General features: G+C 40.9%; 10 protein-coding genes across 12 annotated transcripts; 9 read left to right on the forward strand and 1 right to left on the reverse strand.

The window, feature by feature from the left end:
- Positions 1-4,432: 4,432 nt before the first annotated feature.
- lbh (LBH regulator of WNT signaling pathway) lies at positions 4,433-14,329 on the forward strand. Its single transcript, XM_070920379.1, has 3 exons — positions 4,433-4,625; positions 9,263-9,365; positions 12,336-14,329. Exons 1-3 carry the CDS (start codon positions 4,597-4,599, stop codon positions 12,564-12,566), a joined length of 363 nt encoding a protein of 120 aa, XP_070776480.1. The 5' UTR covers positions 4,433-4,596; the 3' UTR covers positions 12,567-14,329.
- Positions 14,330-21,576: 7,247 nt separating this feature from the next.
- On the forward strand, positions 21,577-31,417 carry lclat1 (lysocardiolipin acyltransferase 1). The gene is made up of 6 exons (XM_070920838.1): positions 21,577-21,758; positions 25,939-26,106; positions 26,542-26,740; positions 27,440-27,586; positions 29,024-29,140; positions 30,118-31,417. The coding sequence occupies exons 2-6, from the start codon at positions 25,939-25,941 to the stop codon at positions 30,642-30,644; spliced, it is 1,158 nt and encodes a 385-aa protein (XP_070776939.1). The 5' UTR covers positions 21,577-21,758; the 3' UTR covers positions 30,645-31,417.
- A 4,916-nt stretch (positions 31,418-36,333) lies between these two features.
- Positions 36,334-38,400, reverse strand: ypel5 (yippee-like 5). Its single transcript, XM_070920330.1, has 3 exons — positions 38,270-38,400; positions 37,362-37,533; positions 36,334-37,245 (listed from the first exon to the last, which is right to left on the reverse strand). Exons 2-3 carry the CDS (start codon positions 37,500-37,502, stop codon positions 37,021-37,023), a joined length of 366 nt encoding a protein of 121 aa, XP_070776431.1. The 5' UTR covers positions 37,503-37,533; positions 38,270-38,400; the 3' UTR covers positions 36,334-37,020.
- A 2,025-nt stretch (positions 38,401-40,425) lies between these two features.
- On the forward strand, positions 40,426-52,999 carry LOC139297837 (phospholipase B1, membrane-associated-like). Its single transcript, XM_070920644.1, has 43 exons — positions 40,426-40,486; positions 41,043-41,098; positions 41,218-41,281; positions 41,464-41,527; positions 41,610-41,644; positions 42,441-42,507; positions 42,639-42,687; positions 43,351-43,416; positions 43,511-43,576; positions 43,659-43,714; positions 43,895-43,967; positions 44,099-44,206; positions 44,344-44,397; positions 44,826-44,894; positions 45,104-45,178; positions 45,266-45,326; positions 45,420-45,478; positions 45,809-45,882; positions 45,999-46,042; positions 46,488-46,596; positions 46,740-46,791; positions 46,913-46,993; positions 47,377-47,442; positions 47,533-47,633; positions 47,723-47,804; positions 48,009-48,113; positions 48,208-48,303; positions 48,397-48,468; positions 48,562-48,639; positions 48,767-48,827; positions 48,918-48,976; positions 49,551-49,618; positions 49,708-49,751; positions 49,888-49,987; positions 50,087-50,138; positions 50,260-50,340; positions 51,178-51,243; positions 51,436-51,530; positions 51,811-51,892; positions 52,057-52,161; positions 52,264-52,359; positions 52,481-52,555; positions 52,700-52,999. The coding sequence occupies exons 1-43, from the start codon at positions 40,426-40,428 to the stop codon at positions 52,997-52,999; spliced, it is 3,327 nt and encodes a 1,108-aa protein (XP_070776745.1).
- A 1,845-nt stretch (positions 53,000-54,844) lies between these two features.
- Positions 54,845-67,359, forward strand: LOC139297289 (serine/threonine-protein phosphatase PP1-beta catalytic subunit-like). Of its 2 annotated transcripts, XM_070919891.1 has the most exons (8): positions 54,845-54,897; positions 58,951-59,082; positions 63,409-63,639; positions 63,739-63,843; positions 63,972-64,043; positions 64,348-64,499; positions 65,190-65,324; positions 65,449-67,359. In XM_070919891.1, the coding sequence occupies exons 1-8, from the start codon at positions 54,846-54,848 to the stop codon at positions 65,551-65,553; spliced, it is 984 nt and encodes a 327-aa protein (XP_070775992.1). In that variant the 5' UTR covers position 54,845; the 3' UTR covers positions 65,554-67,359. The 2 variants fall into 2 exon arrangements, with proteins under 2 accessions (XP_070775992.1, XP_070775993.1); XM_070919892.1 differs by lacking the exon at positions 58,951-59,082 and having other exon boundaries at positions 54,846-54,897.
- A 2,964-nt stretch (positions 67,360-70,323) lies between these two features.
- manea (mannosidase, endo-alpha) lies at positions 70,324-73,331 on the forward strand. Its single transcript, XM_070920477.1, has 4 exons — positions 70,324-70,813; positions 71,759-71,868; positions 71,999-72,075; positions 72,271-73,331. Exons 1-4 carry the CDS (start codon positions 70,324-70,326, stop codon positions 72,902-72,904), a joined length of 1,311 nt encoding a protein of 436 aa, XP_070776578.1. The 3' UTR covers positions 72,905-73,331.
- A 1,881-nt stretch (positions 73,332-75,212) lies between these two features.
- Positions 75,213-78,749, forward strand: fut9a (fucosyltransferase 9a). Of its 2 annotated transcripts, XM_070920371.1 has the most exons (3): positions 75,213-75,253; positions 77,235-77,348; positions 77,774-78,749. In XM_070920371.1, exons 1-3 carry the CDS (start codon positions 75,213-75,215, stop codon positions 78,747-78,749), a joined length of 1,131 nt encoding a protein of 376 aa, XP_070776472.1. The 2 variants fall into 2 exon arrangements, with proteins under 2 accessions (XP_070776472.1, XP_070776473.1); XM_070920372.1 differs by lacking the exon at positions 77,235-77,348 and having other exon boundaries at positions 75,244-75,253; positions 77,659-78,749.
- A 9,716-nt stretch (positions 78,750-88,465) lies between these two features.
- fhl5 (four and a half LIM domains 5) lies at positions 88,466-90,795 on the forward strand. Its single transcript, XM_070919908.1, has 5 exons — positions 88,466-88,627; positions 88,761-88,935; positions 89,938-90,107; positions 90,280-90,466; positions 90,644-90,795. Exons 1-5 carry the CDS (start codon positions 88,466-88,468, stop codon positions 90,793-90,795), a joined length of 846 nt encoding a protein of 281 aa, XP_070776009.1.
- A 1,689-nt stretch (positions 90,796-92,484) lies between these two features.
- LOC139298166 (transforming growth factor-beta receptor-associated protein 1) lies at positions 92,485-97,508 on the forward strand. The gene is made up of 11 exons (XM_070921059.1): positions 92,485-93,172; positions 93,365-93,559; positions 93,751-93,905; positions 95,191-95,273; positions 95,437-95,784; positions 95,937-95,994; positions 96,079-96,222; positions 96,390-96,524; positions 96,610-96,754; positions 96,834-97,255; positions 97,365-97,508. The coding sequence occupies exons 1-11, from the start codon at positions 92,485-92,487 to the stop codon at positions 97,506-97,508; spliced, it is 2,517 nt and encodes an 838-aa protein (XP_070777160.1).
- An 18,237-nt stretch (positions 97,509-115,745) lies between these two features.
- col10a1a (collagen, type X, alpha 1a) lies at positions 115,746-120,424 on the forward strand. The gene is made up of 2 exons (XM_070920246.1): positions 115,746-115,854; positions 117,946-120,424. The coding sequence occupies exons 1-2, from the start codon at positions 115,746-115,748 to the stop codon at positions 119,778-119,780; spliced, it is 1,944 nt and encodes a 647-aa protein (XP_070776347.1). The 3' UTR covers positions 119,781-120,424.
- Positions 120,425-123,091: the final 2,667 nt, after the last annotated feature.

The raw sequence follows: 123,091 nt of genomic DNA on the forward strand, positions 1-123,091 counted from the left end.
CAAAATCAAATGCTTTGGGCAGCTCTTGCTGCTTTCTCCTCTTTCTTTTTTGTCCAGCATTTTCTTTCTGCTTTTGTTTCTGCTAAGCCAATAGTGTTTGCACAAAGTTTAAAACTATCCAACCTTTATCAACAGTAAAGAGTGGCAGACTGGAACTCCAGAGTGGCATCTCATGGGTTAAAGACAGCTGCCAACATCTGTAGCTGTGGTTAGCTTTTAATTGTGAGGCCCAGCAAGTGAGCAAGCAGCATGGTGGAGAGGGGGCTGGCAGGCCGCATATTTCAGCCGAGTGTTCACAGAGCAGCTTTCCGGCTGGCCATGTGGACTCAATGATGGCGTCCAGGGGTGTGCTGTGCTCCTATGAAATATTAAATCTGCTCGGCCCCCAAGTGTGGACAGACCACCTGCAAGCAAGCGTGGCGTGCGGCGAGCCCGGAGATCAGATGTCCCTCAGCAACACACATGCACAAACACACACATGTATGCATGAAAATATACTCGCCAGTGTTCCCACACAGGATAAACCTTTAGGCCTGCACATGCTTACACTAATGCACATAAACACACAACAAAAAAAACCCTGAGAACATGGAAACACTCAAACTGATGTGGGAGGAGAGATCTTTGCAAATATGTATTTCCTGCATGTGATGCAGAGCACATCTGCAGATTTCTAAGATTGAGAATTATTTTAATTGGAACTTTTTTATGCATGATGCTTGTCTGATTTCTGTTTGAAGTGAAAAAGTTAAATTCATCAATGTACTTTCAGTGAACAATGAATACGTCTCATTCTCTCTCCCTCTTGAAACAATCAGCAAAAGCAGTGAACAGAATGAGAACAAGAACAAGAAAACAAAAAAACGTGGAACTTTCAGAGTCCAAAAAAGAAACTTAAGCCTACTTTGAAAAGAAGCCAAGAGGACAACGGGTGCTTGTCGACTGCCGTCCCCTTCAGGGCCTCGTTCATTTACACGTCGTGCAGTCGGTCCTCAGCCTCCCCTCTGCTCCCCCGAGGCATCTCTGCCTGCCCAGATGTGCAGCTGTTTATGTGGAGCAGCAATAAAAGCAGCTGGCCTGCCCTCCACATCCTCAGTATGAACAGAGGGGGTCGCCATTCTGCAAACATGCAAACAGGCTCAGGAACAGTTTATTTTCTTATTTCTTCATTGTTCAACCATTTAAAGTAACAGATCAGTGGTGTTTTTAGGGGATTTTGTATAATAATCCATTTGATTTCCACCTCAGGTTTATGATTGAAATAAAGACATATCCTAATGACTACTGTGCAGTCAATTAACTTGTTTTGTTATGGTGAGCATCAGGACTAACACAGAATATGTAAACAGATAAATATCATACATTCAGCATAATATAGTAAGTAAGTTATACAGTTTTTAGATATGATTGCTCAAAAAAATCTGAAAAAGTAAATCATCGGTGCATCGTGTTTAAGCAGAAAAACAAACAGGTCCCACGGACATTATACTACATGCCTTGCAGTTTTAATATGATAACTGAATCCTCTAAATGGCTCATGTAGGGCCCTAAACGCCTCATACGGTACCTCTTTGCCATTCCATAGACACTAGTGACATCCTGTGGTCATTTCCTGTCATTGAATCTTTCAAATTTTTATTGTTATTTGTCCATTTCTTGTTAGGGGGTGCCAAACTCTGACACAGCTGCACATGAGGGATCCAGATGAGGCATGGCAAGGTTACAGTAAAAACAATGCCTAAAAAATAATGAGGTTTATAGGTGTTTCATTTTGAGTTTTCATACCGTATGTTGTAGCAGAGGTTCATGCTGAGTGGACACATTTCACCAAAACAACAGCTGCTCATGACATCATCACATCATAAGGTGGTGACGTCATTAGCTGAGTCACGTACAAGGCTGTTGATAACGAGCTGCAACGACACATAAGATAACGTATACATAATATGCTGCATTGACATTACTGCCAAATGCTGTTCATTTCAGCTCCAGTTCATCATCAACAAGGAAACACGTATAGTCAAGTGCAAGGAATTACTTTTACATTTCATATAATATTGAATCTACATCAGCGTCAGTGACAACAGGTTGCACATACTTTCCATTTTAATTGGCTTAAAAAATTCTGCCACCAGCAGTTGGTTTCAGTTGAACATTCTGTTGCTAGTGGCAACCACTACTGATACAGTTCCATGGGAGTTACAGTTTAACTGGCATTGTTACATCCACCATTTTGTCAGATCTGTGACCAAGCAAATTTTGACAGGCATCTTGTATCTACTCCCCAAATTTCCTTGTTGGAGCTTTTATCTGTAGGTACTCTTTTTTATCACAGCTCTTTTGTGATTTTGTGACGTTAATTTGTCAATGTATTTCTCTGCTCACCAAGCTAGCCACTCTGTCTGAGGCCAACGTGTTGCCAATACAACATTATAGTGTAGTAAGTAACTGATTAAAATTACTGTTGGGCAAACTGTTATGTATTTTACTTTTCTTACTTTCTGTTAAAAGGGACTATCTAATTTGACAGAAACTTCTTCTTCTTGTTACTGTACTGATTTTTTTTTTTTACAACCCCTTTGGTTTAACTCTCAAAAGCCAACTCTGGTCTATAACCTTTATTGGAAATGCCTTTAGCTTGCTGCTTGCATCGACACACATAGTTATACTGATGGTGGAACAAATTTACATTGTCAAAAGATTATTGCTTTAAGCGATGATAAAACATTTCACCACTTATTGTTCAAACTATCCAGGTTCTATCCAGGGAGCTGAAGATATCTGTTAGATACAGTAAGTATTTCATGCTAACTATATCTATAGTTGTTGAGCATTTGGTTTTATCCTCTGCCCAATTCACAGTAAATGATGAGAGAACAAACCAACAGTAAGTTCCAAAGGGCTCATGACCACAGTATTTGAAGTGGACAGTGGTCAAATGAAAATATAACATTTGATTTATCCATTTACATACTGTATATATTATTCAGTTTGAATGTATGGCAGCTCCATGCAGAAAAGCATTCAAAGTGTCAACTATTTGTGTCGTACGCTTTGACAAAATACCAGAGTTGCCTCGGTCTGGACAAATTTTTAACCATTATGGGGTGAGTGGTGTTCCTGATAGCACAAATAGTTGACCATCTCTTTATAACCCATCATTCCACACTGTCTGACACTGTCATCACATTCATATACACTATCAGCTTGTTCCAAATCTTCATTGAGTGAAGCATTCAGACCCAAGACTTCATGTTTTGGGTATAAAATGCCTTGTGCATCACTTTATAACCAAAATTTGTTATTAATGACTGGTACAGCAGTTGGCGGTTGCTTTGAAGAGGTTAAAGAAAACTCTGTGTGGTGCATTTTAAAAGTGCTTATTTCCTCACTGTTCTCCTGCCAGGCATGTGTGCCATCTGCTGTCACCCAAGAGATTTTTATAAAGGGCATTTACAAACTGCCAGACTTGCGGAAGCTGTGAGCTGCATTATAATGTGGTGTTCATGTCACCGCAAAGACAATGAGGGGATATTTAAAGATTTTAAAGATCTTAAGTGCCTCCTTCCAAAATGATATATGTACACTGTATGTTTATTATTATGAATGAGACGACCAAGGACTCATCCCTGGTCGGTCGCAAGGTGGCAGTAGAGGCCTACTGGTATTTTACCATCTACCCCTAAAACTGGAGAGCGTCCTCACCTGCTTTGACTGAGCCAAATGTACATTGCACTGCATGCAGTGAGACAGACAACTGGGAATTTTATTGGTGTGAAGGTCAACTATGTCTTAGAGGTCCTGACCATAACATAACCGTGGCCAGATCCTGGAAAATCAGACTCATTCTTTGAGTACATCATTTTGAAATTCATGAAACTGAAGCGGCCACATGTGTACCCTCCATGCTTTGTGCATGCCTTGTTTTATAAGGTATATTAAAGGCCAAAAACCCTGCAGGAGCACCATTCATTGCTACTGAAATATGCAGTCATTGACTTGCCCTTGGAATATATTTGTGAATGAGCCCAGGCAGAGGAGCTCTCTCTCCTCCTTTCTCTCTCCTCATTTGGATAAATGTCACGGATTACCTAACGGGCGAATCAGTGTGTTTCTGTCATCCAAGAGGAGGTAAGGCTGTCACTTTGTTGCCTTGGAGACTACAAATCAATAGCATCATGCAGTATCTTTTTGTCCATTCCCAATGAGCGGGTTCAGTTTCTGCTGTCGTCATCAGGGCTGGGAGGGGGGTGGGGGGGTGCTCGAGTCACCTGTGCTCTGATTGGCTCCTGCTGATAATGAGCTGCCATTGAGTTTTTTCTGGCCCGTGCAGGGAGGAGGTGTGTCTCTGGCTGGAACAAGCACACGCCTCCCGCATAAATACTCAACACAATTGTGGCGATGATCAGACGCACCGAATTAAAGAGCTGCGTTGTCATCCTCAGCCTGTCAGACTGACTTGTCGCACAGTTACTTTCGGTTTGCGTGAGCGTCCCGTTCTGCCGTGGAGAAAACCAAAAGACAGTGAAAGTAGAGAGAAGTCAGCGGCTGTAATTACATTCCCTAATCAGCAGAATTGACAGCAGGTGTGAATTCATGTCTGTATTTTCCCCGCAGATATACTGGTGAGTACTCGCATCTTTTCGACTTTCACCTGTTCACGTGTGTCAGCAGCAGTGGTTTGCTTGATTTGTGCTTTTCTCAGCTGTTTGGTAGAAATCAAGTATCAATCACTAGATTTCTTGGTAAAGAACAATGAAGTATACAGTTGTGCTTTATTTTGCTTGGTGATTTCCCTCAGAATCAGCCACCTTTGTTCCTACACCCACTCTTCTTTCCTCTGAGAGTTTCTGTGGGGTGTTGCCCCTGAAATGGCACAGGGATTGGAAAAAAAAAAGAAAATTCTAGGTCTTACTATTTTTTTCGTCAAGCAAATGGGTGTCAGCCCCCAAGCTTGATAAACATTGCTGCATGTGCCAATTCAGAAAGGTCACACAGTGTCTTGTTACATTTCAGAAACTCTATTTAGGGATAAAATGCACTTTAATCCTGTCTTTCTGTCTGTATCCTTAAACATTTAAATGGAGTAAGACACTGCTTTCATCCTTTGGTCTTTACTGCTGCAGGTGCAGCGCAATTGGAGAGGGATGGATGCACCCTGCTCCTACTACTCTATATTTGTCACTTTTTCACAATTCGTTCTGGCAGTCAATACCTCCTAATTCCTTCAATCACTTCTTGATGCGGACATAGGGAGTGCGTCTTTGTTTGTTTGAGCCTTTCTGTTCTCTTATCTGTCGAATGTTTTCCTGTCTGTAGAGAGGATATGTGAATCTCTTTGAAACATTGTTTTGCGAGCACTGTTCAAAACCTCTGCAGGCTTCTGGCTGCCTCTACCAGGAAGTTCAGAATTGACCTCTTTACTGTAACCACACTTGGCTTTCTCGCTTGTGCTTACTTACAGTAGACCTATGCTTCTCTGCTCTGTGATGTTACTTCTTTTGAGAAATCTGAAAACAACAGGGGGGGATTTACTTTTTTCTTCAAGGTTAGTTTTATTTCAAAGGAAACATTTTGAGCATTATTTGATTTGGATCTGCATGCTGCTAGTTGCATTAAAACCTTTTTAATGTGGCTTTCTATCAGTGTGAACAGGAAGACATTTTTCTCACAACAATACCAGGCTCTCATGCAAGATGCATTCATAATAGCATATGTAGTAAACTTGGTGCACGTTGCTAGACATATAAGGTCAATAAGATTTTCACTCCCAAACACATCACCAAGATTACCATAAGACACTGGAGTGCTAACTGATCCATGATGTGTTTTCAGTGGCAGACTCAACCCACAGGAATCTGGATAAGACCCATTCATTCCAGCACACTCCTGGGGGTCTTACTCAGTCCCCACACCACCCACATAGTCTACCTGCAGAGCTGTGTGACTCGTGGTGGAAAAGCTCAGTGCTGGCGTGCAACATCTGCAGCTTTGCCCTGCCGCCACACAGGCCGAGATTTATGATAGTAGTAGTAGTAGTAAGAACTGTGGGGTGGCAGAGGGGAAACAATGTTGATAATGCAAGATGCAAATTCCCCTCTTGTGCAGTGAGATTGTTGTGAGACCACTTGGGCTCCTGTCACTGCCACTACGGTACAGACATGTACAGAGCTAGCAGGGCCTTTGCTTTTTTTCTTTCTTTTTTTTTTTATAGTCTTGAGACAGGTGTAGGAACCTGGTGTCAGACTTGGGTAATGTCTTAAGCCTCAGGAAATATGGTCGCTCTATAATGAGGTTAGGTAGATGTTTTACAAAGCATTCTTGAGGAGGCTGCTAAACACAGCACGTCCACCGCATATCTGCTCCTCCACTGGTCACTGGGTCCGTGCGTTTGTCTGCACCTCCAGTTGTTGTTGTTGTTATCCACAGGGCTAAAAATCTGAAAATGTCACCTTCTGTTCTCGTAGGGTGATTATTAAAAAAATGCACCGGAAAGGACATCATTGATTAACTTGGTCATCTTTTGTAGCTTTCTTGCATGGGTCAACTCTATCAGGGCTGCAACAAACGTATTTTATTATTTATTAATGTGCCAATTATTCTCGATTTCTCATTCATAGTCTAAGATGTTTCCAAATATATCTAGTTTTGTCTGATCAACGTTTCAAAACCCAAATATATTAAATTTGCTATCATAGAAAGGACTAGAGAGAATATTAACATTTGAGATGGACACAGTGAGTTTTTGTAATATTTGCTTGAAAACTACATGACTGAAATTGGTTTTTTTTTTTTAATTTGTTGTTGATAGATTTTCTGTAATCACCTTATTGACAAATAGTTTCAGCTCTAAACTCCTAGTAATCCTTCTGGTATGCGTTTTAGACGCAGTACATGACATTGTACCTGCTGTCCATCTGTGCCCTGGCTGGATGTGGCATTAGGAAGCTGGCAGGACCAGGTTTGCATTATCTTGACTGGTCAAGAGGTAAAGAGGTTTACTGCTATCTGCACCACCGGTCTCTCAGCCCGTTGTCGTAAAATGGGTCTCGTTACTTACCTGTTGTGGTGCAGTTGCGGCCTCATCACATTCAGGCATGACATGCCGAATATGTACTCTGGGGCGTAGACTAGCAGTGGTTGTGCTGATCTTGTCCTACATGTACAGGTTGGTTACTTAAAGAACACTTAACGTCTCCTCTTTAGGAATCAAGTATTCCACTTTGTGAGAAGGACACACAGTTCAGCCCTGCTTGATGTGACTGTAGTCTGTATGTTTGTTTTCCTCCCAGGTTGACTTGTTACCCGTGCACCCCCACTTCCTCCTCATTGTGCCCCTTTATGTTTTATTAGGCCGATGTTCTGTTATTCTTAGCTGAGCAGGATGTTTATACGATCCCCGAACAGAAATATGACTGGCAAGGCCTGAGTGTTTATCTTTCTTTCCCTTCCCTCCCTCTCTCCCCCTCTCCTCCTCTGCTCAGGTCTTCACTGTCACTGTTCATACCTCCGTCCCCTCCTCCGCTGCTTTTTGCATGCCTGCCTCACCCTCTCTGCTCCCCACTCAAGGATGAAATAAGTTCAAGAGCAGCCCCAGCTGACATTATGTTTTTTTCCATGTTAAACCTTGCGTATCCCTCAAGCCTCCTTAGTTTTATTTTTGGATATCCGGGTATTGTTTCGGCCAAGTATGCAGTGTCGCCTGATTGGTGCAGTAAAGGTTACCTTTATGGTAATTCAGCCAGAAGCTTTTCAATTCTCTTATTTTTAGAGCCACCCTGCTGTGATGACAGTGTTTCCTCATGAAAGAGACAAGGGGTGTGTGTAAATGTAGGGATGGAAAAACTGATTGATAAATGCTGTTGCTTCAGGGATTAATGATCTCCTGACTCACCGTCACGCTATTCTCTCCTCCTCAGGATGAGTTTGTGTTAATTGTGCTTCTTTATTGAGTCCCCATGAAGACTGTAATATGTGGTGTGTGTGTGTGTTTCTGAACAGATCAAAATAATGTGATTGACAGTGCTTCAAAAAGTTGTAGTTGCACAATGCAACTTTTGCATAATGTCTTATGGCCACACAAGTATAATGTCAACTGCTAAAAGGTAGTGCAGCACAAGTAGAGTCTTGAAGTCTGCTTCAATTACACAGCAATAACTATCTAACTATCTAATAACTAAAGTTTGCTAACATTAGCCACCATAAACTACTGGCCATACCAGACCATGTAAGGCTGTAGCAGCATGGAGTTGAGAGTGCATTTTATTCCTTATGAATTCAAGTTTTAATAAGATTATGTGATTTCTTCTTTCAAAGGTTGCATAGTTTCCTTTAAGACTAAATTAACCCTAATTTATGAAGGTTGTATTTTTCCAGCACAGTTGGTCAGAAAAAATATCAATGAACCTACAAGCCCCCCCCCCCCAAGTCCATTGAATCAAATAATGTGAGGTTGTGTTCTGTTGTCTTTGTTCTATATAGCCAGCGACCACACAAACCACAAGCCTGTGGCCACTGACCACAAGGCACCAGGCTTTAAATAGAGAGCGTGAGAAGGCCGCTCAGCATCTTGTCTCAAGACAGCGTCTATGTCAGTCATGGGACCTGCTTCAAGTCTTTTATTTTTAAGCTTTACTACAACAATGCTGGAATAGTGAATGCACTGAACATGGATAAACAACCTCTTGTTACTTTCATCTAAAATGGAAAGTTTGGCCAAGCTTTGATGGAACTGAGTGCATCGAGTTCCCCAGTCAAATACTTCAGCACGCCCCCAGCACACTCTCACAATGACTGTGTTCTCTGGTTGCTAGTGCAAGAGCACATCATCCTGTATTTAGAAACGGCCACCTTATGCAAGCTACCGCATGAGCTGTGCAGCTTTGCAGAGCACGGACTGGATGCATGTGTTGTGGTCAAGATGTGCAGAGTATAAATAAAACTGTCAAACAAGTTCAGGTAAAACAACCATGACTTCCAGACTTTGAGTTGATCGATGTGGTGTTTTGTTGGTTTTCTCTTTATTGTTACATGTCATTGACAGTTTTTAATTACCATGACTTTTAGCATCTGTAAGTCCCCTCTGTATACAACCTGATGTCCTCTAGTATATTTAATACAAAACAAGGTTGTGCATAATATACATTTTCTTTCGGGGTGTCGAGCTAATGCACACAGAATTTCAGAGGTTTTTTTTCTCTCCCCATATGGACCACCATGATTGCAGTGTCTAATAACTTCTTCTCTTCTTTCAACCCTGCAGCCCAGTGTTAGTGCCCGGCCGAGATATGACTGAGGTGATGATCAACAGCACCCCCATGGAGGACATGAGGCTCAGCCCCAGCAAGGACAGACTCTCCTTCCAGGTAGGACACACACGCATACACACACGTATGACAGTGAAACACCACATCCGTCCCACCCCTACCCGTACATTTTTATGTGGCATGGCCAATTCATCTCAGTCTTCATCCACTTATTATCATGAATCAGATTGAGGCGTCGGCATTAACAGGAGGGAGCAGCCTGTGCATGTTGTGATTTGGTATGAGATGGTGGAAATGTCAGTATAATGTATATAAGCGCAAAAGAGAAAATTAATATTGTTTTTTTTGTTTCTATTTTTTTAACCTACAAGACCCCTGGCCAAGCTACCTTTTTTTGTATAAAAAGACATGATTATTTTGACAGTTTGACCATGTTTATCATTATAAGGCAATTATTTTGTCATTGAAGTGAACAGCATAAATATGATGTGCAGATTTGCAGAAGTAGTTGGGTGAGAACACTAACATGAAATTACAATGCTAAGAAAACATTACCACTAAATTCTTTAATGTATTAAGAGGACATTGGAGGTCACGGTTGGTTACAACTTTTAAACATACAAAGGAAATGTATGTCTGGGAAATTGTCTATAATTTACCACGGCCTGTCACAAAAATAAACCCAGCAGATTCAGAGAGATGAGAGAAGCAGCCATCAGGTGGTCTTGACAAGGTGTTGCCAGCGGCTTTGTTTTACTGTCAGCTCAATAGGGCCATCTTGGGAACAAAACTACTTAAACACACAGCTGCTTGCTTATTTTAGTGTCACATTTGTGCCTAGGTTGAAGAATTAAAGGGCTCCATTTTAATACGGAAATCATTTAGTCAAGATTTTAGACAGGAAGGTACCGAAATATTTTTGAGCAAGTTCCACCTGCTGTGGCTTTTACAACTCACAGGGCTAAAATCCAGTTCCTTTTGAAAGATGGATAATTTCATACTAGATTGATATAATCTAATTATTTGTATGAAAGTTGCACATTCATAAACCTAATTCAGTAGCCTGCTAATGCCTTGCTGTGTGTAGACATCGACTCTGAGAGGATGTAGACTGACCCAGAGGAAAGGGCTGGCTTCCTCTCCCCACAGTTCACACCCCAGCTGTGAGTCTGTCTGAGAGGATGAGAGGAGCGGATGGGGAGGAGGGCTGTAGAAAGGGAGGGTGCCACTCCACTCTTTCCATCCACATTCTGTATTTCCTCACCTCGGCCATTTGCCCAAGGTCCCAGCCACTCCTTAGAGAAGCACTGTATGAGGCGGTGATGCCACCAGTCACTTCCTCCATTGTGGGCGTCGGGGGCTTTGACATTAAATTCCAGCTGCACCTATTAAAAAGTATTGAAATGAATACGACCTACTATGGAAAAGGATGAGTAAATACTTACTGATTGTACTGAATTATCATCTCAAAAGGCAATGTCATGATTCAGGCGTATAGTGTGCACACCCCAGAAGATCCTAAAATAGCCAGCATTGTGCCTGGCTGATGTGTTGTTGCTTCCTGCCACTGGAAACAAGTTATGACATGTGTGAGCTAGAGGTCCAAAGGCAAGGTCATTCATTGCCTAACTCCTGTTGGTGCTGACGCACAGTGAGGATTGGCAATGCAGATATACGCAGTCATTAGACATGAACATGCTCACACACATAATCACACCTCTTGGCGCGGTTCTATACACAGCTGATTTTGGAGAATGTAAAAGCCACTGATGGACGAATACATGCTTTCATAACGTGACAAATTCTCACATTCACAAGGCATATTTATAGCTTTTTGTCTTTTTCCGCCCTTCTCATCTGTCTCCTATGGAATTCATGGAGACTTGGACACAGCTGGATCCCCTCTATCTCTTCCTCCCTCTTCTTGTCTCGGTCTCTCTCCTGCCTCATCTAATGCTTTCTTTCCACTCGGCTCTTTGCCCAGACAGCGACATCGCTCCCCCTCCCCTCCAATGTCTTGGAGTGAAATATGCAGGTCTAAAAATATTCATCCACTTTATCCAAACAACAGCAAAAAAAATGCTGTTCTTGGACCAGGAGTGGCAGGCTTTTTCCCCTGGGCCATTTCTCTGGTTCCTGAGAACAGAGAGGGTCTGAGGTTGATGTCCAATCTTGCCAGGACAGGGAATGCATGTAATCTCTCTTGTCAGAATGTCTCTCATGCCCTTCAGTTTAGGTCCAAACATTTGACTGTGGCACGCTCCATTTATAAGCAGACATATCAGTCTGGATTTGCAGATAACTATGCCGATTTCATGTTCTTTCCTAAACCTCTTTTCCAACTCCATCTCCAGAGGAATATAAAGTATTCAACACTAAATGCTGCCTGTTATAGGGACGGATGTTCTATTTATACACAAATCATTTCCCAGTAAACCTTCACCTTTTGTGTTTTCAACTTGCTTTTGATTGGAAATGCCACGATTATGCTCTTGTATAATCTTCTGAGTAGTGGGTGACGTGGGACTGGATGAGTTCGTAAGCAGCTACGAGCTGCTTGGCACAATGCCTTCCAAAGCATTTAGATTAAACATGATGCAGCATTTATCATAAATCTCACTAGACATGCCTCATTTACCCGTACACAGCCACTGATGTAACTCTTCCTTGTACAATTTATTTTGGGGTGAGCACCTACGTGGAAGGCTAGCTCGGCTGTAACAGGAATGTGGGCTGGGCAAGAGCAGGTATGCCACTGGGATTTTAAGCAACCACTTCCCATCACAGATGTTTAGTCTTCACATCACTTCCTTCACCGTTGTTTAGCCTTGTAGTGGTGCCTGCAACACTTCTACAAGGCTCAAGACTAAGTTCTGGTGTCCCAGAGCCTACCGCACACTTAGCGCTGATCAGAAATATGCTCACAAATAATTTCTTGCCTTTTTATAATAGGAGACCGCTGACTCCTAGCTTGAAATGGCCTGCTCTGCAGTTCATAAAATGAATTGTATTAACTCCTGAGGTTGAGAGATTAATAACCAGTATTTTATCCATGTCTTTCCTCTTTAGATATTCCCCGACCCTTCAGACTTTGACCGTTGCTGTAAGCTCAAAGATCGTCTACCATCTATCGTGGTTGAGCCGACAGAGGGAGAAGTCGAGAGCGGGGAGCTTCGTTGGCCCCCAGAGGAGTTTTTGGTCAGTGAAGAGGAGGAGGAGGAGGAGGAGGAAGAAGAGGAAGTTGAGCAGAATAATGGCAGTATCCCAAATGGACAGCCAACACAGAATTCTCAGCACTAGAGGCGGTGTTGCAGCACCCATACTCTCTTGTTCCCTCTTTCTTTCTGATGGACTCTCCATTTCCCACACTGGTTACACTGCACCTCAGCACTCAACAGACTCAACTGGCAGACGCACACTGAGTGTCTCATGATGCCATCTCGTTGTCCTTGACACCAAAGCATCAGTCCCACAAGAGAAGCAATACACACAGGCAAAATTCTTCCTCATGCAATGATTTATCCTCCTGGATTGCAAACCCACCAAAACAGACTTGAAAAGAACGGACACTCACACCTCTAACCTACACTTACTTCTTACCATGCCTACCACCGTGTGTGTCTCAGCCCAGAACGGATGTCCTGTTGGACAGCGGCAGCTCAGTGCTCCATGGACAGCTCTTGCACTGCAGGGGGCTACAACTGCCCTGTACTTTACTCCAAAATGGCTGGCGTCATGACCCCAGAGACTTCATACTCTCATACAGAACTATTGTGGTACCCGTGGGGATTATCGTCTACAGTACACTGTCCATACCTGTGTTCAGTTTCTGGATTGATATGTTAATTATTGTGATTGCCACTGCTGTCCATAGATTTGTCTGTTTCTGAGAAGTGAATGTTTTGTGATTGTCTTGTTTTTTGAGAAGTGGGTGTTTTGTGTAAAATGTTACTGGGATTTTTCTTTTTTCTCCCCTTGCAAGATTTTTTGTGACCTTACGTCAAGCATTCACAGTAAAAAGGCAACTTGGAATCCTTTTAGAGAAGTGAGCAGAAAGTGAGAAAATAAACCAGCATGCCCTGCTATGCTTATGTGATAAATCTGTTGTACAAAGGCTTATTATGCAGTGAGGGCACAGTCGTGCTATGATCCTCTCATCACATTGGCCTCCTATAAGCCTTATGACAAACAGCACTTGGATGATGAAGCAAAATAGTAGAACATTGAGAACTAAATGTGACGCAAGCAGGTTATTGTTCAGAAGGGCAAAGCTGAGTAAGGACTGAAAATTTTAGTTTTTGAAAAAGCAATGTACAGACCCAATGAAGGACGTGTAAATACTTGTTCCCAATGAGCCAACCCCTGAGGCCTTGTAGTGCGCTGATCTTGTTTGTACTTTGGGTTTGGTTTACTTTTTAGAAAGACAAAGACTAAGAATCGCTCTGAGCTGTACACACCTGAACTGAAAGTCTTTCCTAGTCTTCCTTTTTTCTTTTTTGAAAACAGCCATATTTTTTTGACATTGTGAAGTTCAGGTCACAGAGAATTCACACTGTAGGACAGCATTCACAAATAAGTAAGGCAATATCTGCAACCGTATTAAACTCATTTATTCACAATAATATCAGTCCTGATGTTTGCCAAAAGCTGTTGATGGGAAATGTTATTTGTTCTCTGGTCGTCTGTCATTTTTATTTGTTTGTATTGCAATTTCAAAGGTTGGTGTTCTTTTGTTCACTCTTTAAATCCCCGCTTATTGTTTTGTGGTTATTGTCGGTCAATTTGTGGAAAAGATTTCACTTTGGTGTACACAATATGAAATACTGTTGTACAAGCATGACTGAGATATGTCTGTTCTTTTTGTACTTTCTCATTTGAGTGGCATTAGGGCTGTGTACAGAACATCTCTCTCTTTCTCCTGTCTGTCACCTACAGGTCCCACATTGTTTTTGTAAAGCTCAGGGAGATTAGCCGCCATCTTTCTCTTGTTTTTTTTTTTTTGTATTTAGACCACTCTACTCTGTGACAATTACAGAGGCTGTAAATAAACATTTGAATTTGCTATCCAACTGTGTGACTATGAAGAGTTACTGCCATTTTTATGGTACAAGATGAGTGTTTCACTGGAGTAATCTTCAAGCACATTTAAATTGTTTCCAAGACACTTCTGTTTATTTTCATTTTCCTTTATGTGAAACCCCCCCTTCCTTTCCCCACGCACTTCACCTGCAGTGGTTAGAGAAAAGCAGTCGTACTTCCTGCTTGGCATCTCCCTCTCTACGAATAGAGATGCACGTATATGTAGAAGCGAGAACAGGCCACAGGCAACTTCCTGTCTTCAACTTGCACACAATCTGACTCCGCTACAACAAAATCTAATTCCTGAGCACAGAACAGCTTTCATTTCTTAAAAATGTGCATGTTTAGAATATGAAATTCTGCCCCTCAGCATTATGGAGAACATTGGTTTGACCTACCAATCTTTGAAGTCTTACAATTACAGAAATATTGAGGATAGTGCAGGGTATAAAAGCCTGTGGAAGCAACTCCTCACGCTCTACCCATAAACACTCACCACAATGATACAAGACTAATAAAATGTGGCTCAGTGGAAAAGCTCTAATGGGGAACTGGGGGATTTACAGGAATAAATGGAAAGTGTCTGATCACTGTTACAATGGAAACTTCTCAGGTGATTTGCTGCTATGTACTGTATTAGTGACCCACTAGGTCAAGTTTGATTGCTTAGTACCGGGAATAGTCCATCAGAGTTGCTGCGGTAGGGCCTTTGGGGGCCAAGGGCCTGATAGATTGGCCAAGGTGGTACTCTCAGGGCCTTACGGTCGCTTCCTGGAAGGGGAACAATGAACTGACATTCTATCCTGCTTCCTTCTTCCTGGAAAAAATGGAGCATAAAGAGTTATTAATACCGCCCCCAGCTGATAATGGTGGACTGCAGGAGAGTGCGTGTCGGGCCTGGGGAGCCAGTAGCTACATCTGAATAGGCTACAAAAGGAATGTCCTTTATCCCTTTCTTAAGAACTGCTCCTTGATCTCAGTGGAAAATGTCATGAGATCATGGAAAGAAGAAATCATAAGAAGTTAGAAAAGGACAACCACGGTCCTTAGAGAGATTGACTGAACTTGCATCCAGCTACGCAATTGTGTGACGTCAGCCAGAAACCTCTGAACTTTGCGTTGACTTTCAAATATTACTGGAGAAAGGCATAGTGAGAAAGCAATATACTTCAGTTTTAATAAAGAAGGGTCCTGTGTTTCGGGGGCTGAAGGAGATATGAAAGGAGGCCCCTGAAGCTTCTTTCCAGCATTTTGACATTTTGAGCAGCTCTTATCTTCAGCCACGTCTCAGCTGATTAACTCACAAAGGAACCTTTGCAATTAAAGACTTTTTTAACGTAATTGGTAATTAAAATTTGTGATGCCATCTTGTTGCCCTTGACACCAAAGCATCACTCCTACAAGAGAAGCAATACACACAGGCACACACTTCCTCAAACGATAATCTCTCCTCCTGGACTGAAAACCCACCAAAACAGACTTGAAAAGAACAGATACGCACTCCTCTAAACTACCCTTACTTCCTCCCATGCCTACCTTGGTCCAGAAGGATGTCCGGTTGGACAGCGGCAGCTCAGTGCTCCATGAACAGCTCTTACACTGCAGGGGGCTACAACTGCTCTGTACTTTACTGGGTGTTTTGTGAAATGTTACCGGGATTTTGTTTTCTTCCCACAAATTTTTTTTGTGACCTTATGTCACAGTAAAAAGGCAACTAGGAATCATTTTAGAGAAGTGAGCAGAAAGTGAGAGAAAATAAACCAGCATGCCCGGATATGCTTATGTGATAAATTCATTGTACAAAGGCGTGTTATGCAGTCATGCTATGATCCTGTAAGCCTTATTACAAACAGTACTCGGATGACGCAAAAAAGTAGAGCATTGAGAACTAAATGTGACACAAGTAGGTTATTGTTCAAAATGGCAAAGCTGGACTGAAAATTGTAATATCTGGCAAAGCAGTTGATAAAGCAATGTACAGACCTGTAAATACTTGTTCCCAATGAGCAAAACCCCTGAGGCCTTGTAGTGTGCTGATCGTGTTTGTACTTTGGGTTTGGTTAGGAAAGACAAAGACTGAGAATCACTCTGAGCTGTTCTCACCTGAACTGAAAGTTGACTGTCTTTCTTAGTCTTCCTGAAGCACTAAAACTGAGACTGGAAGCTGAAAGAAATGTTGACAGGAGTTACGTTTTAGACTGTATTTCCATCATCCATTTAATCGCAGGAATTTTCAGTTACAACACCCAGAAAGATCTCACTTTAAAGGCCCTGAAAACTCATTTTCTCAACCAGCTTCTTACTGTGAGTGATGGGGTCCTTCATGAACACAGCATTTCCTGCCAAAGTTAGAGAAGGTTGGTTACTTGAGAGATTTGTATAGTTTTTTGGATTTCGTACTGGTTTAAAGTGGGACATTTCAGTTTGGAAAAGGAAAAATGTCACATACTTCTATGCACCAATCAGGATTTAGCAACATTTGAATCGAATGACAGTTGTGGGGTTATTTGCTTACATTTCCCGGCCGCTGTCGATTAAATCAAATGTTAAAGTGTTATGAATAAACGTTAAAATGCACTAATTAACATGTTATATCTTGTTTGTTTAATCCATACAAAAATAGCTAAACTAAGCTAAGCTATGCTAAACCAAGCTAAGCTAACCAGCTACTGGCTTCAGTTTCGCATCTACCATACAGACATGGGAGTGGTGTCAATTTTCTTATCTAACTCTCTGCAAGAAAGCGAATAAACATAATAAGTCCAACTATTCTGTTACATGTTATTGTTATTTAGTTATGGCTATTTTATGTTTTAAATGTCATAATTTGAAATCAAGTTTTCAGGGGCTTTAATCTTATATTGCCTTATGAACATGCCCTCATGTTTCTGTTCACAGATCTTCACAGCAGATTCTACCTCTTGTATCTATCTTTATATCTCTATGTGTGAAAGTAATTTCCTTACACATCAGTTGCTTAACCACTCTACTGGTGGTCAGAGGTCACAGCATTCATTTTGCAAATGGTAAGATGAGTCACTGAGTACTCAGTGACATAGGGGAACGGAGTGTGTCTAGCACACCATTGTTGGCATGAGATACAGTATCTTTAAATGTGTGTGAGAGCGTGTGCCTGGCTGTGTATTAAAACTGTTGTCAGAGCCCTCTGAGTGAAGTCACTGATAGCTCTTCTAGCTCATTCTTGGAATTCTTTCCAGTGGAAACAATCTCATCGCTGATCCCAGTGTGTCAGCAGAGTCTGACCTGCCAACCCCTGAATTCTCCCCGACTCCCAACTATAGTCCACATTAACGCTGTTTCACCGTCACTCCTCTACACATAAACTCACACCAACCCCTTCATGTGCCCATAACATAACCCCTCCCTCTTCAGTCTGGTATGTCACGAGGAGAAAAATAATGCTTATCCGATGAACTCTTTTTCCACTCCCTCTCCTCATTTTACTTTTTTTCCTCCAATGTAGTTGTTTTCTTGTTCTTTCTATTTTTCGCTCTCCCAGACTTTTATCCCATTCTGTTGTTTCAGCAAGTTTCCCATACTTACATGACAGTAGAAATGTACTCTGCATTCCCACAGTGCAGGTTATATAACGTAAGTTAACATTTCATTATAAACAGTGCCCCTGTTCTTATAACCTTGCTATTTTTGTACTGCAACCTTACTGTATAAGCCGCCAAGGTTTATTCTGTGTGTGCATGCATAACTGTGTCTGTGTGTTTGTGCAAAGCTTGCAAACAGGCACATGTGCTTGGAGGTTTTATGTCTAACTGGTGTCTGTTATTATGAGTGCCATGTGCGTAAGGGAAAGATTCTTTTCCCATGGTTCCTCAAGTGTGAGAAGAAAGTAGAGCTCTCAGGACATGAAGCAAAAACTCTGCTAGTTATTTATAACCTGTCTGGAGACGGCCCACCAAGCGCAGACACATATCTGGCACTGTCAACAAGGGAAGAGCTAGAGTAAGATACGCTGAGAGGCATACAACAAGGAGGGGGGATTAAAAGGTGATGGGGTCACGGATGGAAAAAGAAGGATGTTGAGGAGGTAGAGCATAAAAAACACCTGCACCGTGACGTGGATAAATCACAGGTTATAAAGACTGGTTGTCTCTGCAACTTAGATAAGGCTTGATGAGATAAGGTAAAATGCAACCATAGCAGAAATGACACTTGGGAACTTGCTTAGTGTCAAAATGCCCTCATAAATTTAATGTACTTTCCAAATGACACTTAAAACAGCATGGATGGAAAAAAATGCAAGAGACCTCTTGGAACTCGGTGAGGTAACTCATTTTGTTGTCATCTGTCCTTTCCCTGAATATATTTGACATTTGAAAACCCGACAGCGCCATGTGATACACCAATCAAGAACAGAGGACCACGAAGTAGTGATTGCTATTCAAAACAAAGCCTCCTCAACTTCACAACTAATCAGAGTCAAGCATACTCAATACTCTGCCAAACTGCTCTCTGTACCTGCACGTCAGCAGACCAGCCTTTGAAGATACAATGCAACTGCTGGACTCACAGACACAGCACAGACGGGCGAGTCAAAGCACCCTGGGACTCATTCTCTATTTAACAGAGTGATGTAAGGCGCATCTCATCCTCAAGCTTTTAAAGCTTTGATCAATACAAGTCATCCGCTTTATACTGTAGTTTTGTGCGTTAATGTGCTAAGCCACAGCCTGCTGCTCTTCCATAGGCTGTTGTTGATATAAATAGACTGCTTATGACCCCGCCACTCTGGCCTTATTGCCTAGAGACCAGGGTGGAAAAAGGGAGGCAAGAGAAAGGGGAGAGGACCAGGGCATAGACAGATATAAAGACACAGAAACTGACAGTGATTACAGTAACGTACATGTGCTGTTACAGGTGTGAGGCCGAGACATGTTGTCAAAGTGAAGAGGAAGTGAAGTAAAAGAGAAGAAGACTCACATTAAATCACCCATGTCCCCTCTTTGAACTGCTAAGAAAGCACAAGAGGTCATTAGAGGCAAGAATGTTTAAAAAAACAAACTAGATGAGTTTTTTTTTTTTTTCAATAAAGCCTTGTTAAAGTGCTATCAATAGACTCCATTGAAAATAAACCAAAACACAGTGTCCAATGCCTGAAAAAAGTCACTCTGTCTCTCCTACATGGATTTATGTAAGTGGAATGGCATGTCTAACATGAGTTAATGTTGTTGGTCTCCACATTTATCTGTTAATGTGATCCCAACTTTCACTGTAAGAAAAGTTGCATTTAACTTGGCTCACCTCCCCTGTCATTTTTATCAGCAAACATACCTAAAGTGTACATGTTTTATGTTTTTCAGGGATTAAAATGAATGTGATTCTTACCAGAGGACTTAGATATTTGGAATTCTCCAAGGGAATATGATTAGGAGTACCTGATCAAATTGCTTTTGCTAAATTATCTTGGACAAGCGTCATTAATCATGGGGATGTGCTTGTCTTTTGAAGGTGAGTTGGCACTAGACTAAAAAAATGAGAGCTTGTTTCAAAGCAAAGTTTTTCCGTTCCCCTCTGAAGTGATGCGTTGACCCTTGAGAAGTTTATACTGACAAAGCTATACAGTTCACTCAGTCTCTCAGATAGAGTGCATGCCATAGGGAGCAGGTCATGGAAAAGTCTTGAGTTTGACTAAGTGCACTCTCTCTTTTACCCTGTCTGTCAGTCCGTCTCTACCTCACTCACCACACACACAGCAGCATACATACACACACACAAGCGCGTACGTGTGCATGCTCGGATACACTCAGACACATTGACCAATCGACACGCACACACACATCACTGAATGCTGAGGTAATTTGTAACAGTAGAACAGCTCATAACTGTGGGTAAAAGAAACAAATGACACATGCTAGGATTTACACTGCTTTAAAAGGCTATGTTGGGGGACTCAGTCGAGAAGTATATCATCAATACCGTGCTTGAGATTTGAATGAGTTCTGACATATTATTAACACAGGGATCTTGACGGAGAATGCCACAACATGAGCAAAGCCTCTCAAGCTCTGAACAGAGGATTAGAGAGCACAAAAGCAGTTACAGAAACGGACATATGGCTGTTCATTTCAGTGAGTTCAATCATGATTTAAAGACGTTCATGTCATTGCAAAGGTTAAGCTTCCAGACATAAAGTAGGCTATTAGGTGGAGTCTGTTGAAACAAGGTGAAGCCTACTGGATGTTTACTCTTGAAACACTTCAACCAAGGGGCATGAATGATGAACTTCTTCTCAGAGTAGTGTTGTAGATTTGTCTTGTTCATTGTTAACCTGTATTAATGATTAAAATGATGTTGTTTTGCTGATTTTTTTTAATTTAAATGATGATGCTGTGATAGAATAGTTATACTAATCAACTTTTCTTTCCTCACTTACTTGGGGATTGCAGATTTGCGCGATTGTTGTTTAGTTTATTATGCACTGAGGTTGAAAGCCTCAGCTGCTATCGGTACAATTTTGAGATACTTGTTCTTTACTGGAGTATTGCCATTTTATGCTACTTTATTCTTCCACTATATTTTGAAGGGAAATATTGTACTTTTTCCTCCACTACATTTACTTGACAGCTATAGTTACAAGTTACTGTGAAGATTCACTTATGATCGGTTATCAAAATATGATGCATTGTTACAGACTGAACTATCCAACAGTATAAAGTAGTTAAAAGCTACTGCAGCTCCACCTCCTCCAGCTACTAAATTAAAATGCTGCTTAGACATTAATACACCTGTAATAATAATCAAATAATATGATACATAATAATGCAACACTCACAGGAGCGAGCATTTTCATGCATAATGAGCATTTTTACTTTTGATACTTTAAGTACATTTTGCTGATATACTTCTTCTTCTACCTCTCTCCCTTTGCACCTCCTACAAACACTATATGAGTGCAGGTAATTTGACTACTCCTTAAAACATAACATCCATAGTCACTTTCAGCACGTGAAATCTACATTGAGACCATGGCAACTTTTGTTCAACATGCTGCCGATGACTGTAGCTTGCACAAACAGCACCCCCTGTTGATGTCCGGGTGTAAGGACAGGTGAGAGGTAACAAGTTGAGAGGTCGTGTTAGCACAGCGGTGAGGCGGCTACATTTTTGCTGCAAAATTAGTAAGTAAAGGCACTCAAAGAAAGTGAAGTTGTCGTGGGTCATCGCGGAAAACAGATCGGCTGCGACACAGTTTCAACCGGCGTCAGCTTGGAGGAGTAGTTACGCAATTGTTGATAAGAGTTGCTTGTTAGCTAGCGTTAGCAAGCTGCTAGCGGGCTTGCTAAGTTGCTATGTCGCAACGAAGTGTTTGGACTTATTGGAGCTAACATAACAAGCTCGCCTAAGACAAACTTTGATTCTGGAGGAAAAACACCAAAGGTGAGTATGTTGTCATCCGACAGTAACGTCATGTGATAACTATTCGACAGTAGTGGGTGCATAGCCAGCCATGTTAAAACGAGCAGGATAACATGAGCTAGCTTTTGTTTTATGTTAATGTTAGATTTGACTTGCTAAATTAGCATTCACGTTGTTGTTCTTGTCAGCCTGGTTGTTAGTAAGTTAGCACATTAGCCCAAAGATAACCTGCACTGACAGCAGGTAGCCGTGTAGTCTCAAGTGAGCGTTGTACTGTATAGAGACAGCAAGTTTCCTCATTTTTAATGGTAAGTTAACGTCAGGTGCGTTAATGCGGTGACATTTGCTCCTCGCTGGCCATTCTCGGTAAAATTGTGTGAGCATAAACTGTCATAACATAAACCATCAGAACATTAGCTTTTCCATTAGCCAGTTGACACCACATCATCTCACATTTGTTTATCTGTAAGGTTGTCACTCTTATATTTGCATATAAGACTAGGGTTAAGTAATTATTTACGAAGTAACATGGTAACCGAAGGGAGGATTATTTACAGACAGAACATGGAAAATGTCGTTTAGGGCCTGTTTGTCTAACCCGTTTGCTAAAGTTAAACGTTGGCTAACCCGTGTTGTCTTGCTGGTTAAAGTCCTTCCTCTTTCTTTGCCCCACCCTGTGGTCATGGAAAATGTGTGCAAGATAAATAACGGTACATTAGCAACTTATTGGTCTCGATTAGATTGCCTCAACGAGGCGTGGTAGTCCGTGTCCACGGAGCAGCCACTGACCTGCACCTTGCTCTCAAACTCATTACTCATCCATAGACTTCTTGTGCAGCTGCAGCTGTTAATAAACCCCAACCAATTTAGACACACATACTCAGAGACTATCAAGAATAAGTCTGAAGTAATCAAAATGCTTTCCAGATTTCATGCAAAAGTTTGTTTGCTCAACTGTGTGCATGCACAATACGTATTATATTGTGCAGTTGTTTAGTTGAAAAGGGATGTGTGACTTATTGTGTTTCATTCCTGCTCCCAATACTGTATCCTTTTCCACCCATATAGTGAAAGAGCCCGTTTGCTCTTGGCATAACTGATGGATGCAGATTAAGCCATGTTAGATATTGGCCATTTGTTTTTGTTTTTTTCATGCATCTAATGTTACATATTTTTCCATTTAGGTTGTCTGTTTGTCAAAAGGATATCCAAAAGTTATGTAAGGAGTTATGTGAAGCTTACTGAGAAACTTGATTCCCAAACTTTGCTTGTATGTTTACAAGGTCAAGAAATCGAATCAATTTTAAAACGTTTGCGATAGGGGCCGTGTTTTTTGTTATCACAGCAAGTTGGAGAGTTGTTAAGTTCTTGAAGAGGTTTGTTCTCTCCACGTGCCCTCTAGTTTGTAAAACAGAGCTGCACTTAAATCTATTTGCAATTAATTTTACACACTTTTGTTCGTCCTCTCCCTCTCTCTCTCTTTCCCTCTCTTGTCTGTGTTACACACACACACCACTTAAGCTCATTGTTTAGCCTAGACATGCTTGACCTCTCTGCTTTGCTCTGTTGGGATGTCTGTTCTTGGCTTAAAGTATAAGGAATGCAAAAGGATTGCCAGGGAATTCAGACTTGGACTGTGAGGAGTATGCTGTGTATGCTATGTGATGGTGTGTTTGGGGAAGTGCTTTCAGGATCATTACTATGGTGATTAAATAAATGTTAAACCGACCCAACTAGATGGGACTAAATCAAACTCACAGGTGATACTTGCTTTGGAGTGTGGAAACAAAAGTGTTTCCGTGGATGCCTTATATAAATAGTGTTTTGTCCCAGGTGTCCACGCCAAGCGGAAGAAAAACATGTTTATTTAACACTTTAATGCCCATAATTCCACTGACTTCTCACATCTCTGGCTCCAGGTGTGTCATGCCTTTTTTCTGTATGTATGAATAGGCTCGCCTGATTGTTCCAGTGGCCACCCAAGGGTGTGTACTTTGTTTTTGTGGGGACACAGCCTAATTGTGGCAATTGTGCTGAGCAAGCCTGGTTTCTCACCTCACTCATGCCTCACATTTTCCATCATTAAAACCAGTAACCCTTAAACCCATATTGCCCGCATAATCATGCACGCAAACACACTTGCATCTTTTAAATGCACCTTCAGCCACTTTGGTGCCTCTGCCGTGAGACTTGCTGCGTCATGGTGCCGCAGAGGGCGTCAGTGAGGGAAAGATGATGGGAGTGTTGGGGGCAGGTATTGTGAACTGAAGGCCTCTGCAATCATAACAGTAATTGAGGTGGAAAGGTGTGAACCGCAGTTCATATAAGTGAAGAAAACACCTGCTGGATGAAATGGCTCCCTGTAGAATCAGCTCAGACTCCCTGCATCAGCAAGGCCAGGGCCTAATCAAATCAAGACTCACTGTATTTCCCCTTTTAACCTTTATCTCAGGGGACTTGCAAGTAATTGACTAGCTCTAGAGTTAAGCTTAAGATTAGTGAGTCTGTTTGTAACTTTGCATTTTTACATTTTTCATCAGTTTCCTGCTTCTTATATATTTATATAGTCACAGAAATAGATCCAGATGCTACATACTGTTAGTGTCCACTTTATTTAAGTGTCTCGGCATGTAAAAGTGCAGCACATCAAAACATTTAAGTGACTTGCTTGAGGGCAATTTGACTTGGTTGCTGTTGAGAGAGTGTTGTTCATCCACTCTCAGATATTAACATTTTGGATGGACTACATGGAAATAAATGGATCTATTTGGGCACTTATGTTGACTTTGCTTTATGGCTATTTGGATCATTTTTAAAGGCCCTGCACACCAACACAGGTATGTACAGGTAATTTAGGTAGTATAGGTATGTACTAATAAGGCACAACAAAACAGGTGCGACACAATGAACAAGAGAGAGGGAGAGGTCCTTCACAGTCTTAAGAAGGTCTAATCAGTGAAAACACCTGTGTGGATGTACCATATGTAGGGAGGGACAAGTGTAACCTTACCAATGAAAGCTGAATTGGTCACCACTGATGTCATTGAAATAGGCATGTCCAGATGAGCCCCCTTTAAACTTATCAGATAGCCTATGTCCTGGACAATTGAAGGTCTTGTTACTTGGTTTTGAATTTCAGAAGGATTACAGGCTCAGTTCACTTCCCTCACGGATCTAATGCTCATGTGGTATTTTTGCTATGTTGCAGCTACTGTCATAAACATGTTTACCCAGTATTCAGTCTACCTAAATGGTTTCCATTTAGAGCATTAGTGTCTATGCAGTTTGTGTATATGTGTTTTTATTTAAAACCAGTTACTACATCACCTGTTTTCAAAATTGCTTAGTAATGTTTCCACACTACGGGCTTATAATTAATAATCAGGGTATATTATTATCAAACCAAGGCTGTAATCAGATAATTCATGTCTTTATCAAAGCAGGATCAGTTGTAAATAATTATTGTACCTTCATTAGTCTGTTATGTCATTTTTAGTTCCACTTTTAATATCTGGGTCAAGTGTCATATTGTCCTATTAGGTAAGGCTGAGCAATATGGATAAAATCCTCTGTCCCAGTATACAGTATGTCATTGTATATCCCTTTATCTATATATTTTGTAATATAGTAGGCCTACATTTTATGGAAAATCTGAGAAACTATGTATGGAAAAAATATCCAATATTGTCCTGCTTTATAATCCACAATATTGCCTACAATGTCCTGAGATAGCCACATATATTGAAGGGATAGCTTCCGTGGATATAGCCGTGATATTTTAGCACCAGTTTTTTTATTTTAAGAACATCAGAAAATGTTTATGCCACTGTACAGTCTGTACAGTCGGTGAATAATTTAGAAGCCACAGCCACACTTGATTTAGTGACCATGCACCCACAATTTGTCACCCACAGTCAGAAAGGTTCCCCTATTTACATTCCACACTAGGAATGTCTGCCCTGGATTTTCCACTGTTTGTGGGAAAATATGTCAGAGGAACAACAGAACAGCGGTCTTTGCTATTGATGAGACTGTCGATAATCCAAGTCAGGAATAAATTCCATTAATGTCATCATTTTATTTTAATCCCCCCTTCTTAATATAACAACGTCAGCTCACGCTTGACTGCTTAAGACCATTTTATTTATTTAGCTTTGATTTATATTCCAGCTAATCTTCTGTCGTGTTCATCTCTCCACAGATGGCTGTGTCGGTGCGGGGCCTGTACTTTGTGGTGACCCTGTTTTTGGGTAGTTTCTTTGGAAGTGTCTTCATGCTGGGTCCAGTCTTGCCCCTTATGCTGCTGTCTCCTGCTTGGTACCGCTGGATCACTGACCGCATCGTCGCTACATGGCTCACCCTGCCTGTGGTGTGTACACCCGCTTAGCCTTTACTTAGCCTACTTCTGTATTTGCCAGATGGTCTTAAGTTACCTGTGTTTGACACTGTCACAATAATCTGTCTGCGTCATCTCAGCCTGATTTATGCCTCCCTATTTAATCAGATTAAATGTTTGTCAGAAGTACACTTCATTTAGTCAGATTGCCTTTGAGAACAATTATGCAAATCTTGTTTACAGTGACCACATAAATTGATGACATTATTAATTTATTTTCCTCTCACTCTTGTCTCTCTCTCAAATATATCTCACCACCTTTCATCTTCCCAGTCCCTCCTCTCTCCCTCTACATCCTTTTTTAAATTATCATTCTTTTCTCCCCTCGATCATCTACCTCTCCATTTATCCCTCTCTTTTACCTCTTTTTCATCCTCCCTCCATCCCGTCGTCTCTCCCCTTTTGTAGTCCTTACTGGAGCTGGTTTTTGGGGTGAAGGTGGTGATAACAGGCGATGGCTTCATTCCGGGGGAGCGAAGTGTGATCATCATGAACCACCGTACCCGTCTGGACTGGATGTTCCTGTGGTGTTGTCTACTCAGGTACAGCTACCTTCGTCTGGAGAAGATCTGCCTTAAGGCTGTCCTGAAGGCCGTGCCTGGCTTTGGTGGGTATACAGAGGGCGCCCTGCCCTTTCCTGTGTGTGCGTGCGTGTGTGTGTGTGTGTATGTATATATATATGTGTATATGTATATATATATATATATATGTGTGTGTGTGTGTGTCTTCAAAACATCATCGCAAAGCAGTTCACTTTTAGTAGAGGAGTTAAAATCATTAAAATGGAGATATCTGAATCTAAATTTAAAAGAGGAACAGTATAACGCAAATTCTGAGCTGTAGAATCATATGGAAATGCCCAATTATTAGGTATCTTATGTTATTGTTGTTAGAGAGGTGTTTATTGAACTGTAGGATCATTTTGGAGGATGCAGTTTGGGGTCCTGTTGAACTGCATTGTATTATACAGAGAGGTGTTTCTGTTATTTAGCTTACCCTCATTGAATTGGGTGGGCAGAGTAATAGAAACTGTCATACAATTCAACAGCACTACTAATTAGTGTCTGAGTATAGTTAATTTATAGAAAATAAGCATTTTGTCCTGTAGGAAGACTCTGGTTTGACAAACTTGATTTCCAGAGGCAGTATGTTACAGAGCATTGGTACTCTAATGGCAAAGGCCCAATGTTAGATGCTTTTCCTGGGAAACAAAGGCTCTGCCTGCTTTGAAAAATCTGATTACAGAATCAGTTGTGCAGGAGAAGCAATCAATTACACATATTAAGATATTGTATATATTTCTCAGGATGGGCAATGCAGGTGGCCTGCTTCATCTTTATTCAGCGTCGTTGGGAGGAGGACAAGAAGCACATGGAGAACATGCTGGACTACTTCTGTGACATCAGAGAGCCCCTGCAGCTGCTACTGTTCCCAGAGGGCACAGACCTCACTGGTGAGAAGTAAACAATGCAACATGCCATCCATTCATGGGACAATTTGCCCACATTTCAGCTGTTATTCTCAGATTGTGTTACCCACTAACCAGTTTCCAGAGCTCAGTCTGGCACCTGTCTTACACCTTTGCACTGACACTGTTATGCAAACACAATTTGAAAGTGATAAGGCATAGCTAAATCCCTTGACGCACACCCCACACAGTCATTTCTGCAAGAATGCTCTGATCTTTCAATACGAGCAACAGCGACACCAGTGTCTAATGCCCTTTCAGATCATGATTAAGCCAATCAAAGTCCCGAGTAGCTTTACTGGGGGAAGCTTAACTTCTCTTCACATACCATGATGTCATGAGGGGTCCGGTGAAGTTACATCATAATTGGCCAGCAGATTTAGGGCTTTAAAGATTGTCTCACTTTTGGTGGTATGTTTTGGCCTGGGCATGTGTGTGACTGCATGTACACATACGTCTGCATTTAAGCCTCTTAAACCTCAAGGCTTCATTTGACGCAAGAAACAAGGGGATGTGTACAGTATATTCTGATGTGTTATGCAGAAGTTGTCCTGTTCTATACTTATTGTAGAGACATACATACAGACCTACATCTACAGGATCAGGTCATGGGTGCTTAAGCCTCTCTAAAATGTCCATGGCCCCCTTTTGAAGCCTGTAGAGCTTATGTGAATTGAATGAAAGATTGTATAAGAATGACAAGTCACAGTAGAGATCAACGAAAGTCTGTCCATAGTCCCTTTGTCCTACAAGTCGGCCTCAGCTACTTGTTATATAATAAGACTAATGAGTCATGATATAGTTTACATGTTCCTGCAACAAGTTCTTGAGGAATGTTTGGTTAATAAACAGTCATCTTGTGTTTATGTCCCCCTGTGGTTTTTACAAATGCGTAAGCGTTTGTCACTGGCGGATGTATTTCACGAATGTGGTCATATCCCGTAACCAACATTATTATTGTTGCTATTGCTATTTTTATAGTAATATACTGTTATTTTTGCTATCGTATCTCTTGTCAGCATAGTTCTACTTTTTTAAATAAGGATGCCTTATATGCAATAATTAGTCTTGCACAGTTTATTTACACATGGTGACATTTTCTTGTCAGAATAGAAATTTGATTGTAAAGCAGTAAAGTAAAAATTAATCCAAATAGATTAATAAGCAGACTAATACTGCTGGCTTGTTAAGTCATTAAAATGACCTTGAATTACCTTACATTGGATTTAAATATAATGTATGTAATAATTGTACTGTTATTAAACAATAGATTAACTAATGCAGGTGAAAATTTAATTTTCAGTTGTGGCTTAGAAAACAATAATACATGGACCTCTCTCCTTACCTGCAACTAAAAATACACACACGTTATATGGTGAATGCAGTTGCCAGAGGTTTATCATGTGTCTGTGTCTTTTGCAGAAAATACAAGAGCAAAGAGTGATGCGTTTGCTGCCCAGAACAGCCTACCGAAATTTGAGTATGTGCTGCATCCCCGCACCACTGGATTCACCTTCATTGTGGACAGACTACGAAAAGGTCAGTTGTTAAACGTTAAACATGACAAAGATCCACTCATAATAACAGTGTTATTGTTAGTTGGCAGTCAAACAGCAGACATCTGCTATGGGTTTTTTAATTTGTGATGATTGGCTTTATTTGGTCCCAAAGAAAATAAGTAGGACACAAAGCCTGCCATCATGATGGGAATATTTTATCAACAAAACCATGGGAAAATGACATGCTATCATGATGATTGTAGTTAATCCATTGACGCAGTTTGTGGAAGAGGGATCATACCTGTTATTTTTTTAAGTCTCAGACCTATGCTTCATCCTGCTGCCAGCCATTACAACACCCCTGAGATTCTCATGTTTCCCTATGAGCTAATTCTGGCAGTCCTCCAGACTTCTTAAATACCACCTCTGGCCCTGCCTTCTCATCCCCCACCCGCCCTGGATGCTGAGCATGGCACTAACTCTCCACGCAGGTGTTGTGAATCAGTCTGATGTCATTCTCCTCTCCCTCTCTCCGCTGACTGACATGCTGTGCATGTTGTTCTTTGTCCAAGTCCACTGTGCCCCTCTCAGCTCTATTTTTACCGTGGTAGAGCTGAGCTGTACAGGAGCAGGCGCTGGCAGGTGGCATCCGGTCCACTTGATATTTAATTCAGCTCTATCTGTGTGTTGTAAGGACACCGCAGATCAGTGATGATGGTGTAGAGCTTATGCTAGTTTTGAAGGCAGTGAGGGGATGAAGCTCTAAGCCCCTGGATAATTAGAGGTACATGTGTAATGGAGCTAAGAGCTGGGATTTTGAAGGGTGCATAACACGGTTGCAAAAACCAGACTGGATGTGGAAAAGGGATAATATGAAGTCTCCCAGCAGTGTCATGTCTGAAACGTAGTTTACAGTAAGTAAAGAGTCTAGTTAGATGTCTTGTTTTGGTTATATTAAACTATTATATCAGCATGTTTTGTTCTTTTGATAATTTAAAATTGTGTCACCTTTCCTAGGAGACAACCTAGATGCCGTCCATGATATTACAGTGGCATACCCCAAGAACATCCCTCAGACTGAACGCCACCTCATCCTGGGTCTTTTTCCCCGTGAGATCCACTTCCACGTCCGCCGCTACTCAGTGTCCTCGCTGCCCACCTCTTCCTCTGACCTGGAGTCTTGGTGTCGACAGCGCTGGGCTGAGAAGGAGGTCCGTCTGAGGGACTTCTACTCTGGACAGCCCCGGGGCTTCGACAGGGACGGTGTTGCTCGTGTGCCACCTTGTAAGACGGAGCTGCGAGTGACTCTGATCAAAGCTGCCTCACTGCTGTACTGGAGCAGCTTCATTGCTCTGTGCTTCACTGGCCTGTGGTTGTGGGCTCCCTTCAGGCTCTACTTCCTGGTTGTGGTCGGAGTGTATATGGCCCAGCAGAAGCTGATTGGAGGGCTGGAGCTGCTGGAGTTGTCCTGCCATCGATACTGGAAATCTATGGCTGCCGATGTGGGTGAGAAAAATAAGGTTCTGGATGGGAAGATGAAGTGAGGTTGGAAGACAGGGTTGACTGGACAATGATATGTTTCCACCTATGCTTAACAAGAACACTGTGGACTCATTTGTCTTGGCCTGTTCAGTCCAGAGAGCTAGAGGATCCCTTTGAGGGACCCAGCACTCCATGCCTTAGAAAGGGAGTAATGAGTTCACCTCCTGACAGTATGCATGGCTTCAGTGGAGAGAGAGCTTACCTTTCTGTTGAAGAAGAAAAAGAGGAATGTTATGTACATTTATCTGTGTTGGATTCAAGGAATTCATCACACATAACGAGTCATTTGCCCTTTGTATGCCTCTCCCTGTATAATCACTGTTATTTAGCTTGCTGTCATGCATTTTATCAGTTTATGTTGTTGGTGTTTATTAAGGTTGTTTGTTCAGAACCTCAATGTGGATATGTGTCATGAAACAATGCTGTTTAGTATTTGTTACACTGTTGCCATGTCCTTTGAAACTGGTTTTATTGTTTGTTTTGTTGCCCTTGGTTTTTATATCGGTGTCATACATAATGGAGCAGAGCCATAGTACAGACGCCTGTACATATGATGACTTGACTCTAACCAATATTCAAATCAGCACTGCAGTTAGCTGGATTAGACTGATGGGACTTGTTCCCATTAGTAGTCTTTAGTCTAGCAAGGAAAGAAAAGGACTGATATAATTCCCAGAGAATTATTAAGGAATATACAGGTATATATGTGTACCATTGTTTACCTTTATTGGGTATAATTACCCTTTTATACAAATTGGGGAATGAACCTTTCCCAGTTAGTCCTTAGAGAAAACTTCTGTGATGATGTTTATCACTGTATAGGTCTTAAAACATAAGTTATGTTATTGTGCTTGTTTCCTCAAGTAGCTTTTGCACATAAAAGCCAAAGGTGAGAAAAGCAGACATGATTTAAAATAACATTTAAAAAAAAGTAACCAAACAGAAAGTAGTCCGTCTTGTCAGGGAAGGGCAGCTTCACCCACCACTGGCTAGGTTACCTGCAGCTCAGCTGAGGTAACACACTAGTCATCAACTCATCAAGATCAAAGATCTGACTGAGATATCATGTCTGGATAACTGTAGAAGCAGATGAGCTTTGTGCCCTTTCTGGGAATGAAGGGGATGCCTTGTAGAGGCAGGATGTGGGTGGTGCTGGGGTGGAAGAATGTCCTGTTGGGACAACATTACCCCTCGATGTGCAGGGTGGTACAGAGGACCAGACTTGGAGTGGAAAACTGGCCCTGAACTCAACCTAATCCAAAAAAGCCCTGTAATGCCCACCTCTGCATGTGTCCCTCTCTAGAGGACTGGCATTGATGTGTCTGCTAAACTCAATTAGCGAATGACAGCTGAGAGAGCTACTCCAATTGTGCCAAAAAAGGACAGAAATTGAAGATTGGAGTGGCACTTCAACCACACTTTTAGCCACTGACTGACTCTGCTTGCCACTCAATACCATTTCAATGTTCATTCTGGGAGTCATGAAGCATTTGTGTCTTAGACAGTCAATAGCATTTTCAGTAACACTGTGCAATGTGTGATCGAGCTGACCACTTCAATCCTACTTGAGACAAATGTCTTTCACGGTCGAAAAATAGAAAGTTGTGTTTTTTCTTGTTTGTGCGAATCTTAGGCCCCTGTAGTTAAAGTGTAAAGGGGTTGTTTCCAGTCACTGTGATCTAGCGGTCTTAACAATTTTATCATCAGCATGTAGTAGTTTACCAAACATGGTACTATATCCGTTTCCTCAAACCCTGAACCAGCTAGAATCTCCACGTATTACTCTTTCACTTGTGCTATTTTCTTTTCTGCTCATTTTACAATCACTTGTTGATGCTGGACCTCTTTAAAGTCACTGTCCTCAGGTAAACACAGTGGACACTGTTGCGAGTCCGTCTCTTAAAGGAGGAAATATATATATATATAAATAAATATACTATATACACCAACTCATACACGTTTCCAGTCATTGTTCTTTCTCATTTTTTGGCCAACTTAGGAAGTGTTGACAATTGACTTTACTACCGATACTGCTTGTAACCTCACTTGACCTTTTGATAAATGATCATGTCATTAGATTGTAGGTTTAAAATCAGTTTAAAATGTCAAGACATTGCTGACATTATAGTGTGACGTTACGTGACGTAGGAATTGTGACGGTAGGATTTCTTTCATTTATTCAGCGTTCCACTCATGTAGAACACTTCCATTACACTGTCATGTTTTGACTCTTGACATTTACAGTTGCTGCAGAGCAATTGTCTCGGCAGTCCTTTAATCTAGAAGGTACTATAACAATCACTACACTGCAGTGAATGAGTCAACAAGACCTTGAATGCTCATTCATGTTACACAACACTAGGGCCACAGTTTGCCTTGTCTATTTTGCACGCACACACATTCAAGTCTTATCGTAGACAACCAAAAAGGTCAGGAGCTTTGAAGGTGAAGTGCAGTCGCCATAGTAACTAATGTTGACTCCCCTGTCTCCTAGCAACGGGATGTAGAGTGATGTCAATGGAAAGCATGCTATTTTCTCCCACTGACAGAATGATGTCACTCCTTTTGTGTGTGTGAAGAGAGAGTGATGGAAAGAGAGAAGTTTATTTCTATATTCTATGTCTCTGCTCTCCTGAGGGGATAGATAGGGGGCGTGATGCTGACACCCCGTGGAATCAAACACAAGACAAAAGGCGAGGATAAACTAAAATAGCTGCGCAGGGACGATGAATCATGGGCCAATTAAGGGTGCAATTATGCTCCTGTTTCTTTTTTTGGTATGCCGCCCCCCACTCCCCAAAATCATCCTCTGCATATGAATATAACTTCAAATCTGCTGTGATAGGTTTGACCGTGGGTGGAAGGAAGAGGGATGATGCACACAGACTCCATCATCCTATATGAGACGCATGAGAGCATCACTTCACTAGTGAGTCTTTTTTTTTCCTGTTATTTGATTTGGTCCTAAAAGACTTCACTTCTCTCTCTTAGCAACAGCATGGTCGAATGGCTGTATAGGATCCCTTAAACACTCATGAGAGCTTGAGGTTAAACTCTTTAGGGAATCTCAAAGTCCTGCCCAAGAGCACTGTGGAAGTGTCTGAAGGGTAGTGGAAAAATAGCTCTCTCACACGTAAAGACTAGATCTAGATTTGGGCCATGTCTATCCAATTGCATGCAGACTAATAGGATCACTAAGGCTGTGTAATTATCTTTATCTGGCCCGATGGCTTTTTCAATAAAGGCAGCAGATAATCCTGGGGTGAGGTGATGCAGGGACAAAGTCAAAGACTACTATGAATTATAAAGCAGGACAGTGAGCTGGAGATGGAGATGGAGCCTCCTTTTTGCCTCTAGTCATGTCCGGCATTTAAATTGCTCTAGATATGGTCATGAAAACATCAGTCTTCTCGATACATTAATACTCTAGATCCCTCAAAAAAAACAAAAAAAAAAGCAACTGCAGTGGATGCAAAAATAGCTGCGACCAGAACAGTTTGTCGTGTTCAACAACCTTATTTAATATTTGTCTGAGCTAAGTTTAGTGCTGCATGCTCAGTGCAGGGCGCCTCCAGGAGTGGCCGCAGAAAAGCAGACCTGTTGTTGATTCCACCACTGTGACACAGACACACTAACAAAGAAGCCTTCCAACAGGATCAGAGCTATAAATAACTCTACGGCAGCACTGCAATATTAGTGGGTGGATTAGGAGTGAATCATCACTGCGTATTTATAAACCCAATGCAGTCAAACCTCCTCATCGTGGGTGATTCACAGTGAGTGCTGAATAAAAAGGATTAAAATGGAATTTATAGTTGAGTATATTTTTACCATAAATGTTTGCTTCCTCTAAACCGCTCATTCACCATTTGCCTGTATTGGACATTTGTTTAACTGCACATCATTCAGTAGATTTAATTCATTTGTTTCTGCTCCAGAGAGTAATATCACTGACATGTATTTCCAGACTGCAGTGAAGCTCTACACCCTGCCAAGCAGGCGAACGTCAGAGGCAGGCGAGGGACTCAGCATCATGCAGCCAAGGGAAAACAGCTTCAGAGTTCATCATGTCTCTCAGTATCCTGCTGCCACCTAGAGGTCTACGGATTTTCTTTTACTCATAAGTGGCCTCCCCTCATCCAGATATTTATTTTGAGCACCTGGTTAAAGCCAAATTTTGAAATCTAAAATGCAAACATCTTGAGAAACAGAGAAAAAGGAGGAGAGATTTCAAACAGTATTCACATTATTCAAACTCATGCAATTGATAATTATCTGACTCTATTGCACTTGCTGACAAAAAAATATGTTCTAGGCTACAAAACAAGACAAAGAAATTTAACCCAGCAAAACTACGTTTATTTAGAAATCACATCAGAGAAAACCTCGCTATAGCCATAGAAAGAGAAAACATTTTTTTTCAAACCTCCAGAAAATATACAATAAGATAAATGTATCAGTCAATAAAATAATAACCATATAGAGTAAAGCAAATAAAAACAATGGCCTATCAATAAAATGGTAAAAGTGAACAACAAAATGATAACAATATTCTGTCTCGGCCATTGGCTGTACAGTGCACTGAGCTGGGGATATGGATTTGTCAGTGTCCTGTAGAAGCCATTTATATTTAATTCAGCATTTGTTTTTGTAGAAATGACAACTTGCACTTTCTTGCATGACCTTGCAAAGGCGAGCAAAAACATTGACAGTGTCTCTAGTGAAGGCCGGACCATTCTGGTAACGCCTGCAGACTTGCACACTCCGAAATGGCACAATGTTACACCAGGGCCATGATGCTGTGCTTCAACCCACTCCAAAAATAACCTCAAATGTCATCGAGATTTGTTTTTTTAATTTGACATTTTGATTGAAATCTCCAATATAAAAAACGAGGCTCTGGCATAGTCAGAGGACAAAGACTAATACTCCATTAAAGCTTGCTTGGCTTTGTGTTGTAAGAAACAAGTCATCAACCAAATGTGCCACTAGCCTTATAAGAAGAGGATGGGTCACTATCCCGAAAGTAGTTCAACACTAGGAGATGGCATCTAAAGTCAACTGTGTTTAAATAGATGGAGTAAGTCAAACTCAGGCTTGATTTAAACATATTTTCAGTGTGTCGTTTCCAACATTGTAATGTATTAAGTGGTAAGTGTCTGTAAGCTTGCCTCCCATTGCCTCCCAGTGTTGGTTACGTTTGAACGCTTGCCTGACCCATCCTCTCATAATCCTGTCCTTAAGCCAGCAGGCAGCCAGAGAGTGTCTCCATCACGTCTCATACACATTCCTCCTCCGTCACACTGTAGACACATGGCTGGATACATGCTCCTCATAAGTCACCGCAGTGACATGTAGCTCTTTACACGGCACACCGCACAGGCACAGAATCCATGGTGACAGATGGAGAGCGGTAGAACTGAATTAAACTGTATGATTGTCTACTGAACACAAGATCACTTCCACACTATGAACATGCAAGAATGGGACTCTTAAGCCACTTTGTGTACACTTCAAGAATGTCAATCAAAATAAATGCACATCATGTGAGCCAGATCTCAATAAAACTCCTATCATCATCAAACACAACAGTGAATACTCAAATATGACATCAATCTGTGCGGTCTTTACGAAATTATTAGGATGAGAACATAGATTTTAAACACTACTACATTCATTACACTACCAGCTAATAAAAGGTAATTGATACAGAATATAACAACTATCATGGTCTTAATTGTATTCAGTGCTCACCAGTGACAAGTACATTAAGACGGAGTTGACAACACAGAAGCACAAACCCCATTAAAAGCAATATGTAGAGTGACACCTCCATTGGTTCATTTAACGTTGCGTAGAGAGGGCTGGTTGCTTTGCCCATGTCTGGATGATGATTCAACTCTACTGCCTCAAGTTATATAAATAAACAAAACAACCAAGTGATGTTTTTTTTATGTGACTGACCATGTCTATTATCATGCATGTGTTTAATTACCGTATGGAAAAGTGAGGAGCATGCCTTGTGCAGAGACGGTGAAAGTGTCTGTGTGACCGTGCATGAACAAGTGAAGTTACAACTCCCTATTTGTGTCCCCAGCTGTTTTGGGGTGGTGCCCTGTGACACATAAATCGGGATTTTTTGGGGGGAAGCCTATTCAGCAAGGATAGAGCCAGCAAACCAATCTTCTAATCAGCAGAGGTCTAAGGTCACAGATCAGAGACAGGTAAGGAGTGTGGGGGGAGGAGGTGACGCCAAACCTTCACTGACCACTAAGTCTGCAGGTGGTGGTGTGCAGCGCAGAGGCAAGGGGATAAAGGAGAGGGAGAGGAGGACATGGGAGTGAGCTTTCTCACACAAGTTAATCCAGGGTTAGGAACTCATGAGTTGTCTGAGGGGACGTGCTCCTCAAAGCCCTCACTCTCCCTAACCAGCGCCCTCTCCAGGATGACACGTCCCTCCTTGTACCGCTGACTGTCCTCAGTGGCAAACTCGTAGATCCAACCCAGCTTGCTGTTGCAGTTCTTGCAGCTGACGTCCCTCACCATGTGTCTGCCGGTAAGCATCACTCTGTCCTGCACCTCGCTGTACTGGAGGTTCACCACCTGTGGGGTTGAGACACAGGCATGCAGACACATTTTGAAGCAGGGAAACTAGATCCTGAATATGGGTTTGATTTAAGAGCAAATGTAACAGGTAGTTATCACTAATGTTTCTGTACCTTGTTGAAGAGGAAAGCTCTGCCTGTGGCTCCTGTGAAACGTGTTGAGATGAGCTCAGACCTGTTAGTCAGGATGGTGTCACAGTTGGCACAGGAGAAGAGGCGTGTTCCACCAATGTGGTCCAAGAATATGCGTCCCATCGTCAAATCTCTAGGAGTGACTGAACTAAGGCTAAAACACGAAAGAAAAAGAAGGGTGAACTATTCATTGTTGTAAAGTTCAATGTAAATATGTCTTGACTATAAACAGTAAGCAGTAACACTGCACAATACCGTAGGGTTGTAGACTACAAGGCAATATAAATGTCAGAACTCTAAGATGTTTTGCCATACTGTCTATAACATGGTAGCTCCTCCTTTAATTTAGTTGGGTGTGTGAGGCTGTTGTGGGCAATGCTATGAATCAATGAGCGGGTGTTTATTGTTAATAAACAATTTACAAGGCAACATAAAAATTCAGCAAGGAACAGAACTTAAATGTGACAGTCTCACGCATTATGAGCTCATATTGGTATCTATTTAACTGTATTTTGCCGTCATAGCTCCTTGTTGGACATTTTACTGACTTCAACAAGTACTGTTTGTTCCTGGCTGGCTTGTCATGAGGACTGCTGACTGTAGATGGCAGCTGAGCTTTGAATGGTGCTGAAAATTAAATCCACAATGAAGAATAATAAAATAAAGTTTCTTTAGAAGACAAATTATTTTGACTAACTGATACACATTTGCTGGTTTCCACCGTGGTTTTGGGTATTTTGGCTGAGTGGTGTCGTACAGATTAATCAACTCAAAAGAAGCTAACGCTACGTTAGCCATGCAGCTAACATCGAGAACGACAACAAGCTAGGAGCAAGCGGAACAACAACAACACGTATAATTCTGCTTAGCTTTAAATGACGGCTTCCTACCTTCTCAAATTTGTTTCAGTGGCACACAATGTCCCCACCAACGACGATGTCAACGATATTTAAGGTCTATTTTAGACGCACATCTGTTGTTTGTACCGTCGTCGTCGTCGTGGCTTTGTTGTTCTTTTTCAGCTGTTCCTGTCTGCGCTGTGCTCCAAGCTAGTATCAACATCCGGTCCTGACGTAGCAGCCAGTGCTATGGCGGCCCATGGGTGCTCCACAAGGTGTCAGCAGATTCATTCATTACAAATATACCAATGAACCGTAAGTATCTTCTAATATATATGTTTATCACCCTGCGCGCAGTGATGGAGGAGGTACATTAGTTCATTAGCCGACCACAGTGCAGAAATACTCAGTTACAAGTAAAAGTCATGCATTCGAAATTTTACTTTTTTAAACGTGCAGCATCAGCAAGTATTAGCATCAAAATATACTTAAAGTGCCAAAAATAAAAGTACTCATTTTGCAGAGCTTCCCATTTCAGAATAATGTACATTCTATTATTGAATTATGATTATTGATGCCTTAAATGTGTACATCACTTTCATGTTGCAGCTGGTAAAACCTGTGGCTAATTTTAATTTATTTGTTTTATTTTATACACATACCTGTATGCCTGGGTAGCTTGTGGATTTCAACAAAGTCCTATTGCTTTACTTGAACATCTCCAGCATGTGTGGGCTGGATCCTCTGAGGAAAGATATGCAAAGTGTGATTGTCCTGAAAATCCTGTGAGATATCCAGATACATGCAGACATCCACCAACCAGGCACCGACTGTGACAGTGATGGACAAAAACAGAAAAACAATAGTGACAGTGACAATAACAGTTTCTGCTGCTGGATGGAAAGCTGATAACTCCACAACATCAATATAACTTGTTGCTTTACTCTGTCTTGTCTCAAGGGTCAGACTATCTGCAAAGCCAATCTAAGGACAAACTCATAAAGTATTTAGTAATCTAATCATATCTCATCTCCAAAACTGAACCTGTCCAGTTTTACTAAATTGCTGGTTGTTAACATATAATTACCTAACCGTGGTGAAACACCAGGAAGTTACATTTATCATCACAGTTTACAAAGTGTCTCATTAATGTGCATTCAGTAAAGCATTAGCGTGACTGTAAGTTAAAGAACAGCATATTAAAGATGATTTTACATGAAATTGCTCACTGGCACGTTATTCTTATGATTTACGTAGTTCTGTCAATATTATTATTATTAGATAAGCTAGACAAAGATTTTAAACTTTGATTAAGTGGCAGGAAATGTATGGTTGTTTGAGCTTTTACACTCAAATGAGTTTTATTATGAACCAGAAATGTATTCATTTCCCTGGAAAAGCACTCTGGTTACTATCACTGTGTCCACAAACTCTGTCCTGTTCCTTGAAATGAAGGAGCAGCTCCAAATGTGTCTCCTGATGGCCTCTTTAGGAGATATGTATATCAACAAAATACAATTGTTTAAACTCTCTGAAATACCAGTAAAAAAACCACCTTATCTTAAAATAGACAAACTGAAAACAGAACGCTAACAGAAGTAACATCTCATTAGATATGATTTTAAAGGTTTCCGTCCAATCAATGTCTACATTAATATATAATAGTATTTCATCATACTTTTATTTGGGATATTATGACAAACACTTACTGCTTGGCTGTCCAAATACAGAAAACAAAATATGAAAGTTGTTGGTTTATAAAGGATTGTGTGTTCAGTCTTTTTCATCCATTCAGTGCGTCATGGTGAGAGCCATAAACATAACTTAACATCTCTCTGACCTTCAATAATGTGTCAGTATGTTGCAAAACAGATGTACAGATTTAAAAAATGCAGCTGACACAGAGGAGGTGGTATAACTTGTAGTTTGGTTGATTGCTATCCAGATAAACTGATACGAGGAAGATATGACTGAGAATAAAAGAGTGTGAGTGGGAAAAGTCTTTTCACATGAGAAGTGGTTTTTCCTCTCTAAAACTTTGCCCTCTCGGGAGCTCTTTACCTTCTCCACCCCCTTTACAGGTACGCTGTACTTTCATGTAGTCAGTGAAAGCTTATAGTCATTCTTTCTCTGAGGCTGAGGGGGGGAGAGGAGGCCATTACACAAACCCCTCAGTGTGGAAGGCACTCAGTATATCGCACCACATCATGACAAGATCTGCACTCCTGATTCTGGTGGCCCTTGTTGGATCCTGCGCTCAGTTTACAGGTAAAGTACAGGACATTTCACACATTTTGTACATAGAATTATTTGTTGCAGTCACAGACAATTCAAGCCAATCTGCTTTAGTTGTTTTATCTACAAACCTGTTGCTTCACTTATGAATAACAGTATTGCAAAGTGTGAGCTTTCTTGAGGATTAACAATATCTCTGATAATTACATATGCAGTAAGAGGAGTTTGGGATGCAAATACAAAGAGAGTAAATCACACTGGAAGTTTATTGAGCAGTGTCTGAATAAAAGTAAATTCAGTGAATTCTTCATGAATCAGTTTTGACCTGTAAGGTAAAGTAAATTATAAGAAACATAATAAGAATATCTTTATAGAAAATATCCTAACATGGTTTCAAAATGAGCCTTTTTAGATACTTTACTGTGTTCAAATAAACTTGTATTTTAGGGGAAATGACAAACTGCATGGAGGATGAAAGTGCTTCTACCTGTTAACTTTTTAAACTTAATTAACTTTTTTAAAAACAAAAAAAACTTTGGTATCTTAGAAATGTATTAAGTTATTTATTGTTTTTTTATGTCACATTTAGATGCTGCCAACATTGATGTACGAAATAATGAACCATCTACAGAAAAATCAGAGAAGGTACTATATGTCAGTTATGACAACTTGGTGTCTATTAAACAAAAGATAGTAATACATTCAACATACTGTTCTGATACTGTATCAATGACAGTCTGAGGAATTGTTTTTCTGTGCCACAGACAGAAAATTACATGCCAGTACTCTGCTCACCGATACCTGGCCCCTTATCACCATCCTCTTCAGGTGCTGCACTCTTCATCTTCATCAATAATCATATTCACCCGTTTACCAGTTTGAGTGATTACATTATTTCGATGCTATTGTATACTTGAATGCATTTTTTTGTATGTTGTATGCATGTTTTTGTGTTGTGTGTCTCGTCATGATATTACTGATTTCTCCATTTCCTGTTTCCCCTTCATCAGTTCACACTCTGAGACCTGTTGATGTCTCCGCTGTTTATGTCTTGGGTGTTCCACTCTCGCACAGGTAGACAGCCGATATACTTAATATATTTCAGTAATACTTCAATCATTGGAGGTGATGACAACATGTCTGTCTTCATCATTAGGAATGAAGCATCCAGAGTGGTCAATAGAGTAGCTGGTAAGTCTATTAACTTTCTCATCGCTGAGTATTTCTACGTAGTTTCAAGTAGAAAGGAAGAAGTGTAAAATCATCTAAAATAACTAGATTCTAGTGTTGGTTTTCATCATAATTCCTATGTATTTCTGTATTCCTGTATTTCTTTGATATTAACTTTATTTTTTCTCACTTTTAAATCTATTACTTGTCATGACAGGGTGGTTGAGGGATTATAATTTCAAATACGTCTTTATTTTCAGGTTGTTTAAGCTGAATCTTAGAAAACAGCAATCATTTTAGAAGTATTAGCACTTTCAGTATGCTGAATCTGAATTTTTAGTTTATTTTTTTTATTTTATGTCCTCAGGCCGAGTCCTGGTCTTTGATTTTGGTTGTGTTTACCACAATCATCTCTCTCTGTCACTAAAAAACAGTCACTTTTCACACTACTGGGGGATTATTCCACCATGAAGTTGAAAGTATTTACAGTTTGCAGAGAGTTCAGTTCAAGGTCGCAGTCAAGCCCATGTCACAAGAAATGCCGGATCAGAGCACACTTTGAAGAAAAGCTCTTAAAACAATAACTTCATAGTTTGGTGGCGTTTATCTCTAAGGATAGGGGGCCATAAACACAGGTCACTGACCTTCATCTCGCATAAAAGTAAGCAAAACTGGCAACATGAATGGAAGCTTTCGCCAGCTTCCTTTTTTACAATATCAATTACCAAATAATGGACATAATCCACTGATTGAATTGTAAGGAATTACACTTACTGAAGCTAAAGTCTTTATAGTTATTTCTATGTGTGTTGAATAGAGTTGCTGTCCATGTTTAACCCTGAAGTGATCGCTCAACATGTGGATCAGACCTCATTGCAGCCCAAGTAACACACACATGCACATGACACACACATGTACAGTCGCACACATAAATGCTGTATAAGGACATTGCTGCAGGTGTGTTACATGAGTTTGTGTGTGTGTGTGTGTGTGTGTGTGTGTGTGTTTGTTGCAGAAGCTTGTTGGAGGAAGCCGAGGAACTGTCTCTCTCCCTTTCACATCAGGTACACATTAACCACATTAACCCTGACTGAAAGCAGAATATAAAATGGTTTAAGGATTCACATGAGCTGTCCCCTCCACTAGGACATCTCTATCACCAAAGTTAACAAGACCCAAATTGTCAAAGTGTACATCCTGTATTTCCTCCATTTAAGGTAAACAAGAAACATATGTCACGTCCATTACTTGGCCACTACAAGACTCCAGGAAATCACTGATATGATGTGTTAATAAGGGAACTTAAGAGGGGCTGGTATGCAGTTTTTTCCCCTTTACGCAGAGCCAGATTAGCTGTTTCACCCTGTTTCAGTATGCTAAACTAAGCTAACTGTCTCCTGGCTGTAGCTTCCCCGAATTTCTGCTCGTTTATCACCTTTAACCAAATTTTAAACAGGCAATGGAACAAAAATGATTGTTAAGGAAGAGCTACTCTGATGTAAAATGCCACAGTGATTGTCAGAAAGAACAAAGAGTTGTAAACCTTTCTGGTTATCTGAAACTGACTCGGGTGGCACGGTGGTTATCACCGTCAGCTCAAAGCAAGAAGGCCCTGGTTTACATGTTCTCCTTTTGTTTTTTTTGTTTTCTCCTATTTTCCGGAGCTTTTTACTCACATTTCACAGTTGATGAAGTTTGCTCAGTTTGCTTTTCTTCTATCTTTGCAGACGATAGACTGGAAGTTTGTGCTGCTGTTTGTCCCGGCAGATTCCTTGTGCGCCTGTTCACCACATGTAAGATTCCCTACTACAACAAAATCACATTTGATGTTGTGTAGAGTTAGTAAAGGATGTTAACAGTGTATAAGAGTTTTTCCTTGTGCTTCAGGTTGCTGCAGATGTTAAAGCTGTTGTGCAGGAAGTAGAAGCAGCTCTGCAGCTGTTGCAGAAAAGGGTATTTTGCTTTTCGTGAAATACAATTTTGCCATGAACGGATAGAATGGAAAAAAACTAATATGCTGGTTGTATGTTTACAGGTACATCACACTTTAGTTCATGTCGTGGTCTGGAGCCTATATCATCAGCAGGACAAGTGAGTGTTTTGAATTTTAGCTATTAAAAAACTAGCAAAATACCTTGTACAAGCTATGTTTACTCATTTATTTTGACATGATACAAACCTTGCTTTTTACATGTATGTAACCTATAGTGCTGTGATCCTGCTAATTGTAAAACACATGTGGAAGTGATTTGCTCGCTTTTTATTTTGCAGCAGGTGTGAGTGTATGACAGAAGAAAGCATAAACCAGCGACTACATAAAGCAACTCTTCTGAAAACACTCCAGGTAAAATACATGTAAATAAATTTATATTTGTTAAGTTATTTAATTAAGTTAATTAAGTATTTGTGTGCTCATGGTCATCTGAATCATATTTGGCTACTTACTTGACAAATATCTATTCGTCTTGTTTTCAGGACTCTCTAAGTCACGTCTTGGAAAACCCAAAGTGGCACAGCAAAAGTTTAGACTTCACTGCTGTGCTGCAGTCTGCCCCACTTATCCTTGAACCCATCACAGACTCTGTACGTAAAGAAAATGTATTTCCATCAACAATACTGTAATTAACAACTGTAAATTATTCAGCCTTACAGTAAGAATGCATGAAAGACCCTTGAAATGGCTAATGTTTAACTAGCATATATGATGTGTTTCTTTGCAGGAGAACTCATGGTCTGACCTAAACCAGTTAGCTATTCAGCTATGGACAAACCTGGTAAGTTCCTATTAGAACTTCCTGAATAACAGTTAAATTTATTCTGCAATGTATGTATACATTAGGCTGTCTGAAAACCTTCAACACTGATCTACATGTTGTCCTGTCACTGAAATTGACCCTGTGTCTCAGTTGTAAAATGAGCCAACAGCAAAGAGTCACCATGATCTCTCAAAGCAAAAGTAAGATGGAATAAAGATTACGGGGAACATTTATTACTCTGACGAGAGATTAGATAAGAGATGTACAGGATTGACTTGATGATATCATCCTACATGATGACTTTCTCCAGCTTTGTAGCTTTCATTGTACATCTTTATGCAGATACAAGAATTGTGTAATCAGTACTGTTTCACACTGTATCATCATTGGCTGTGCATAATGGCCCCACTTGAATCTAAAACCAATCACGACTCTTCCTCCTCCAGCTTCAGCCGTCGACAGGTCAGGCAGAGGTCATGGACAGCAGTGTCACTGCTATTCCTTGCCCTACCCAGGTGAGGCATGTGGTCCCATAACACAGCAAAAATGCTACAGAGAAATGCTGAACAAAACAATGTAATGTGTTGCAGCAGCATCCAGTACTCAGTCCGAGAATCTCAAAATCATAGAGCACTTTCATAGAGGACTTTCAACCTGATGTCAAGATTTGAAATCTAGTATGGTATATAGTATGGTTAAAACTGCGACTTACTTCTCATATCAGGAACGACCTTTCCTGCAGACACAGAAAAATTCCCCCGCTGAAAGAGACAGCAAAGCCTCTACACTAACAGATCCTGTAAGTCTTTCAACTCCACTTCAGAACTACAGTGTGGCATGACAGCACATAGAGACAAACATATTTGAGTGTACTGTGTGTTTGCAGGTTATGGGCACTGAGATACCTTGCACAGACCGCAGTCCATCTCCCATTATACCCACTTCAGGTAAAATGTATTTTTTAGCTCTTCTTCTGCTAATATATTTGGGGGAAATGTAGTTCAATCAAACCAAGTTCAAACCCTTTATTCTCTGTGTAGTTCACAAACTCAGACCTGGAGATATTAAGGTGGTGGCAGCAGTAGGCGACTCTCTGACAGTGAGTGTTTCCCTTCTCCTACTTCTTTGCTATAATCAGATTTATATCTAAAAACGAATTTACCCCAATAGGCATAAATACAGATTAAGACCAGATATACAGTATGTATAAAGAACAGATGTAAAGACATGGAGCTATTGTGTTTGTACTGTATGTACGTGGATATGTGTGGACATGCAAACAACCAAGGGATGAAACACTGGTAAGGTGGGAGTTGGTGAAGATTATACGGTTTAATTAAAAAATGTTGCTCACATTTTAACTTCAATACTGAGAAATGACTAAATATTTGCTCAGGTTTACATATCTCACATCTGATGTTTTCGGCAGGCGGCCAATGGTGTGGGCGCAAAGGCAGACAACCTTCTGTTAGTGATTAATGAGTACAGAGGACTGTCATGGAGGTAAGATAAGCTGAAGCACACCTTTGTTCAAATTTTGATAGTGTTGGAAAATACAGTTAATTTACTCATTTTGTGAGCTGCATTTAAAACTGAGAAGCTGTTTCTTCAATTTACAGCATTGGTGGTGATGAAAACATTACCACCGTGACCACTCTGCCAAGTATGTTTGCCTCTTATTATATTTTATTTTATTTTTATTGTAATAGCATTGCCTTAAATTAATTTACATAAAAATGCCAACTTAAGGTTTATATCATCAAATATTCAGGTGTCCCTTATCACCAAGGTGTCTTATCTGTAAAGCTGTAAATACAGAAATGCAATAAATCATGGAATAACATGACGTGATGACCACTTTAATTTATGTTGTGGTCTGGAACACATACCTTTTTCTTGAACTTTCAACCAAAATAAGCTAGGAAGTGGACTTTGAGTTAAGATTTTCCAGAATGAACTTCCACACTGATTGTTCCTATATTCTAGCTGTTTGTTCGGGATACAAATTATGCAAAATACAGAATGTTCATAATCCTGTGTATGAATCCAATCTTCATTTTAGTTTTTCTGACCTTTCTTCCTGCCTGCCTTGTGTTTGTGGTCTGCAGACATCCTGAGGAAGTTTAACCCCTCCCTGACCGGCTCCTCAGAGGGAGTAGGTAGCGAGGACTCTCCTAAAGCCTTCCTCAATCAGGCCGTGGCAGGAGCAAAGAGTGGGTCAGTCATGTTCTATTACTTCATTTTTGTATTACTTACTTTATACTTGTACCCACCTTTTGAGTCTTAATAAATAAAACTTACCAGAACAAAGAATTTTTACTTCTTAAAATGTTACCATCAAAACATGTTTCTGTTTTCAGCGACATGGTGCGACAGGTGCGCATCCTAGTGGACAAAATGAAAAATGATTCGGTGAGGCAGTGGAGAGCTACAGTAGAAACACATACATATTTGCTCTCATGTAACCTTTGTCTCAGTTTTCTGTTCACAATTACCAAATTAACGGAACATGTATCTCTTATCTCCTTTACAGCGCATTGATTTCCACAGTGACTGGAAAGTGATCACCATGTTTATTGGTGGCAATGACATATGTGATTTCTGCACAGACAGCGTGAGCACTTTTTTTATCAAGATTTTCTCAGTCATTTTACATTTTATACTTACTATGGTATTATGCTTTGCTTATTTTCATACGATTGAAGTCTTAAATGATCTTGAAGGACCAAAAAATATTGGTTTAGTTGACATTTCAACTACTGCTTTACAGTTTCCACATTGAATCATGGTCAAAACATTATAAACAACATTTGAGAAGCTGGAGTCAGCAAATGTTTGGTTTAAATACTTGAAAAAAAATGATTCACTGACTCAAATGATAAATTGATTATTCAAATACTTGCTGATCCATTTTCTCTTGTTTTGAACTGTAATTAGTTTCACATTTATGTATGCACATGTTCCATTTCATGCTTTGGCTCTGTGCTTTTCCCACAGGTCTTTTTCTCACCCAGGAATGTGGTCGCTCGTATCCGCCAAGCTCTGGACATCCTCCATAGTGAAGTATGTTTTCATCTCCTTGCAACATACAACCTCACTGATCATGAGCCAAATTACGGACAGACTATAAACCTTACGTTTTGTATCATCCAGGTGCCTCGTGCCATTGTCAATCTGGTAGAGCTGTTAAACATTGTACCATTGCGTGATCTGCACAAAGATAACTCTCTGGGCTGTCCCACCTGGTTTGTAAGGTCAGTGATTTTTGGTTGTGTAAGACAAACACGTTGACCAAAAAAACTGATCAAGGCATCATTTAACAGTTTTGATGTTTATGTTTCAGTTTAGTTTGCCCCTGCATACTGAAGCCTAAAGAGGGATCCGCTGAACTCCAGAAGGTCAATGACCTCAATAGAGCCTATCAGGTACAAGACTAGGATGCTGACAAGGACAAGAGTTTTTTGTACATATTCTTAAGCATTTTACAAATGTCAACATGAATTCACTAGTCTTACTTTGACTGTGAGAACTTTAAAGTAAATTTGACAAATAAAAAGGCCCATTTTAAGGGCCAAATCATCATCATGACATTGTCAACACTTGTTTACACTTCTTTTACGGTCGTCCAGAATGCTATGAGGGAGCTGGTTGACTCTGGGCGGTATGACACACATGACAACTTCACTGTGGTAGTGCAGCCGTTCATCAGGGAGGTTCTCCTTCCCACATTAGAGGTAAGAACTGACACACCTGAAGCATAAATATTAATATAATAATGGTGTTTTTATTTATTTTTATTTCTTAACTCTCATCCCTTCTTTTTTCAAGGATGGCCGACCTGATCGTTCGTACTTCTCACCTGACTGTTTTCACCTCAGCCAGAAGGCTCACACTCTCATGGCTCGAGCTCTTTGGAACAACATGGTAGGATTTGCTTTATTAGAAGACTTTTCCTACATTTGTTTTTTTGGCACTTGTGGTTTTAATTTCTCTCCAAAATAAATCACAATCTCTTAGTTAGAGGCAGTGGGCAACAAGACTTTCACACAAGACTTCACAGCTGGCATCGATTTGAAGTGTCCCTCTGAGGTAACTTTGCGTTCAACAACATTCATTGAGTCCACCAATTGATCAAAAACTATATGTTGTGTATTGATGTGTTTTTGATTATTTCTTTATTAGACCAACCCATTTTTTAGAACTGCTGTCAACAGCAACTACACCTTTCCAGGCCCACCACCGACTCCTTCTCCTGCTACAGTAGGTCATAGTTTCTGTCTTTCATACACAGCTCAACTTTAGAATGGCAAGTCGTTATCATCTATGCATGATGCCAAGGTATAGATTATATTATAAACACCTAATTTATGTCTCTGTCATTCTTTAGAATTGGGGAAGTGACTTTTCCTGTGTAAACACAGCTCCATCCGACTCTGTGCCCACGTCAGGTAAGCATTCAAAGTGTTATTACTGAGGTATGACCTAAAGGGAAAGAGAAAGGTTAGATGTAAAATATGCTCATGTTGATCTGTCGTTAGCTCACAGGTTACGACCAGCAGACATTAAAGTGGTGGCAGCTATGGGAGACTCTCTAACGGTAAGTCTGTACACAAGAATGTCACCAAGGATTTTGTAAAGGTTAATGTAATAACTGCTGGGTGGTCTATTCATTAGTTCTAAATAGTTTGATTAAAATAAATAGAGCTTAACTCAAGGCCCACTTGCTAGCTTTTCCCCAGAGCTTTTGATTGCATCTCACAGTCCTCTCTTGATATACTTATTTCTCTTTGTTTTATATTTAATTTAATTTAGTCTCCATTTCTCCCAAATAAATTAAGTTTGCTTGTGTTACCTGACACTTCATTTTTACAATTTCTGCAATGTCCAGATTGTCATATTTTATATCTTTAGGATCTCCACTAGATCTAGGAATGAAGTTCTGAAGATTTGAATAACGCTAAGTAACGCAACATACGTTTGTAATGATGGACACACTGGTGGTGGTGATGGTGTTACCCCTTACTTTTTCCTCTGGGAACCTATAAATCAAGTAAATGTACAACCTGAGAGAAAATGTTTTAATGTTCAATTGAATGGGTCAGAGAGAGAAACAGAGTAAAAAATGTGTCTGGAAATGACTGAATAGTATAACCATCTTTTCCTGCATGCAGACCGGCTTTGGTGCTAAGGCAAAGAGTCTGCTGCAGCTAAGAACTGAGTACAGAGGGGTGTCATGGAGGTGAGAGGCTGCACACAAATTATATACATAACAAATGTGTGTACATTGCATTGTGTATTTATTGTTTGTGTATTTGTTTGTTTAATAAGCATTGGAGGAGACAAAACTCTTGAGACTGTCACAACATTACCTAGTAAGTCCCAGAGCCTTACCTGTCCTTTTGCTTTCTTGACATGTAATGCACACTAGCACCACTAGATGGCAGAGTTGGACTGTAACAAAGCAAGCGTTTGGTCTCTTGTGCAGTAATTTCCCTACTTTTAAAACAGATATCCTTAAGAAGTTCAATCCTAAAATCAAAGGGGTGTCAAAGGGACAGGGGAAAAGGCAGACTGGCTTCAACGTGGCTGTAACAGGAGCTAAAATATCGTGAGTTCTAACATGTCTTTGATGTGTTATCAGCTTTGAATGGTTTATGGTACATTTAAAGCATTTTGTGCACTCATGAAAATCTCTAATTTCATACAGAGGAATCCCAGGGCAGGTCCGACGCCTGATTGATATCATGAAAAATGACTCTGTGAGTTTAATATATGGCACTATACTGATGCGTGCAATATTTTTAATGTGCAAGAAAGAAATGTAATCTTTGTTCTATCTCTTTCTCTCTGATTCTCTCTCCATCCTTTTAACGAAAACAGGCGGTGGATTTTGAGAAGGACTGGAAGCTGGTGACACTCTTCATTGGAGGAAACGACCTGTGTCAGTACTGCAATGACCGTGTGAGTTGCTTTAAGAAGTCGTCACAGGAAATGCAGGACATTCTTGAAGCACTCCCCTCAGTAAAGGCAGTCTCCTGCCACAGCACAGAAGTCAAACATCCCGTAGTGTGTTGTGTGATGCCCTGTGCGTAGAGCCGTCTCATGATATCACTCTCCAAATGGGATGACGCACTGGAGCAGAATAATCAAGCTTTGTGAACAGCCCTACCCCTAATTGTTTTATTGTGTCAGAGTAAGATGAGAGCAGACGTGGTTTCTTTTCAATGAGTACATTCTGTCACTTCGCCCCTCTGACACAAAACACCCCCCTCCCTCCTCCATCTCAGCCAGTGTCTGCATTAAACAAGCACACGGGGCACAGTGACAGGCCTTGTTCTCTAAGAGGCATAAACAACACAGAGGTCAACCCAGACTCTCTTCATCCTGTCTCTGTCTCACTCTCTCCTTCTCCTTTCTCATTTTGCCTCCATTTCCCTTTCTCTTTCTCTCTCTCTCTCCATTACTCTCCTCGCGCTCCACTGACAGGGTAGTCTCTCTTTTAATGTTTGTGCTTTGAAGCAGAATATCAAAGCACAGCATCAATTTAAGATGAGCTCTGAGACTGTGGTAGTGACAGCTTAGGGTTAGTTGTTGCGCGTAGGCTCATGCATGTTGCATGACGTCGGCTCTTTTGGTTGATATGTGCTTTTCAGCTACAAACTTGGTCAGTTTCCCCGAAATGCGCCTTAATTATTCTGCTTTTCTCTGGCCCACAACAGAGAACAGCTGTGTGTTCACTATGAATTAATAAAAAGCCTTGTACATTTACTTATTATTCTGTTGGTCTCAAAACTACAGGCCTCTTTGTCACCTCAGAAGTACAGCCATCATATGACGACAAGCTTGGATATGCTCTACAAAGAGGTAAAATTATGTTACCTAATAAAAAACTAACAGTTGATTATGCAAAAAATACCATAACGGACTAAGAAATGACTCCCAGATTAAATAGGTTCATCTTTTCTTCCCTTAAATTATCATTGATAAAAGAATCCATCCTGAATTTTACTATTTTAAACTGCATAAAAGTCATGTTTTCTTGCTTTCTGGCCGTAGGTTCCCAGGACGATTGTCAACGTCTTGGAGATCCTGGAAATTGAAGGCCTTCACAGGATCAAAAGGGATAGTCTTGGTTGCAATGTGTTACAAAAGTACGCTCATCGATCCATTCATGCCAAATCAATTCCACATGAAGACCACTGAGTCCAAGGCAGATTGCTCCTTTGAATCAACAGCGCTTCTCTTTACATTGATCTAATATTTGTCAATCCAGCAAAGAAATATATAAACATTTAGATTTTATTCAAGGACACCTCGTCCCTGAATCAATGACAAATCCAATTTATGCAAAAGACAGCATCATGTATCAGTCAGTGATGATTATAAGAGCATTTTATTTCCCAAAATCAGCTGTTTATTTTGGATCCTCAGGTATGTCTGCCCGTGCTTCCTGTTAGCAGGAGAGGATTCCCCAGAGCTGGCTGAAGTAAAACGGATCAATCGAGAACTACAGGTTAGCAGACAGGAACAGTGAGGCAAAAAGTTCCCCTCCACTCAAAAATGTGTTTTGCTTATTGTTACTTCACTTGGATGTTCGAGCTTCACTGTGCAGAAGGATGAACGTGCACAGTGACACTACAAGGCTGTTTTTTCACCCTTTTACTGTCTTATTTTCAGGTTGAGACAGAAAAACTGGTGTACGGAGGCCGCTATGATGACAGAGAGGATTTTGCTGTGGTTGCACAGCCCTTTTTTAAGAACACCATCGTTCCTTTGAATGCTGTAAGCCCTCCGTGTACCTCCGAACCTCCACTGCACTCACAGTCCTTCCCCTCAAAGCACATATTTCCTACAAACACTGGTGTTGTATTATTTCTTCTCCAGGACGGCAGACCTGACGCCACCTACTTCAGTGCGGACTGTTTCCACTTCAGCGAACGGGGACATGCTGACATGGCTGCAGCTCTGTGGAATAACATGGTGAGTCCGGCAAGGCGAACAGTAGAAGGCTAACTGTGTTTGACAGAGGAAGTCTTTCTAAATCACCACATCTCACTGCAAGTCATTAGCTAAGCAAAGATGTCCTCTGTTTTATCTCTAGCTGGAGCCAGTGGGTAAAAAACAGACATACAACAATTTCACAAATGCCAGAAATAACATCAAGTGCCCCACTGAGGTAAGAAAGCAGCCACACAAGCACATCTCACATGCTACTGCTGACCCAGGTGTGATTTATCTGTACACTTTGTGCATAATGGCATGAATGGTTCATAAAAGTGGATGTGATTTAATAGAAGACCTTCCTTCTTATGCGTTCCAGGAGCATCCTTACATCTTCACAAAGGTGAACAGCTTGCCCAGTTCAACCACCACCACCACAGCACCCAAAACAGACAGCACAGCTTTACCTCACAGCTCCACAGCACCCACAACGCACAGCACAGCCCTGCCTCTCACCTCTGATTGCACGGACAATGTGCCATTATGGCTTGCTGCTGTGCTGGCTGTAACGGGCCTTCTGATTGGCTGGGGTGTCACCTGGCTCCTCCTCTCCTGCAGTGCCAAGAGGAGCAAGAAGATGATGCTGGCTGCAGTGGAGATGAAGGACACTAAGTTTTAAAGTGCTACTTACTGTGTTTTTGCACTGGACTATTCAAGGAAGAATATAAGAACTACAAAACAACATTGCAATCTTTAAAATTATTGTATAAAGCATATTGTTTGTGTTGATAATAAGGCAGGTTTTCATAATAAAAAACATAAGATAGAAAAGTTAATCATTGGCCATGAACCAAAGAAAATATTACTGGATGCAGAAGTGGAAAAGGTACACCAGACTTCACTTAAAGAAAGAAAGAAATAAGACAACTGAATGACACGCCATTATAACTCCTGCATTAAACCTTACTGAATTCTTCTCATGAAGAATGGTTCCCTTCACATTTTTTATATCACTGTTGCGTTCACCTGTAAGGCATATTTAAGTGTTGTAGCTGGTCTAACAACTGACTCAATGAGACAATGCAATTACCAACCACTACAAATCAAACAGTAGATTTCATGTGCAAAAATAAAGACTGAAATTACTCACTGCACATTAACTTATTACTGCTGTTATATATTCAATTTTATTAAAATGAAAATGTATTTGAATTTAGTAATTTTCCGATAAATGTGAAGTAAAATACACAATACTTGCTTAATTCAAGTACTCAAATTAGTTACTCTTTCTGTAACCACAGTACACTCTTGATGAATGTAAATATGAATCTAACATTGTGTGGCCATTTTGTGCAATGATGAATGCTTGAATAGATAATGTAATTTGTCTGTTTTCTTTATTGTGTCAGTTTAAAAAAAAATGCTTGCCTTTGATTGTAACAAAAATGTGTTTTGGTTATTTGGAATAAATAATAATATAAACTGTAATCTAGAGTGACTTCTCAAGTGACATCCGGACAACCAGACACCAACCAGTCCCGACATGTCACCATTACACGTTAATGGTATTTATCTTAGAAAGGAAATACAAATACCACCATATCATAAAATACGCAAACCGCCCATGCACAAATGATTCTGCTTGGAGAATAGCACTTATCAGCCTACATGTATTACCTTAATCATTACCACCAGTGAGATAGTCTACTGATAAAACATAAAAGGGTTATTTTATGACCCCATACAGCGATGAAAGCCACTGACTGCTTCTGTTAATTATGTCACAAGCATAGAGTGGTGGAAAGTACATTTACATTTACTACTCCACTACATTTCAGTGGAAAATATTGTAGTTTTTACACCACTACATTTGTTTGACAGCTGATCTTACAAAGTATATGATCACTAAAATATATATATCTATATATATATATATATATAGATATATATATATATTTAAGTGATCTATACACTATTATATATACGGATTAAACTACCCAAAAGTATATACAATAGTTACAATTAGCTACACCTGAACTGGCCACAATATTAAACAGCTTCTTTACACGGTATGCATCAGTAATAATTATTCAATAATATATAACTTTTACTGCTTTTACTTTTCATACTTTAATTGCATGTTGCTGATAATACTTTTGTACTTTAATTTAAGTAAGATTTTTAATGCATGACTTTTACTTGTAAATTTGTATTTTTACGTCGTTGTATGGCTGCCACTAGCCTACTTAAGTATAGGATCTGAACACTTATCCCACCACTGCAAACACAAACACAAATTGTGCCTTTTTTAATATCTTTTTTTTCTCGTGTATGCTGGATGGAATTTACTATAGGATATACAATATGTCTGGTAGCCTAAAGCCACGAAAAAACTCAAAAACTCTAGGTGTGGTCTTCACTAGTTTCCTGGTTTTCATCTACGGTTACTGTTTTCTTGACAACAGCGCCTCCTGGTGTCAGTAGGGGGATCGAACCGGGCAACACTGTACCACATCAGTTTGAAGATGGCGGAGGGTGAATTGAACGTGGACAGCCTTATCTCTCGACTCCTGGAAGGTGAGCGATTTCAATACAGCTTCTAATGTTACACATAGTTCGCTGTTTATGTTCATTGAGCCTGGTCTTAGATCTATTCCGTAGCTATCGCTGTTTCCTCACAAAGCGCAGGAAATGTGTTGGCTAGTAGGGCTAACGTCAACCACTTGTACGGTGTATCCCCGGCTAGCTCTGGCTAACGTTAGCTGGCCGTGTTTATAAACACTGTCAGCGGTGAACGCCTACATCTCTCAGTTTTCGCAGTAATTGCTACGTTTCTCTTGGCAAGTCGTTTTATCGTGTCGTGGTCCTTACTTTAGCATGTAATTAAACTTTCTGCCTGACGTTTCTGGCTATATTCCGGCTCATTTATTTGGTAAATATGTATCGAGCAGGAGGGGCTGGAACGTTTGTCTTGTGCGTTATAGCATTCAAATACAACCCAGAATCATGTGTCATGGTTCCAACGGTTGTAACTGTTGAGTAGCTTAAGTTAATGTTTGTAAACCAAAGGCATGGACACCCATTTTCACCAGCGCCCCTGCCCTTGACACGGTTAAGTTTCGCTACATATCCGCGTTGCTGGAAGTTGTCGTTATGGTATTGCTGTTCAATTCTATTGGTGATCTGGTTAATGTTACATTAATGGGAGGGGAATCTTTTAACTGATGGACATGCTATACACATAGGCCTAAAACATTAGTGTATTGATAAGCCTTTAGTCTGATAGTGGATGTCCTTATCACTACATTCGAGATTAATTTCAGTTGTGAGGTAGTTTTATTTTTGTGAAGTAATTTCAACTTTTGTAGCTCACTCCTCTCTGGGTTTGTAGGTGTGTTTCAGTGGGCAGGTTGCTGTGATTCAGGGCACTCATGCACAGTGGGCCCACGATGCACACACATTTCCTTTAAATGCATGTTAATATTGGCACAGGTGAATAACAAAACACAAATTGAAATTGCAGACAGAAGAAATACTGTCCACAAACATGTTCAAAGCTACAGTTTATGTTCTCTTGTCTTGCTGTGTTTACAATTGCATGGTAAATAAGGGGAATTTTGTTGGTCTGTGAGGACCAGGTTTCGGGTTTGGCAAAGAGAGGGATGTGCAAAAATCTTTTTGTGTTGGCCGAGAAGGCGGAGAGTTTTCTGTTCCCCCTGTGAAATATACTTTGAGTCAGACCAGGCCACTAAGGCAAATTCAGCTGTCCTTGGCATACTTTCCACCAGTATCTGTGACTCTGTTGGAGGGATGAGACACTATGCCAGCATTGAAATGCTAAGATTTGTTATTTATAGTAAATGCTAGAAAATGCCATCACACTGCAACTGCCTTGTGCTTCTTGCAGTTTCATTTTTATTATGATTTTATTTGTTATCATTGTTATCATTGCTACCAAATGGTGGAATTAATTGAAAATAAAGAGAGAAACTCCACTTCTTTTCTCTTAAGTGTAAAAAAACATTTTTCTCAGCTGGAAAACTGTTTTCCTTGTTTCTCAGCTCAGACTGCAGTGACTTGTTGATTCTGCTGCTCATATGTTGAATACAAGTTGGACTTTAATTGGCATTTTTCATAGGTATTCAGTTTTGCTATGATCTTGTCGGTAAAAGATGGTGATTGTCTCTTTTCTATTTTCATGATCATAAAAACAAGTAACTACACATGACTAAGTGATTTGAATGTTTTCGTTTCATAGGCTTCTTACATAATCGCTTTGTAGTAAGTGGTGTGAACTTACTCAAGGGTCAGAATCAAGCACATGTGCAAATAATTTAGGAACATGATGAATGGCCATTATGAATTTTTGATTGTCTGTAGGTAAGAAATGTCTACTTGTGAAATGCCAGAGCCAGAGATTTCTGTTTACTAAATTAATCTGGATCAGTCCAAAAAAAAACCTTATTCTAAAGGGTTTAGTGGAACTAGCCAAGAAAATGCACCCTGAAACTTAGCAGAAGCCAAAGCCAGGCTTTCAAATTGGTTTGTACCTTTCATTAATCCAGGTTTGTGTGTCTGTTTCGATAAAGGCAGAACACGACTGCCTCCAAAATTACGTCTGTTTTTTATGGATATAATATACACGAATTGGTACTGACATTTTCTCATGTTCAGCACAGTTACCATATCAAGAGACTGAATATTCTCTGGTGCTAAGTTTCTCAAGCAGAAAATTTGAAAAGCCTTGAGCTTTTATTTTGCATCCCACAATCACATAATAGCTTACTGTATGTTTTGCTGTCTGAGAAAGTTTGGTGTTGAGGAAAATCCAAGTGTCAGTGAGAGTGCTTATTCATTGGAATTTAAACTTATGGAACACAGTGTCGCTTTCTCCAGACACATGTACAGTCACACACACACACACACACACACACACACACACACACACACACACACAGTGATTTGGTTTCTGATGGTTGCAAATCCTTGCTTCATTTTAGCCTTTGCCCCTCAATGTTCTTAAGAACGTAATCTCTTTTAAAAGTGCCAGCCTGCAGAAGTGCGAACAGTGAAAGGTTCAGTGTTAAAGCCGAGCAGGCTAAGCATCCGAGCTTAACTCGCTCAGCCCTGATGAGGCCTGGCCGTTGAGTGAAGAGCCCTACTTCTGCAATTTCATGCTTCACACCATGGGTATGATGCAGTGCAGATAGAGTAGATGGATGATAAAGAAAATTGATGGTGTGAAATTGATGGAACACTTCATTAAGGTTGGTGGAGCCCTAGAACAGTTTTTGGCGCTCAGATTTACCATCTGTGAGGATCCATATTTCCTCTGGTTCACTCACTTCTCTAAGATTTGGTTGGATTACATGACTAATGAGACAGTGAGGTCTGAGTACAGTGTGTAAGTAGCGTGTATATGCACACGTGTGTGTTTATGTATGCACAAAAATGCATTCACTAAGCTTTAGGAATTGCTCACCAATACATCAGTCAATCCATTTTGAACTGCTCCCTCCTTGGCCATTCTCTAATTTGTCCTTTAAGGAAACAAAAAGGCAAATAGGAAAAGTGTTGAAGGAAACTTCCTCCCTGACTAACATGCATTAGTTTCTCTAAGCTCAGCTATCCTTTATGGGAATATTTAGTGGGCGTCTAGCTTTAAGGCAATACCAAAATGGTTAGTTATTACATAATTCCTCAGTCATGGATTTGTTCCTAACTTTTGTGTCCATCATCAATGGTTCATCTTCACGCAGTACTTTAATTTGCTTTTTGTGACACCAAAGTGAGACTTAATGAAAATCGCGATATAAGTGCCATCCAATTACCATTTACTATGCATGTATTAATATAGCGATGTATCACAATTGGTCACAGTTATGTCACCACTATAAGACCATTCTTCAGCCATATATTTATTTCTTTGGATTTCTGCTTTTTGCACTAGTCACTTCTTGCGCAGCTGTAAAGTCTTGTGACTGATGTTTCTTTTTTGAAAGGATGCCATCTTTCAGATTCATTGAACTAACCAGGCTGTCCAGATATTAAATCAAACACAAATATATCGACTTTTTAACTTTTGAAACTAGATGGAATTTAACTCCAGTCTTATACAAGCCACAAGGTGCCATAGCAAGGAAGCACTTTTTAGGTATACTCTCACTTTTCATATCTCTTGCCTATTTCAGCTGCTGACTATTGACAACGATTGCAATTCTTACTCCTCTTTTCATCTTTGGAAGATAAATCTGCACCCAGAGCTGTGGCAGAACGCCAGAAAGTAGGCTTAAGCTAACAGTGCAGCTACACAGCCAATAAACCCACACCACTGCTGAAGATGCAAGCTGCTCTCATAGTCTAAGCAGTGGGTTTCTTAAGTATGGCAGAGACTAAGCAACTATAAGCTACAGAATCATTACGCCCACAGCTCATCAGATTTTAAGATTCCTTTGTGATTCTGCAATTCTGTAAGTGTTTTTTTTTTCCTTAGGTAAAAACGTGATTGTATCATGGCCTCATTCTGATGAACTTTGTGGAGTTGGGGGTTGCGGGTGCTGCTGTGTTAACACTGACAATGATGATAACAGTTGTTGATAGCACTGACAGTGTCTTTCCTCTCCTCTCCAGTGCGGGGATGTCGCCCGGGGAAGATAGTCCAGATGACAGAGGCAGAGGTGCGGGGCCTCTGCATCAAATCCAGGGAGATCTTCCTCAGCCAGCCCATCCTGCTGGAGCTTGAGGCTCCCCTGAAGATCTGTGGTCAGTGTTGTACATTTGTGCCCTTGTTTTAAGCCATTTTCTCACCACCTCGTGTTTTGTTTTGCTTTTTAATTCATAAAACATCTTAAACTCAGTGCTGTGACATTTCCATTAAAGCCCCCCTGAATTGAGACCGGACAACACTGCTTCAGGCTGGTTCATACATTAAATCACTGTTACTCCCTGAACTTGACTGTGTGTATGTTACAGATAGATCCATATAGGTGGATTACACACTTATACACAGATTGTGTATCACTGTCTTACACACATACTATGGACGGGCCGAACTGGAGCAAAGCAGTGCACCTTCAAAGTGAACTCCTTCTCCTGAGTTGAAATGCTAACACTATCAGTGTCTCTAGCTGGCTCCTGCACATCTCGGCACACTCCCACATGCTTTATCTCTTCCCTCCAGTGTAGAGCTGCAACTGCAAACAACTCTGAACGGTCTAATATATGTGCCAGTCCTTGAAAATACAGTACACAAGCTCACATATAGGCTCAAGCCTACACACAGTTCATTTGTGGCTGTCCTCATACCAGAGCCCTCCCACACACATTTACTTTGAGATTGTTATGCAGGCCTGTATCAACTTCAGATGGCAGCATTTGTATTTTAGGTAATAAATATAATAATGGCTCCAATTATAAGTCAAATTGATATTGTTGACTTTATACACATGTCTGATATTGATCAGAATAACTGACTGTTTAAAGGTTTAAAATGTCTTCATCCATGTAGACCTAATTCTGGCACATTAATCTAAAATATGCATGAGTTTGAGGTGGTGTTATTTGTCACTGTGTGAGGTTTCTTTGTCTCTCCTTTACTTTCTTTGTGTTGTTGCTGAACTTCCACCCCCAGACTGATTACTTGCCTTGCTCTGATGGCAGACTTTCAAAGCAACAGCACTGGCTATAAAGACCAAACACTGAATGGACTTAATTATTTACTAAGGCCACATGGATCAGGTTCGGCACTTAGCCTCTCTCTCACATGTTAACCTTAATGTCACTGGCATCATTTTGCCCAAGCCAGCCGCTTTGACACTGTTTGGCTTTATCATTTATTTAAACAGAATAATAGAAAACTTTTATGTTATGTTGTTCACAATATTGTTAGATAGTAATTTTGTTCCTAAAATAATCTAGACAGATGATAAACATTAACAGTACTCGGCAATCACAATGCTCCGCAAAATGACCTTACTGATCCCATATATACATCTGTAAGGGGATTTTCTACAAATCATGCTTTTTAAGTTTCAAACACTTGAAATAAAGTACTGCATATATATTTTTTCAGACAGTATAGTATCTTTACACAGTTCTTTACGAACATCTTCATTTACTTTTTTTTGTAAAGTGGATTCTTTGTTATGACTTTATTACAGTTATAGACAAACAGCCTGTTTGTTTGAGCATTTTTGTGTGTATTTGTTGAGCAGTATTATTGAGTGTTCCTCACACCGGTGTTTTTATGTGGGTGCTTTTGAACCAGTTGATTATCTGGTTACACAAGGTCATGCAACAGCACACTTGATTACAGCTTATTACTTAAGTACCGGTGCTCTGATGCTAGGCTAATGATATAATGGCCATTACATTGTGCATGCATAGGCATTGTTTTGTTTTATTGCCTTCTTTAATTATTACTGATCTGATTTGTCTATTGGCCTGTTCTTTCAGTGCATGGGAGGACGTCCGCACAACATATAACACTGATATACGAAACATGGGTGGCATACTAATAATATGCACTGCTGTGTCCTTTTATTATTGCAGAGTTCTGCTATATTGTGTTGTCTTCTGAGACAAACCTTGCTCATTTATGACACTGACCTCAAGTTCAGCACTCCTTTTTTTATCAACTCTTTCCGCCTTTTGCCCTGCTTTTTAAACCCTAAATCTCGGTGCTGCTATTCTCGGACTGTTTTGACACTGCAGAGGCAGTGCTCAGTAAATAATTCACTGTCATCATCCTACAATTCCTTGTGAGAGGGCAGGCGTGCGGCTGGCCCATAGAAAGCCAGTCTTGGTGAAGCTCACAAATTCACATTCAGTCATGCAGCAACTCTTGGTGTGGAGTTGAGGATAGTTAGTGCAAAACTAACCTGAGGTGCTGTCTCTGGAGGCAGACATTGTCAAACAGACAGCCAATCAAATGGTGGCTGCTAAATCATTCCTATTGATATTATTTTAAACTTAAAAGTTATCTCCACTCAACAGTATTATTTTATAATCCAGTTTCACATGAAGTTAGCCCTGCCCTTACAAAGTTCACTCATCTCCAACTGTCTCTGCTGAGATTACAGCCTATGTTGCCATGTCTCTACCATTTTAAAATGTGGCTTTGTTCCTGTTTTTTTATTCCTTTTCTGAGCAAACTGCAGCATAAATGAGCAAGGCTAATTGTTTGTGCCTCATGTCCGTTTCTGGTTTGGTTCAGGCAAAAACAAGAATTATTGTTCTCTGTGTGCTGTCTTCTATATTTACTCTGTTGTCCAGTTTGTGTTGCTTTCAGACTGCCAAGACTAAAAATATATGTTTGTCGAAATCAGTATTTTCATGTTTTTGTGTCGTATTTGTAGCTTTTTGCAGTCTTCGCGTCAGTTCCCAGCTTTAGCACAAGGTAGACTTACGCTGTTATGCATGCCTATTGACTAATTTTACTATTGTGGCCAACCCACATTGTAGTAATGTTAATTGGAACCCCAAAAGAAGTGCAATATTTTCTATAAAACTGAAACTGATTGGTAAAATACTTTACATACATGGCGTCCTTATTTTCCACCTACCATCACCTTTTCATTGTCCCATAAGAAGTTAACACAAAATAGGGTTTGAAAACAGCAACTAAAGTAACAGGACATTTTAAAAGCTTTCCTGATTTCATACTGACAGCGTGTGACCTGGACTATGTTGCTGGAGCACTGCATTAATACTTTAAGACTTCATTGAAGTTTTTATATTGTATTATTAATGTCAAGGATTGTGAAGTTGTTACCATTACCTGTATCAAAACTCTAGATGGCAAGTTGGGCCTGCGTGTCTAGGGCAAATAAAATGATTGATGGGGGGGAAAAACTGGCTCAGCACTACATGAGCACTGAGTATAAGACAGAGATAGACTTCAAACATTCAGAGCTGTTCCTTTAATCATTCATTTGCACGGATAAAAGTGTGTTTTTTGCATGCCATCCTAAGACACAGGCAAAAATAAGTATAGGCCTGTAGCCATAAAGGTTTGGTGCCAGTCGTGGTTTGGGTTTTGGTGCCTAGAGAGATCACTGACGGGCACCATGAAATAGAAGAAATCATGCCAGCCACTCTCATGATATAAAGTTGTAATTTTTGTTGGTCATTTTTATCTCAGGGCCAGACAGCTGCATAGCTTAAAAAGGCCTATTATTCCATTTTAATTTGTATTTGGTGCCATCTTGTAATGAAGCATTGCCATAAAAAGAGTGTGGCACATGAATTTGCTTTCCATTTTGGTCACAATAAAGCCTGTTATTATTGTTCTGTCCTTTCTGCTGAGGCTCTCTGCAGTCATCTCTGTCTGGAGCACTTAGCCCAAATTAGAGCAGCTCTTAAGTTGGTGCAAGAGGATATAAAAGGAAGCAGGTCTTGGCTAGGTGATGAAGTGAGGCTCCCCCCACAGAGATCCGGTGCTTCGGTAAGAGCTTCTCCACCACATCGCTGCCTGACTGATGTCAAAGAGAGACAAGGTTGACCCTCAATCCTGGGAGAGTTGTTAAAATTAAAGTTAGTTTGTGTGGATATGTGTATGCACGTCCTTTATTTTTGTGATTAACCTGGATTGTCAGCATTCTCTCCCTTGGTAGCTAAATTCCCGTGGGCCATGGCATTCATCTGGTGGCTGTTGTAATGGCTCATTTTTGTGTGTGTGTATCCTTGAGCTTGCTGCTGTAGTCCAAGTAAAGCATAGGCACATGGTCTTATATCTCCACCAACCTACATGTCTGGTTGTGTTCTGAAAATCAAAATGGATTCAGAGAGATAGGAGTTGGTGTGTGTATATTCGTGGGGGTGAATATGTGGTTTTGGAGATAGAAAAAAGTATTTGCTTTTGTGCTGCACTTCCTTTGATGATATTCAAGCATCTTTTCACAATCTCTGCACCTTTTCTGTCTCCACAAACTGCATCACCACTGTTTTTAAGAATAATTCCCTTTCACTCATGTAGCTTAAATTCTTCTTTGTTTCTCTAATAATTGTATGTTGAACAGCCTGTCCTGGTCACTGCACTCATAATATATAGTCAACCTAACACCTGCCTCTCACTCCCCCTTTTTTTAGGTGATATCCATGGGCAGTACACAGATCTACTGAGGCTGTTTGAGTATGGTGGCTTCCCCCCAGAGGCAAACTACCTTTTTCTGGGAGACTACGTGGACAGAGGGAAACAGTCCCTGGAAACCATCTGCCTCCTGTTGGCCTACAAGATCAAATACCCAGAGAACTTTTTCCTGCTCAGGGGCAACCATGAGTGTGCTTCCATCAACCGCATCTACGGATTCTACGATGAGTGTGAGTAGAAATAAACTCTGAGGACATATAAACACACAAACAGCGCTGAAGCACATATATAGTTTGGTTCTAATAATGTTTGTTTGTGTGCTCCACCAGGCAAGCGCAGGTTCAACATTAAGTTGTGGAAGACATTCACCGACTGCTTTAACTGCCTCCCCATTGCTGCTATCATTGATGAGAAGATCTTCTGCTGCCATGGAGGTAACAGAACTGTTGGCACATATTTCCTCCTCTTGTCCCAAATGTGAACCGCAACTTTTTGATACCCTTGTTTGAAATATATTTGTAGCAACTCCAATCAAAAGTAACCCCTTTATTTTCTATTTTAGGGCTATCGCCTGATTTGCAGTCAATGGAGCAGATTCGCAGGATCATGAGGCCAACAGACGTGCCTGATACAGGTACTCTGTGTGTGTGTGTGTGTGTGTGTGTGTGTGTGTGTGTGTGTGTGTGTGTGTGTGTGTGTGTGTGTGTGTTTATACTGAACATGTTCACTTCCTCTGGATTTCTCTCTGGATTTAAAGTTTACCTTTAAATGACAATTCCCAGCCTCTCTCTTCCTGAATGTTACATCAGTAGATCTTCTGTGTTACATCAGCAAAGTCTGTCAGATCTTAAGCACCCCCCCACCCCACCCCTGTTGCCTGTCCGTGCTCTCCTTCCAACTCTCTCCTGATTTTTCTGTTCTTTATCTCCGTCTCTCAGGCCTGCTGTGTGACCTCTTGTGGTCAGACCCAGATAAGGATGTACAAGGTTGGGGAGAGAACGACCGTGGGGTCTCCTTCACCTTTGGAGCGGATGTGGTCAGCAAGTTCCTGAACCGCCATGACCTGGACCTCATCTGCAGAGCCCACCAGGTAATTATGAAGGGAATGAAGGTAGAGAGCCCGGATATGTAATGTAAATGCAGGAAGCACATGGCAAGCAAATTGATCTTGTGGGTTTTTTTCTTTCTTAGAGACTTGACTTTGGTTGACCATGCATTTTAATGACAGCTGACCTCCATTAGTTTGTGCGTCTTTGGTAGAAGTAATTACTGAGGCTAATGCAAAGACACAGACACCTGAGCTAAACCACATATTAATAGACCTTGTGCAGCAGTGTAGCCCCTAGCTTCCTGCTCCCATTTCTTCTCTTTTTTTCCTGTGCATCATTCATTATAAGTTAGCACTCATTTATTATCAATCTATTCTTTTGCTGCGGTAAATTAGTATGAAACAGAATGAGAAGCTACTATTTGCATTTGAGACTGACAGACAGCAGGTATATTGACCTGATAGATGACCAAAAACAATTGGTCATCAGAATTTAAATGTGTAACTTTTCTGTTAATTGATTAAACGACTGAACGACTAGCACAAGAGTCGTGAAATTGGCCACAGCTATTTCAGCTCTGGGTTGGGCGTTTTCATATTGATTCAGGTGTAGGTGGTTTTGTAAACTCAACCAAGATAGCAAAGTTGGACTCTTGCTGAAACTAGCTGAAGATGTGTTTCTTGGTATTGATCGTTGTAGGCGGTGGAATAATGTCATGTGTCTTCTAACAGGTTGTGGAGGATGGATATGAGTTCTTTGCCAAACGCCAACTGGTCACACTTTTCTCTGCTCCAAACTACTGTGGGGAGTTTGACAATGCAGGCGGCATGATGAGTGTTGATGAATCCCTCATGTGCTCCTTCCAGGTAGTGTAAAAACAAAAGGGACACATGGACAGTTATGCTAATTGCCTTTTGATATTTTACTTAACTCATTATCTCACTCATACATGCATATTTTCTCTGTGTGTTTGTGTCTCATTGTTTAAAGATCCTAAAGCCCTCAGAGAAGAAGGCCAAGTACCAGTATGGTGGTGTAAATTCTGGTCGGCCCGTCACCCCACCCCGCACCGCCCAAGCCCCCAAGAAGAGGTGAACGTGCAGCCTTGGCTCTCCCCCCTCCTTCTCACTCTGTCCGTCCCTGGTCTGCCATCATGGCAACCCCTGTAACTCCCCTGTATAGCGAAGATACAGGGCTTATCTAATTGCCCAAATCTTTCTCCTTTTTCTTCTCCACTCACCCACCCCCCTCCCCAACTCCACTGACAGCTCTTTTTCTTAATGTGTATGTGTACATAAATTTGCTGTGACCAATCTGTTTTATTTTTATTTTTTGCCTGTTTGTTGGTATTTTTGATATTATTAACAGATAATCTTTTTTTTGTGGTTTTACTTCCAATGCCATTCGAGGTTTTCTGAGGTTCTGTGTTGTGTGAGGAAATGCCTTCTCTGTGTAGAGGGGCAAAGCGACGAGAGTTAGAGGAATTCTTTTTCAGTTTAACAAAAACATAGTAGAGATTGAACATTGTTTTGCCTTGACAGAAAAACAGAGAATCCTTCCAATGTAATTTCAATGAGTGTGCGGTTTCCGTGCAATGCAAAAAATCCGTAGACACAAATAACATTTCTCGTATTCCAGTTCAACAGTTTAAACATATTATAGCATATGCGGTGAACTTGCGGTTGTTGTGCAGATTTTATATATTTAACCATTGAAAAAGTGCACCTCCCCATGAGTCGCAAAGAATGTGAAGAGACCGGCGTGAATGAAATATAGAGGCTAAATCAGATGCTGCTGGCAGTGGACACGCTCTACCCGAACACAACGCCCTCTGGGCATCGATTCCTCCACTCTGTTATGCCTCCCTGTGCCTCGACTCCACACCCACACAAAAACATGCCACTTCTCACACAGAGCTGGTATTGACATTTTCCTGGGTCTCTTTATTATTTGTTCTCATCAAGATAATTTCCCCCATATAATCCTCTTGATTTGTAGTGAAAGATGCTGAGAGAGTTTTTTTTGTGCCCATGGAAGATTAAGTCCATGCACAGGCTTTCAACTAATGTGAGTCACTTATGGTCCGTATTGTACCTGCAGGCATACTGGATAAATGGTGTACTAAAAGTGCTTGTAAAATTGTCCTTTCCTAGTCTTGTATGAAGAAGCAGATAAGGATAGCAAATGTCTAACAGCACAGGTTGCAATTTTGCAAGTGTTTAACATATCTAAGTAAGCCGTACAGTGTTAAAAAGACCAAATAAACAATATAAATAACAAGTAGGCTTCACAAAATGCTCTACAGTATTGGAATTTTTCAGTGTTGTGTATAGAACACACAACAAACAAACAAGAAAGTTTGCTCTTGGAAGCTTTTAAGTAAAATGCCAGCTATCCTCCTTTCACATCACCCAATGTACCCAATGTACAGAGTAAGAAAACTGGTGGAGTCAGGAGTGGGTGGCAGGACCGGGCCGTTTTGCTATGTGATAGTGATGCCACCTGGTGTATAAACGCAGTAATACAGTTCAAATTAAAAAAAGTACAAAGCTTTTCATTACATTGCCAGTACAAAATGTTGTGTCATTTACCACGAGGAGGTACTTCAGTTCGACTGGTCGACTGACCAGCAATGAGCCTGGTCGGAAGTTAACTTCTGTCTACTGCAAATGAGACGCAGTTGACCCTTTGTGGAAAACAGTTGCCTCTTTCTTTGTTTTTTTGCTCTTTGTGGTATTATTCTTTCTGTTCTCTATTCAGATTGTTTACTTTTTATTCACTTAATTTATTTCCTAATAATTATATTAAGAAAACAATGAGGTGTTACCAAAAGCTGTTTTGCAATTTGTACAAGTTTGTTTGAAAGTCTATAAATTCAATTAAAATGGATGGAAACCAAAATTGTTGGTTTTACTGATGTCTATACATTAATGTATGTTACCTATTCCCTCTTTGTGTTAACATACAACTGATACTTTACTTAACTTTACTCTTTTCTATAGGCCTGACGGAGAAAAGGCCCACACAGGGGTAAAATCTTGCAAATGTATATACAGTCAACACAGTGTGAGACTTTGTGCAGCTGGGCCCCACAGACGCCTCTTAGCCCAGGTCAGAGCTCTGTGCATTGGCCCTGAATACAACCAGACAGTCAGTGGCAGGAGAAAACATGGAGCACCCAGGTGGAGATGAGACAAGATCCAAACAAAGATGAACCACAGTCCCACTTTTAGAAAGAGGAGAGTGTAGTAGAGGATGATGCTGGCTGTGGAGTTGGCCTGAGGAAAGAATTAAGTCACAATGTATTCATTTCTACGTTGTTTTCTGCAATAAAACAGGTTATGATATCTGTTAATTTTAGGCGTATGTGAACCAATAGTCTTGTCTTGCCAAACCTGTACATCCAGAGCCTCCACTGCATCAGCCATCATCATATCATCACTGTCATCAGACCTCAGGAAGGAGGGGGTCTGATAGGAGGGAGTCCTGCTCTTCTCCCTTCTGCGCCCGTAAGACTTTTGTGGATGTGGTTCTCCCATTGTCAGTGTGAGTCTGCCTACGTAGATGATGGTGGGGTTTGGGCACTTTAAACAACTATGGAATATTATAGCTGAACAGATATATTAAAACAAATGTGATCCAGCAAATTGATCAGTCAAATCAAATAAGCTTGTTGGCATGAATGTTGATGTTACATTATTATTGCCAAAGCTCAAATACATTTCAATGAATGTTAGATTTTAACAAGAAAGCAAAATAAAATAAAAACAATTTAATGACAAGACAACAAATACTCAGTATCCTTCAGAACATATACAGAATAATAAATCGATGTAAAACGTAGGAGGTGATTCTTGTTTTCTCTTAGTTTGAGGAGGCATATACATATTTTGAAAACAAAAAATGTTTGCAGTTTGTTTCACTTACTATGTATGCAGATTGTGCCTGATGGTGGTGATGAGCACGTTCTTTTTTGCAAAATAAACTTAGAACCACTTAGAATGTTTTTTTTCAAAAGAATAATGTTATTTAATAATGTTAACATTTTTGAAGCCGATATTGTGCTTTTTACTCCATTACACTTTGCAGATTCAGATTATTAATACAAAATATATATCCACTAATAAATTATGATGTTTTCTAATAAATTAAACTACCCAGCAGCATATAGAATAATTAAAATGACCTCCGCCTTTACTAGTTGCAATATTAAAGTTCTGAACACATTAATGCATAAATAATTATAATCCAAAAATATAATATACATTATTTCGAAATGGGCCAGTCTGCATAATAAGGACTTTTACTTGTGGTACTTGAGGTATATTTTGATACTAATACTTTTGTACTTATACTAAGATTTTGAATGCAAGACTTATACTTGTAACAGAGTATTTCGACACTGTAGTATTGCTACTTTTACTTGGGTATCTGAATATTTATTTTTTATTGGTCATTTTAGTGAGGATTGTTTGTGTAATTCATCTTCCTAAACGAAGGGGGGCGACATCTACATGTGATTGAGTTAAAGGTCTTCTTTGACTATTGTTGAGTCCCGGCCTCTGATTGGCTAGTACTCGTTTCCTGAGTTGGTTAGATTGGTTAAGGTTAGGGTTAGGATGAGGTTAAGGTTAATGATAGCCAATCAGAGGCAGGGTATGGGCGGGACTTGACGCAAAGGAGGTGGTGGGGAAAAAAATAACGCGGACAAGACGCAGCGCGTAACATCCGCTTCCTATACAACATGGATGGATCATGGATGCATTACAAGAATGCGCATTCGCAGTTGCAGCGTTTACAGATCTGTGATGTTTTGCAAGGAGCTACTGAACCAGAAGTGCAGGTTGTATCCCTTGTTTTGCATCTCATACAACGAAAATAATTTATGAGAGTCGTGCGAGCCGTTAGACTGGTCGTATTTAACACTAGACTTTGTATTTAAAAACAAAAACAGTTTTGTTACGGAAACAAGTGAAGTGTTTGACTGTCGCACGATATTGTGTCACCCTGTTATTCTCGGCTGCTGTCAAGTCTAAAGTTCATCAGTGCAGGTAGAGTTGAAGTAGCTAACGTTGTTAGCTTGTTAATTGTGTCGAGGCTAAACTGCAGTCGCTATGTCTGGTAAAGCATAGAATATATGGTTACTGTAATTGTTGTAACTGTATATCTGACTGGACAAGTGTAGTGTTTAGTCATTTAAAATAGCAGCTCTCTCTGTCTTCCTGCGCCTCTTTTCGGCTTGTTATTAGAGCCGAAACATTAATCGATCATTTAATTATCGTTTTAATCTTCTTTCGAACAAAACTGCCAAACATTTGATGATTGTAGCCTGTTAAATATGAGAATGTTGTACTTTTCGTTGCCTTAAATCATAGAAAACTGAACCACAGCTGCAACAATTACAGAAAATTAATTGGTAACATTTTGATCGATTAATCATCATTTTTCAAGCAAATATGCCAAAACATTTGCTCGTCAAATGTGAATCTTTGTTGCTTTTCCTCGTCTCAACATTGTAGTTTAACGTTAGGTTTTGGACTGTTGGTCAGACAAGACATTTGAAGACATCACCTTGAGCTCTAAGAAATTGTGATGAGCATTTTCCACTGTTTTAATCGAGAAAATAATCGGCAGATTAATACATTATGGAAATAATAGTTAGTTTCAGTCCTCAACTGAACATCTTTGGGTTTGAACTGTTGGTCAGACAAACAAAGAATTTGTAACATACTTATATTCCTTCTTTCCTCAAACCTCCAGGCTGAACAACCACTCACTGACCGAGCTTCAATGGCATCATGTCCAACAGTCCCTCACTGCTGTCTCAACAATGAACTGTGGAGAGCCTCAAGCACTGACTGAAGAATGGCTAGGTTTAGGCGCAAGTTTTGCATCACATTAATTGCTTTGGTGTTGCTTGTGCTCATAATAACAGTGGTCCTGAAGGCGCTTACACCAGAGGACTCTGCTGGTGGGGAGCTGTTCCCGGATAGAAAGAATGAAATGCAGAGAGAAAACAACAAACCCGACCAGACCAAAATGAATGACTCCGCTCAGTCAGACAAAGATGCAGAGCTGGAAGCTGCACTGAGGAAGTTCCCTCCTCCAAACTACTATCTCCATGCCTTCTACTACACATGGTATGGGAACCCCAAGTTTGATGGCAAATACATCCACTGGGACCACCCGCAGCTGCCACACTGGGACTATAAGGTGGCTCAGGGGTATCCACAAGGGAGACACAGCCCACCTGATGACATCGGGTCCAACTTCTACCCCTCTTTAGGTGCTTACAGTTCCAGGGATCCCTCTGTTATAGAGGCTCATATGCAGCAGCTGCGTACAGCAGCCATCGGTAAGTGCCATTAAAGACATTAAAGTCACCTAAACTTAACTCCAGGGCTGAACAATAATTCACCATTATTATTACTGTGATATTATGATGGTCCTGGGTGATGTCAAGGGATGTAACCTGCATACTGACCTGATTAATTCACATTAAATACAGTTTCTTCATCAACATCATTACACAATTCAGGGTTTCTGCTTTGAGTTACATTCATTCAGTTATGTTGGGCTGCTGACTAGTGCCACAGCGTCCCCTGGGCCTCATGTTACGTTACATAAAAATGATCTGGGGAAAAGGGAGCACTGGTGTAGGATCAGTACTTCGGCAGAATCAGAATCTATATCGGGAGTGAAAAAGTAGGATTGGTGCGTCCTTATTGAAATCACCATCACAAATCAAGTGATAAAATATACTATACAATATAGCAGATGTATGCTAAATCACATTTAAAATAATCAAACTGATCTTCCGTGCAATTAACTTCCACTGTTATGCATTGAATCTGACAAAACTCTGCCTACAGCATAAAGCAAACTAAACTAAATTAGATAATTTTGTTCATTTTCATTATTATTATTATTATTGCCTACTGTTATGCCGTATATGTAGATAAATGCAAATATTGAGTTACCGCCAAGCTCTATATTATGATACATAATGCAGTGATGATAATTACCAAGATAAGTTTCGCAGGTTTAGCTGTGGTGTCGTTTTCGTACATCACACTTTACAGTTGTTTTATATTTTAATGGTCTTTTATCTCTGATAAACTGTAATTTAAAGAGGTGATTTAACATATATGATGCATATTTTGACTGATATCAGGAACATGATTTTCAGCTCGTTCATTTCTGACCCAACTGTTTCGCTCCCCCGGCACATTTAACATCACTGCAATACATTTACACTATGTGAGTCATTTATCATGTTTGTAACTGTGTTTAATCTCAGGTGTCCTTGCTCTTTCCTGGTATCCTCCTAATTCGAATGATGATAATGGTGAGCCAACGGATGACTTTGTGCCTTTGCTGCTGGAAGTGGCACATAAATACCATATTAAGGTCCGTATGAAGATATGAGCTTAGTAGCCTTTTGTTGTGTATTTACCAGCGGACTAAATGTTTGACATGTTTTGTGTTGCCATTAAAAGTGTTCATCTTTTCATGCTGCTGTCATTTTATGTGTTCACAGGTCGTGTTTCACATTGAACCATACAAAGGAAGAGATGAAGCCAACATGTTCACTCATGTCAAATACATCATTGAGAAGTGAGTGGTGCTGTGTTTCTTCAGTGTTGTCAGTCAAATGTCAGCACCATGATCTTACACTCCCTCTGGAAATCATTGTCATGATTCATCACATCAATCCAATAACTATCATGTTTGCATCAGTCTTTCTATTCCCGTGGCATTTTCCTTTCTTTGGTTGTTTATCTTGTGTCGTATACCTCCTCCCCCTCTCAGATACGGAGAGCACCGTGCTTTCTTCAAGTACCGGACAAACACTGGCAAGCTTCTTCCTCTCTTCTATGTGTATGACTCATATCTGATGAACTCGGAGCAGTGGGCCAAACTGCTGAAACACACAGAGAGTAACAGCATCAGGGATACCCCATATGACGCCATCTTCATCGCCCTGCTGGTTGAGGAGAAACATAAGAGGGATATCCTGACTGCTGGTTTTGATGGTGTCTACACCTACTTTGCCACTAATGGTTTTTCCTATGGTTCCACTCAGCGGAACTGGGACTCTATTAAAGCTTTCTGTGAAGATAACAACCTGATATTCATCCCGAGTGTGGGCCCCGGGTACATTGACACAAGCATTCGACCCTGGAACTTCCAAAACACTCGCAACCGCATCAATGGCAAATACTATGAAACCTCGCTGAGTGCTGCATTACAAGCCCGGCCTGATTTTATCTCTGTAACATCTTTTAATGAATGGCACGAGGGGACTCAGATTGAAATGGCAATCCCCAAAACAAGCCAGACTGTGTATCTGGACTACCTGCCCAATAAACCTTCAATCTACCTGGAGATAACTCGCAAATGGGCTGCGATATTTGGTGGGGAGCGACGGAAATGGCAGGATTGATTTGACTAAGAGCCATCGCAAATCTTTATTCATGGTTGTATAAAATAATTACATGAAAGCTAAATGAAGTTGTAGTTGCAGAATGCACAACAAAATGCAAATGATGAATAACTGTATGAGAACAGCCAAATGATTTGCAAAGCCAGAGGCAAGTGAAATACATTATCTTAATTTTGGCTGCAGTGATGTATGTGGTTTTTTTTGGGTTTTTTTACACTTGGGTGAATTGTTGTTAATTTAGCTGATGTCTTATTACTTCTTGTTTACACAGCCTTGGAACATTTTGGCTTCATAACATAATCAGCATGTTTTATTACCGTCTCCATCCGAAACTGTGCGTTGGCATGTTTTGCCGTCCTGTAATCTGTGACTATATTAATAGAATCCGTGGAAATAAATAAAGTGCACCCTGGAAAGGAAGGAACAACGCAAGTAAACAAAGCAAAAGCTGTCACCTCACTCTGCTTCCAACTCTGCCTCAGACCAAAAACGGTACAAAAAAAAGCACGACATAGATCTTGGTATTTGAAAGGCATGTCAACCTCATATCAGAGATGAATCATAGTGATGACAACAGCGGAGGGATAACGGGACAGCAGTTCAGTTATTGAAACAGGCTAAGAACCCAGAGAGAGTTTAAGGGCAAAATCAAGATTATTTTTGTCTGTGGAATAGTTTACCTTCTAATTAACGGGCTAACTCCATGGGACATGCTGTCATGGTGTCAAAGTGGTCACCCTTGCTGCAAATTTTGTAAATTGGGAGGAAAAGTTTAATTTCATGTCACTGTTATGACATTTAAATGCATGTGATAAAACATGCTACAATAATAACGTATCCGTTTCCAAACACAGTGCATCAGTGTTTCTATTGACTGACCAAACGCATCCGCATCTGTAAGTAAGTTGAACAATGGCGAACTCTGACCTGCGAGTCCATCGGAGCGGCTTCAATAGAAGACCTGCGTGTGTCTGCTGAAACTTGCCGTAAAGCCGAGGGGAGCTGCAGATTTGGCTGATGATTCTCTTTAGGTTCATCACTACAGGCGTCACATTGTTGTCTCATTTGATCGTCATCTGATACATTGTTATTTTGAAAATATAGATTATAGCCACTTTAAGCCTGCCTTACAAACTGGGGTCATGGAGCTGAAAAGACGTAGGAATCCAGTGAAAGAGAGGGGGTCTAATGAAAGTTGCATTATGGGAATTGGAGGGTCCAGTGTTTTTGGAGCTTGACCCGTACAAAGGACTAAAAGTCATGATGTCTCTGCCTCTGCTCTTTTAATTTTGACTGCTCTTTTTAAAGACCCGTCTCTCACAAGTCCCCCAACTTTATGGAGGTGCAATAATAAATCACTAGAGTGGCCCTTTAAAAGATTCATTAATGAGCTAATAGGCATAACTGGTGATGTTAAAGGCTTCATGGTGCTAATAGCCACATTTGGAAGCTCAAGTGCCTCTTTTATAGAATGATTAACCCACATCATGCACTGAGGCATCAAGCTGTTGTTTATAGTAGCAAGTGATGCAAATTACAGGAGAATGTGGAAATTAGCATAAAGGATTTAAGTGATTCATCAGAGGTTGTGGTGCAAATATCATCCCTGACTCTCGGTCATAGTTCAGCCGTTGGCTCACCGCTACATCACTAAAAAGGCAGCCATGAACCACTAAACCTCCCATTACTCTGCTGTTTGGATGAACAGTCGACACAGATCAAGAGAGGTGAAACCTTTTGATCCGCGCCTCCTCGCAGCACAAATGATTCACATGTTTGTTCAAATGAGAACCGTAAGCAGATGATTGAAGTGTAACATGCACCAACGCTGAATCTCAGCATCCGACACACACACACACACACACACACACACACACACACACACACTGGAGCTCCGCCACAGCCTGCAGCTGCATTGACGGTAAACAGAGCAAGGTAGCGCATGGGCAGCCAGCAGGGAATTATTCCACATCGCATCACATCCCTGAGCATACATGGCGTCCTCACACACCGAGCTATGACTTTAGTGTGCAGGCTGACGGGGTAGCCGCCAATTTTTTTATTTTTTTTTATTTTTTTTGCAGCCATCGTTCTTTGCGTCGGTGTGCAGCAGCAGTGGAGGAGACTCAGCGCACATTGCTACAGTAGGTAGGCTACCATCATTTTCTGGATCAAGACGATGGATGTGGGCTCGTCCGGATCTATTCCTGCAAATACGGCGGACGGGCGCGATTTTTTATTCCAAACGCATCCCCATCTTCCGTATGTTGCAAGGTGTCTTTGAAAAGGGTACGGACCTCTGGAGGAAATGAGAAGAAAGGTCTATTTTGACTCACGCCTGTCGAGATGGTGAGTGAAATGCATGGCTGTATTTTTTCCCCCTGCACCCCATGGATGAGCAGCGGTACCTGTTTTTTTTTGACGGCAATTCCTGGGCAGCTAATTAGAAACGATCTCCACAGAAAAATGTCACCGTGAATTCACTGATTCTCCTTTGGGAGTTTATTTTTTTACACAACATCTTTACATCCATTATGCACTGGACAGTCAATGGGGGGGTATGAAGGTTTCTCTCCAGTGAATGCGACTTGTATTTCAAATCTTACATCGCACGCTGAGCCGTGTTTGCGTTGCACATACATTGTCAGCACCATCCTCCACGCTATTATGTATATTCTGCGCGTTTTTTGGTGCCCAAAAGGGGCAACTTCGATGCAGTGTCAAGCCGAAAGACGACCATTTGAATCAGTGGCTCGACTACAGCATCACGCTTTAAAATGACCTTCAGTGCTCGGTGGCTGGAAATTGATTCACACCTGGGATGGAGTGTCCTTTTACAATCAGTGCTGTGGCCTTCCTCACAGAAAACACACAAATCAACGTGGAAATAGAAAAAAACCCATGCCATTTTGCAGGACATGAGGGCTTTCCTTTTGCCCTTTTAGCCTACCTGTCACTAACACCACACCAGGGATTTGATGCATCTCTGTGACCGCTGCTACCAAAATCTGTGGTTGCAGTTTTTTTTTTTTCTCTGCCTCTCTCCAGTCATTTCTAACGTAGCCCCGCTGCAGACTACTCACCCATGCGGTGCTCTTTCCGTGTCCCAAATACATCACAATGCATTTGACAAAACCCCGGCTATGTTGTTTAAAATTTGAATGAATGCGCGAGCTGCACATGTCTCACTCGGGGTCTCATTTGTTGGCACAGAGATGGAAAGAAGAGAGGAACGTAACGACTGTGTGAGCCATATCACCCTCTCATGTTAAATACTCTGACCTCAGCACCATCACCATGGAGACACTATAACTTACACACTACATATTTAATAGGATTTTGATCCCTGCACTACTGTACACTCCAGTCTTTCTGAATCTATACTATGTTTTACATATTTGACACCAACACACAAAGGTATGCATGTGCTGCATCCTCTGTGAAGCAAAGAGCTTATGGCTGCTGCCGACAGAAAACATGTTTCAGCGGTGTAAGAGGATTTGCCTACATGAAAATGTATTGATACCGTAAGCCTTTAAAAGGAGTTGCACTCATCTGGCCCTGGCTCGTGGGGGCCTTTGTGTGCAGATCTGTGCACCTAAGTCATAGATGGGAGAGTTGATGGTGCACTGTCATACATAACGGCAATACTATTCACCATGTGTCATATTGGACATGTGATGTGAGGAAAATCAGTGTTGGAGCTGGTCTTATTGATTTAAATCTGCTTCAGTGATGTGTCTCAAGGTCTGTTTCTGCACTTGGCGTCTCAATCTGCATGTATGGCCTCTTTATGCATCATGCAGGTGTGTTGAGCCCCAGAGAGCTGGAGAGTCGGGGGGCTTTTCTACTCTCCTCAGCCTTAAGATGGCAGCATTCTCTTACAATACATAGTGTATGCCAAAAACTAATAACAGCTGGGAGCTTACATCCATGCTTAACTGGCAAATTTGAAATAACATCCACGATTAACATAGCAATTTTTTGCAATAACCGTCGTGTTTTCATTTTATTTCCCAGCTAATTTGAAAGATTTGTTTGCGGAGATGAAGCTTATCTCTGCATGTTGATTGCATATAACCTCCAGACCTGATGCTGCATGCTTTTTCTGTGGTGATGTTCAGTTTCTTTCCCCCCATCTCTAGCACTAATTGATTCTCTCTGATTCTCTCTTTCTGCTCACGTAAAGGAGGCATCATTAAGAAGAACCGTACATTCAAGATCAAACGTACCTCATTAGATCATTACGGATCATTGTTATTCTGCCTAAGAGCAAAGAGGCATCTCTTAGCTGTGACCTGCACATTTTTTTGGGGGGGGGGTCTATGAGCACTGAATCACAAAGAAGATTGATCCCACCGTCGACCCAATGTAGGAACTGCTCCCTCCGATTCCCACAACCTCTACTCTTGCTTGGATTTCAGCATTCAGTCAAATCCACCAGGTTCGTATTGAAATGTGCCTGAAGACACATTTTTCTTAATGAGTATTGATCCAAAGCACTGGGTTCCTTACGCATGGCAGGGTGTATACTCATAGATTTTTGTAAGAATAGGAACTCCGTGTTCAGATGCACATGCTCACAAGCCAACTGTATTTAATTGAGGCACAAATGATGTTCAGAGTCAATGATCCAGTATGATAGACATAATAAACACATGGGGGTAATGTCAACACCTTTACACGATTAGGTGATTGTATCCTGTTGATTATGACTTCATTCTGGCTTTTCTTCTTGGGTGTGCCCTTTTCAGGACGGAGTATGCCATCTGCACCTTTTCACAGAATCCTACGACCCCTTCTGCTCGGCACTTTCATCCTGGGATGCTTTGTGACTCTGTTTTTGATGTATTTTAAACCATCCACCAGCTGGTTATCGGGTCCTGTAGAGTCAACAGTATCCACAGACCGGGTCAAGAACCTCTTCTCCACCAAGAGCGACAGAAACGTGACCACCGTGCTGATCTGGCTCTGGCCCTTTGGACAAACCTACGACCTGAGCGTGTGCAGCTCTCTCTTCAACATCGAGGGCTGTTTCATCACAGCAGACAGGAATCTCTACAACAAGTCGGATGGGGTCGTCATCCATCACAGAGACATCTGCACTGATCTGTCCAACCTGCCGCCGGTCCAACGACCATCCTTCCAGAAGTGGATATGGATGAACCTGGAGTCGCCATCGCACTCCTCCCAGCTGCCTGGGATCGAGAACCTGTTCAATCTGACTCTCAATTACCGTCAGGATGCTGACATTGAAGTGCCTTATGGGTCCATCGTAGCAGCGGAGGGCGAGGAGGACTTCGTCCCACCCAGCAAAAACAAGCTGATCTGCTGGATTGTGAGCAACTGGAACCAGGACCACGTGCGGGTGAAATACTACAATGAGCTGTACAAACATATTGAGGTTCACGCATACGGACAAGCCTTCGGGGAGTACATCTCTGACCAAGACTACTTCCCCACCATCGCCAGCTGCAAGTTCTACCTGGCTTTTGAGAACTCCATCCACAAGGACTACATTACTGAAAAACTGTACAACCCGCTCTCTGTGGGGACAGTGCCAGTGGTTCTCGGCCCGCCCAGGCAGAACTACGAGAACTTTATCCAGGGGGACGCCTTCATCCACGTGGACGACTTCACTTCGCCCAAGGAGCTGGCCGATTACCTGCTGCTCCTGGACAAGAACGAGGAAATGTACCTCAGGTACTTTGAGTGGCGGCGGCACTTTAAAGTAAAGAAGGCCTATTTCTGGGCAGAGCACACATGCCTGGCTTGTGATTACCTGCGTAGGCACAAGGAGTACAAGGCATTTAATAACCTTGACAAGTGGTACTGGGGCGGATAGTGTTTTGAAGGGCTATGCAGTGCTTGTTTTGTTGTTGAAGGCAGTGCTTTAAGATTTTTGTCCTTCGGTTAACCTGAAGGTTCATTACTGTTTTGTCCAGAGCTCCCGAATGATGTTTATCTATTGGTTCAGTCGCCCAGTGAGACATCCATCTTGTTTTTTTATTTGCAAGCCAATTTTGCTAAGCCTTACTTTGCCTTTTGTGTTATTCATTTCTTATTTATTTTTTATGAATTACAAATGCACTACATTTTTTATTGTTATTTCAATCCATGTTTTGCTTAACATGCCCACATTTGCTGCTATTTTTTATGTTTTTTGGTCTATTGTTAGTATGAATGCATGATTGTATGGATATTCCCGAAAAACAGATAACATTCATGATGCAAGGTTGTTGTTTTTTTCTTTGAATATCACCTTTTCATGAAGTGGCACAAGGCAGACATCGGAATAGTGTTGGCTGCAGAAGGAGACTGACATAAAAAGTGAAAATATTTATGTAATATTTATTCAAGTGAGGCATTATATGATAAAAAAAAACAATCTCATCTGTGCTAGTGATGCAGTCACCTATGCAGTGTTTACTGAACTCAAATGTGAAAATAGTTCAATTGTGTCATGTACATATTGTGTATTTTTGGAATTATGTAGCTGTCATTTTTTTCCATATTTTTGTAAGTTTGCATTTGCACTGCTAATCCAACTGTTACCTATCTTTACATATGTACAGTAAGACAGACAGTCATCCTATTATGCGGTTGTAGATGGCATATGGTGATCATTACCCCGGCAGTCTTCGGCAGCAGATGTGACTCTGCTCTGTGAGAGGGAGGTTACTATTTTAATCATGTTGTGAATTGTTCATTGTCACATGTGATGTGTCACAGTGCAGTCGGATCCCGTGTGGATGATGATAGTACAGTACAGAGCTATTGTACTGCAATATGAAACTCCTACACACCTCATTATGTTGCATTCTGATTTGATCTACAAAAGTCTGTACTTTTTAATTGAATACAGGGAAAAGCACAAAATAAACATTATTGAATCCTTTGATTCAGCTATTTTGCTGTGTGTGCTGTACTGTCATCCCACAATGTGACCTCAAATATTTACACCGATATTTTTAACGATTTCAAGCAGATGTAACCATAAGACCAGGTGAGATCTGCCCTCATACTTGGGACTTGTTAAGACAATTGTGAAAGATGTGAAATTTTCACAATTGCTGCAAGATTATCCACATTTCTGTCTTTGAATCATCACATCACGGTGTTGTCTGAGGAGTTAGAGGTTGCATGTGAAAGGTATTTTTCTGTATTTTCTTTTTGTTTACACTCCTGTTTACAGTTGTGTGGCTCGCCAGCCAACCTACACCACTCAAGATCACACAACAGCATCTGTAGATATCACATCACTTTGAAATGTTGTCAGAACAGCTAATCCACTAAACAATGCATCTCAACAGCACTCAGCAGCTAATTTTTACAGAAAGTACTGTGCAAAACCATGTCAACATTTTATGCAAGGTGATCTGGCGGCTTCTTGGTCAAAGTACTCAAACATGTTTCAGGTTCTTATCATTTTGATATTCCTTCACTGTCAAAGGGACCATTGACGTAAATTAGGATGAATTCAATTATTTTTCTTATGGAGTATGGTTCCAAATGCCATAGTGAAACCTGTATATAAAGCTTGTAATGAACTGAATCATGATCTGGATCGAACCAGCCCACTAACACAGATCATTCCTGTATGTGCGCCAGACTGAGGGAGTGTTTGCATTTATGGGGAAAAGAAACAATGTGTTGTATATATTTTTAATGTTCAAATCTCTTTATAACATGCAAGCGTTGTCGGGCAGTGAACCTGATTTCGCTGCACCTTTGTAAGTAATGTTGGTGCTTCAAGAGGCTGTGAATCAAGGAGGCAGGAGAGAGACACTTGAAAAGGATAACCAGCGTCAGAGACAATGGTTTTAGTGTTGTGAGGTGGACGTTTTCATCAAGGGAGGATATTTTACTCTGAAGTTTTTTGTTGTTGTTTTTTTGATTAGGCAGTAATCCTGTTGGCATGACCTAATTGAAAAAGTCTTGCCAAAATGCAGCAGAGATATAGCACTTTTATTCATGTGGAGTTGTGTGACTCACTGTGCTGGTGGTGGCTGTCTTATATAGAGCTATTGTGAGTTCAGAAACTGTCATCGAAGACCGGCTGTCCCACAGATTAACTATGAAACTGCCACTCATGGTTTCATATTGTACAGTCCAATCTCATGTATGAAAACAAAGGTTTCTTGTCCAATGTGGTTGGTGACTTTAAGGAAAAAAAGTTTTTTTTTTTTCTGTGTTGTCTGTCTCATTCATCTTCTCTCCCTTTCTCTCTTTGTTGCACAAAAACAAACATGAGGCCTGTGGCTTCTCTGTCCCCTGTCTGAGTCTGTGAGCGTGTCACAGCACCAGAGAGTGAATCAGGATGTCTCTGGATACTGTCTGACCTGGCACTGATTTCGCTGGAGTCCTTAAAAACACTGAATACCTGAGTGGGACGAAATCTTCGTGTGTGGTTTAACGTGAAGATTTCTCCAGAAAATGTTCATTTTCTGCCAGTTCACTGAAATAACCAGTGAGTCAATCAGTACAAGTTTCTTTGCCAAATCATTGTATTTTGCCAAATGTTGTGTTTTAACTGTAGATGTCTGATAGTGTCAAAGAAAATAAAGATATGGACTAATGAGTAAACATGAGTGGAGCATACAACACTTTTTTGTAAAGCTGATATTGTATTTGATGGTAACCTTTTGTAATAATCTTACACTAAAACGATTTTCCCAACAAAAAAAAGATTTTGTTGTTGTTTGCTATCCTTAAAGAAATAGTTTGACATTTCGGGAACTAATTTGCTTTTTTGCCAAGAGTTGAGAAGATCAATACCACTCAGCAAGAACCAGAAGCCGTTTAGCTTAGCTTAGCATAAAGACTGGAGACAGGGGGAAACAGCTAGCCCAAATCTTGTTTGTTTAATCCGTTCAAAAAGAAGTGTAAAAACAACACATTTTACAGGGGGTTAAACAAATTAGATTATATTGTGTTAAAGAGTGGTAGTATGTGGATTTTGTTACCTTTGGACAGCACCACACTAGCTATTTCACCCCGTTTCCAGTCTTTATGTTAAGCTAAGCTAACCAGCATCTAAGGGCATTTTCCAAAATGTCAAACTATTCCTTTAAATTTGAGATAATTTTACATGTATATATGTGAAAGTTTGAATTCGTTAGGCTTGAAAAAGTGAGGTTGTCTTAACATATTTTACGTGACGCCACCTAATATAGTGTTCTTGCATCAATATCAAATATAATTTCCACAGATGTTGCCCACACTGTTTTCCAGTGCCATGTAATGCAGGCAGAGGTATAAATAGCGATCCAAAAGCCTTGATAAGTGATTGATGAGAGCAAGGAGAGTGTGTTGTGGTGGTTACGCCTCGATCCTCTGGCTGTTGTTAGTTACCCCATGTCCTCGCTAGCACTCTGGTATTTGCAGTCGCCTCCTCCACCATGCAGAGATGACACATCTTTGTCAACTGCCTCAGCTCAACGCTGCAAGTCAAAGTGTGTGATAAATGTGTGTGTTGCCAGGATCATTGGCGTAAATAATCCATCGATGTCAATTGGGGATTAATGTGAAAGTTCAGGTGGCAGGGGGGGATTGTCCGTCCAGTTTTCAGAACTCAAGACAGCGTCACAGAGGAGGACATTGTCCTCAGCAGTGAATTACACATTTTCTTGGTTAAATTCAATACAAAACATTACTCTTTAGATTGCATCAATTGTATCTACACGTCTTAAAGTGGATATAATCAATATTTTTGTAAGAACATGACAGGGTGTAATGTGAAAAGTGTGTCTTGTAGTGACAAACTTGCGGAAAATAACTAACATTCATTAGGTGGCCAAAAAAATGAAACTTCAAATGAATGCTGATGTTATTACTGGATATGTAACACATTCAACATCATCTTAAAAGGTGATGATAATGTATGTCAGGTTTAACAAATTCTCAAAAAAAGAAAATCAATGCTGTAACAATGCCAACAAACATTTTACCTTTTACCTTCTCTGTCATTTCAAGTTTTGAATCCTAGCAGACAAATCGGAAAAGGAAGCCCAGATTAGATTCCTGCTACACTAATGACTGCTGGGCTTTTTGGATCCAACTGATGATCTGTAACATTTACAGTAAAGTTAAGCTTGTTTATTTGTGCTGCACTATTTGTATAACAGGAAGTGTTTCAGCACAAGGCACTGAGGATGAAGCTCTCATAACTGGAAAAGTGTTCTTGAAAGCTTGAGAAAAAAGGACGCCTACTTTTGGGGACTCAGAAGCTGTCTGAGGGACAGAGAGACTGAAGATTGAGATTTCTCCTGTGGCAGGTACGTCAGATATCTCTGTTTTGAAGGCTGTGAATAACTGATCAAAATGCTAGGTATAAATTTAGCTGTAACTTATTTAGGTTATACAGTGCATCCGGAAAGTATTCACAGCGCTTCACTTTTTCCACATTTTGTTATGTTGCAGCCTTATACCAAAATGGATTAAATTCATTTTTTTCCTCAAAATTCTACACACAACACCCCATAATGACAACGTGAAAAAAGTTTATTTGAGATTTTTGCAAATTTATTAAAAATAAAAAACCTGAGAAATCACATGTACATAAGTATTCACAGCCTTTGCTCAATACTTTGTTGATGCACCTTTGGCAGCAATTACAGCCTCAAGTCTTTTTGAATATGATGCCACAAGCTTGGCACACCTATCTTTGGGCAGTTTCACCCATTCCTCTTTGCAGCACCTCTCAAGCTCCATCAGGTTGGATGGGAAGCGTCGGTGCACAGCCATTTTCAGATCTCTCCAGAGATGTTCAATCGGATTCAAGTCTGGGCTCTGGCTGGGCCACTCAAGGACATTCACAGAGTTGTCCTGAAGCCACTCCTTTGATATCTTGGCTGTGTGCTTAGGGTCGTTGTCCTGCTGAAAGATAAACCGTCGCCCCAGTCTGAGGTCAAGAGCGCTCTGGAGCAGGTTTTCATCCAGGATGTCTCTGTACTTTGCTGCATTCATCTTTCCCTCTATCCTGACTAGTCTCCCAGTTCCTGCCGCTGAAAAACATCCCCACAGCATGATGCTGCCACCACCATGCTTCACTGTAGGGATGGTATTGGCCTGGTGATGAGCGGTGCCTGGTTTCCTCCAAACGTGACGCCTGGCATTCACACCAAAGAGTTCAATCTTTGTCTCATCAGACCAGAGAATTTTGTTTCTCATGGTCTGAGAGTCCTTCAGGTGCCTTTTGGCAAACTCCAGGCGGGCTGCTATGTGCCTTTTACTAAGGAGTGGCTTCCGTCTGGCCACTCTACCATACAGGCCTGATTGGTGGATTGCTGCAGAGATGGTTGTCCTTCTGGAAGGTTCTCCTCTCTCCACAGAGGAACTCTGGAGCTCTGACAGAGTGACCATCGGGTTCTTGGTCACCTCCCTGACTAAGGCCCTTCTCCCCCGATTACTCAGTTTAGATGGCCGGCCAGCTCTAAGAAGAGTCCTGGTGGTTCCGAACTTCTTCCACTTACGGATGATGGAGGCCACTGTGCTCATTGGGACCTTCAAAGCAGCAGAAATTTTTCTGTAACCTTCCCCAGATTTGTGCCTCGAGACAATCCTGTCTCGGAGGTCTACAGACAATTCCTTTGACTCCATGCTTGGTTTGTGCTCTGACATGCACTGTCAACTGTGGGACCTTATATAGACAGGTGTGTGCCTTTCCAAATCATGTCCAATCAACTGAATTTACCACAGGTGGACTCCAATTAAGCTGCAGAAACATCTCAAGGATGATCAGTGGAAACAGGATGCACCTGAGCTCAATTTTGAGCTTCATGGCAAAGGCTGTGAATACTTATGTACATGTGATTTCTTAGTTTTTTATTTTTAATAAATTTGCAAAAATTTCAAAAAAACTTTTTTCACATTGTCATTATGGGGTGTTGTGTGTAGAATTTTGAGGAAAAAAATTAATTTAATCCATTTTGGAATAAGGGTGTAACATAACAAAATGTGGAAAAAGTGAAGCGCCGTGAATACTTTCCGGATGCACTGTATATTAAAGTATGTTTTGTGCTCTGACAGCCTCATCGACACATCCAAATACCACAAAATCTGTGGGCTGGGAGGGATCGAAGAGGAGAACATTTTAATGGGTTGTGCATTCCTAGAAGTAGACAACTTTCTCTCCTCTTTAGCAGTGGAGATCATATGTCTGGCTCTGTGACAGGTCTTGTCACCCACTCATACCATGACTCATTTGGTGAGAACTGGGGCAGGCGGGGGGGGGGGGGGGGTGGTGCTCACAGGGCCTCCCTAAAGGGGTGTAAGGTTTTGTGAGATCGTAGATAGTAGATTGTATCTCCTCGCCCCCTGGTAACCCCCTATGTGGCTATCCTGTTCAATCGAAAACGCTGCGTTGAAAGTGAGCTCTCCACGTCGCAGAAGAGTGCAGAGGCCTTCTCAAAGGGCCAGGTTTGTGTGAGTCCTCTCATTAACTACTAGAGCCGCCCCTCATCCCAACCTAATGGATGCCACTTATGCTGTCATCACCATGCCAACCAGCTGTCAACTCTGGTGCGGCGAGGCTTTTGTGCTTCAGAGAGATGCAACTGTGTCGTGTTGATCCGTCTCAGTCTACAACATAAGTCACCACCTCAAAGGAGCCACCAAAGTAAATGCTTCTCTTCTTCTCCGAGATCATTTGATTAAGAGGGGGGGGAAACAGCCACTGACACCTTATTGTAAAGACTGAATACATTAAGATAAGAGGACACCCGAGTCTAGGTCAAATAAAGGCCTATTTATTGGGGCTAGACAGGCCGCATACGAAATCTGTTGGCAGCTGCTCACTAGTTGACTTCAGAGGATTAAGCAGGCAAAAAGGAATACGCAAGATCAGCAAGCTTTTTGCTCTGCAGAGTTGGCACTGTCTGGTGTTGAAGTTAATAATCCAAGAGACAAAGACCAGCACCTGTTATCTCTGAGACACAAATCAGAGCGGTTGTAATAAAATTACAAACAGGCATGCACGAATGCAGATTAACGCTGACAATATAAACACAATATACCATAATCTCTGCTTTAATATCCAGTGAATAACGCCGCCTGTTGACATGCAATTTATTTTTCATGACTTTCATATTGTGTTAATACACTCGAGGAGATGAGAGTTTTTGTTTGCTGGTGAATATAGGTCACCACCACCCCCGTCACATGATGACAGACATACTGTGCAGCAGCCACCAATGCAACAAAGATTAGAAGCTTTTGAGACGCAATGACTATATTTGTCCTACAGTTGGTTCTGGGTTTATTTAAGGTCTGCATGGCTTTGTGATTTGCAGCCGCTGATCTGGACACCAGCAGGGAGCAAGGATATAATACAACGGTAATTTAATCCAGAGCATCAGATGGCTGTGTAATCCGCCGGATCCACCTATTTAGAAATAAGTAGAACCTGAAGGATGGCATGGTTTCAAATCAGAAATATTTCCTGCACCTGAATTCCTGACATGATATGGTTGTTTGGTGCTGAAAGCCTTACATAACATGCAGGCTGTGGGTCAAAAATAACATAGTCTCACACTATTCCTCTGAGGTTTGTAGATACACCCACATACAACGCAGACCCATGTTCCAACATCACCTGCTAATCCAACAATGGATTACATTTTATTTATTCACAAGAGTGTAATTGTACATGTATGTCTTTACAAGGAGTGGCAGTGGAGCGAATGTAAAGAGAAGACAGAGGGGAAGAGAGTTCATCTGGACCGAGCTGCATTCCTCTCAGCCTCATCCCTGTCACTGACCTTCCTGTGTGTGTATACGAGGGATTAGGCCTGTGGGCCGGGCTGGTGGTCTTCTCAGGCTATTTTTATGAAGATGTCCGCCCCCTGATCCTTTCGGAAAACTGATATGAGCGCATGTTCCAAGATTCAATGTAATTAGTCGACTGTCAGTCAAAGATGCTGAACAACTCGGATTTTTTAACCAGGTGGAAAAGGAGGATTTGCACTGTTTCAAACATGCATTTTTGACACCTACAACTGTGCTTTCACTTGGTATATGTGACTGAGCCAAATATCCACACAGACAACCGAGAAGCATCTTAATTCTATACTGTACTGTAATGATGTGGGCACAACACTACACACTAAAATTAACTGATTCAAATTTGATCCAATTTGGGTTAATATAACAATAACGTGATAACTTTACCACCCAATACTTTGTTGTTTTGACCCAGTGTTAATGCCATTTTTCTGTTCTAATCTACTCTTTGTAAACTTACATGTCACTATCTGTTACTGTTGTTGTTGTTGTTGTACATTGTTAATAATATGTGTATCCTTTGCAGTTTTGGATATCATATGCACGTTGTTTTTTATTACTGGCAATGCATTTGTGAGAGTTTTAAGGATCAAACTTGAGCTTGTCGTGTCTAAAGAATAACCATATTTTAGTTTGGGTAAATAACCCAACAGTAATATAAGAAATAACACTAACAATGGGTCAAAACAACAACTGGTACAGTTGGTTTTTATCCCAGTGATTTTTATTGTGTATTGCCAGTCATCTTTTGTTCCAGAGCAATATACTAAGAATGTGATTTTAATGAGGTTACAAGAGTATCGCTATCAGCAAGATGGTCACCATTAAACTGTCATTTCTGCTCCTCCTCCTTTATTTTGCCGTGGATGGACTGAACATCCACAGGCTCGCAGCTTCCCCCTTCAGAAGTGCTGCCAAGGCACTCTCTATAGCTACTGAGAGGCCCTGGCATTATAGTTCAGTACCTGGCAACCACAAAGCTGCTGGCGCCTACCTCTCATAAGCCATCTGCAACTGCTTGTGTGTGTAGCAGGCACTGACAAAGGCCACAAGTGTGTCCAGACATGTCACAGCATCCAAATAGCCAACTATCTCTGCTATGGCACCAATATCCAAACTGTGCAGAAAAGACAATGATTTTGCATCTTTAGGCTCAAATCACGTCTTTTACTTACGTGTATGTATGTATAATTGATCAAAAAGTTTGCCACTGACAGTAGTTGCATAGTAGGCTGTCATGTTTCCTAACAATATGGTATCTACTGGTCCTAAAACTGCATTTCTTATTGCTTTAACGCAAAAAGCAACAATGAGTAAATCATTTCAAAGGCTTAGCGATCAGTGCACCATCAACTCCCTTAAAAGGTGCAGAATGATGTAGTGGAGCATGTATATTCTCCCCAGAGATTATCGCTAATAAGAGGGCCAGTATTTATAGAAGATCCCCCCAGTGGATACCCCTAATCCTGCCTCACCCCTTTTCATCCCTGCCCCATCCCTGTGCCTGGACTGCTCGCTTTCTGCAGCCCCCAGCTTCAGCCTCATCCTCGCTCCCATATCAGATGAGGTAGAGACTTCTTTTATACAACACTGCTTTTTTTTCAGTTTCTTTTGAAAGAAGGGGAAAACATTTTCTTGGCCTCTTCACTTGCTTGATGAGAGGGGGAAGAGATTGCTTGGACCATTACAGGGCATTTTCCATCTTTCCTATTCTTCTTTATTGTCCAATTTTCCTCCTCCTGCTCTCTTTGACCTGCAGCTAAGAAAAGCAAAACAACAATGTCTACCAGCGAGCGCTTCGACTGCCATTACTGCAAAGACTCCCTGCTGGGGAAGAAGTACATAATGAAAGAGGACACTCAGTACTGCACTAAGTGCTATGAGAACCTGTTCGCTAACTGCTGTGAGGGCTGCTCTTTACCAATTGGCTGTAACTGCAAGGTAAGGAAGCATCACCCTGACAGCAATGCCTTTGACGTCAGTAATGTGTAAAATAACAATGTACGTTATATTTATTTATATTGTGAATATTTTGACCTTATAAAACAATAAATAATGTGTGAAATATCGACAGGACTTGTCCTACAAGGACCGCCACTGGCACGAGCAGTGCTTCAAGTGTGCGAAGTGCAGCCGCTCTCTGGTGGAAAAGGCCTTTGCTGCCAAGGATGATTTGTTGCTCTGCACTGAATGCTACGCCCATGATTATTCCTCCAAGTGCACCACCTGCAAGAAAACCGTCATGCCAGGTATATGTTGGGATGATGATGATGACGATGAATAGGGCTAATTGGACATTATTGAGATTGAAAGTTAATTTTCAACATGCGATTTCACATCAAAGGCCCATTTAGTAGCTGTTCTGGAGCTTTCGATCGTTCCTTCTACTACTGTTTCCAAGGTCAAGAATTAACTTTCAATATCAATTTCTTTTGCCAATGTGGACCAGAAGTCCTTAAAGTGCTAAAGAGAAGTAGGAATTTGAACACTGGGAAAACTCAAGATCAGATCAAGTGATACAATCGAAAGCTCCAGAACAGCTACTAAATCACTGACTTAATTTTCTTACTTGTGTTGGTTTTCTTCTTGTGTTCGTCCAAATTAAAGAAATAGCTTGACATTTCAGGAAATATACTTATTCTTAGCTTGCCTTATCTTGCAGAGAGTCTGTAACTTTCATGTCTGTACAAGACCAGCACGTTGTGAATAAGCACATTTTCCAAAATGTCAAACTATTCCTTTAATTGCAGTATGAGCAGCTAATTATTCAGGACTTCTGGATTAGACTGTGACCTGATTGGTTGGTTAAACCTCTGGTTAGAAGTTATTAGTTTTTGTCGCTATTCTCAGTTTATTCACATGACGTATGGACAATTTATGAAAAATGAATTGTCCATCTCAACTTTTAAGAGCACATGGCTGAGAGGTCCTTAAAGTGCTCAGAAAAATGTAAACTTGAACATCTGCAATTCCATGACGAATAGGCAACTTCATCTCCTAATGAAGAAAATACAAATGATAGTCTATCTATTGTTATATGTGCAGAAAAGACTGATACAACTAATTTATATTAAAATACAAACATTTAAATTACAGCAATGCAATTTTTTCCTTTCCCAGAATTCTTTCCAAGATTATTAAGATCGCATCATCCTCTCCCTACAGATAAAGCAGGACTATTTTGGGCTGCCGTGTGTTTCTGTCATAGAGGTACCATATGCTGACTAAGCTGCTCTCGTACCCTCTGCCAGGTTCCCGCAAAATGGAATACAAGGGGAACAGCTGGCATGAGACCTGCTTCCTGTGCAACCGCTGCCAGCAGCCAATAGGAACCAAGTCCTTCATCCCAAAAGACACCGGCTTCTTCTGTGTGGCCTGCTTCGAGAAGCAGTTTGCCTACCAGTGCTGTGCCTGTAAGAAGGTACGGTTACAGCTGAGTGTTTTATATGTATAGACTGCAGCAGTAAATCCCCCTGACTCTGGTATTTTAATGTTCCTCACACACTGCATAATAAAAGGATGTGTAGCAAGAGGAATGTCACTGTGTGTGTTCTTTTTCACTCGTGCCTTGTCTGGATTTGTGTTACCTCTAGGCCATCACAACAGGTGGGGTGACCTACCAAGACAAGCCCTGGCACCGCGAGTGTTTCCTATGCATCAGCTGCAGAAAGCAGCTGTCGGGTCAGCGCTTCACCTCCAGGGAGAACTACCCCTACTGCCTCGAATGCTACAGCAACCTGTATGCAAAGAAGTGCGTGGGCTGCACCAAGCCCATCACCAGTGAGTCACTGGCTGTGCTCATGTTTTCATTCACTCTGACACTGATCACACAGTTCTCCCGCTCATTTTCAAGGCCTTTATTTGCATTTGTATAGGAACTGTCAGTTAAACAAGGTGAAGATCTCACATTAACCTGCACATTATGTAAATACATGGATCTTTGTTTGATGTGTGCAGGTCTGGCAGGGGCCAAGTATATCTCCTTTGAGGAGCGCCAGTGGCACAGCGAGTGTTTCACCTGCACGCAGTGCTCCGTGACTCTGGTGGGACGCGGCTTCCTCACCCAGCGCGACAATATCTTGTGCACCGACTGTGGCAGGGAGAAGTGACCTTTCCGTGAAAGGGTCACAGTAACGAGAAGAGCTCATATCATCATACAGATATTGTGCATGCATGAATATTTCTTCATAGCATGCCTGGTACATAAACAAACTCTGAATGTCAAATGCTTATTTTGGTGTTATAAATGACTATTAGTTCTCTCACATTGCCCACACACACACACACACACACACACACACACAAAAAAAAAACTGTGATGTTTTCATAAAGATAAACATGTATGTTTTAAATTAGGGCGACATTGTTCTGTTGGTAATGAATGTTTTCTTTGTTTCTTGAAATGGAAAATTCATGTTTCTTTCCTCGCATACTTTCATTTTTGAAGAGGATAAATGATGTTGCAAACATATTAGAGTTGATGGTGACTGGTCAATTAATGGATTAGCTGACTGACAGAAAATTATCTATTTTGATAATTGATAAATTAATTTCATTTTCAAACAAAACTCCCAAACATTTGTTCATTTGTGAGGGTGAGTTAGGATTTATTTTTTTTAATCTTATATGACAGTAAACTGGGTTTTGGGCTGTTTGTCGCATAAAAAGCATTTTGAAGATGTCACTTTGGACTCTGGGGAGTATTTTCCACTATTCTCTGACATTTTTATGGACAAAAAGATTCATTAATGAATCAAGAAAATAATCAGCAGTTCAATTGACGATGAAATAATCTTTAGTTTCAGCCCCAAAACTTTAATACAGGTCTGACTTTCATTACACATATATTTCTTCTGTATGCTAAGTATACTTTGGTTATGAATGCATAGATAAAACATGTATTCGCACTGAGGAAACAAAAAAGTGATGATTTATGCTTCTCTCATGTGTAAAAACTTGAGAACACAATAAAGGTTGTTCCAATAAAGACCTTTCTCTGTATATCATGCTGAAATGGATATCAGGATATCCTGCTGTTGCTCATCCTAATATGTCTTATTCTGCTCTGATGATGCCATCCAGAGGAGGAGTGTGCATATGTCAGTTTATACGATATTCCCCATAAAAGAGAGCAGACACACAGTTCAATGTAACAAATATAGCTTTGATGGTAGGTTTGAAAACCAGATCTTTTTATGACAGTGCTGTCCCCTCTCGGTCACCCTTTAGACAATCATTGCTGTAAAACAAACCTCTGGTGCGTTTCTGTTGCCTCTTGACCTCGTCGCACCCAGCACATTCAAGTTGTAAAGAAACAGACCGACCATATATGGTTTGATCAGCAGATCACTTGCTCTTCTACTTGTCCATTATCCACCAACCAAAGCCACCACTTTGGACCATGCACAAGCCAAGAACACAAGAGACCGTAACTGTGGGCACCTCAAAATATCTGTCTTCCTCACCATACCTATTGTTTTGATACTTGTAAAAAGTTGGTTTTCTTGGTGAGGGCTGCTGCATGAGTTGTGTAAGTGTCCTCACAAGTGTCAGCTTTTTACGCAAGTGTCAGCATTTTACACCGCTCATCCTGCCATAGCGTTTCCTGTCAGGATATGGTCACATGGGAGGTGAAACTACTTTACACTTCACAAACTTGTGAAGGATTCAAAGAGGAAGGGAGAACAGCAGAGAGGTAGGGACGTCTTATTTCTACATATTTCACAGAAGATCTGTAGCTTTGATTCAGGCAGATATTATTTTACCTTACTACAATCAAGCATCTTTACATTTCTGCAATGGCTTTTAGAGCATTTACACAGACACATGTCTATGAAAAGCAAGCAGCCCCAAAAGAAAAGGGCAAAGCCAGCATCCAATGCCTTGAGTGCTATGACCGAAATGTGTATATAGGGACCAAAGACGCAACAGTCCAGCATCTCATCCTTCCCAGTAGCACAAATGGAGACCTGAGTCCTGGCCAGAGCAAAACCAGAGAAGGTAGGGCAAGAAAACTAGGCTCAAGCAACCAAGTAGCTCAACTGAGGGCAGTCCCACTTTTCAACCATCTGCTGGTCCTGTGGGACCGGAGCATTACTGCCCTCAACATGTTCTCCTTAGAGCCTGTTCCCACTCTGAAGAAGATCCAGCACGTGTCTTTGTTTGAGGTGTGTGACTCACCGCTCGCAGCCCAGGCAGCACGTGTGGAGATGGTGACTTCCTCCAGCCGCAGGAAGGTGATCCGGATCCATGTGGTGGGAGTGGACAGGTGGGAGGTTGTAAAGGAAGTCCCTCTGCTCCAGGACCCCGTGGCCTTGGCGGTAGATGGTGCCAGTCTGTGTGTAGCTACCAGCAACAGGTATCTCCTCTGTGATATTCACACTGGGCGCAGTGAGGAGCTTTTTCCTCACAATCACAGCGGGCAGCATGTCTTTGTTACCTCGGTGGGACGAGGGGAATTCCTCCTGAACGGGCCTGAATCTTTGGGTAAGAGCTGCCAAAATGTTTATGGTACATGCAGGCTGTTGAGCTCAGACATCTCCGTGGGTCATTATATGCCTAATTTCCAAAGCAGCTATACAGTTCATCTCAATCATCTCATATCACTCCTCCATATATCCATCTAGCCAGAGGATATTTATTTTTCCAAGATATCATTTCTCCATCCTCATCCCTCAGGCATGTTTGTGATGAAGACAGGGATATGCCAGCGCCCTCCCCTGCAGTGGCCTCAGGAGGTGCTGGCAGCCGGAGTATGTTTCCCTTATATCCTAATCCTGCAGCCCCAAGTGCTGTCTGTCTACAGCATGGTAGATCAGCAGTGCAAACAGACCGTGAGTCTCGGCGGAGCAAAGGGTCTACTCTCCACATCAGGTAAACCAGACAACATCAGTTCATCACCTAATCCTGGCAGACTGCAGACCGAAAGGCTGTCAAATTGTGGTTTTGTTTTGAAAGATGTAGCTGTGTCTGCCTCAGTTTGAACTGATTCAGTCAATCATTCTTGCACCTACTGTTCCTACACACTGAGTGTTTCTGAAAACCAAAAACAAATCTCCCCTCAGATGGTGTGTTAGTGTTCACAGAGAAAGACATTTTCAGCCTGCGTCTGGAGCCAATCGAACAGCAGATCCAGACACTTGTTAGGCATGAGAGGGTCGAGGAGGCTTTATTGCTGCTGGATGGAGTTCAAGGCCATCGTCCACTTGACTCATACAAGGTGAAATGCAATTTATAGACACACAGCAGAATGTAAACACGTCCCTGTTTTGAAATCTAGGTTTCTAGCAAATACATTACAAAACAACATTTCTGAGGATAACTAAATGACATAGACGCATTTATAGTTATTGTCCTTTCTCCACTTTATACGTATTTGGTCAAAATTTAGCTAAACCAGAATCTGACTTTTTCTTAACAGCTGGTTTACCATATAAAATTATTATGCCATAGAAATGTGTAATTTTTGATAAAACAGAAGAGTATATCAAATTTGCAGGAACAGATGAGTCTATAGCCATACTAGGGGCTCTGCATGCTAGCATGCTCACAATGACAATGGTAAAATGGTGATGTTAGTAACATGTAACAAAATTCAAAACTTCCTAGCGGCGCTAAAGAAAACGTTGCAGGATCACCAACTAGGATAAATGGTCTGGGAACAATGATTGTCTGTACAACATTTTGTGCCACTCCATCAAGTAGTTGTTGAGATATTTCGGTCTGGATCAAAGTGGTGGAGCGGCCGACAGACAGACTGACGTTGCCATCCCTAAAGTAAAAACCAAACCAAGACTGCACTCCACAGCTAGCCTCAGCTTTTTCCGACCAGTTTCAATTTTGATGCCCCAACATTTTATTATTGAGTTTGTTGTACCACAATAATACGGCAGTAGTTAAATCATAATGGAGAAAGAAAGCAGCATAGATAAACTAGTCTTGCTCTTTGGAAAGGTTCAAATTCAAGTTTTACAATTTATACAGCTGCCCTACACCTTCAAACTCCAAACTCTTTTTCTGTATTTTTCTGCCTTTGTAAGGCAGCATTCAGTGCTGCTATAATTTCACCATCTTATAGATTCATACACACCACTAATGTGTAGATATTATGCATGCATTACAACTCCAGCTGGCATCGTAGTGTTTGAATCTCATATTTCATCACTATAGAACAGATTGAACCAGGATGTCGAGGCGTAGACTGACTACATTGTTGTGAGCTGCTATTGTAAGTGTATTTCAGTTGGATGACTGCAACTGAGGACAACAGATGGTGTCTGAGATTTAGTGTAATCTGTGCCATATCTCAGGTTACAGGTTAGAGGTGAGGATGTCAGAACACGCTGATGAGTTAGTCCTTCCTTATAATTTGTCTGGTTTTGTGTTGAGATTTAAGGATAGTCACACAGTCGTCTGCCTCAATAATTTCAGCTCACATATTGGTGCTTTAATGCAATGTGCCTGGTTTTAAGAGAGCTTTTTCTTCTTTTTTTTTTTACTGGCAGGAGCTGCAGAAGGCCATTGCTTGCCTGGCTGGATTTGTTCATTTTTACCAGCAGGGTTTTTCTGAGGCCAGAGATCTATTCATGTGAGAGTAAAACCCCTTTCACGACACTCCAAATTCCAAACACGCTAAATAAATCACAGCAAACTGTGCAGTAACATATGACTTTTGAGAATAGTGGGTCTTCTTCTGCTGAATTCTACTCTGAAGTCTAACACAAATCAATACTCATTACCCACTCAAACAGTACAGGTGAGCTGGACCCCCGAGAAATCATCCTCCTCTACCCTGACATGCAGCCGTGTCTCAGCGAGGACTTTCAATCCCAGCTTGATCAAGTGAACAAGGGCAGGGATCTCCAGGTACTCTGGCAAGAGGACAGAAGCACATTTCATCATTACCTGACCTTCCTGGGTGATTTACTCAGGGCAGTCAGGGGGACGGAGCAAGGCCTGCAGTGCATTAAGGAGGTGGACTGCGCCCTCCTGAGGCTGTACGTAGAACTGGGAGACACTGAAAATCTGCAGCAGCTTGTGGCGTTTCCCAATGAGTGCATGCTGGACCACTGTGTTCCTGTTTTGGAGCAACACAACAGGTGAAAATGAATGATTATTTGTTGAATAAGTGATCACACTTATTTAGAGCACAAATATGGATATGTTTTTTGTTGACTGACAAATTATTAAGAAAAGGCTTCAATTCAGTGTTTGAGACATTTTGCCTGTTTGATCTCTTTTTATTTTTCAGATTTTTTGCATTAGGTTCCCTCTATCAAAGCCATGGAAATCAAATTGACGCAATTAAGGTATCATTTCCCCAAACTCCACACACCATATATATAAACTTTATGTATAAAAGTAGTGTGTTTTAGCGTGTTATATTCTTCCAGAATTGGGTGAAAATCGCAGATGGCCTCCACAAAGACCCCTCTTGCTCAGATGTATATGGACACATAGTGAGGACTCTCAGTCAACTGCAGGACAGAGATGCTGTGTGGAAATTTGCAGACTGGACTCTGCAAAAAAACCAGGAGGTGCCTTTTTTTCTTTTTTCATGCTCTCAACTTAACTGCAGAGGGCAGAGTCGCACAATACAACTATGTGTTACAGATACGAACACAGCATAAGTCACCCACTTAACTAAATTGCTGTCCAATTATTGGTAATTAAATGGCCAACAGTTTTGCTTTATTTGAAAAAGACAGGTGTGCAGATCTTCAACAAGCGCCCCCCCGATGATCAATTTGAGACACAAGACGTCCTTGCTTTCTTGGAGAAGTACCCGCTGGCATTGCTTTTGTATCTTGAGTTCTTAATCCATGACTTGAACAGTGAGGTGGGTACAGCAGTAGCTACCTAATCTAATACCCTGACTCCTTTATGAAACGCACTGAGACATGTTTGGTGTAATCTGCCCCCAGGAGGAGAGACATCACAACCATCTGGCCCTGGCGTATGTTACTCTGACGCTGCGAGAGGAAGAGGAAACGGATTTGAAGGAGACCAGGGGGAAGTTGCAGCAGCTGCTATGGGAATCCAGATTCTATGACGTATCCACTGTGTATGGTATGTGGATGCCTTGTGAGAAAATAAATCATTACTGAAATGGTACTAAATTATAAGTTTTGTTTTATTCTCACCGCAGAGAGAGTCAAGTCAACAACGCTGCACATAGAGAAAGCCATTCTCCTCAGCAGGACCGGTGGACACTCTCAGGCACTGCAGATACTTGTTCACCAGGAGCAAGACCCCCAGGCTGCAGAGGCCTACTGCTGCAGGGCTGCCCGGGGCCGAGACTCACAGTTCAGGCAGACCCTGCTGCTCACGCTGCTTAAAATCTACCTGAGCTCTGAGGATCTCACCAGCGCTGCCGTGGATCTGCTTAATAACAACCCCCAGGTCTTTGCAGCAGAGAAGGTCATCCAGCTCCTGCCTGATTCCTGGTCTGTTCAACTGGTCTCCCAGTTTTTAGTTGGATCCCTCAGAGAGACCTTGCACCAGAGGCGAATGGCAAGGCTGCAAAAGGCTTTGGGCCAGGCAGAGCACATACGGCACAAGGTCATTTGGGTGAGTTTAATGACATATTTCACATTTTTTTTTGCTCCAGTAAATTTTGTGTGTATTCTTGTTTCCTTTTTTTCTGAACCCTGCTGCCCTTTCACTCTCTCCTCTGCAGATGCAGGCCTCAAAAGTAAAGTTCAGACTGGAACATGGGCAGAAGTGTAAGGTTTGTTCGAGGGACCTTGCAGAGCCACAGTTTGCCTGTAACCTCCATGGTGAGCTGATGCACACAAGCTGCACTGGCTTCTCATCATCGTAAAGACACAGACAGACAGATCTAGTGTCTGTTGTCAAATATGTGCGTCTCTGCACCCTTGAGAATCACATTAATTTCTAGTGTCTGCTTCCTACCCGATAATTCTTCCAGATTAGACTGTTGTCATCTAGGCAAACTCTGTACAAGGATTCAATTCATGGACCTTAGACCAGACACTTTCCCTAATTAGAAAAAAAGAAAATACATTGTGTAAATAACTGGTTTCAAAATGCAAAAGAGCAAGCAGTGCACTTTTTCAGGGCGGCATGTCTGAGCCATTTCCTAGAGACACTGTAGACAGCAGTAGCTATAAAGTGAATTGTGGAGAACACTCAGGGGCATGTATTCACTGATCAGACAGTGGTATTTAACATGGAAACCACCTGTGGTCAACCTGATGACCAGAGGGAATTTGACCATCCTCCATAGCTGTATATATGCATCCCCGCCATGACGGTTTCCACTGACTGTGTATATTTGTCTGCATAGAGCTGGGAATAGAAAGTCAACAACTGAGGGGCTGCACGTGAGGGACTTTTTCATTCAGCTCTTGCATTAATATACATTTATGACCAAAAAAAAAGAAATCACAATTAAAGGTTTAAAAAATATAAACAAAGCAGGTCGAGGAAGTTCAGAGTTTTGGGTCATTTTTGTTAATTTTACTGGCGACCTAATGACATGTCTGTGCTGTGTATGGAACATGAAATCAGAGGCAATTTTCAGCAACATCATCCCTATATCATTAGGGAACATGACAGACATGTGCTCCAAATAATAACACACAAACTCCAGTGTGTCCACATGTACGGTATGGAAATCTTGTAAATAAATTTAAACACATATCATTAAGTCATATGACACTCCAGATGTATTTGTCTATTTCTGTTGTAATTTAGTCATTAAGGCCAACCCTAAACTAAGAGTGTTTCTTCATCCTGGTGCATTTTGGGACAGGAGTTAAGGAGACGCCTAAAGGAGCTGGAACAGTAAATTGTGCATTTGGCTGGACTGCTTGTAAGTTTTTGGCCTGGGGTGAGTGACTAATTGCAACGTGAATAAATAGTGAATTATGAGCATGTTGGGAGGGATTATCTCTTTGTGATACCCTTTGCCAAGATTTCTTCCGTTTTTCTCTCCTAATAAGGTTTCTTTTTCTGGGGTTTTTTCATTGTTCTCACTGAGGGTCTTAATGTTTCATAGTGTGGGTGTCATGAAGCCCATTGAGAGTGTAACTGGGATTAAGGGCTACAAGAATACACTTGATTTAAGATTTTGACTTGAAATTTCTCACTTTTTATTGTATAAATTTAACCTCTGACTCATATAAAGGAACTGACTCAGATCCCAGAAAAGCCAAGAAAGCCACATTCCTAGCTTTTCTCTTTCATGTGGTCGCAGGAAAACTGCCACGTCCACTCCTCCATATCGTCTCCTTGTAATCTTGATAATCTAGGCATTTCATTTGAGTCTCCTGTTCAGTCATTGTAAGCACTCTTGCATGAACAGTTAAAAGCTATCAGTGCAGAAAAAAACACAGAGCATCAACTTCTTTATTACGGTTTTTGAGATGTGAAAGAGCCTCTCACAGTTTATATGGACTGACTGCAAGGGCTCCTGCTCTGTGACTGGCTGAGTTTTGGGCCGTGTCTGATGACCAGTGACCACTGGGTGGACCCGAGGACAGGATTATGTCCACTCCTCTGGGACCATTAATGTTGTTTTGAACACCTGTGGTTACGCTGTGCCTCAAAAATGTTTTTCACATCTTTCATGTTGACCAAAAAGTAAAAATATACAGGCACAGGCACAAGTACAAGTACACCGTCTTCTACCTAAATTAATTCATCCCCCTCTCATTGTATATAAGAAATTGATATCAGTACTTCCTGTTGATGTGAATGTCACGCTCTTGCAATCTGGAGTTCAGTGCATGAGTAGGCGGGGGCTCTGAATCACTACAGGGTGGATTGGATGCAAAAATGAACAGTTATGGAGGAAAGTATGGTGGGGTATCCAGACGTTGGTCTCCCATTATAAATATCCGTGCCGCCACAGACTCAGTGCAAGGAAGGAAAACAAGGACATTTTCTTCTTGTGCTTTTTTAAATTTAAGAAAAAATGTCAGCCTGTCTGGACTGTAGGATGTAATTGTTTACATGTTAACGTAGCTTTGTTTTGTAAGGACTAGGAAGAAAGTAATTATGAGATGCATAGGACTTTTTTTGCCTACAAGTTATAGAAAATGAAAACCCTCATGTTCCGTTCGGTCCAGTAGAAACTGCTTATAAACGTGAAACATGTTGAACTGGTGACCTGTTTCAGAAGTCTGCAACAGAAACTGATGCATTACTTCTGTTTGGACTCTAAAAGGTAATTTGACCTCTCTGGGGTCCAATTGTCACTATATATATATACCGATTATATATTTGTACTTCAATATCACACATATAAAAAATAATGTAATAATTGTGTTTTATGTTCATTTCTGCATGCATCAAATTTGCACACTTAGTTTGTGGCAAAGGGAAAGTGTTACTTCAATACTTTTAATATTTAATGCCTTTAAGACAATGATTTGTTTCATATCATAAAAATACATGAACATATACTGTATCTTCCACCAACTCTAAAAAAAGACTATGAAGCAAATGCTGTCTCAGGATTATAAAAATTGCAGCAGGTACCTCACTGAATAAAGCCTATGGGAAAAATGAATACACAATGCTTCTATGTGCATCATGCATCATATTTATAGTCGAAGCCACAAATGACTGTATCATGTCTCTTATGACGCATTTTTCAGTCTCTTAGTGGTCGCCCAGAGACAAGGGGAATCTTAATTTGCAACCCTTCTGGTAGCAATAATGGTAAGGTAGCAGAAAACCTAAACGATTCAACTTTAATTTCCACTTTCCCCAGCAAAACTAATTCTATAGATATAGCAGAACAAGTATGGGAATAAATAGCTGAAGAGGATGATCAAAACATATCTTTTTTTAACTCCTAAGGCAACACTCTCATTTTCATGGCTTGCTACCTTGGGGTTTGGCATCATGCCACTGGGAGAAATGAGTAGGGTGGCCCACTGGAGACACAGAGGGCAGAGACAGTGACCACATACACCCACCCTGCCCTGCTGCACGGAGGCATGGGTTATATACGTTATACTGTACGTACTGTACTGTACGAGTCAAGCCATGTCGACAGGGCTAATATTGTTCACTGTTTGCCTCTTTCAGGGCTTAAAACTGTTTTCTTGACTGGATATTTTGAGGAAGATATGATATATTTTAATTTGCCACTTTCAGAATAATTATCCTTACTGCAAAAATACAATTTCAAGATAATTAGTTTCTCTAAGAAGTAAATTAGATTATTACAAATACGGGTAACGTGCTTAGGGACTGTAGGAAAAATATATAATAAGGAAGAAAATAATTGTAATTTTCCTTAAGGTAACGTTGTCTGTTTTGGGGTGAACAAGGGAGGGTTTTGTTCAGCCTTCCCATGTGACATTTATTATATAAAAAGAGGTCAAAACAGTATATAGTACATATAAACGATAGCTCTCATGTGTGCCTTGATATGGTTGTTTAAAGTTTAGAACGTTACTTGTATGATTGGTTGTGCATGCATGTTTTTAGTCCACACTTCCACAGTCAACCAAACTATAACCAAGATATTTAAAGCTTTGTTTTTATACATTAACCTTATTCCTCACCCCATGATGCCACCTTGCATGAAGTATGAGAATAACATTTTGGGAAATACCCTAGATTTACATTTCTTGCCTACTGTTAGATGATAAGATCGATACCACTCTCATGTCTGTACAATAAATATTAAGCCACTACCATCAGCCGGCTAACTTAGCTTAGCATAAAGATTGGAAACAGCTAGCCCTGCTCTGTCCAAAGGTCAAACAAAATCCGCCTTCCTGCCCCTCTAAAGCTCACTAATTAACATGTTTTATCTTGTTTGTATAATCAGTACAAAAACAAGGCAAAAACAACAAATTGTAGCTGATATGGATCATACAGATCATGAGTTGTGTTGATCTGCTCATCCAATGCTAACATGCTAACTAGCCCCCCTCCACACCCCAATAATTTTCATACAGTCCCTTAAGTGATTCACAAAACTTTTGCAATGAACTTGAAATCTCACAGAAATATGAAACACAGCTTCAGATGTACACAGAAACTTTACTTCTTTCTCCAACATGAAGTTAATCATGAATAGATACATTCCTAAACCACTTAAGTGGCATTAGCTTAATGATCTGTACTGTGTACAACTAATGACTCAATTTTGGATGAAGAATGAGAGTTCATTTTTGGAAAGTCTTTTTTGGCAGCCTCACATGTTTACGCTGCTCTTTTCTAATGAGTGAATTTCAGGTGGAGAGTTAAGTACTCGACCCAGGGGGTTTAGTTGTGGTTGTCCACCTGGGTTTTTTTTTTTTTTTCAATCTGGAGGCTTGCGTCTCACTTCCAGGTCCAGCACCTTTCATCTCTGGACCATTTGAGTTTCTGGGAACAGAAACAAACGGACCTGCTGAGTGGCCTAAAAGTTGGGCTGAAACTGCAATTTGGCAGTCTAATTGCTTCGTTGTTCCACACCCATTCATACACATAAACTTCATTATCCATATTGTGACATTTTTTTAGTAGCACGTCAGAAAACTAATAAGATTGTATCACCTTTCATTATGAGTTAATTTTATACAGCTCAGTGTACACACACATAGCAATTAATCTTATTTGCAAATAGGCCTAAATTAGATTTTTACCATTGTACATCTTAATTTAGAGCATCCTGCTGCTGACATTGAAAAGGGGCTATTTAGCAAGCTGCAGGTGATGAATGTACCACAAATATGGCTTCATGGTTTGTACCGTGTGAAACGAATATAATTAAAGCTCTGACAACAGAAGGGACGCGTGTTCTGCACCGCAGGGTCCCCGATAGTTTCTGAACTTTATCTGTGTGACTGTGCCTCATGTGGTGTTTGACATCACTGATTACAGAGCATGTGCTGCATTAAGTTACTGTTACTGTATCCTGGGAAAGTTGACAACGTGGGATCGCGCATAATTAGACATTTAGCGCCAATCCTCCCCACAGATGAACACACCCTTCACCACAACAGATAGGCCAGGGAGTTAAAAGTGTCCCAGCGCCCCCTGATATCAACCACTGGAATCAAAAACGCCCTCCCTCTACTATCTGGGACTGAACTTACTGTAACCCACGCAATAAACGCCCAAGAAGAGTATGAAATCCAATACTAACCCCAAAAGGCATCTTCAGGCTGAAGCGATGGCAGCAAGAATCTCAAGTAATTTGTATTCTAGAGCAGAAAAAGTTCCATAAGCTATCATAAACTTTTATATATATAGCAATCAAAGCTCCAATCACAGCACAGACAAATTAGAGGTATATTGTGTTTAGCATAGAATTACAATTCTATTTCTACAGATCGAACATCTCTGGAAGCATCGTAAGCAGGATATTTCAAGGCTTTCATTAAGTCTTTCATGAACTCTAACTACCACAGAGCGCAGAAGAATAGAACGATTCTCAGCTGACGTGAAGCTGCACGACATCTCTGCACTTTGTGGTTTCATGCACCAACACATACCCATACTTGAGGGTATTTCAGGAGTGCCCGGAGCATCACTTCTTAAAAAAAATGCAAAGAACAATCCCATTCCCACAGAGGACAAGATGTTCTCTGACCCAAAAGTACACAAGAAAAGCTAATATTTGTTCTTATATGAAATGAATTTGTGTCATATTTTCCTAAATTTCTACTCATTTTATCCGTTAACATGGTCTCAGTTGTGGAAGTGCATTTCCTATAGTACTGTACTTAAAGTCTGAAAAGCTTGAAAAGTTTGCTCCTCATCTGTGCTTGATGCTAGCGGCTTGAGGCTGCATTAGCCTCTACTAGCATAACACACACAAATCTCTGATCGAATAGTCAGGTTTTGACAAGGAAGGAGAAGGCGTGGAATAAAAGACTATATCTCTGGTTCTGCTGCCAAACTGTCCAACGTGAGTTCAGCGTTGGACAGAAAATCGGTGTTGTATTCTTTTAAGTACCTTTTGAGGTACTTAACTTGAGTGTTTCCAGTTCATGTTTAAAGTTACCAGTTACTTTCAGTTTAAAAGTTTACCTAAAAAACTAATTACGAACTTTTATTAAACAATGCATTGCCAAAGGTTAAACCAGTGTTTCCCAATCTATTTGGCTTGTGAACAATTACAAAAACCCAGTGTCTATTTTCTTTTTTTTATACAATATATCACTCACAGGGGACATTTTCTTCAGAACAAGTACATTTAGCAAATACTACTGTACTTGAGTACCACTCAAGTAAGGTTTTGAATAAGGACTTATATTGGAGTATTTTTACAGTGTTGTACTTGTATGTTTACTTCAGTAAAAGATCTGAATACGTCTTCCACCAGTGTTTGGTCCTGCCTGCCACTGAGGCACTAACTGTATCTGTGATGGATTTTTTGCTGAATGATGTGTTCAGTCAGCTTTCAGCGCATGTTCAACCCTGTGGCTCCAGATACAGCTGTAAATCAAAGAGCAGTCATCATTGTGGTGACAGCGCAGTGAATCACAGTGTCATAAGTAAAGTTCTCTAACTTTCCATTGTCTACATACCAAAACCAACTCCAAGTTCTATAACATAACATTGTGTACGCTTAACATGTTGCTTAATTAAGCAACAAAACCATGGCAACAGTGACTATTATATGTATGCCTAAACCAGAGTAAGCATGTTCTTCAAGCCCATAAAAACTGGGGGAAGTACGTTGGAACACCGAGTTTCAATCCTGAGGCAAAATGTGCTTTAAATATTTGAAACTCTTTTGAATCTTTCTCTTTATGCATATTGAAACTTTAGTACCAAATACATTATAGAAATGTTATAAATATCTTAATCTGTCTATATTCTGTCATCTGAAATTCCCTTTTATAGCAGGATGACAATGTCTTTATTATTTAACTGTTTATTCTTGCAAAGTGTACAGGACTTGTTGGAGGGTACAGTATAAATCACTAAACTTGAATAGTGTTTGGATGTGGGTTTTGTATTAGCCACTTACACGGATAATTTAAGCCAAACTATTTATAATAAGAAATAACTTAGCTTCAGGTGCACAATGAATAAACTGATTAATTATCTGTGGTGGTTGTGGTTTGAAAAGGCTGAAAAATACCTTCCAGCTGTCTGTTTGAAAACGTGTTTGACAAAGTGTGTGTGTGTGTGTGTGTGTGTGTGTGTCTGTGCGACTGCACATACCAGTCTTTTTTTCTTATCCCCAGGTGATTACTGACATTTACATTTTATTGCTGCATTTCATCACAGAGAAAAACTTAAATTGTCTGGAGGAGCTCATCTCAGCTCTCCTGCTCCCTGTACAAACTGGAGAAGAAGACTGATTTCCACAACCTGGAGCTTATGCTAAGCTCTCAGTTGGCAGCCGATGTCAAACTGGGACAGACTGACAGACTGGAGAGACTGGGCAGCTTTTTACTACTGAAAAAAGCTCCCCAGCTTATAATGTCAGGTTTTGGCACATTTCCGACCTTTAATTTAGAGAGGGTGTTTCACAGTCACGAAACCTTACAGAGATAATAGCCAGTGAAAGTATAGCTTACAGTAGCTGCTTGTGTACAGGCGTGGAATATAATTAGCTTAATTTCAATGAAGCCAACCGCTTGTCTGTGAGGTATAGATGGGATCAAACTCTGCAATCAACAGAGGGCCTTCAGACTGTGTGTATAAAGTGAAAGTGAAGGGCTTTGAAATAAGAGTGCAAACATGAAACTAATCTAATTTAGGTTTTAAATCTCTTATTTCGTATCTGTTAGGAAAACAGTAAATGTATGCAATTTAAAAAGACTTTAAAACAGGAGAAGACAACCCTCTGTCATTAGAAATGGAACGTAACACTTCACTACAAACATTTTCCATCTGTGTCGAATCCCTTATTAACCATAACCTTAAGTTTGGGGTCAACTAAACATTCTTGTTCAGCTTTTGCTCAAAATGTAGTTAATGTTGATTAAATCAGCATTAGTTCAAAGAAAACTCTTGGATGGTGTATATTTTCAGGAAGATTCCTCACTCTTTTTGAAGTGCTCCGCCTCGCTGTGGCCTCGGGCCTTCATCGTTCAGACTGCCATCCCTGTAACAACAATTGTGATATTGAGTGATAGTCACTGGGAGGCACTCACAGCCTGGGTGATATTTGTTGTAGCCCAAATATCAAATGACAAATGTTTGTTAAGAATAATTAGAGCTGCTATGATCAATATTTGTAGCCATGCTGGTAGCATTGCTCTATGGCAATGACAATGTCAGTCCACCACTTTTATCTACATTCATGACAATTAACTTAACTTTTCATATAGTTTTAATGTGTCGCTAGCTAGCTTAAGACAAGTTATCTTATATAATAATGTACACAAATGACTATGTGTCATGTGAAATTGGGTTTTATTCTCTGTGGTTTAGTGACTCATCTGACTTCCACTCAGCTCTACAGAATATTTTAGCCCCTTTTAGCTCATTGTTTTGGTTTTCTAGCCGGCTACTTTACTGTTATGGCTCACTCTCACAGCTCTCGTTAGAATTGTCTTATTTTATTAAAAACAACAACTAATGGCATCAAAAATGTTTAAAGATGTTGTGGTCATATAAAATAACTACAAAAATTGGCTTTAAGAAAATAAAGGAATGGGTGCATCTCTATATTGTAAAACAAATCATTAGTGGAAATAGAGACAGATGGCTTTGAATAAAAAAAAACATTTGTATTCACTCCCGCAACCGAAGCAGTTACGGCCTCCTGGAAGTGGCTGGCTTGGCTACACTGAATGAGATGCACACAGCAGCACAGCCTGTTAGCGAGGCCTGTTTCCATCTCGGAAAACATGTTTGATCAAATGTTCTGTCCCTTTATTAGACTGCCACTTGAGAAAGCTGCTGCCATTTAAACGCTACTGGAGGAGTTTCCAGACACGGTCTCAGTCCACCTGTCTGTCTGGCATAAGATGGGATTCAAGCAGCGGCTACAACCACAGTTTTATTCAACCACGAGCTGTTGCAATCTGACCAGAATGTGACTAGACCAATGTAAACACTGTAGCAGAAAAAGTGCACCAGTATTAGTGCTGTAATTCTTTCTTCCTTTACCACAGGACCTCAAACTTCCACATTTGGAGATTTTGTTTGAAATACAGAACTGTAAATAGCTGAGAAAAACACCAATTGGAAACTCTTCAAAGTCTCATATGGGCAGAATTAGCAGTTCACCTTGTGCCATCCAGACTCGACTGTCCAGCTCCAACTCTGTCACCAGAGAGAAAGACATATACTTACAGGCTTCAGCTGTGCCTTAAAAGCAAAGCCCGTACCCTTGGAAAAATGGTATTTACAGTAGCTGCATTATCCAGGAAAAAAGGAGATTTGGTACAGGAATTATAGAAGAGATTAACAGAGGCTCTTTGTCGGGAAAGAAGGTCAGAGACCCAAAATAGTCATCAGGCCTGTCCTAGAAAGATCTTCCAGCAAGCTGTCATTGCAGTTAAACCTGTACATGCTGCAATTGAGGGAGAGAGCTCTGGGAAGTGACATTATAATTATTATGTTAAGAGGAAGGGAAAGTTTTACATGTGGATCAGTCTGGTTAACAGGTCTACAGCCGCGGTCACTTAAGACAGCTGCAGTGTGCCGAAATTACAGAGCACAATGACTCACACTCTTTCTGTGTTTAAGACCACTTGGCCGCGCTCAGGACGGGACGAGGCCTCACAGTAAAACGGGCTCTCCACAGAGAAACTGTTGGCTCATCAAAATAACAAACTCTTTGTTCTGCTTTGCAACACTGACCCTGCAGACCACCTGGAAGCATTTATTATTTTTGACATTACATGTTGACCAACTCTAAGAGAAATGCGAACCCTGAATTCTACACACAGGAAGAAACAGGCCACGCGGGTATATTCATGAAGTCGTACCAAAAAACACTTCATCTAGACCCCCCAAGAAGCTACTCTGATTTTCATTTATAATAACATTTCTGTAGCTTTCATCTATGCAATGCAGCTTACTCTCATACATCATTTAACAAAACCCAGCCAGGATCCAGCCCATTAGACGCCGCAGCCTTAACCTCTCCACAAAAAAGCCTTATATTAACAAGTGCATGAAAATGTTAAAAGCTACGGGATTACAAACGTGTTTCTCGTACATCATCCTGAACACTGGAGTTACCCGCAAAAAAAAGGGGGGGGGGGGGGGGTTAACAGCTCATTTCATATAAATGCAGGTCTAATTGTTCCTTTAAAGATGTGCTCAACCATGACTTTCCTTTTGAAAAAGGTTCAAATCACTTGTAATTTCACAGCATCCTGCAGAACAGTGTTTCTGTTGCATTTCTGAGTAAATGTCCACTAAGCACGCCACAGCCAAATTTAGCCTGTGAGCTTTTTTACACTTCAGATTTGTTTTGTCTAAATGTCAGAGACAGTCTCGTATGACCTGTGGTTACACATGTTTAATGCTCTATGGTTTCCCTTATGGTGGGTGTTCAAAAGATACACTGAAAGGCAAGAAATACGCAGGACCCATGCTGTGTCAGACAGCTTTCCAGTTCCACAATCGCAGGCCATGTGAGGCTCTGGACAAACTCACAAGTGTTTTTGAATTCAGGATCCACCTTCGGCGTTTCTCTTCAAAATATCCTGCAAATACAAAGTCTGGTCCCCTAAAACCTTTAAACAAACACAACGAGAAGCCGGCTGCCAACATGCAAACCATATGGAATGAGACTTCACTTTGTGTGTTCATGTCCTGATTTATTCTGGGATGTTCTTCTGTCTGTGGATTACCAACAACAAACTCCAAAACATCTGCAGAGAGACACTCGTCTGAAGGATTGTGGGGATTTTCAATTGACAAACAAACTGCATACTTGCCATTTTGTACTGTACTGTAGAGATTAGTGCATGTGTGACTTGTTGTTGGTTTTATTGGTATTTTAAGTACAGTTTGACCAAGTGGCTTTGATTTTTCACCAATTTCAAACAAAGAACTAGATTTAGAAGCAGCTATATCAGGGTCCAGGCTCCCTGAACCAAAGGCACACTGACTTCGGGCAACTGGAGGGATGAGGCTATCAATGAACACGGATTAGGTGGTATATAATAAAACAATAAGTGTGTATGCTAGGGCAGGTTGAGAGACCAAAGATCTGCTATTGACATGGACTACAAGGGTCATGAATTCAGATTAATCCTTTTCACGAGGGTCTCCTAGTTAAGGTCTATCTATTATCTATATCTAATAAAAGGTACCCTGTGGAGTTTATGACCACTAGTAACGCTATAAAGCACTGCTTTTAAATGTGAGTCCATGTTGTGTTTGTTATCTTACGTACACAGACGCACATTACCTGGGAGGGAACGTTTTACATGTGGATCAGTCTGGTTAACAGGTGTGCAGCCACGGTCACTTAAGACAGCTGCAGTGTGTTGAAACTACAGAGCACAATGACTCACACTCTTTCTGCGTTTAAGACCACTTGGCTGCGCTCAGGACGGGACGAGGCCTCACAGTAAAACGGGCTCTCCACAGAGAAACTGTTGGCTCATCAAAATAACAAACTCTTTGTTCTCCTTTGCAACACTGACCCTGCTGACCGCCTGGAAGCATTTATTATTTTTGAGATTACATGTTGACCAACTCTAAGAGAAATGTGAACCCTGAATTCTACACACAGGAAGAAACAGGCCACGTGGGTATATTCATGAAGGTGTACAAAAAAAAAAGATTAATCTGGACCCCAATGAAGCTACTCTGATTTTCATTTATAAATTTACATTTCCATAGCTTTCATCTATGTAATGCAGCTTACTCACATACATCATTTAAGAAAACCCTATAAGTCCTATTATCAGTAAAAGTACTTATTATGAAGAGTGGTCCCTGTCAGTGTATTATTATGTTAGTGTTTTGGCTGGCTGTGTCTGATACATTTAAGTATAAGCAGTATTTTAATGTTGTAGCTGGACGTGAAAGAACTCTTTATGCATTATTACTTTTACTATGTTGTTAGTAGAGAGTAGACAGGATGATGTTGTTTGTGTATATTATATAATGTGGAATGATTCCCATTTAGACTCAGTAAGGGTCACTGTTTCTGGCTCCAGGTCAGAGTATCAGCCCACACAGTGTCCATCAGCCAGCAAAACAAACCTCCAAACCGCATCGGATCTAGACCGGCCCCCGGCATTGTTAGGGACACACTGTACGTTAAAGCTAGCTAACTTCTCGTGGTCATGTCTCTTTATACAAACATCACGAGCAAAGATATGTGAACTGCGTGTGACACTAACTAACAGTTTAGCTCCTACACCTATTTTGAGGCAGACATGGCTGGAACCAAATATAGTGTGCAGAAACAACACTTGTCTTGTCTCTCCGCAAGTCCTTATGGCGCAGTGCTAACTACCTGCTCCAGAAAGTGAGGTGACATTGTGCTGTATAAACATTGTTTCTTGGATGTCACTCCGCATTTCAGGCACAGAAACTGTCAGCCCCCCCCCCCACACACACACACACACACACACTCCAACTGCAGTATGTGCTCAAGTCAAAGTAATTATGAACTGACAAGTCAAATATAAATCCACCTCTGCTCTGATGCAGTTTACTCTGCATTAAGACAGCAGGGCGTTTTCATCCTCCTGTCTGTCACAAAGACTTTTTTTCACACACACTTTTTTGGCATTTGTTGTGAGATGGCTGAGGCTGCCTGATACAGACAGTGAAACCTGAAATTTTCGCTGGCTTGATGTAGCGGATTAGTCATTATCCCTAAATACAGGACTCCGCCACCTACACTTAAGCGCCGAAAATCCCATTAAGGTGGTTTTATTTAACTTTGATATCTTTAAATGATTCCACAATGAGCAGATACTTCTAGCAGTCTGTCTTCTGTTTGACTGGGATCTTTTAAACTTTGAAACAAGGCACGATGCTCCAGAGAATAGTGGAAAGTTATAATGAAACAAATAACAAGCAAAGATTGTTTTCTTGCTGGAAAACAAAAAAAGAATGAAAAAAATATCTACAGTATATACAGTATGTTGTTCTGACCTTTTTACCTTTGTAGCACATTGTGTGGACAAGTGCTGTTTCGCAGCACCCCATAAACTGTCTGGCTGAGTTATTCTAGTTGAATTAGATTTGGCAGCTGCAACTCTGATTTCCTCAAACTAGCAGCTGAGTCAGACCTTTCCAGAAATAAACTCGCAGCAAATTGAACTATGGAAATAGAAACAATCAAATCCCATAGTGGAGATAAAGCAGCACTTGGATGACTTGGTTGACTGGCCATAAGGAAACTCTTGCTTTCAGAAGTGTGTATGTGAGACGGCAGCTCCATCCAGCAGACTGGCGATAACATCACAAGAAGCCTATGATCGCACATTTCCAAATATTTCCAACTTTTCAACCTAATTATGTAGTAATTGTGATGTGTTTACACAATAAAACGACCCGAAGTAAAATGTTGCTTGCATGGCAACACAATTCACATTCATACAGCTACATGCATTCACACCTGGGAGTTGTTGAAGGACATCCAACTGTTGCCTTCTCATCCATCGCTCTGTTTTCCAGCCTCTCTGGTTTCAAACTGGTGACCTCCCAGACATCAGCCCTCATCTCTAAGGCTACCACCACCACCACCACCATTTTTCAGTTACTTTTACACTTCCGGCTCCATTTGGGTCCATGTTTGTTTTCAGGACCCTGTAATTTCCCCACCAATCACTCACAAGGGCCCCCGTCAAGTCTGCCATTCATAAAGTTTAAAGTAGCTCTTAGTGGTCCGTGGAGTTTATTGAAACATTAAATTTGTATCCCAGCCGTGATGGTGTATCTTTAGCCGTTGCTTAACTCACGTGCTCGGTTGGGTCCCCTTACATCAACCGCCAATTATGTTCTCCTCTTGGGTGTGGGTTGAGCCTTGGTCAGCATGGCGAAGAAACCAGAAACATCAATTCCTGGGCAGCGGAGCGAACAAAAACAGACGAAATGCGAAAACCTTTCCTCCAAACACTGTTATCATTGTAGAGTACAAGCACAAACATCGCTAACATTGCCAGTAACACTGTCCAGCAGTGCTCTCTGGGGAATTTAGTGAAATCTACGAGCTGTTGTTAGATTCAGATGGAGGCCTGAACACAAACAGGACCTCAGAAGGCCAGTTTATGTCCTCTGCAGAGGGGTCAGACAAAGAAAATCTGCCCCGTCACAGCTTCCCATGCTTGTTTTTATCTTTCTTGTCAATCTATTTCTGTAAAGGAATAACCAAAACTTGCGTTGAGTAGTAATACCACACTATAGAAATACTCTGTTACAAGTGAAAGTCCTGTGTTCAAGATTTTGCTTAAGTAAAAGTACAGAAGTACAATCATCAAAATATACTGAAAGTACCACCAAGTAAAAGTACTGATTATACAGAATGGCCCATTTCAGAATTATATATCATATATATATTACAGGATTATAATCATTGATGCATCAGTGTGTTAGCATCACTGTAATGTTGTAGCTGGTGAACGTGGGGCTAATTTTAACTATAATTTACTGCTGGGTAACTTAATCTACATTGATACATCACAATGGTTCAGATAAATGTAGCGGAGTATAAGTAGCACGAGTAAATGTGCTTGGTTACTTTCCAGGAGCTATCACAAAAAGCAAAATCTAAAGTCAATGTGATCCCGAAATAAGAGACTGTGCAGCTTTCATGTGCTCTCTGTGACGTTGGGTGTGTCATGTTCACCATTTAGTAAAAGTGAAAAGAGTTTTATGTCATACTTCAAGTGTATGAAGTGACATGAGACTGAAAGCCTGTGCGTATTTTACAGCGAGGGTCTCTCAACAATATAAGAGCAAAGCGACGTCACCGCCTTCAGTTCGAAGGCTGTTAACTTAATGCTTAATGGTTATTACAATAAAGCCTGCCGACCACATCAAGCTGCTGCGGTACTGTAATGAGCTGAGCAGAGAGAGAGCTCCGCCATGCACTTTCACAGCCTTCAATTCTGCCACTATAAGCTCAAGGACACTGAGTCCTTCGCAAATGAGTGCAGTGGCGTGTTTAGAAAACAGAAAATATGCTGCAAGGTTATAAACAACATCCAAATTACACTGTTAATTCAAGTCTTCCTAAAGCCAAAGTATACTCTGGTTCCAAGGCTAAGCATGAATGTGTCTGCCTCTTCGCTGGCTCTCATGCAGATTCAGGTTGTTGTTACTTTTTCATGCATAAAAGATGAATCATTCTTCTCAGAACATCGGACTAAAAACGAAGGACCTCTTTTGCAGTGGTTTAGCTGCAGAATGTTTGACAAAACATAAATAAACTGAAATCATTTGAGCCTATAAACATATAAAATCCAAACTCCACCCTCTCTTGCTCTGTCATTTCATCTAAATTTGACTATATCTGGCATAGCCTGGCCTCCACTTGAGGCACAAGCATAAAGAGACTTAAATAATATAGTATGACTAAAAAATATCAGAACTGGTGGCACAGGAAACACATAGCGTGGAAGTTACCAGTAATTCAATCAAAATAGGAAACTTCAGCGGCTGAATACTTGCAGGATAAACATGATTTTGCTCAGCTGATAAAACAAGACCAAACATGTGCAACCAAAATGAAAAATATGACTTTTACGATATTGGCACAAAAGTGAGCCTCCCCTTGCTTGAGTGGCACGTGTGCATGTAATGTGACATTTCTCCATCATCACACAGCCTCAGGTAGTCAGTCTGCACCTTTGCTGTCAGCCGTCTCTCCTATCTTGGGTTATGAACAGAAAACCTTTGGAAATGAAGATCACAAATTACATTATGTTTTATATGGCAGGAAGAGCAAACTTAAACAATGCTTGCCAAACATGATTAAGTGCTATAAGCCAGGGAAGGTAGCACTTTGGAAAATTGCAGACAATTTGATCTAATTTACAAAAAAAAAGGGTTCAAACAAGCTCCATGTTGAAGAATCTTTAATTATACCCCTGTTAAAAGACGCCTGTCACACTCACGTGTTGTATAGACGCCTCATATAGAAACTTGGTGAAGCCCTAAATCTGGCAACTCGTCATCATCTTCTTTTGCAAATGTATTCATGTTGTCAGCAGTATGTATATACATTATAAGAACACAGGAAGAGCCATAAATGGTCCCATGTTCAGGAAGATTCTGGGATGGGATATAGAGTACCCTACACATCGTTTACGGCTACTTGTGTGTTTGAGAACATGTGATTATTTGGGTGTATGCATTTCCTATGCGGCCAGGCTGAAATTGAGAAATTACAGTTGAAAGATCTCAAAGTAAGCGAGGCAAGGTGGAGGGTGAGGGTGAGGGTGAGGGAAGATAATACTGGAGGATAGAGCTGATTGAGGAAATACAACATCATGACAGAAAGTGGCTGTAATTGTAGGAATAGGCCTGAAAACTCTGATGATGCACTGAGGGGACCAAAAATAACAAGTGACCACATGGGCATAGCCCCTTCTCTGCAGCAGCAGCAGCAGCATCTCGCTCTATGGAGAGGTGCTGTGCAACAGTAAAATCTGCCCTCTGGTGTCCACATATCAGTACTGCATATGAGGGCTGTCACACACTGGGTTGCATTCACAAGGCTGCACAGAAACAAGCCCAAATGTCTTTTCCAGTGGCTCCTTATATAGTTTTATTAGCTGTTTTGAGGGTGAAGCACTTACAAAAATACACAATTTAAGAAAAAGTGTTCATCCTGAAATAGAGACTGAAATCAAGGCCACTTTGTCCGCTATTAGCCAAAATGACAAGCTGACCAAATAATACCCAGGAAATGTACAAAACTAAATATATGAAAAAATAAATATGTGAATCCCTTCAAAGATGGCAGGAATAAACATTATTATTTGCTTTCAATCTAAGGCAACTAAAATCTCCAGTACCTTTCATCGATGGCACTCTGGACAACCTTTCCCCACCATTTCCCTTGTTTACTTTATCATGGCAGGCGTGGAGGTGCCCAGACAGTCAGGAAAGGTAAAGGCAAGTCTTGGCCAGCCGGCTGGACAAGATGTAAATTTGCAGATGAGTCTGGTACGGTACATCCTCAATGCAAGCTTTGTGGAGCAACACAGGTGCCACTACAAATCTGGAGTAGCTTTTTATAAATGTGTTTTGACTATTTTCAGACGTTGTCATATTTAAACAGGGGGTCTTATAAACATTCATAAACATAAAATGAGCACACCAAACTTTAAATGTTGCTGAAAAACTGTAAATACATGTGTGACAAGGCTGGAAATGTAAAGGTGTTATTGGATTAAGTTTATTCCTCTCGCAGAGCTTGTTTGTGTTCTTTGTTTATGTATTCTTTTTGCTTTTTTGCTTTGAACGTGATTATTTTCTAGTTCAGAAGAAGACTGAAATAAGTGATAATCATGTGTCTGGATACTCAAGACATAGAGGCACCCTGATGTGACATGCCCGCTTTGGGCAGATCTGTCTGCTAATTACAGCCTAGCTCTGAGGAGGGAGGTACTTGCGTGGTGGGGGCTTTTTTTTTTTAATGATGCTAGGGGTAGATATAGTATAAATACTCGCATCATTGTACTGGAAGGCAGCATATCCTCAGTTGTGCTCCTACCCTAAGGATATACAGCAGCACCAGGAGATAGCTGGTGCTGAAGAGATTGATTCCCCCCCCTTTGGATGCTGGTATGTGTGTTTTCGCTTCCTTTTCTAAGCAGCTCTATCTCTGGAGGATTGTAGTCAACATCTAGGCTTTAGCTAGGCCTTGAGTCGTTCCTATGGCAGGCTGGGGAAGGGAGGCAGATTTTGGCTGGCTTGGAGCTTGCTGGGTGATATTCAGAGAGTCCTGAAGGATCCAGGATGTTCTGACTGCATCAAAAATTTTAACTTTACAGCCTGTTACTCTAAGTTATCTTATTTGTTGTCCATTGAGTTTCTCTAAAGATGTGCAGCCTCCACACTGAGATGAGAAAGCTTTTTGAGCGCTGTAAAATAACTCAAAACTAGAGAGAAGGTTTGCTGACATTTTATACCTCGAGAGTGATTGTGCTGACTGCGTCCTTGTTTTCCAATGCAGGTTTGACGTTGCAAGATGGACATACGAGTAGCAAGCATTCTCCTCCTCGTGGTGGCCTCCGCTGCAGCCCATGGGAAGGGGTATGTGGTGAAGAAGTTCCAGCCCTACGCTGTGAAGAGCCACAGTAAGAAAACATAGCCTCTTTCTCTCTATTCAATCTGTTTTTTAGAATAGAGCATGCTAGCATTTCTCCTGTTTTTGTCCTCACAAAAGTTGCCTCTAAAGTCAGATTTTCTTCTCTAAAGTGGATCTCAACATTTCGTGACAGCCTTGCCTTACCTTTGAATCTGCAGCCAGCAAATTAGCATCTTTCTTGTGGTAAATAGGAGCAGCATAAGCAGCCAGACAGATGCTAGCCACAGCCAGCTGCACTTTACTTTGAAAACTGAACTCCACCTTGCTCTGGAGCTGTCTTGTGCTCTGATTGGCTGCAACAGTGTGCATGTTCCTCCAATCACATACAGTCCATTTAGATCTAGGATTTTTTTTTTTACACTGTGCAGAGCTTTGCAGTTTTCTTTTTCTGGAAGTCATAGGATAAATGCACCTAATTTCAGTGTTTTTTTCACTATGTTTTATAGTTTTGACTGAGATCTTTATTTGTTCTTTTATTCAGCCACATTATTCAATCAAATTAGCAACATTTTTTAAATTAAATGATTTTGGGACTTTTTGTGAGCATGATGGTTAACAAGATAGACAGGTAATATAGCATAATGATGTAAGACTACTGTTGTTTTCAGTGTATTTATTAGATTTGACATATATGTTTCTCATTTTAGTCATTTTAGCTGTTAATGTTGCCTGTTCATTTCCTTTCAGACACTCATGCAAGTTGAGGCACATTTCAGTTAATTTCAAACATAAGTTAACTTTGCTTTTTCCAAAGATTCCCTCTGCAAATCAAGAAAAAGATCCACATTTCTAGTATATTCAGAGTCCCACAAAAACTTATTTTACAACACTTTAAAATGCTAATTATGGTGTGGTCTTGAGTGTTGCCTAATGTTGCTTTTGTGTGAATCAACATACTGCTATTTTTATTTGAGAAAGTAGCTGTTAGTGAATTATTTTTAGTTTGACACTGACAATTACAGTCCAGTCACCCAGCAGTGTGGTTTGTTAGGGTGTGCCCACTTCACAGAGAAGTAGAAACATCTGTTTGGCTTTATCCAAACTAAGCTGTAGTTAGCCAAGCAGTGAGCCTTTTACACTCAAACACATGTGACCACATTAAGGCTGCAAATAAAAAGACTCCTTCTCATTTCGACCTACTGTTTCACAAACGAGTCGCAAGATGTCTCTTAAAGTTCTTTGACCTCTACAGTATAAAAAAATAACAATTAAATATATATAATATATAATTAAAACAATTTATAAAATATGTTCTTGTTCATACATTTTAAATTAAATGGATGCCTGAATAATGAAATAGATAATATAAATAGACAATGTAAATATGTATACATATTTAAAAGAAAGCTGAGGCAAGTTTCTACATTTATTACATTTACCTACAAGTTAAAATTTGAAGAAGGATTTATAAAATTGCGCCAGTGAATCAGCACCATGTAGTCAAATCTCAAAACTACAGGATTGGTTCATGGGAATAAAACTTGCTCCACCTCCAGGAATCAAGTGTCAGTGAATTAGGACCAATCAGCAAATTCATCATTTTTCTCTATGATGAAACATACAAGAGCAATGAATGAGTGCAACATTCATACAAACATTTTCCTTAAAATGTGTCCTTCTTCTCACATTTGACTGTTGAACAGCCATGTTGCAAGTTAACAAGATCCTGCAAAAACTAATTCGCACTCTCACACACTCAGTCCTGCTCTCATACTTTTTTTTCACTTGGATGGGATATAATTAGAGGCTCTAAAGATACTATTCCCTGTATTGTGAGATATCATTGTGATTTAGCATTAGCATGAATATGATGCACAGACTATAAGTTCACATTTCCATCACAATGTCATGAAAAAGAGGTTTTGAAATGTATATAGTCCAATCTGCAACTCTAAGTAGCTATTTTAATTTTAGCCCAACATCACACCAATGCAGATTAACTTTTATAGTGACAATATTGTGCAACACACAGTTTATGAGTGCTTCCTTGTTGCCTGTTTCCTTTATCACCTGTTTTGGGGGGTTTGTTCTTGTTTGTTTTTGGTGGTACTGATATTGGTCACTGTTTCACTCTTCACAGTGGTGGCAGTGGCAGGTGAGCCTGGTCCTCCTGGTGAGCCTGGCCCTGAGGGACCTGCTGGCCCTCCTGGTGAGCCAGGTGAGGATGCCGAAGGTCTGCCTGGACCCCAAGGACCTCCTGGAGCTCCTGGAGCTCCTGGCCGCTCCATCTCTGGCAAACCTGGATCCCCAGGTGGACCTGGCAAACCTGGCAGCGATGGAGCACCTGGTGACAAGGGAGACACTGGAGCTCCTGGCCTTCAGGGACCTAGGGGAGCCCCTGGATCTTCTGGAAGCCCTGGACCTGCTGGCCTCTCTGCTACTGGCAAGCCTGGACCTGCAGGTTTTCCTGGGGCAGTGGGACCTCGAGGCGAGACTGGTTTGAAAGGACATCCAGGTGTACCTGGACTGCCAGGTTCTAAGGGTGATAGAGGGGTGGGAAATCCTGGAGCTCAGGGTGAGACAGGACCTGAAGGACCCATGGGCCCAGCTGGAGAACCAGGTGTGGCTGGAGTTGGAAAGCCAGGAAAAACAGGTGCGTCCGGTGAGCCAGGAAAGTCAGGTAGCCCAGGTAGGGATGGTGCCACAGGTCCCATGGGACCAATGGGACCTAAGGGACACACTGGTGCCCCAGGTGTAGGTGTTCCAGGTAAATCAGGTGAGAATGGTGCCCCAGGTCTGCCTGGTCCAGTTGGCCCTAAAGGCCACCAGGGACCTGCTGGAGCCACTGGTGCCCCTGGAGTCCCCGGATATGGAAAGCCAGGTGCAAATGGAGAGAAGGGAGAGAGGGGAGCTACAGGTGCCACAGGTGCCACAGGTCCAAAGGGTGAGCAAGGTCCAACAGGATATACTGGTGCTACTGGTGCAACTGGCCCCACTGGTCCAGCTGGACCTCAGGGTGCAAGAGGTTTCCCAGGTGAAGCCGGTGCTGCTGGCCCTAAAGGCGACACAGGTGAAACTGGAGCTCAGGGACCTAAGGGAAACAAGGGAGATCAGGGAGCACAGGGTTTTGCAGGCAAGCAGGGTTATCCAGGTGCAGCTGGTCCTCCTGGGCCCAGAGGAGCAACTGGATCCACAGGTGAAAAAGGTAATGGAGGTGCCCCAGGTACCCCAGGTGCCCCAGGTATTCCAGGCCCTGCTGGACCCAAAGGTCATCCCGGCCGTGCAGGTGAGCCAGGTTCCTCTGGTTCTGATGGTGCTCCAGGTTCCAGAGGACCTTCTGGGCCTCAAGGTCCCGCTGGTGCTCCTGGCCTTAAGGGACATCCAGGTCTCCCTGGTGCTGCTGGGCCTGCTGGTTTGTCTGCTAAGGGTGCCCCCGGACCTCAGGGTCCCCCTGGTGAGGCCGGTGAGGCCGGTTCTGATGGAGAAAGTGGCCCAGCTGGCCCTCCTGGTCCCCCTGGTCCTCCTGGTGAGGTTGTGTTTGAGAAGGGCATGGGAATGGCTGAGGTTATGGTCAAGGCCCCCATGTCTGCTTTCACTGCTTCTCTGGCAACCCCCTACCCTTCTGCTGGTACCCCCATTAAATTCGACCAGATAGTGTACAATGCTGAGAATCACTATGACCCTGACAGTGGCATTTTCACTTGCCAGATTCCTGGAGTTTACTATTTCTCCTACAGCATCCATGTTAATGGAGCTCATGCCCTGGTGGCTCTGTACAAGAATGACCAGCCTGTTATGTTCACTTACGATGAGTACAACAAGGGCTTCCTGGACCAGATGTCCGGTAGTGCTGTCCTCTTGCTTGATGAGCAGGACAAAGTCTACGTCCAGATCCCCGATGATGAGGCCAATGGTGTCTTTGCCGCCGAGAATGTCCACTGCTCTTTCTCTGGGTTCCTCATTGCTTCAACGTGATACGTTGATACAGTAGTTCCCAAAAGCCAACCAACTAAATTTGCAATCTATTTCTCAAACTAAAGTAAACTCCCTGTTAATTTTTTCCTCAACCAAACAGACAGGCAGTTCACCCTTCTTTGAGGAATAGTAGCATCTCAACTTGAAAACTACAAGAAATAGGTGCTTAGAAGAAGGAAAACTAATTTATGAAAACAGATGATCAGGGATGGGGGAAGCAATCCACAAAGTTACCAGTGAGCTCTTGTAATGGAGACAGCATGTGAAAATGAGGTGTTATAACTGTGTTGTGTCCTGACTTTTTCTTTTCCACTCTGTTCCTTTTATACTGACTTCAACTGGTGATTCTTAATTTAGTGTTTGTCTTTTTTTTTTGTTTGTTTTTGTACCTGCTCGTTTTTGTTTGGGTGACCAATAATCTTATTAAAAGTACACACATACTTTCTGTGCAACATGTTGTAACTGTTATCCTTGTATGTGACTTGAATATTGTGAAATGGTAATGGTCAAATTGACCGTTACAATGAAATAAGTCACCAAAATACTGTCATACAAACACAAACTACCAGCAACATCGTTATATCCCTGAACATGCATTATGTCATGTAAAGCATAATGACCAAAATAAAAGATGTCTAAACAAATGTTTTGTCTCAGAAGCACTTTTTAAATGGGAAATCATTATGAACATTTTACAAACTTTCCTATAGACAGATTATTTGGAGATGCATATGAAATAATACAAAAGGTCTTTATTGGATCTTGTGCGATTACACACTGAAAATTATGTTAGAAAAAGCAATTTGTTTGCAATATGGTAAAAAATTAAGATTGAAACCTTTCTACAAGCCTTTCTGTACAGCACTGGATCCACCAAGCAAATTGCCTGATTTCCAAATTAATTTGTTACCAGTTCTGCAACATATTACATCACTGCCAAAATATAAAAAATGAATATTGGATGCTAGCATATAAGCTACAGATAGCCACATAGACTAAGCATTAGTATGATATAAGATATACAAACATGTCATATAGTCAGGTGTAGATGTCAGATCCTTTTTATTAAAGTAAAAGTAGAAATATCTCAATACAAAAACATTAAGCAACACTTTACTTCAAATCCCCTTTTTAACAGTGATAAGCAACATATTAACATTTAATAAATGGTTTATAACACACTGTGATGTAGTTGTAAGCAGATCTAACATTAACAAACACTTAAAATGTCCTTATATCTGTTTAGAATTACATTGTAGTGTGTTATAAATCATTTATTAAATGTTTGTATACTGCTTATAAATGCTAAATGGGAAATGGGAATGGGTTATGGTAAAGTATTAACAAATATCCCATTACAAGTAAAATTCCTGAAATCAAACGTATTATTATATAGTAATGTAATTATAACATAAGAAGTACTGAAAATAAAATCAACTTAGAGTATTAAAAGTAAAAGTACTCATTATGCAGAACCCCCCATTACTATTACTGATGCCAGTAGCAATATAATGTTGGACACTGTTGGGTATTTTAATCTGTTAAAACAAGCAAATGTAAAAAGGTTTGCATTCTTGAATCCAGAGTGTTCAAAAAGTAGTGTGAGGCATGTGTAGCCATGGTAAACAGTCTCATATCAGAAGAAGACAGAAGTTTAAACTGTAACGGCATCATATTTTATAAACTGATCTATGTTTTGTATGTAAAATCTTAATCTGCAAAGTAGCCAGTTGCTTTATCTGTCAAATACATGTAGTGGAGGAAAAAATACAATATTTCCCTCTGAAATGTAGGAGTAGAAGTATAAAGTAGCAGAAAATGGAAATACTACTTGAGTAATGTACTTCCTTCACACCACTGGTCCCTGTATAGAAGCTGAGATGGATGAGGATCATAAAGTATGAAATTTCTCCCCACACGATGGCCACTGGTTGCCTGCTTGGCAGCCAACGTTTACAAAAGCTACTCTACCGTGCAAGTCTGAATACTGGTGTGCTGAAAATAGTTAGCATGTGGGATGAGGGACAGGGATGGTCCTCTGGCAGGGCAGCAGCTGTTTGATCTTCCCTGGGAGAGAGAGCGAGACGGTGGTTAGGTGAGGGGCCCGAGGGACAGAAGAGAGAGGAAGCTGGTTGAAGGAAACCGCTGGAGGTTGCCATCTGAGGGTACTGCCATTCAGAAACGGCCTGCGGTTGGTGCATGAGGTGGGACAGACAGGAACACAGAGGGAGCGCCGCCTCTGGTCGACTCTACAAGCCACAGAATATATTTCACTTTGATATATTTTTGTTTTTTAGCAGGCTCACGTGTCTGTTTTCATTTGTATATGTATACTCTTGTGTATTAATTTGCCTAGGAAGAAGCTAACAAAGGAAAGAAGAACCTGAAGACACTTTGAGGAGAGAGGATGGTGTGTGGCGTGATGGGATACCTCTTGTTTATGGGATGCATGTGAGACACACTGAGGGCCAAAATGGGCAGCAAATCCCTCAACAACCTGACCAAGACGGACTTACAGACCAGGAAACAGAAATAGAAATATTATGTGTAAAACACACCCTTCTTGCGGTGGACAAAAGCTGCAGTACACAGGGTTAAACTGGGTACAAAGGAAATAGATGGTTTGAAATGAGCATGGGTATAGCTGTGGGTGGCTAAAAACACCCTGGAGACGTTTGCAGCAAACTCTTAAAAAGGTTCTGGTGTTTTTATGGGGTTTTGGGGAAAAAGGACTCCCAACATGTTGATGGGTAACAACAGGCATCAGTTCTGTGCTGCAGTTGTTTGCTGTGGATACCGAAACTCGAGACACTAAAAATGTTTGTTTCAAACTATCTTAACAGCTCTGTGATTGAATCAAACACTACTTATCCCGAATCTCATCACATAATTATGTTGTGGCTGTTCCCCGAGTTAGTCAGTCATTTCCTAAAAATACTGTAGGGCAGCGAGCACGTCTCACTTTGTCTCCTTGCAAATGAGGATGGTTTAGAGAAAGGATGATTGTGATAATCACATATATTTTAGGATGTGCTGACTTGGGGCCTTAAAAGGGTGTAGTTCGTCAGCTATTTTCTTTTTCTTCATTATTTTTGCTCCAACTCTATCACTGAATTTGATTTTCAGGTTAGAATATTGAATAAAATATTGCATCTCTTCTTTACAGGGGCTGTGACACACTTTGTCATCTTGCTAATGTAATTAATATGCTGTAGATGCACTTTGCTCTGACTGATTAGACTTTCTCCAAACATGAGATGTTATTTCATATTAAATATTTTGAGATTCCAAACAAAACTAAGATATACAGA

The sequence above is a fragment of the Enoplosus armatus genome, chromosome 15 (genome assembly GCF_043641665.1).
Source record: "Enoplosus armatus isolate fEnoArm2 chromosome 15, fEnoArm2.hap1, whole genome shotgun sequence".
Lineage (NCBI taxonomy): Eukaryota > Metazoa > Chordata > Actinopteri > Centrarchiformes > Enoplosidae > Enoplosus > Enoplosus armatus.

What these genes read in the sequence shown, in the direction of transcription:
- LOC139297837 (XM_070920644.1), top strand. Translation starts at nt 40,426, where the DNA reads ATGACAAGATCTGCACTCCTGATTCTGGTGGCCCTTGTTGGATCCTGC. An exon ending in ATCCTGCGCTCAGTTTACAG is followed by an intron (nt 40,487 to 41,042) that starts GTAAAGTACAGG and finishes TGTCACATTTAG; the next exon opens with ATGCTGCCAACATTGATGTA. An exon ending in CGACTCTGTGCCCACGTCAG is followed by an intron (nt 48,828 to 48,917) that starts GTAAGCATTCAA and finishes ATCTGTCGTTAG; the next exon opens with CTCACAGGTTACGACCAGCA.
- col10a1a (XM_070920246.1), top strand. Translation starts at nt 115,746, where the DNA reads ATGGACATACGAGTAGCAAGCATTCTCCTCCTCGTGGTGGCCTCCGCT. An exon ending in CTACGCTGTGAAGAGCCACA is followed by an intron (nt 115,855 to 117,945) that starts GTAAGAAAACAT and finishes CACTCTTCACAG; the next exon opens with TGGTGGCAGTGGCAGGTGAG.
- lclat1 (XM_070920838.1), top strand. Translation starts at nt 25,939, where the DNA reads ATGGCTGTGTCGGTGCGGGGCCTGTACTTTGTGGTGACCCTGTTTTTG. An exon ending in CATGGCTCACCCTGCCTGTG is followed by an intron (nt 26,107 to 26,541) that starts GTGTGTACACCC and finishes CCCCTTTTGTAG; the next exon opens with TCCTTACTGGAGCTGGTTTT. An exon ending in GAAGGCCGTGCCTGGCTTTG is followed by an intron (nt 26,741 to 27,439) that starts GTGGGTATACAG and finishes TATATTTCTCAG; the next exon opens with GATGGGCAATGCAGGTGGCC.
- fut9a (XM_070920371.1), top strand. Translation starts at nt 75,213, where the DNA reads ATGAGAAGAAAGGTCTATTTTGACTCACGCCTGTCGAGATG. An exon ending in GACTCACGCCTGTCGAGATG is followed by an intron (nt 75,254 to 77,234) that starts GTGAGTGAAATG and finishes GGGGTCTATGAG; the next exon opens with CACTGAATCACAAAGAAGAT. An exon ending in CATTCAGTCAAATCCACCAG is followed by an intron (nt 77,349 to 77,773) that starts GTTCGTATTGAA and finishes ACCATCCACCAG; the next exon opens with CTGGTTATCGGGTCCTGTAG.
- manea (XM_070920477.1), top strand. Translation starts at nt 70,324, where the DNA reads ATGGCTAGGTTTAGGCGCAAGTTTTGCATCACATTAATTGCTTTGGTG. An exon ending in GCTGCGTACAGCAGCCATCG is followed by an intron (nt 70,814 to 71,758) that starts GTAAGTGCCATT and finishes GTTTAATCTCAG; the next exon opens with GTGTCCTTGCTCTTTCCTGG. An exon ending in CACATAAATACCATATTAAG is followed by an intron (nt 71,869 to 71,998) that starts GTCCGTATGAAG and finishes ATGTGTTCACAG; the next exon opens with GTCGTGTTTCACATTGAACC.
- LOC139298166 (XM_070921059.1), top strand. Translation starts at nt 92,485, where the DNA reads ATGGCTTTTAGAGCATTTACACAGACACATGTCTATGAAAAGCAAGCA. An exon ending in TCCATGACTTGAACAGTGAG is followed by an intron (nt 96,525 to 96,609) that starts GTGGGTACAGCA and finishes ATCTGCCCCCAG; the next exon opens with GAGGAGAGACATCACAACCA. An exon ending in TACGGCACAAGGTCATTTGG is followed by an intron (nt 97,256 to 97,364) that starts GTGAGTTTAATG and finishes TCTCCTCTGCAG; the next exon opens with ATGCAGGCCTCAAAAGTAAA.
- fhl5 (XM_070919908.1), top strand. Translation starts at nt 88,466, where the DNA reads ATGTCTACCAGCGAGCGCTTCGACTGCCATTACTGCAAAGACTCCCTG. An exon ending in CAATTGGCTGTAACTGCAAG is followed by an intron (nt 88,628 to 88,760) that starts GTAAGGAAGCAT and finishes AAATATCGACAG; the next exon opens with GACTTGTCCTACAAGGACCG. An exon ending in CAAGAAAACCGTCATGCCAG is followed by an intron (nt 88,936 to 89,937) that starts GTATATGTTGGG and finishes ACCCTCTGCCAG; the next exon opens with GTTCCCGCAAAATGGAATAC.
- ypel5 (XM_070920330.1), bottom strand. Translation starts at nt 37,502, where the DNA reads ATGGGACGCATATTCTTGGACCACATTGGTGGAACACGCCTCTTCTCC. An exon ending in GAGCTTTCCTCTTCAACAAG is followed by an intron (nt 37,246 to 37,361) that starts GTACAGAAACAT and finishes TCAACCCCACAG; the next exon opens with GTGGTGAACCTCCAGTACAG.
- LOC139297289 (XM_070919891.1), top strand. Translation starts at nt 54,846, where the DNA reads ATGGCGGAGGGTGAATTGAACGTGGACAGCCTTATCTCTCGACTCCTG. An exon ending in AACAGACGTGCCTGATACAG is followed by an intron (nt 64,044 to 64,347) that starts GTACTCTGTGTG and finishes TCCGTCTCTCAG; the next exon opens with GCCTGCTGTGTGACCTCTTG. An exon ending in CCCTCATGTGCTCCTTCCAG is followed by an intron (nt 65,325 to 65,448) that starts GTAGTGTAAAAA and finishes CATTGTTTAAAG; the next exon opens with ATCCTAAAGCCCTCAGAGAA.
- lbh (XM_070920379.1), top strand. Translation starts at nt 4,597, where the DNA reads ATGTCTGTATTTTCCCCGCAGATATACTG. An exon ending in TTTTCCCCGCAGATATACTG is followed by an intron (nt 4,626 to 9,262) that starts GTGAGTACTCGC and finishes TCAACCCTGCAG; the next exon opens with CCCAGTGTTAGTGCCCGGCC. An exon ending in AGGACAGACTCTCCTTCCAG is followed by an intron (nt 9,366 to 12,335) that starts GTAGGACACACA and finishes TTTCCTCTTTAG; the next exon opens with ATATTCCCCGACCCTTCAGA.